General features: G+C 44.7%; 7 protein-coding genes across 19 annotated transcripts in view; 3 read left to right on the plus strand and 4 right to left on the minus strand.

Moving 5' to 3' along the window:
• The window catches only part of Ears2 (glutamyl-tRNA synthetase 2, mitochondrial), a 31,426-nt gene extending 20,010 nt beyond the window's left edge, over positions 1-11,416 (minus strand). For 2 of the 4 annotated variants that reach the window (XM_039082872.2, XM_063267622.1), the window contains exons 1-3: positions 11,144-11,416; positions 7,066-7,221; positions 432-621 (exon numbers count right to left, since the gene is read on the minus strand). In XM_039082872.2, coding sequence (XP_038938800.1) covers positions 432-621; positions 7,066-7,221; positions 11,144-11,282 — 485 coding nt within the window. In that variant the 5' untranslated portion in view covers positions 11,283-11,416. Of the gene's footprint in view, positions 1-431; positions 622-7,065; positions 7,222-11,143 lie in introns of those variants that run through there. The other 2 variants (NM_001159493.1, XM_063267629.1) reach the window with 2 other exon arrangements.
• Positions 11,417-11,517: 101 nt separating this feature from the next.
• On the plus strand, positions 11,518-23,083 carry Ubfd1 (ubiquitin family domain containing 1). 3 transcript variants are annotated; one of them, XM_006230189.5, is made up of 7 exons: positions 11,518-11,719; positions 11,898-12,227; positions 13,025-13,233; positions 15,790-15,855; positions 15,994-16,099; positions 17,701-17,771; positions 20,272-20,354. In XM_006230189.5, exons 1-7 carry the CDS (start codon positions 11,518-11,520, stop codon positions 20,350-20,352), a joined length of 1,065 nt encoding a protein of 354 aa, XP_006230251.1. In that variant the 3' UTR covers positions 20,353-20,354. The 3 variants fall into 3 exon arrangements, with proteins under 3 accessions (XP_006230251.1, XP_038963077.1, NP_001030083.1); NM_001034911.1 differs by lacking the exon at positions 17,701-17,771 and adding an exon at positions 22,692-23,083 and having other exon boundaries at positions 11,685-11,719; XM_039107149.2 differs by lacking the exons at positions 15,994-16,099; positions 17,701-17,771; positions 20,272-20,354 and having other exon boundaries at positions 13,320-15,813.
• Positions 23,084-30,183: 7,100 nt separating this feature from the next.
• Positions 30,184-46,094, minus strand: Ndufab1 (NADH:ubiquinone oxidoreductase subunit AB1). Of its 2 annotated transcripts, none has more exons than NM_001106294.1 (5): positions 43,393-43,587; positions 39,333-39,455; positions 36,457-36,544; positions 34,648-34,747; positions 30,184-32,246 (listed from the first exon to the last, which is right to left on the minus strand). In NM_001106294.1, exons 1-4 carry the CDS (start codon positions 43,558-43,560, stop codon positions 34,656-34,658), a joined length of 471 nt encoding a protein of 156 aa, NP_001099764.1. In that variant the 5' UTR covers positions 43,561-43,587; the 3' UTR covers positions 30,184-32,246; positions 34,648-34,655. The 2 variants fall into 2 exon arrangements, with proteins under 2 accessions (NP_001099764.1, XP_006230250.1); XM_006230188.2 differs by lacking the exon at positions 30,184-32,246 and adding an exon at positions 33,857-33,990 and having other exon boundaries at positions 43,393-46,094.
• A 4,468-nt stretch (positions 46,095-50,562) lies between these two features.
• Positions 50,563-74,535, minus strand: Palb2 (partner and localizer of BRCA2). 6 transcript variants are annotated; one of them, XM_039107112.2, is made up of 13 exons: positions 74,319-74,532; positions 71,526-71,585; positions 70,982-71,075; positions 68,952-70,364; positions 65,224-65,894; positions 64,635-64,706; positions 61,849-62,010; positions 59,323-59,408; positions 57,377-57,538; positions 56,036-56,149; positions 54,507-54,594; positions 53,313-53,461; positions 50,563-51,011 (listed from the first exon to the last, which is right to left on the minus strand). In XM_039107112.2, exons 1-13 carry the CDS (start codon positions 74,364-74,366, stop codon positions 50,801-50,803), a joined length of 3,330 nt encoding a protein of 1,109 aa, XP_038963040.1. In that variant the 5' UTR covers positions 74,367-74,532; the 3' UTR covers positions 50,563-50,800. The 6 variants fall into 6 exon arrangements, 5 of the variants coding, with proteins under 5 accessions (XP_038963040.1, NP_001178532.1, XP_008757934.1 ...); NM_001191603.1 differs by having other exon boundaries at positions 56,036-56,152; positions 74,319-74,366; XM_008759712.4 differs by lacking the exon at positions 64,635-64,706 and having other exon boundaries at positions 56,036-56,152.
• A 130-nt stretch (positions 74,536-74,665) lies between these two features.
• Positions 74,666-91,397, plus strand: Dctn5 (dynactin subunit 5). Its single transcript, NM_001037778.2, has 6 exons — positions 74,666-74,785; positions 75,755-75,823; positions 76,438-76,556; positions 81,098-81,209; positions 87,327-87,429; positions 90,298-91,397. Exons 1-6 carry the CDS (start codon positions 74,738-74,740, stop codon positions 90,393-90,395), a joined length of 549 nt encoding a protein of 182 aa, NP_001032867.2. The 5' UTR covers positions 74,666-74,737; the 3' UTR covers positions 90,396-91,397.
• A 10,511-nt stretch (positions 91,398-101,908) lies between these two features.
• Positions 101,909-111,888, plus strand: Plk1 (polo-like kinase 1). The gene is made up of 10 exons (NM_017100.2): positions 101,909-102,400; positions 102,949-103,117; positions 103,863-104,007; positions 104,649-104,742; positions 106,035-106,254; positions 109,605-109,760; positions 110,564-110,641; positions 110,822-110,976; positions 111,074-111,256; positions 111,388-111,888. The coding sequence occupies exons 1-10, from the start codon at positions 101,993-101,995 to the stop codon at positions 111,589-111,591; spliced, it is 1,812 nt and encodes a 603-aa protein (NP_058796.2). The 5' UTR covers positions 101,909-101,992; the 3' UTR covers positions 111,592-111,888.
• On the minus strand, positions 107,366-128,772 carry Ern2 (endoplasmic reticulum to nucleus signaling 2). 2 transcript variants are annotated; one of them, XM_039085261.2, is made up of 22 exons: positions 128,658-128,747; positions 126,341-126,446; positions 125,589-125,622; positions 125,261-125,333; positions 124,201-124,273; positions 123,949-124,056; positions 123,563-123,664; positions 122,380-122,644; positions 120,190-120,268; positions 119,952-120,099; positions 119,713-119,834; positions 118,942-119,094; positions 118,595-118,736; positions 115,897-115,978; positions 115,541-115,730; positions 115,365-115,464; positions 115,083-115,279; positions 113,597-113,744; positions 113,386-113,513; positions 112,489-112,612; positions 112,343-112,410; positions 107,366-112,259 (listed from the first exon to the last, which is right to left on the minus strand). In XM_039085261.2, exons 1-22 carry the CDS (start codon positions 128,745-128,747, stop codon positions 112,011-112,013), a joined length of 2,781 nt encoding a protein of 926 aa, XP_038941189.1. In that variant the 3' UTR covers positions 107,366-112,010. The 2 variants fall into 2 exon arrangements, with proteins under 2 accessions (XP_038941189.1, NP_001102389.1); NM_001108919.1 differs by having other exon boundaries at positions 111,942-112,259; positions 115,897-115,981; positions 128,658-128,772.
• Between the last annotated feature and the right edge of the window lie 12,104 nt (positions 128,773-140,876).

The raw sequence follows: 140,876 nt of genomic DNA on the forward strand, positions 1-140,876 counted from the left end.
AAAAGAAAAAAATCAAAGGTTGGGAATTTAGCTCACTTGTAGAGCACTTGCCTAGCAAGCACAAGGCCCCTCAGCTCAGTCCTCAGCTCTGGGAAAAGAAAGAAAAGACCAGACCAGACCAGACCAGACCAGACCTCGTGTGTATTCTAACCTTTAGCTGGTTAAAGAAAACCCATGTGACAAGGAACAGACAACCAGGACAACCAGGAAGACCCTTGGCATGCCCACAGCCTGTGGGGAGAAGACAGACGGGAATCTGCCTCAGGAAAAACTCCTGAGAACTGAGGCTTGACTTCAGCCCAACTGCAACTTTGAAAGATACTCAGAGCCAAAGAACCCTGCTAAGCACCGCACAGATACCTGACCTGAAGAAACGGAGAAGCAACAAACACCAACTTGGGGAGGCAACCAAAGTGAGCTGGGGTTCTCACCGAGGTGTCTGACGGCTCCTCAGTGCTTCCTTCTTCAGGAGCTCCAGCCGCTGTGGTGAACAGAAACAGGGATAGGCAGCTCCAGATTTCAGCAATGCTTCTGTGGCCTGGGCATACAGAGCTAGCCGCTGTGACTGATAGTAGGGCCCTGCAGGACCACCCTGGCGGGGACTTTCATCAGGTGGGATGCCTGGAGCACAGTTGGAAAACTGTCATCACAGAGGTACACAGAAATGCACACAATGCTCCTTTTTTCTTCAGCTATTCATCTAGATACTTTACATATACACCAAACCTTTTATTTTGCTTGATTTTTTTTTTTCTGATAAAGGGTTACTCTGTGCAGTCCTGACTGCCTTGGAACTCATTCTGGAAACCAGGCTGGCCTCACACTCACAGAGATCTGCCTGCCTCTGCCTCCTACATGCCGGTATTAGAGGTGTACACCATCACCACCCCCAACTATACATTGAACCTTTTATTTTAAGAATAGATTTTTAAACTTTTTTTTTTGGGGGGGGGGGTGCAGGGTAGTAAGCAAGAAGACAAAAAAAAAAAAAAAAAAAAAAAGGAAAAAGCCAAAAGTAAAGGGAATTTATATTTGTCTGTATGAAGAGATCCACTAAGGCAAACACAAGCCATGGCCATGGCAGCTAGGCTTGGCTAGGTCCTTCCTAGTCTCAAAGGTTCTAAGACTAAAAAACAAACAAATAAAACCTTTCCAAGTCCTATAGTAATACCAGGGACTCATGAGGTATTTTAGTAAAATACTTATCAAGTTTCAAAAGCAGTGACACACTGAATGTTGCATAAGAGTGGCTTCTATGCCACTTATACTGGTAATATCACAGTTTTACAACATAGCATACATGTTTTATAACTCACACATGCATGAACACATCAGATTCTTTCTGGGGAATCAAGGCAGAGTGCTGAGGTCCTTAGGCACTTGCTATGTGCACAATACATTCTGGCTATAATTACTGCTGACATAACTTAGCTATCTGCCTCACAGTGCCTCCATTTCTTCATTTGATAAAAAAGAAGGGAAAATGAAATAGTTGACATGGTATTTCATATTGGTAATAGCATTACGTGGGAAGCCGAACTAAGAAGACTGCCTTAAGTTCAAGACTAGACTGTGCTATATAGCAAAACAAAAAGAACAGAAACCACATGCACATACGGAGCTCAAGGAGATGGCTTGGTAGTTAGGAATATTTACTGCTCTTGCAGAGAACACAGGTTTGGTTTCCAGCTCCTACACAGAAGCTCACAACCGTCTGTAACTCTAGTTCCAGGGGATCCAATACCCTCTTCTGGCCTGCACAGGCTCCTGTACACCTGTGGTATACCTAAGTCATACACACATTAAACAAACAAACCTAAAACACACCCATATTCCCACACTCATAACCTCATCAGAACTAGATAGTAAGTCCTACTGCTGAAAACACAACGTATTTTTTGCTGCAGGACATTCAGATACCAAGCAGAAACTAACCTGAAACTGTCTTTCTTCCTAAGTAGACTTCGTAGTGAGGAAGGTGTAGGGCAGGCCATTGGGAAAGCAAACACATCAATGGCACCCCTGAACCAAGCCTTCACACTATAGTACTGGCCTACAGGCAAGATGTGCCCCAGTGACGCAGGAAGCATGAAGGTTACAGAAGTAATACAACTGCTTTTGGGTTGGATTTGAGGCATGCTCTGCAGGAAGGAATTCAGACCTGGTGCTGTAAACTTGGCCAAAAGCCCATGGCTCAGGAGGTCAGAGACTCTACAGAAGAACCTACTCCTATTATTTTGCTAAATGACAACTTGTCAAACTGCCTTCTAAATATTTATGTTATCCCCTCAACCTTGTCAGAGAGGTATCTCTTTGCAGTGGTCAGCACATAATCAGCAACATATCACTGGTCAGAGTGCTGAAAATGAGTGTCTACTGTGTGCTTAGCTCTAAATGGAACATCTTTATCCACCTCAAGGCCCAAAGAACATTTCAGAAGAGAAAATGAATACAAGAACCAGAAGATGAGGAGAGTGCTGTGAAATGCATCTTTGGTACATGATATGGCTACTGCATTCATAAACTCATGCAGCATGACTACCTGCAGAAGATCAAGTTAACTCCCAACAGATAGTACCACTTGGACTCTCTGGGTTATTGATTTAAAGGAGAGGATGTGAAAGGGAAAGTGGGATGTGTTGAGGGTACCTGGGGATGTGGGGAGGAGGAAGGAGCTGGGGATTCCTAAGGGAGTGAGAAGGGGAGTTGGGGATACTTATGATCAAAATGCATTGTTTACATTTGTGGAATTCTCAAAGACTAAAAGATACTCTGTACTAGCTAGTTTTATGCCAACTTGACACAAACTGGAGTCATCGGAGAGAAAGAGGAACCTCAACAGAGAAAATGTCTTCATAGGATCAGGCTATAGGCAAGACTATAGGGCATTTTCTTAGTGACTGATGTTTGAGAGTCCAGTCCAGGTAAGTGGAGTCACAAACAAGTAGTCCTAATTCTAGAAGAAAGCAGGCTGAGCAAGTGATGAAAAGTAAGCAAGTAAGCAACATCCCTCCATGCCCTCTGCATCAGCTCCTGCTTTGAGTTCCTGTCCTGACTTCCCTGGAGAAGTGTAAGCCAAATTAGCCCCTTCCACTCCAAGTTCCACTTCCTTCCTCAGTGTTTACAACAGTATTAACCCTACTAAGTCATTCTCTATTAAAGAAAGACTGAGCACTTGCCTAGCAAGTGCAAGGCCCTAGGTTCAATCCCCAGCTCCGGAAAAAAAAGAAAAGAAAAAAAGAAAGACTGGACAACCTATTTCAGAACCTTTTCCTGCTGCACATAGCTGTTACTCTACTTCTCAAAAACACTTGCATGCTCACAGAAAAGGTCAAGCATGCTGTGTATGCCTATAGCTCCAGCATTCTTGAGAATCAGGAGTTCAAGGCCACCCTTGGATACACAGTGAATTTGAGGCAGACATGAGGCATTGTCTCCACACAGAAAAAGGAAAGGAAACAAAACAAAACCCAAAAACAAAAGAAAGAAAAGGAGAGTGAAAAAAGAGCAAGGTTGAAACGAGGTAAATTTAGGATTTTTTTTTTTTTCCAGAGCTGAGGACCGAACCCAGGGACTTGCGCTTGCTAGGCAAGCGCTCTACCACTGAGCTAAATCCCCAACCCCAGGAATTTTTTTTAAAGATCTCCATCTTTTTTTAAATTTCATTCTTGAGACATTTTCACATATGTATATATTTTTATTATATTTCCCTCCACTCTTTCTTATCTCCCTCCTACTCCTACTAACAAGTCCTCATCTCCATTAGTATTTTTTCCAGATTTAGGACTTAGTTTTATTTTGTGGCTCATTTAGCTTAATCAGGGTCATCTGTGTCAGCAACAGACAGCATCTTAGTAACTTTTCTATTACTGTAATATTATACCATGACCAGGTGCTGCAGGCCCTGTTTATACACCAGTGTGGCAGTGGGTGCTCAAGGAGGGCAGGACCAGCAGCCTTGCTCAGCTCTGCATGAGCCTCACATGGTACCTGGTGCAACTGGGCCCCATCAAGTTGAAGTTCTCAGCTGGCCCTCATTTTATTGAGTGAATTTGCTGCCCTCCCATTTTGTCATTTTGCTTTCTTGCAGTCTCTGGGCCTTGTTGTTAAGGTATGACCCGTTCAACATACGTGTGGCCATTTTGTTCCGTGCCTGTCAGCTATTTCGTATCATTGCTTTAATATGCCTGCTTGTCACTGACTCAGAAATGATTTGGTTCAGAGCAAGGACATGCTGACCACATACCCTATTATGTTCTGTATGAGGTTTGCTAATCTTAATAAATTCCACACAACTTTATGTAGGATTCATCAAATCAAAGGTTAATATGAACTGCTATGCCTAAAATGGTTTGAGTAAATACTGGGCAGCATTTCCTGTACCTGCATATGATCTCATGACATTTTTTTTTGGTTGTTTTTTTTCTTTATAAGCTGACAGAGAAAGATGTCTGTTGTCATAGTAAAGATATTATGTCCCTAGTCTGATCAGTACTTATTGACTGTGTTCAATAAGCCATCCCTGTCTGATTGAGATGGGTATTCGTGTGGTTTGTGGAGTGACTCCTAGACCACACCTCTTGTTATTCCTCACCTAGCACTACTTCTCTTCCACAGAACTTTTGCATCTTACCTGCTTACCTCATTCAAGACTCTGTGCCCAGAGAAATGACCTCAAAAAGAGCACCATTTTCTCAGCTTTCCAACCTGTTACTCTTTCTCTGTAACTTTGCAGGTACACATGCATGTGTCAAGCCAGTGTTCCATATTGGGTGTCTTCCTCAAGGGTTTCACACCTTTTTTTTTTTAAGATTTAAGACAATCTATTCCTTTATGTATGAATGCTTTGTCTGCATGTACGTGTGTACATCATGTTCATATAGTACCCATAGAGGCTAGAAGAGGGTGTTGGAACCCAGAATAGTAACTGCTCTTAACCGCTCAGACATCTTTTCCTGCCCATCTTCTCATTGACCCTGGAGAACCTTGGCTTACTGGCTAGAACCCCAGGTCAGTGAAGCCCCGGGGGATCTGATCTCAAGTCCTCACATCTGCACAACAAGCACTTTCCCCAACAAACCATCTCCCCAGCCCTTTCTCTATAATTCATATCACAACTTAACATTAGGTTAAGAATGAATTACAGGGCTGGATACAGCTCAGTGGAGCACTCACTCGCTTAATATGCACAGACCTGAGTTGGAGTCCAAGTCCTGTTTAAAATTATTCTGGGCATGTGTAGGGCTAACCCAATCCAATTGTATAATGCAGTCCTCGCATTTTTAAGGCTGAGGCAAGCAGCTAGGTCAAAGTGATTTTACTGAATAAATAAATTCCTTTAGTTAATGAACCTCAGCTAAATACATATATACTAAAATTTCTCTAATAAAAGCTAGAAATAAATGGGTTTCTGCTACTTAGCAACTTAGAGCCTAGTGAAGCATTACCTGAAATGGGAATAAATGTCTTCAAAAAGTCTTGGTATTTTTCCTTAGGGGACTGACTTTCTCTTATGCCTGTCTTTAGGAGGATCCCATAGGAGTTTGGGATGATCCAGGAGACTCCTAGTCATACTCAGGATTAACACACACAAGAAGATCAACTCCTGAGACTGCACTGAGATTTTGTTTGGCTCACAACTATTTGATTTTAAAATAAAATAAATATAAGCCTGGGTTTATCAATGGGCAGTATGTTGGGATCAAACAAATGAGACTTATGCGAAGTACCACCATTTTGTTTTCAGACTCCATTTTGATCAGTTTGAAGGTAAAATTAAGTTCAAGTTTCCTTATTCTTCTCTTGCTGTCCAAAATATGATTGTTCCTAATCACAAAAGAACAAGTGATTATGACTTAGGAAAAACTATGACTATAACATGGCACAGATGTTTGTGGTTTTGGGGCTTTAAAACTGTAACATTCTGGTTCCGGGGTGCAGTTTAACATCAGCATTACCCTGAGTACAATACATTTTGTCATCTACTTCAATCTTCACTGAGATGGACATTTGAACATGCAGTTGACTCCCATGTCTGTGCTGTTGTCTCGACTGGTCAGTTTTTGCTGCCTAATTCAAATAAAGATCTTACTCTGCTGGACTCTTGTGCCTGCTTGGGTTGTTTTGGACTTCTGGACCATAACAGTATTTTAAAAATCAGCCATCTGGGCTGGAGAGATGGCTCAGCGGTTAAGAGCACCCGACTGCTCTTCCAGAGGTCATGAGTTCAATTCCCAGCAACCACATGGTGGCTCACAACCATCTGTAAAGAGATCCGATGCCCTCTTCTGGTGTATCTGAAGACAGCTACAGTGTACTTATATATAATAAATGAATAAATAAAAAAAATTAAAAAAAAATCAGCCATCAAGGTGGTTCAGGGGGGCAAACTCTTGCTGCAAATCCTATGGTCAGAGTTTAATGCCTAGAACCCACCTTGTAGAAGGAGAGAACCACTCCTGAATGTGGTCCTCGGACCTCAACACAAGAACACACATACAAACAAAAAACAAAAAAAATAGATGAAAAAAGAGTTAGGGAGAAGACAAAGAAGGTATGTTTTAAAAAAGAGAGAGTTCAGCTGGGTATGCAGGCTTTAACCCCAGCACTCAAGAGGCAGAGAAAGATGAATCTCTGTGAATTAGAGACCAGCCTGGTATATATAGTGAATTCCAGGACAGCCAGAACATTGATAGACCCTATCTCAATAAACAAACAAACAAACACTTCAGCTTTCTGGTTTTTGGAACTATAAAGCTGGACTTATGAGGTCATATTTTCATGGGGACAGGAGCTAGCCTAGTCACTCATTTCCAATGAACCTGTTTCCTGCCTGGTCTATGTAAGGAATGGATTTAAGTAAGACAAGAACAGGAATCTTGCAACAGCCTTAGAGCTTTAAGGAGCCTTGGTGTTTTTATAGGGAGCACCTGCCATCCCAGACTGTGTAAAAGCATCTATTTTTCCAGGAATTCTCATTTTCCACCTTGAACCTTCAGAGAAGACCCACAGCCTTCTTTTCTGCTTCCTGTTTCTCCCCAGAGACTCTTCCCATGCCAGCCTCACCTGCCCACTCCAGCATGTCCTCAATGTTTTCTGCTGCCCCCGGTACCAGGCGGCTCTGATCAGTGTCCTCCAGCCTCAGAATGAAGCTCCCTTGGTGCTTCTTGGCAAAGATGTAGTTGTAGAGGGCAGTACGGAGGCCACCCAGGTGTAAGAAGCCTGGTAGAAGAGAACAGGTCAGATTGGACAAGAAAAAGACTAGATCATAGGCCTCAGCTGAAGTGCAAATAAGAATGTCCCAACAAAGTTTTAAGACCAAGAAATGGCTGTGACTGTCCTATATCTCTGGACACTGAAAAGGACACAGGAGTATGGAGAGATGGACCAATGGTTACAAGGATAGTTCTTCTTCCAGAAGACCAGGTTCAGTACCCAGCATCCATATGGTTCCAGAGGATGTAACACCATCTTTTGACCTCAGCAGGTATCACACATATATATGGTGTACATAAACAAATTACTCATACATATAAATTTTTTTTTTTTTGGTTCTTTTTTTCGGAGCTGGGGACCGAACCCAGGGCCTTGCGCTTCCTAGGCAAGTGCTCTACCACTGAGCTAAATCCCCAACCCCATACATTTTTTTTAAAAATCTGTTTTTGTTGTTGTTTTTTTTTTTTTTTTAAGATATGGTTTCTCTATGTAGCCTGGACATGTCCTAGAACTCACTGTACTCTACAGACCAGACTGGCCTCAAACTCACAGATATCTGCCTGCTTCTGCCTCCCTAGTATTTGAAATTCCCTACTTCTGGGATTAAAAGGATGTACTACCACCATCACCTGGTTCAAAATAAATAAATCTTTTTTTTTCTTTCTTTTTTGAGACAGGGTTTTTCTGTGTAGCCCTGGCTGTCCTGAAACTTGCTCTGTAGATCAGGCTGGCCTTGAACTTAGATCTGCTTGCTTCTGCTTCCTGAGTGCTAGAATTAAAGGTATAGAACACTATGGCCTGGCAAAATAAATAAAGAAATCTTAACAACAACAAAATAAAAAGGACAGGTTAGCTGACGCCATAGTCCTTCACACTGGGAATGAAAGAATACCCAGGTGTCAGATCTAGGAGCTTGTCATCACATAAAAAGAGCCCCAATGCTTCCTGAATACCTTAATCCTTTGATTTCTGACATTTGCCTCAAGGCTAACTTTCACCAGAAGGAGGAACAGCATTTTATGTTTGAAAATTATTCACAGAGTCCAGATCACACAAGCATTTAAGTTACATAAATTTAATGATGCATTCTAGGAGGGAATACATCACATTAATAACACAATTAAATCCTGTCAAAATCACATTTTGCATATATACTCTACATATGATACCTAGCTACATCATGCAATTTAAATTTTTCCTAATTGAGATTTTTTTTACCATAAGTGCTAGTTATAAGAGCTCATAATGAAAAGCAACATTTGATTTCCTGGTATTTCCCTTCACTGGAGTGTAAGCTCCAAAAGTATTACTACTGACTAAGAGTTTCAGATCTTCCCAGGCCTGTCACTTCCCCCTTTCCTTTCCTTTCTTTCATCCAGCCCAGGGCCCTGGATCTCCATAATCAGGCCAGTTACATTGATAAAAACCTCACCTGCATGTCCAAGTACCCAAAGCAGCTCGGGACAGGAAATGGTTTCCTGGGTACCAGGCTGACCTGGCTCAACACTAATTCTATGTGAGACCTTCAGCAAATTATTTCAGACCCACAAAACGAGTGGTTCTCAGTGGAACTGAGTCTTAGGAAATTCAAGACAGAAGATACCAGAAAACAAAATAACACCTCTCACATCATTCACAGCTGGATTCGAATTCCATATCCAAGGACAGGGTAAATGGCTCCAGCTTTGCTGTCCAAGCACGACACCTTGACAGGCAGAACCCTGTAGCTCACTGTCTTCAGTCAATCAGTTGAGCACCAGGTTCAGTGACTTTCTCACAACCACAAAACACACACAACTACCATACATGAAATTAAAAAGAACTGTGCCCATTGTTAAGAAGTTGCTAACCTTTGGGAATTCATTTAGCTTTCACAAATTTCAATTTACTGATCTGTTAGTGGACTTAAAAATGAAAATCAGGGGACTGGAGAGATGGCTTAGCAGTTAAAAGCACTGACTGGATCCTCTAAAAGTCCTGAGTTCAATTCCTAGCAACCACATGGTGGCTCATAACCATCTATAATGGGATCCAGTGCTCTCCTCTGGTGTGTCTGAAGACAGCTACAGTATACTCACATAAATAAAATAAATAAATCTTTAAAAAAAAGTTGAAAATCAGGCTGGACTTGGTGTACTGAACCTTTAATTTCACCACTCTAGAAGCAGAGGCAAAAAGATCTGTGTGAGTTTGTGGCAACAGCCTGGTCAACACAGAAAGTTCCAGGCCAGCCAGGATTACAGTAAGGCCCCATTTCAACAAAGCAAAAACACCTAGATCCTTCTTAATAATGAGGTTGCTAGGATACCTAAATGTTGACCAAAGTAGACCCTCAAGCCAGGTCTGAGACTCACACCTGTAATGCCAAAACCTGGGCAGCAGAGACAGGATTGCTGCAAGGTCAATGCCAGCATGGTCTTCATAGTGAGTTCCATGCCAATCATGGTGATACAGGAAACTCTTTCCAAATTAAAAACAGAGTAAAAACCCAACGTGCAAACCTTCAATTAATTTTAGCTCTCACAGTGATCTATACTGCTTGTCAACTGTTTCCCATTTGGGCTTTTCCTGCCAGTCAGCAAAGAAATGAAGACGGTAATTGTAGTAAGGGCTACCACCTGGCAGATCTTGCTAAGTGACTCTGCTGCCTTGGCTCAAAACCACCAGACAGGTACTATTATTAGCTCTCCTTGACAAATCACAAAATTGGGACGTAAACAAAGCAAATAATTTTGCCAAAGCAACACATCTAGGGATTGGCAAAGACAAAAATATAGATGCAGGCCTTGGATCCCTACCTAAGTGCTTATTCAAATAAGGTGAGCATCCCAGTGCATGTTTGCCATAGGTAAACACAAGAACTGAGGGTCAAAGTTTAGATACTTGCAACCACTTGATAAGCCATTTTATGTCACTGAGACTAAGAAAAAGAGAGGTGATTTTGTTCTCATGGCTTTTTTTTGTTGTTGTTGTTATTTTCCCCCTAGTAGTTGTATTTATACTAGCCTTTTTAAAAAAGACTTATTTATTTTATGTAGGTGAGTACACTGTAGCTGGCTTTAGACATGCCAAAACAGGGCATCAGATCCCATTACAGATGGTTGTGAGCCACCAAGTGGTTGCTGGGACTTGAACTCCAGACCTCTGGAAGAGCAATCCGTGCTCATAACCACTGAGCCATCTCTCCAGCCCCTATATTAGTCTTAAATACCGAATCACAATTATGAACCTACATATGGTTGAAGTTCCCACAATCTATATTGCCTGCCCAGAAGTGATGCGTTTTTCCTGGGCAGCTGAGACACAAAAATCTTTTCCTGCTGACCTTGGGCCTAGAATGAAAAAGGTTGCTCACTGTAAACAGGGCAGAAGGTGGCTTGAAGTAAAGGTTGGGAACTTGTGAAAAGAAGGGAAGGAGATAACAGGTTTTCTAACAATATATACACTGGATCTGTTTTCTTTTGGCTTGAAACCCATGCCATTTCCTCTTAGGCTTCAAGAGGGTCTTCTTGACACTTGGTTCTCAACTCAAATGTTACCTCTTTAGCAATACCTTCTAGGGCTCCCTAATCCGCTTCATTTCCAAAATGACACATATGACTCTAGGATTACTTTTATAACTGTCCTGATCACTAGAATGTTGGTTTCTTCAAAGCAGGGACCCTAACTTTTCAACGACAACTGCATTAGAGCGCACAGGCCTTGGGATATAGTCTACACGTACTGCACACTGAGTGCATTAAGAACGGAGACAGTACAGCAAAGAAACTTCTAGCAACCTCAACCACTTCAAATCCTAGTCCTCCATTTCCGTCTCTGTAAAATGGGGTCGCAGAGACAACCCCGGAAGGGACTGTTTCTGGAACTTTCGGGGGGCGGGGACGGGAAGGTGGGCTGCGGCGCGCGGCGTCACGTCCGTCAGGATTACCTGTGGGGCTGGGAGCGAAGCGCACTCGCACCGTGACCCCGGGATCTGGGCCCAGACTGGCCTCGCGCCGACCCACGCGGTGCCCGAGGGCCCCCACGTGAGGCCCGGCCAGCAGAAGGCTCTTGCGGAGCGCCGCCATGTGGAATAGAAACACACACGTGGGCTTCTTCGCACGTCACTTCCGCGCGGCGGGGAAAACCTCATTCCACCCAATCAACTTTCGCCACAGCGAGCGCGACCCCGCCACTTAAAGGCGTAGGACCCCTATTTGGGTTGCTCACGCCCCTCTGGACAAGGGCGGCAATGCACTGCCGCTCAGGGACAGAGCGCAGCGAGCGGGCGATTTCTCAGACCCGCCCCCTTCGGTTGTGGGAATGCTAAAGCGTGGCAGGGGCCGGCCCGGGAAGCGGAGGAGGCGGGTCTCCATAGAAACCTCCACCTGTTTCCGGCCAGCCTGTGTGAAATTAGGGGCTGTTGCGGGGGCCAATCTCAGCCAGCTCGCTTCTTCCCGGCGGCCCCTGCGGGCGCGGTGGGTGGTGTACACAATCATCATGGCGGCGGCCGGAGCCCCGGATGGTGAGTGTGGAGGGGAAGGCGGGCGGTAGGCGGCTGAAGAGCTTGCGGGAGCTGCTGGGGTCGGGGGACTGGGCCTGGTCCCAGAGGGAGGAGCGTGGCGCAGCAACGGTGGTGCCTGGGCCCATTCTTGTCGCAGGCTTGGCTCGTGGCGAGCACCCACCCCCTAACCCCTTTGCAGGCATGGAGGAGCCAAGCATGGACACGGAGGCCGAGGCTGTGGCCACCGAGGCACCCGCACGGCCCCTCAACTGCGTGGAGGCCGAAGCAGTCGTAGGGACAGCGGCGGAGGACTCCTGCGACGCGCGAGGCAACCTGCAGCCGGCCCCGGCCCAGCCCCCTGGGGACCCTGCGGCCCAGGCCTCGGTCAGCAACGGTGAGGACGCGGGTGGCGGTGCGGGCAGAGAGCTGGTGGATCTGAAGATAATCTGGAACAAGACCAAGCACGACGTGAAGGTTCCTCTGGACAGCACGGGTTCCGAGCTAAAGCAGAAGATTCACTCCATTACAGGTATTCTAGGAGCTGACAGCCAACTGTTTCTACCCGCACCCCACCTTCTAGTTCTTGGTGCTTACATCGCACTAAACTGCCTGTGATTTCCTTGCCTAGACTCCCCGCTATTCTCGCTGCAGTTTTCTGAAGTCAGTACTTGTATGTACATTATTAATCAGAGAGGGAAAATTAGGCCCAAGATGATAGAGCTACCACTAAGTGGTGGAGTGAGATGCAAGTCTGAATCTTGAGTGTTAGGCTCAGCCTTCTAACTAATGTTGGACTATCATTGCTAGTGAAAATCTCCCGAGGTATTAAATTTACAGGAGAATCCGAACGGGTCTAGGATTTAGCCACGGATTTATTTTTAGCAGATAGATAAGTTTCATAAGGGAAGTTAATGAAGCAGTGCTATCGACTGCTCTCGTGGGTCCCTTCATATTTGGTCGTTTCGTTTGAATTGTTTGCTACTTAAAATACTTTCTTTTTAAGGCTTTCTCCATGTAGTGTGTTCAGTGCCATAAAGCAGTAACTTTTGGCTTTCTGTATCCCTGACACTTGGGAATTCTCAGTATTTAAGTGGATAGAAGGTTGAGAAGGATGATGGCAAAAACATATCAAACAATTCTAAATACCTTCTATTTATGTAGAAGGACCAGGTTTTACCAATCAGATAGTCCTGGTGTTCTGAATTCTTCTAAGTTCATAAAGCTGATAGTTGATGGACCAGTATTCACTTCCTGTTTTGTTATAGAAGGGTGATGGTTCACACATTTCCTGCTTATTCCTTTTTCTGCCTTCTACTTTTTGTCAAGGTCTCCCACCCGCCATGCAGAAAGTCATGTATAAGGGACTTGTTCCTGAAGACAAGACGTTGAGAGAAATAAAAGTGACCAGTGGGGCCAAGATCATGGTGGTTGGCTCCACTATAAATGATGTTTTAGCAGTAAACACCCCAAAAGATGCTGCCCAGCAGGATGCAAAGGCTGAAGAAAGCAAGAAGGAGCCCCTCTGCAGGCAGAAGGTAAGTCCTATCATGCGCTTGCTTGTTGGCCCTGGGAATCTGCAGAGTGGTTACATTCTCCCTAGAATAAGCTCCTTTTTGGACAGGGCCATGATGGAAATTTATGGAGCGGTTGGGTGCAGCAGAATGGAGTTGACAGCTACCTGAGATATGCATCTTTGTCATCTGGCGGGTCAGTGTGCCTTAGTCCTCCTGCTCTAGGATACGACCTTTGAAAAGGGAGACTACAGTTAGCAGAGGAAGTCACACGTGGGTTTCTCTTAGTAGTGCCAGAGAATATGACTAGTGTTAGAATTAAGCCCTTGTTCCTTACAACTGCTCCCATTTTGGGGTGTGTGTGTTTGTTTACATGTGTGTGTCTTCTCAAGTTCAGAAAGTCCAATTTTGCAAAGTTATGGAAGTCAACAGATTTCAGAGGTTCCTCTAAAATTGACCATTTCAGGAAGTCAAACAAAGATGAATAAAAAGATATTGGTATTTTTTTGGTTTTTGTTTATAATACTCCTTCTCCAGGAAGTAGTCTGGGTTTTTGTATTCTCTCTTGCTCATTTTTGTGTGCTTGTCTTTTGAGACAGGGTTTCACTCTCTCTCTTACTGGCCTGAAACTTGATCTGGAGACTAGGCTGGCCTGGAATTTTAACAATCCTCTTGTCTCTATCTCCCTAGGTCTGAGTTTATGGGCATGTGCCATCCATCATGCCCGTTTATCAGTTTGTGTTTGTGGGTGTACAGTATAGAGGACTGAACCATGTCTTACACATGGTAGTAGGCAAGAACTCTACACTGAGCTACCCCAGCCTATTAGGTTTTTTTTTTTTTTTTATTTACTCTGTATCCTCAACAGAGTAGATCTGACTTTAACCAACATTAGTTTGAGGGACAGTAGACACTAAAGGCATGGTGCCAACACTGAGAGAAAGATGGTCTTCTTTTAGACATCTGTAACCTGTGTTTACTTTGTAACCAAAAAAAAAGTATTTTTATAAATTTGGCAGTAAAATTGAACAGAATTGTGGTAACAGTTATACTATTAATGTTTTTTTGATAGAAATACAAATGTTAGAAATGTTTGGTAACAAATGGCTACCCTAGATACCATAGAAAATATTGTGTAACATTTTAAAACTGTTATCTTTATAAAATCTCCGAAACGCTGATGTTCAAAACAACTTTCCATAGTGTATTTATTTTGTGTTGTCTTTGGTGCTAGGGATTGAACCTTGGGCCTTGTCAATACATAACACACGCTTTACTGCAAAGTAGCACCTCTGTAGAGTTGGTAGGTGTTGTAAAGTTGAATTAACATCCAAAAGTAAATATGTGTATGAGCCATTTTCATCCTTAAATATGGGATCCTAATTTCCCGTCATTTGTCGAAGTCGTTGGTATTTTCTGTCTTCCCTGACACATCTATGAAGGAAATGTGAGACTTTTCTTCTGTCAAATCCTTAGTGTATACCCTGCCTTGTAAATACAGGTTTTAGTACTAATGGTGGGTCAGCAGGCTTACAGCTGTTTAGTACTGTAAGGGACAGTGCTCCCAAAGGCACTTACAAGGCATGACTCAGGCTATACTTCCATCCTGTGCTGCTTTGCTTTGTTGATGCCACTGGTTACGAGGCATAGCACAACCTAATGAGACGCCACTCCCTCATTAGGCTTTGATCAGTGTGTTCTAGAACCTGAGGCTGGTGTCAGCAACAACCCTCCGCTAGCAACCCTACCCCAGAGCTGCGCTGTGCCAGTGAAGGTTTCAGTTGGCCATCGCCTGTTGATGCTTGGTTTAGTTGTACTCTCGGCTCATTTATTGGCCTATAGTTTCAGCTTACCATGCAGCTACTTGACCTTAAAGCTACAGACGTAAAGGAGATGAAGGCATTCGAGGGCTGTGAACTTGAAATTTTGAGTTCTGGGGTAGAGAGCAACAGTGGGGCTTGGAGGCTTCTTAATGGTAGGGTATAGGAGTCAGCATTTTTCTGTTTCCAAAATGTGGTTCCTTGGGTTTTCTTTGTGGCTGGGTTGAGGGTGGGGCAGAGAAGACTTCTGTCATAGTCTGGCTCTCCATAATAATGCAGAAGTGACCCCCCCTTGGCATTTATACCTATACAGGCTGGTTATAATTTCTTTGAAGTTGAATACAGATGTTGCTCTTTTTTCCTACCTATTGACTTAACGATTAGTTTTTTACCTGGAGAGATGGGAGTAAAACATTTAAATTAGAAACCTTTAAATCCTGCTTAGTGTGTGGAACATATCTAATATGATGGCTGTGGATGATATGGATAGTTAAATAGAATTGAGAGGCCACTTCTTTGTGTTGCTAGCCACATATAAAATGCCAGTAGTCAGGCCGGCACACGTGTGGAGTGTTTCATGATCAACACAAACTCCCCTGAACACAGTTGCTCTGCATTGAGAAGGGATCCGTAGTCTGTTGATACTAAATACTTTCAAACAGACTTTAAGACTGCTTCTTCCTGTTGATCCAAGAGCTAGAAACCTGGCTCAAGTACAGTCAGCTATCTTATTTTCTCTCTGTTCTGGCTTATATTGTAGCAACACAGGAAAGTGTTGGACAAAGGAAAACCTGAAGATGTGATGCCATCTGTTAAGGGTGCCCAGGTAAGCTGGCCTACTTTTTGAGCCCCTAAAAAGGAGCCAGTTCACAGTCTAAGATTGCTGTAATTATGGCCTGAAGTTCTATCTCCCTCTCTCTGTCCTACTGTCTCTCCCTTTCTCACTGTGCTCTTATGCCTCCAGGAGCGCCTGCCAACGGTACCCTTGTCTGGCATGTACAATAAGTCTGGAGGGAAAGTGAGACTGACCTTTAAGCTAGAGCAAGACCAGCTGTGGATCGGCACTAAAGGTATCTAGTTCTCTCAGCCTCCTTGGCATCCCAGCACCCTGCCTGCCTCTAGTGCCCAACAACACTGGCTCCTGACTCCAATTCTGCCTTTCATTTGGAGCCTTCTCACCGTGCTTTTTTGTGTTCCTGGCTTTTGACTATGTCTTTACTTGCTTGCCTCTTGGTTGGCCCCATGCCCCTCATTCTTTTCAGTCTGATCTCAGAGACAATCCTTCAAAATTTGGCCCTTAAATTACACATAAACCAGGGGTTGGGGATTTAGCTCAGCGGTAGAGCGCTTGCCTAGCGAGCGCAAGGCCCTGGGTTCGGTCCCCAGCCCCGGAAAAAAAAAGAAAAAAAAAAAATTACACATAAACCAAGAGGTCCCAAGCATGTGACCCAAGTCTGGTCTTTAGGTAAGGGTTCTATGGGTACATCACATAGTTGTACAAATCACATATATATTTTTTTTAAACTAATGTGGAGTTTGTCTTGGAAAATATCAAAAGATCTGGCCATTGGAGCCTGCACTCTTCCCATGGCATTGAGGAACTGTGACTGAGCAGTGGTATTCACCATGGTCCTCATGGTCCCGTCTAATGTTTAGTTAGATCAGTTTGACTATAGAAGTGAAGTTTTCCTAATTGTTGCCTAGAATTTCTCCTTTGCCTCCTGATTGCCCTTTGTACATACCCTCATTTCTTGTTGCCCAATTCCCCACATGTGTGCAGTATCTGGTTCAACCTTACTATTTCTGGGAAGTATCTCACTGACCATCCCCACTCAACCTTCCCCTGATGGTTACTAGTTTTTTTGTTTGTTTGTTTGATTTTGACGTGGGGCTTCTCTCTGTAACCCTGGCCAACCTAGAACTTGTTCTGTAGACTAGGTTAGCCTTAAACTCTGAGATCTACTTGCTCTGCCTCCTGAATGCTAGGATTAAAGGTGTGCACCATCAGTCCTGGCTAGTTGCAAAATCTTGTCTGTGTCCCTTTCTCGATCATTCCTCAGTACTGGTAAAGGCTATTTGCATTGTCTTAAAAGTCGCACTAGAACCACATTTCTGTTTCCCTCTCCCAATCTATCATCTTTGATCATCCTCATTGTTGTACTGCTCTTTTGCCTGGTTCTTATGCCTGTAAACATTGATAACCCTTCAAGGCTAGGTTCAGATGTCTAAACATACCCCACTCCAAATCCTTGGCCCTCTGTGTCTGCCCTCATGTCCCCTATGTACTTGAGCCACATTCTTCAGTTTCCCAGCTCATTTTTTGCACAGCTCTTACCTTTCTGGGGTCTACCTTAGAGTGTCTTCTCCTCTGCCCTTGGGATTAATAGTCTTACAGAGCTCCCTTCTCCCCCCGAAAGATGCCCTTTTTTTTTTTTTTTTCTTTTTTCTTTTTTTCGGAGCTGGGGACCGAACCCAGGGCCTTCCGCTTGCTAGGCAAGCGCTCTACCACTGAGCTAAATCCCCAGCCCCAAGATGCCCTTTTCTAAAGAAGCCTTCCTCACATCTTCCTAACTCTTCACTTGAACTGCTGCTGCTGCTACTGCTGCTGCTACTCCAGCACTCTGTGTCCCCAGAGTACTCAATTTCTCTCTGACTTGTCTGTCCCCGTTAGATTCCTGGAGGGACCCGAACATGCCTAATTCACCTGTTTCTGGCCAGCACTGTAGGTATTCAGTGTTCGAGGTAAATGCCAAAGACGAGAATAGAGGTCTCATCATCAGAGATTTCTTGGTTCCAAGGGCAGATTGCAGAAAATGGAACCAAGTTTCACAGAAATAAAACTTGGGCAGGGTGGTGGGAAGTGTGGTTTAATTGTCTAAAACATGAATCTAGAACACATTGCTGTTTCAACCGTAGGGATTCCTAAAATGAACTGACTTGAGGTACTGACAGTGCTTGAGTTTTCTCATTTTGTGATAACAGTCTGTGGTGTTCATTTCACAGCCAACTCTTAGCTGTATGGTCACACGGTTTTTCTAAGTTTTTTTTTTTTTTTTTTTTTTTTTTTTTTTGGTTCTTTTTTTTCGGAGCTGGGGACCGAACCCAGGGCCTTTCGCTTCCTAGGTAAGCGCTCTACCACTGAGCTAAATCCCCAGCCCCGGTTTTTCTAAGTGTTTAAAGGTTTTTCTAGTGTTCCAGTGACTTATGTCTTTGCTTGAACACTTTGTTCTGAAGAACCTTTCATATCATTACCTTGGCTAGTGATTAGCTGCCCTCCTTGCCTTTGGGCTTTCCTGGTGATCTTGTTTTTTGACTTCTGTTACGTCATTTGCTTACTGATGTACATGGCTCTCCTCTACAGCTGAGCTTCTGCTTGCTGGCAGCCCAGATTCAGAGCAGTTGACCAGTCTGGTCTAGTAAAGCCATCATGTCCAGGAGGGTAGGTGCAGGCAAGGGGTCTAGTTAGAATTCAAGTGCTTTATGAGTCCTTGGAATAATTCTTTCCCCATGAAATTGTGTGTGTTGTTTGTTATTTTTTAGGACATTAAAGCCTGGCTTTAAACTTTCAGTGCTTCTCTTGTCCCAGGCTCCTGAGTACTGGGTTTATAGGTATAAACTATCATTCCTGGCTTAGAGATTTTGTTTAAGATTCTAAAAGCAGCTGACTTCCTCCGCTAGTGTGAAGGCAGAGTTCTAGAAGAGTTCTACTGCAATGAGATTCAAGCTGTATGAAAAGAGCATGGTCCTGAACTCCTTGTGCCTTTCATGGTTGATGAGGCTGAGCTCTTCATTCTGTGCCAGACCTTTTCCTTATCAACCTAGCAGCCCAGGGTGTGGGGAAGTGTTCTTGTGTACGCAGGAGGCCTGTCACCTAGCATCAAAAGGACTTTCAGAAGTACAGCTTGTTCTGGGAATTGGCTAAAAGCCACTAGCTTGTCTTCAAGAAGCTGCTGTGAAGTGACTGTCCCAGCAGCTAATTGGCTTCTCCATGCTTTTTTGCTGCATAAGGAACCTTCAAGGCTGCCACACACAGCATAGCATGTCTGTGTAGGAAGAAGCAGGGTGAGACCATGGAGATGCCCAGGCAAGCATTCCCAGCTTGTCGTCTGTCAGCTGTTCCGCCCTGCTTGTAGTGAAGTCAAAGCTTAGCTGATTGCTATTATCTGCCTTGTGGGGTTTGCATTGTCTAATCTTTGGAGTTTGAGGAAAGGTCAGAAATCTGTGATGGTATGAAACCTCCAGGCATTTCAAAGTACAAGTATTTTTAAAGTCTCAATCTTCAGGATGCTATCGGTCTTGTCTGTATGTGACTATTGTTTTAGGGCCACAAAGTAGACTTCCCCCTGTTCCTAGTTTTCTGAAGCCAAGGCCTATCAAAGTGAAATACTTTATGTCATTGGTAGGACCAGAGTCCAGGACTCTTAGTAAATTTATAGTTTGGAAATTTATTTGTTTACTTGTCTGCCTTTCTAGATCCCCCCCCCCCCCAACCTCCACCCCGGAGGCCGTAAGGAGTTTTTCCCACCTTGTTTACCAGTTTTCTGACAATGCCCGCTGTACCTCGGGTATCTGGTGCTTCCTGGGTTACTTCCTTTGGCACAGACCCTCATGCCTCCCAACTATTATACTTGTCTGCTGCAGTTGCCTCATCTCCCTGAAAGCCAGCCTCATTATGCCTCCTATTTCCTGCCATCCTTAACTGGTTGTAAAATGTTCTCTGCCCTTGTGATCATTGGTGTCCAGTGTTAATCAGGTGAGAGATAAATGTTTTGAGAGACTACCACAAACTGTGATATTTGCAGAGGTTTGGATGAGTCTTGGCATAATCATTAGCCTTGTAAGCTTGGCACATTCCTCCTGTTGCTGCTTTTTTGTGTGCCTCCTGAATTTGCCCTTTTTAGGTGTTCAAAACCTTAGCCGATACTGGGTTTGGGTTATGAAAACATCGAGGAGTTTTGAGGTGTTATTAGTGATCATTTATCATAACAAGACAGGTAAAGGTGCCCTCAGACTTTTATCATACTATCACCAAACCCTGTTCTTTATTTGATTTTCCATATTTCCCAGCTCCCTACCAGACTTTAGGTGTATTGGTCAGAAGACATTCTTCATCCCCAGAGGGAGTGTTGCCTGCTACCTGAGTTACTATACATCCATCCAGCTGTGGATGGGAGGAATTGTGGCTGAGGAGGAGTTCAGACAGGTAGACCCTTGAATAACTGCTGTCGTTCTTTCAACCTAGAGCGGACTGAGAAACTGCCCATGGGCTCCATTAAAAATGTTGTCAGTGAACCTATTGAAGGACATGAAGACTACCACATGATGGTGAGTAGCCTCAGCCTGTCTGGCCACCTGCTTCTGCTTCATCTTGCAGGGGAGTAGATTTTTCACAGGGCATTTCTTTCTATCTGAAAAGAAAGCAGTCTTCAGAAGACTGAAAAGACCTTTACATTTTCTTGTCTACTTAAGAGTTGTGTCCATGACCTTGTTCCCAGTTGTGTTTATTTGCAGACTCCCCACTGTCCAAAGGAGGGCGTTTTTTTTCCTGACTTTTTTAGAAATTCTTCTGTCTCCGTCTTATTTGGATTAGTTTGTTTGTAGGCCAGGAAAATGAGTTGGAATGGCTTGTGGATTTTCATTTGAAGTTTTGTCTTACTTATAAAAGAGAGCATCCCCCTTAGTTATGGGGCTGTGAAGACATCAAAAAATCTCTCTCTTGTAGTGATCTGCCATGCCCAGCATGTGTCCATGTAGCCAGGATTCTTTGGGAGGATGGGGCCCAGGGCATGCTTGTTTTTCATGGAACTCATCAGTTTGTGCAGAACAAGTACTTTACAAATAAAGTTTATCTGCTTAGATTCCAAAGTTCAGGGTGGGGTTTCCTGCTGTTGTCTTTCAGGGGTAGTTCTTCAGTAGCTTGTAGTGATGCTGCTATACCCCTCCCCCACTCCACCCCTCTGTGAGGAACAGCTAGTTGTTCCAATTGTAGGTGAGATTACCAAGTCCATGGCACAGAGATGTTTGGACAATCTATGTGTTTTAGGGCAATCAGTAAAAAGGATTCAGGGTACAATGGTCTGTAGAGTTGGTGTGGCCTTTCCTGCCTACTCAGGGTCAGTTGGGTGGTGCCAAAGCAAGGCCATGGGATTGCAGTCGCTGGACACAGGCTTTTGGACCTTCTGGCAGTGATGAGAACATCCTGGGCTTTGTGGTCATTAGGTAGTCTCTACACCCTCACCTCTTTGTAATCTCTAAAACAAGATTACAAACGTATTTGTTTTGCCTGCTCAGTTATTTTTCTGTTAACAGTTAGTATTGATATTTTTGGCCTGGTCCTTTCACTCTTTTTTGGAACATTTGTCTGAACAGTTTGACCCTGTGGACTTGCAAATCCTGTTTGTCATGCAGCCTGGTGATGGGGAGGCAGATAGGATGAATGGACCACAATAGATACTTCTTTAAAAAATTGTGTTCATGAATGTTGATTTAGAATTTAGTTCAAATTAAATTTAGTTAAAATGTTCAGATGTCGTTTAGCATCAAAAGTAGATTCAGCAGTCCCCTTCTGTCTTTTTTGAATGCCATTAAATGCCATTTGAATGCATTTTAAATGCCATTAAATTTGACCCTTATCCTAATGAAAGGTTTACTTTCTCTTCTTGTGGATGCCATTTGTCTAGCTAGATGAGTGTGTCACAGTTCACAGTGCTCTTTGATTTTTAGAGTTATGTTTCAAAAATACAGAAAAGGACATACCTTACATTTTATGCCACTACCCATATATCCCATCACCAAAATATGATAGTTGTAAATATTTTGTATCATGTTTTAAATCTTTTAAATAAAATTTTTTTTTACCAACAGTGATGTCGTCCCCATTGTCTTCCCCTTCTCCATCCCCATTATTGTAATCTGTCGTGTCTGTTCTTCTTCTGTCAGTACTTTTGTTATACATCTGTCCATGAACAAGGTGGTATGTTGTGTTGTGTTTTTTCAGTTTTCATAAATAGCATCATGGTACCCTTCTGCAACTTAATGACTTGGGTTTGATGTTGTGATCTGTCATAACTCAAGATCTAAAGGATCTGTTTGTATCTTAAGACTCCAGTGTTTGTATGAATAGGCCACACTACTGTGAATTATGGGTACCCTTCCTTACAGATGCGTATGTAGGTTTTTTCAGGATTTTAACATTTCACACAGTGTGCTTTGGACATTCATACCTGCTTCCTGTGTGTAAATGACATTTTCTAGGGCAGCTGTTCTCACACTGTGGCCTCTGGACCAGTAAAATTGAATTACCTGGGAGTTTGTTAGAAGTTACTTGGGCTTTGCCTCAGGCCTCCCAAACTAAAGTACAGGGGCTGGAGCCTGCAGCCTGTTTTCACAAGTCTTCCAGATGGTTCTGATGTACACTGAAGTATGCAGATCACTGCCTTAGAATCTGCTCTGCTGAACTGAGCTGAACCTCCCCTCCCTGCCTGTCCTTTCACATTCCCCATTTCCTCTTTAATCGTAGCAGACTCCTCCCCATGTACACAGGTTGGTTTTATTTTTCTTCCCTTTTTAATCAGTTTGCTCCCCTCCCTCCTGCGTCTGTTGTTCTGCCTGCTTGGTCACCCTCCTCTGAAGCATCGCTTGGTTTTTCCTTTTCCCTTGCAGGCGTTTCAGTTGGGCCCCACGGAAGCCTCTTACTACTGGGTGTACTGGGTTCCAACTCAATATGTGGATGCAATCAAAGACACTGTGCTGGGCAAGTGGCAGTATTTTTGAAAGCACTTTCACCTCTGGCCCAGGAGACTGACCCAAAGTGAAGGACATTGCCGGGAGAGGTCCGCAGCATCCCTGGATTGCAGAGTTCTGGGACTTTGTTCACACACACACACAAAAATCTCTATTCAATCTGAGGTGATGTGGTGACTGAAGCCAGAGGTGATGTACTTTCACCATTAGCTTAATTTGAACTTAAAATCACCGGTTCCCTTTCTTGCAGTCAGCTTCATACCGTTTTTAAAGTCAGTATGGTGGAAATTAATAAATCCAAGTTTCGAACATGTGTGGAATACTCTTATACTCTTAAGTCTCTTTGAGAGTAGACCTACCAGTAATGCTGAGAGGGAATAATCAAAAGCTTTCTGGTTGTTTTCTTTTTTCTTAGCTCATTTTCTTTTTTTTGTTTTGTTTTGTTTTTTTTTTTGTTTTCATTTTTGGCTTTTAGAAATGATTTCAACTGAAGTCTTTAGATGTCTTTGGTTGCAAACATTTGGACTGCGTTGTGATGAGTCTGGTTGTTTTTTCTTTTTCTTTTTTCCTTGGTATTAAAATTGTATGCAAAATGGGGATGGTGAGTAAGCCATATATTTTTGTGTGTGTGCTCATTGATTCAGATACATTTTTGTTTTTTGGGGTTTTTTTTTTTGTTTTGTTTTGGTTTTGGTTTTGTTTTTTTTGTTTTTGTTTTATTACTTCCCTATGATTTTGTTTTAAACCCAAAGATGCCAGTTTCTCTTCGGTACCTCATTTCACCTCTGCCAGGCTCTCGTCCATGTGCTGCTGCTTGGGAATGCACATAGACAAAACAGCTGTGGTCTTGGTGTAGGGGCTCCCACCTCGCTGTGGTGTTCAACGAACAGCAGAGTTTCTCTCACTTGACTCCTGTGTACCCTTCGGATCCCTGTTCTGAGGTGTTCCACTGCTGGTTTGCTTGATGACAGCCTTGCTTTAGCTTGACTTTAAACCCTGCCTATCACCATAGCCTAGGACTTGCTGCTCCAAGGCCCCTGCTCTGAGGAGCCGGCTTGCCATATAGCCACAGATCATACACTTTCTTTTTTGGGAAGCTTCCCAGAACTCCTTAAGCAGTCCAATGGTTGTTTGAATTATGCTTCTCCATTCGGTCCTTCTGCTCATGCGTTCAGTTCAAGTGTCCTTTATCCCAGGTTCAGAGATGCTGCCTTTCTTGTGGAAGACCTGTGACCCAGTGGGTCAGCAAGTGGTATTCCAACAACAGAGATGGGATAAGTTGCTTTTAGGACCAGCTTGCTCTCCTGGTTTTAGCCCTGACGTTCTTTGTACATGTGAACTGCTGTCTTTTCCGTAAGCCTTGATTGATTCTGAAATGAGGGACAGTCTCTTGGTGGATGATCCCTTTGTGCTGTTTGCTGTTTCTCTGCTGCTGTCTTTGCAATTCTCCTCTCACTGGTTGCAGGCTCTCATAGTAAGGTTTGGTGAGAAACCTTCCTAGCGTCACACTTTGGACTCTTACGCTGTTACCCTCCCTCATCCTGTGAAATGTATCCGCATGTATTGCCTAAGATGACTATTCCTTGTGAGCCAATTAATGACAATATTTATGCCCTTCCCTTCTAAGCTGTAGTTTGGGAATCCAGCCCACATAGACAGCCTCTTGCTTTTTGTGGTGTATTCAGTGCCAAGTTATGCATCTGGACAGGAAAACCTACTCTGCTTCTTGGGCGCCTAAGTAATGTATGTGAAGTGCAGCGTCCAAGAAACTGCCTGTGTTTTAGCACCTCATTGGTAATTGTGGATTTTCTGTTTTTATTGGCCTGCAGTTCCTGGAAAAGGTGCATTTTGCTCCTTGTCCCAGCCTCCTCCTGCATTTGGCAGGCCTATCAAGGAAGTGACCAAGTGGCAAGCAGAGCATCTTCTTGGCTTGAATACCGTCATTTGTTTGCCAATGTCCCTGTCCTTGAGACTTGTCTTGACAGTGCCACATACCCAGTTTTGGTCTCTCTGAGCAGGCCTCTTATGTTCCCAACTTGGCTCTGAGGCCCATCCTGCCAGCCCCCTGTGTTCTGTGTGGGTCTCAGTGCTCTTTGCCACCTCCTAGTACACATGCCCTGTCATTATTCCCCTGCTGCCCAAGGGCCAAACTGCTTCTCACGCAGGCTGGTGTCATTTCAAGAGGACCAAAGCCTCTGTGAGCCTTTTTATTTTCAGTAAAATGGTGCTTTTTCCTTACTTGGAGATATTCTCTATAAATAATGTAAATGACACCTTTTCATATGGAGCTGTTTGGAGTGTTGCTTTCCGGAGCTTGCTGAATCTGCTTGAGCTCTGGCTCCTGACCCTGTCAGCATGGAAGGCCTTGCCAGAAGCTCTCAGAAGGACCAGGACAGGCAGCGCCAGAAGCCCTGGGAATAAGTGTTTAGATCTGTCTGGGTCACAGCAGTATTTGCTATTTTGTCAAATTCAGTCCCGTGAACAGTCTTTATATATTTCTTAACATGTGGGATATATTGACTAAATCTGTGTGAGCAAATTGGAATACTCTTCCCTTTAGGTAGCATCACAGTATGTTTTCCTCAGGATTATTTCTGTACAGTTCTTTCAGTCAGATGAGAGGGCATGCAGGAGAAGGCTCTGGTGGCATTACATGAGGCTAGGTAGAAGAGTCCTGCTCACAACAAGGCTTCTTCTCATGTAGCCACGCAAAAGGCTGTTCTCCCATCGACAAGTGGTACTGATGGCCCTTCTGCAGGGCTGCCATCACACATTATGCCTTCCTTTTCCTCCCTGAGGCAACTTGGCAGAAAAATGTGATCATATAACTGCTTCTGAGCCTGGGTCCCTCAGCTTAGAGCACTTAGACTCTGAGTTCCAGGACTCTTGGTGAAAAGTATTTTAATCCATAGTGGGCCTTGGCAGGTAGCTTTGGCTCTTAAATGAAGTTTGACTGGGCTAAGGATGCGCTTTCTTTGCATCTTGTGGACATAGTAGGAGCCTGTCTGGTAAGGGCCTAAGTAGCTCTTTTAATTGCTGCTTTCCCCTATGAGGGCCAAAGAGATGAACTTTGCTACATTGCCATGTCTCAGAAAAGTTGCCATATCTCACCCAGAAAGGAATTTTTCCTCTTCAATGTGCCTGGAGGAGTGCTGTGAGCTGTTGCAGTTGGCCGGCCCTTTATTTACCAGGAGCCAAGAAGGGAAGGGAAAGATAGATGTATGCCAAGGCCAGGCTTTCTTTTCACCCATCTACCAACTTTCTCTCGCTTCTTGCTATTGTTCAGCCCTGTTCCTTGGAAAAGGATGGTCTCTCTGTCTTTAGACTTTGTAATGAAGTTACTTCCAGTCAGGATCAGGCCCATTTCCTTCTTCATAGGCCTAAAAGTGGACAGGAGTGCTCTAGTGTACAAATCAGCTGGTGATTTACCTGCCAGGGTGGGTGGTTCTGCTTTCTTGGTGACTGAGAACCTTCTTTACCTTTCCTACAGACTTCTACAGAGTATTTGACAATATGTAAGTACTATGTTTCCTTGTGGTGTACACTCTGTTCTTGTTTGTTTTTAAATCAAAATGCCTGTTTGGGAGGAGATAAACGTATTTAGTCTATTAGATTTGCGCTGCTGGATTTTTTTTTTAATATGTAATCTTGACTAGCTGTCATTGTTTATCCTGTAAGATTAGTCTATCAATTAAAGTTTGATAATTAATTGCGTCTCTCTTTCCTTCCAATTCTTCATGCGCCTAATCTATTCTGGGGCCAAATGTATCCTGGGGGCTTACCAACATTTTGAACTGGGCCCCAAGCCATCTTTTGTCAGCTGTGGTCTGACTTGTATGGCACTGAGTAATATATACAAGTTTATTCTCTGGGACAGCTGACAGGAGGTATGATTGCACCTGAAGTATCAGAGTAATGATCTTACCAATCAGCCACCGTTTTGCTTAGGCAGCCCTCTGCCTTGTAAGCCTCTAGTTAGGGGAAGTTCTACCTCTCTTCCCTCTCTGCCTAACTGGGAATCCTCTACCCTTGCCAGCCACCTAGCCTTTGAAGACATATTTTAAAAAACAGTGCAAAGAGCACAGCTGGAGCCACATGCTGCTCTAAGGACCCAGAAAGGAAAGATGATCAGAAGTTGGACAAGACCAGAATCCTTGGCATAAACGGTGATAGTTCGTCAGGATATAACAGTGCACTCAGTCACTCATATGTTAAGACATTTCCCCTTACCTCCATTGTGCAAGTATTCCTGAAGGTTTAGGCTCCCACTTTTCTATCTTGCTAATACCTCATACTTCTCAAACAACATTGAAGAGCATTTTTCAGATAGTGTCTTGCTAGGTAGTATAAGCCTGCCTGGAACTCAGATCCTCCTATTCATCCTTGGGGGCACAGGCATGTGGTGTGATGTCCATTGTCACTGTATTTGATTTTTATTAAAATTCTTATTACATTATTATATTGTTGATATGTTGTACACATATCACAGGTGTGCACACTCAGGCCATGACGTGTGTGGAAATCAGAGGACTGCTTTTGGAAGTCGGTTCTCTTCTACCATATGAGTTTCAGAATGGAAAGGTTTGGCAACAGGATAAGCCACCAAGCCATCTTGTCAGCCTATGGATATTTTTTTTTTTAAGATAGGGTTTCTCTGTGTAGCCCTGGCTGTCCTGAAACTCACTCTGTAGATCAGGCCGGCCTTGAACTCAAGAGATTCCCCACCTGCCTCTGCCTCTGCCTCTGCCTCTGCCTCCTGAATGCTGGGATTAAAGGTGTACACTGCTGCTACCACCACCACCTGGCACACCGATATATTCTTTTTTTAAAACACTTTTTTCTTTTCTTTTTTTCGGAGCTGGGGACTGAACCCAGGGACTTGTACTTGCTAGGCAAGCGCTCTACCACTGAGCTAAATCCCCAAGATCTGGTAAAAACCATTTCCACAATAGAGAGCCTACAAGGAGACAGTCCTAAGAGCTAGAGACAAGGGCTTCTTTGTACTGTTGAGCCACAGGCAGCTGAGAAGTAGGAGTGAGATGCTTCCTGCCATGAGACCTCTGCCACACACAACTGCCAAGGCCGCTCTTCTACCCTCTCATGACTGCTCTAGCCATGTTGCCTTGATGTAGGGCCATTTTTATTTTCAGGCTCCGTTATTTTGCTTCTCCAACTTTTCCTCGTTCACCTAATTTTTCTACTAAACTTTTGAACTGCCCGTTTTTTATGCCTTTTGCCCTATCTAAGTCCTTTGTTGTTGCATGTGTATGGATCATATTTGCCCAGGCACCCACGTGAAGAGGTCAGAGGACAAATTTGTGGACTTGGTTTTCTCTTTCCACATTGACCCAGATTCTAGTGATCCAATGAGGTGTGTGCATATATATATATATATATATATATATGTATATATATATATATATATATAATATCAGTATATAGATATAGATATCAGTAATACGTAACTTGTAGAATTTTTCCTATTAATGTTCTTGTCCTGCTTTAAAAGACAGGGTCTCACTGTTAAGCTCTGGCTGACCTAGAACTTATGTGGACCAGGCTGGACTTGACTCACTATGAAGTTGAGGGTAGCCTTGTCCCTTAATTCTACTCCTTCAATCTTCAGAGTGCTAAGATTACAGATGTGTGCCACCATGCCCTGTCCTGCTGGGTTCTGAGTCTTACTCTAATTCATGTCCTGGGTTTCTATGGCTAGGGAAGCTCTGGTCCTGTGTAGGTTAGCAGAGGACTCCCTTCTGATCCGCTCAGGGTTAGGTTCTCCTAGTTAGTATTCTCACATCCTAGTCTAAGATGTAGAATCCACTGAGCCATTACTAAGGACTATTGTAGTTCTTGGTGGACTTGTGCCCTTTGATTCATGACAGAAACACAAGTGGCAGACCCACCTCAATGCAAATAACCCACACTCAGGTTGTCAGATGACTAATCATGTAATGCCTAGTCCTGCTGTGTTCTCTGGAGTTAGAACCTGTACTCTAGCAACCCCACAGGAGGGTGTTTTTGTTCCCAGAGTTCTGTCCAAAGCACCAGTTGTTGCACTATTCTGTGTTTCTCGTACCTTTCTCAGACATTGTCACTGTGAATGAGTGTCACTCATTGTGAGCCTGCGACTGTTGAGCAGTTCCTCTGTATAGAGAGAAGAGCACTTTGACAGGTCATTTCACAGGGTTTTGATCTCTGGCTATACAATGGATAAATGGCTGCTTGGATACACCTTTTCTAGGGCTCCTGCCTTTAGAGGACGCATGGAGGCGAAAGAGGAGCCTCTGGGGCTGTCTGTAGTATTTACTCTAAGCACTGTATTCAGGTTCTGTTATGTTAGCACATGATATGTCACATCTTCCTGGTACCCTCATTTCAGCCCAAAGGACTCAGGCTGAGAACAATCACATGCCTGTCAGTAGCTGGCTGGCTGACTCAGCACCCACATGGCCTGATGCTGAATTCTGCACCCATTTACCTGTTGTTGAGGACTTAAGGAAAGTGGTTCTTGCCGATTTTGCTAGATTATCCTCTTCCTGATTTCATTGATGCATGTTACAAATTGCCTGCATAAACTTTGACCTTGGCATTCATTGATTGGATTTATTGTTAAGTCTGAAATTTGCTGATTTGGCTTCATTATCATTTAAAAAACTCGAAAGTCATAATGATGTACCTGATAAAGAGATCTCGAGTGATGGGTGCTCTGTCTCTGTCTACTGAACCCCAGTCTGAAGGAACAGGATTCATGTTAGCCTTCAGCACATAAGGCCCCATCCCAGAACACAGGGGCAGCCTTACCTACAGACCCTCGATTATGAGCTTCAGCATGGTGGTGGTGTTATGCTTTTGCTCATTTGCTTTATGTGTTGCCTCCTTGGGTATCCCACAAACCCCTCAAGTCATGATGTCTCAAGTGGGAATAATGACACTCCTTAAAATCTGACCCTCATTTTATTCTTTTTTTTTTTTTTTTTTCCTTTGGAGCTGGGGACCGAACCCAGGACCTTATGCTTGCTAGGCAAGCGCTCTACCACTGAGCTAAATCCCCAACCCCTCATTTTATTCTTTAGCAACACAGCTAGCTATGTGCATAGCTGAGATAAGTTACTCAGAGAACCTTCATCCATTACTTTATTCCAATCTCCAAACCTGTTTTCCTTTTTTTTTTGTAACCATCAATCAGGTTCATCCTCTTTACTCCATCCTGGGTGTCTATATGGTTCTGTCCTGCAGAAAATCCCACAGTGGCCAACAGACTTAAACTGTAAGGTCCTTTGATAGACGGACCATAGCCACCTCTTAACTGCTTGCCGCCACCTGTTTAAGTGCAGGTGACCATGTAGGCTGTGCACTACAGGTTTCCTGAGTCACAGACTAATTGCCCATTTATTTTCATTCTATATTCTATTTTTGAGACAGGGTCTCATGGCCCTAGTTGACTTTGAACTTCTTAGGTAGCTGAGGTGTGTGCTACATGGGGCATCCACTTGAATTTGCAGTTATTCCTGCTCCTGCTATGTTTTGTGTCCTACCTTTCCTGTGCGGCTGCTGTAGCACTTACTCCTTAGCCTTGGCTGGAGCATGTCAGTTGTAAAGGGAATGAATTCCCATTACAATGCTGCTTTCATTCCTGAGTTACTAACATTTAAAAATGTACTTGTTAACCATACATCTCTCTGTTGTGTCTTGGTAATGATCATTACTTATTCACACTTTGGTACCTCTTTTTTTCACTTTGGTATGTTTTATAGAAGTAGGGTCATGCTGCTTATCTTCACTTCAGTTTTTGAGACAAACTGCATTGTAGCCCCCAGGCTGGCCTTGAACTTAGTAAGTAGTAGCCAATTGAATTTCCAATCCCCTCACCCCAATCTCCCAAACACTGGGATTATAAGCATGCATTTTATTTTTGCTTAAAATAGCAACTTTTCCTACTCTACAGATTTGTTTCTGTTCAACCAACCCCACCCAGTGTTCGCTGTTAGCTTTTGAGACAGTTTTTGTTTTAGACAAGCCTCAGACTCACAGTGCTTGAGATCATAGGTGTGATGATGCACACTTAGGCGGACATCCAACTCTTAAGTCCTTAGTATAGTTCTTTTCAAATGTACACTGAAGCTTTCTCCCATCTTTTCACAAATTTGACAATTGAAAGAATGGTGCTGTGAACTCAAAGACTCACCCTAACTAGACCCTAACTTGTCAGCAATTAGCATTTTGATTTTTTTTTTCCCAGAATAATTTTAAAGTCAGCTTCTGATGTGCTTCACTCCTAAGTATTTATTTGCAGGCAGTATAGATACTCTTAACTGCTGTACTTAAGAAATTTAACTTTGTCTTATCCCATGCATACAGCTTAGTTACCCCAAATGTCTTCTTCCTAGTGCTTCCCAGCTCCATGTTTCCCAAAGTTACCATCTCTCTGGTCTTTGATTTGGAACAGTCATACTGCCTTTTCCCATGACAGAAGCGCATATTTCAACTATGCAACTTCTGTACTCTTTCACCATCATCCTGCTTACAGGATTTTAGCAAGAATACCTGGTTGGTGACATCATTGCTGGCACATGCGTGTATTACTATAGGTACTGTCACAGAAACTTAAAAGATCTTCCTGGATCTCCTGGGGGGCTTGCTGTTAGGACTGTCTGGGGGACACAGTGAGAAGACTGAAGATGCTAAACTAGAGGGTTTAGGAGACAAGGGATGGAGGACAGGGTTATTTCCAGGTCTTATTTTTTCACTGTTGTGCATAGAACCTAGGGCCTCAGGCATTCTGAGCAATCGTTCGATCAGAGTTCCATCCCCAGCCACAAGGGCTCATGAGAGTCACCCAGGACAGAAAAGACAGGAAATTACCCAAACAAGCTGGCCAGCTAGATTAGCTGAAACAGCAAGCAGTGGGCCTTGCTTCAATATGTAAAGGGGAGAACAATGCAGGCACACACTTAGCATCAACTGTATGTATTCCATTCTGATTTGCAGTCTGGAATGCTGTATGTGGTCAGTTTGCTGCCCACCTATCAGAGCACAGAAAGAATCTTTACTGAAAACATCCCTGTGAATTCTTTTTTTTTTTTTTTTTTTCTGGAGCTGAGGACCGAACCCAGGGCGCTCTACCACTGAGCTAAATCCCCAACTCATCCCCATGAATTCTTAGAGCAGAGAGATGTTTGGTATTTCAGCAAAAAGACGCTAAATATGTGAGCCAGTTAGCTGTAGCCACATGAATAGGCCAGATGTGTGAGGAGAGAAGTACTTGGTGAGCTTGAGCAGAAACAATCCACATGCATTTTGGGGCCAAATCTTCAGCTACCCCAGGATTTAAAGTAGTCATTTACAACTTGGAGGAATATTACCAAAATAACCTGGAGTAAGTTCCAGTCAGCAGCCACATGCATCCTATGTGGTTCACTCTTGCTTGTCAGTGTATCATAAATACTCAAGCTCTTCATGAAATAAAGGCATCTGTAAAAAAACAGGCTCCTTAATGCTCCGTGATAGGAGTTATACATGATATTTTCTTAAATGTTTACCCATAGTCTACGATGACTGCCAAATATGAGCTGAACAAAGATGACACCAATGGACAGGCCAAAGTGAGCAGAAAAAACCCATAAGGCAGAACTACAGGCACTTGAGGAAAGCTGGGAGCATTCCAGTTGGTTGTTCAGTGTCAGACTGTCAGCCCTAAAAGCATACATACAGTAATATTATATGAACTGAGCAGGTTATACTTGGGAATATATGTGTATCTAAAGATATATAACCAAGAAGTGGTCATGAATCTGAAGGATAGTAGGAAAGGGTGTATGGGAAGGTTTGAAGGGAGGAAAAAAGCTCTAATTATGTTGTAACCTCAAAAACTAATTTAAAAAGGAGGACAGTAGCTGAGGGTGTAGCACAGTACTGCAGTACTTGTCTAACGTGCAAAACCCCAGAACCCATCCCCAGCACTGTAGGGGAAAACCCCCAAACTAACAGTAAATGGTTTCTATTCCTAAAAAGAAAGGAGTATGTATGGCCAACATGTCTAAAATAACTCCTGGGAGACAAAGAGACTGGGTACTGCAGAAAGAAATGGGTGCTGAGGATAGGCCCAAATGCAGTATTGGTTCCTGCCTTTGTCCCACCTCATCCCACCAGAAGCTTCTCTGGACCACCCACCTCAGTCCCTCCCCTTGATACCACCTTCTATAAGCTTGTTTCCTTTCCCTTCTCCAAAGCACAGCAAAAAAGCAATTATGGCATGACTCTCAAACTTAATCTCAAGACATGAGCTATGTGTGTGTTACCTACATCAACCTCAAGAGGCAAACAATGCTGAGATGAGAATAAAAGGGTAGCCGTGTGGTGGCATCTACCCGATTGTCCCAGCACTCAGAGGACTGAGGTAGGATTATGGTTTGAGGCTTAGCCTTGGCGACAGAGGGCATATCTCAACAGGAGGTGAGGCAAAACTGACACTGGATGTAGCAGCGCCAAGCATACCCATCCTCAGGAGAGCTGCCCTCTCCCAAAATTCAATCCTGGTATTTTGCAAAGGGGTCTTTAGGAAGGAACTAGTCCAGTAACACTTGATTCATCAGCCAGTGAGGGAGAAACAAGAGGAGCAGATGTTTTCCAGCTTAAATCCATGTACTGAGGTGGGTAGCAAAGGGAAGCCTACTTCAGGTACACTGCTGGAAAAAATTTTTTTTGCAACAGGGTCTTCTTGTCATCCAGTATGGTTTTTAACCCCTACATGCCTAGGTAGGTTTCTCTGAGATGCTCTCAAACAGAGTCTGTCGTTGCCTTTTATTATTCTCCCCAGCTGCCCATCACAGTATCCTGGGAGGTATTTCTAATATACATGGTTATCAATAGCAGATCTTTAAAAATTATAAGCAACATCAATACAAATTAAAAAGTTTAGGTCAAACAGGGTAGTTCAAACCTATATTCTCTGAGAGAAGCTCTCGGGAGGCTGAGACAGGAAGATCACTGTGAATTTGAGGCTTGTCGTAAATGAGTTCAGGCCAGAATGAGACTGTCTCAAAAAAAGAAAGAAAAAGAAAAACTAAAGATTGAGAAAAATGTTAGTTTTGTAATAGATTTATTTTTAAAGGGCAAAACACTCAGACAATTTAAATACAAGTCGAACAGAACCGCTGTCAGTTGGCCACGATGCCATCATGTGTCCTCTGGAGTCCTCACAGTGAGGAAGAAGGCTCTGGCAATGACAAGAGAAGTGGGTTTCTTGGTGTGCAGTCACTGATTCTAAGTGCCATCTTCAAGGTGCCCAATGCTCTGAAACTAAGTATCTCAAGCACTAAAACACAAGAGCTGAACCAGCAATGATTGTCAGCTAAAGCTTAACAGTGGGCAGCACTGACCATCTGTGAGCCAATTTGACCTTCACAGAGTCATGATAGGGCCAACGTCATTCCCACTTTATGTGGGCTCAGATTCAACAGCTCATCAAAGATGACCAGGCTCACAGCATACCTGACAATGAAGCCAACTTGGGCCTGTCTCTAAAGCCCATCCTCTTAGTTGTGAGCAATCCTGGGTCACCTGAGCAGGTGAGGCTTAGGCTGGGTGGGTGCCTAGGACTGAGGTTTCTTTCTGGGTTATAACATGCAATATTTGTGTAAGACTACTTTTAAGAAGAGGGCTGAGTCCTGTCTAGGAATGATGCTTTCAAGCCTCTCTTGAAAATAAAGATCACCGCAAGGCTTAGGGCTCTGGATGGGAAATAACCAGAAACTAATACAGAACTAATGACAGTCAAGCACTGCCAACTTTTGTTTTATGTGTCTTGCTTTATTGAAGAACTACAGACAGACTGATCCTATGGGAGAAGATAGTTTTATGTCAGATTATTTACCTGATACTTTAGTCATACACATCCTTCTTATCTGCAATGTAATCTACAATTTCTTGTGGACACATTAACTTCTCTGCATCTATATCAGGAATTTCAAACCCTAAAATAAAAAGTTGGTAACAATGTATAAGTACAGAGAAAGCAAATCCTTTAGAACTGAAAGCATATGAGTACCCTTTCCCCTGCTAGTTTTAATTTTAGGTCAGAGACTAAGTTACTCAGACTGACCTTAAAATTTGATGTAGCTTTGATTATAAGTCTGTGCCAGTAGGTTTGGCTTGCATCTGATCCTCTCATAATATACACAACTGTGTTAAACATCTCCAATAATCTTGAATCCTACTTTATTTTGAACTGAGATTTTAGAAAATATAGGTATCATGTTGATCTTAGGTTTTTTGTTTTTTTCTTTTTTTTAGAAAGAATTAGCATAACAGAACAACCTCCCCACCCCCCGGCAGGTTGTGTAACTACTCTGGCTGTCCTGAAACTTGCAATATAGACCAGGCTGGTCTCAAACTCCCAAGAGATTCACCTGTCTCTGCCTCCTGAATGCTGGGATTAAAGGTGTGCCCACCACTGCCCATGTGAAAACTCCTTTTTCAAATGAACAACTTGGTAGTCTATAGTATGCTCACAAATTGGGCAACTGCTGCTATTATCTAATTCCCCAAGAATTAATTCAGTTCCCCTAGAACCATGGTTCTCAACCTTGGGGGGTGGTCACATTTCAGATATTTACATTATGATTCATAACAGCAAAATTAGTTAATAAAGTAACAACGTAATTTTGAAATTGGGGGTCACAACATGAGGAACTGTATTAAAGGGTGGCAGCATCAGGAAGGTTGAGAACCACTGTCATTGAACATTTTCATCATCCCTAAAAGGAAACCAAGTGTCATTAGTAGGTCACTCCTCAAATCCCAACCCTTGGCAGTCTTGGATCTACTCTGTCCCTGTGTGTCTTACTCAATGCCAGTGGAGTAGCCATATGTTAGACGTTAGTAGCATGTGTTAGATGTTTATCTGGCTTCTGTTCTCAAGGGTCATCCATGTGTTCCTTTGTTCCTTTTATGCAGCTGGGTTTTGATAGTTTCCATATGGTTCACTTGGGCTCAGACACTGAATTGAGTACCTTCTATGCAATCTCTGAGCAGTCCCAATCTTGAGGCTGCTTCTGCTAGTACACTCATTTTACAGTGTAGGAAAATATTTTGAGAGGTACTGTTGCTCAGACTAGCTCTAGTTCTTGTAAGCCCTAGGCAGCAACAGCACCTCTCTAGCTAGCATCATCTATAAGAGCTTTAACTAGGGCATGCCCTGATGGGTGGCACACAAATCTTTGCTCCCTCGTTGAATAGCTACCCATAAAGGTAATTTGGGAATTTTGTAAGGCCTCATTTGCACAGCAAACAGGCCTTAATAAACCTGGAGCACACAAGGCAAACATCACAGGAAACTCAGATCTCAGCTGTGTGTCCTCAGCACAGCTTATTACTGCTGTCAGCTAAAGTCGTCATAGATCTTGGGGGCCGGGCCCTGAGTGTCATCAGCATCTCTACAAGTGAGACTTTTGCTTCTGATGCTATGCTTTCTAGGGCCTTTAATTCTATGTATTCTGCCGACCCTTGGGCTGTCCCTAACAGTTAGCATCACCTGACAGTAAGAAGACTGGCAAGTATTCGCTGTTATTGTTTCTACTAAAGCTGAGTGCAGTCCAGATTCCACACTTCCTTCAGTTTAAACTTCTCTTAAAAACAACAAAACAAGACTCATGCAAACCCAAAGCTAAGGTATATGTGTTACCAAATTCGTCTTCCATGGCCATAATAATTTCCACTTGGTCCAAACTGTCTAAGCCCAGGTCCTTCATAAAATGAGAATTTACTGAGAGCTGCAAGAAAGAAATACCAAGCAAAATTTAACCCAAGACAGTGTTTACTTCCCAAGACAACAGAATGCTATTTTATCACCATACAGACAATTTTACACAACCATCAAGGCTTTAACATGGTGTGTTAACTTATGTTGGCATGAATACAGTGTAATCTGTTACTTTGTTCAACTTCATTTTGAAGTGGTTAACTTACAAACAAAATTAAATAAAGGATTTCATGCTACATATTTTACTTGCTTCTTTGATTACTATTTTAAAGGACATCAGGGAGAATTTATTTATTTATTTATTTATTTTGCTACTTTACTAACAAATAAAACCACTTGTCCTCAAGATTGAAAACAGGTCTGAATTTGAGGCCAATCTGGTCTACATAGCAAGTACCAGGTCAACCAGTGCTACACAGTGAGATCTCCTGCCTTTCCATATAGCTCAGTATAGAGCATTTGTCTAGTACACGTGAGGCCTGGGGTTTCATTCCTAGCAACACACACTCAACAACTAAAAATCCCAAGATTATTATAAACTGCAGGAACCTTCTGTAGTGGTTTGAATTGGTTTGGCCCCTACAGACTCACATGTTGGAATGCTTGGCCCACAGAGTGACACTTTTAGGAGGTGTGTCCTTGCTGGAGGAAGTACATCACTGTGGGAGGTGGGCTTTAAGGCCTTAAGTTCAAGCCCCACCCAGTAGGGAAGAGACCCTACTGCTGGCAGCCTATAGAAACAAGTAGAGAACCCTTGGCTTTTCCAGCACCATGTCTACTTGGATGCTACCATGTTTCCCACCAATTAAATGTTTACTTTTTTAAGAGTTAACTTCTACTTTTGGTCATGGTCTCTCTTCTCAGGAATGAAACCCTAAGACACCTTCAAATGAGAAAATACAGCATTTCATTTGCTTATAATGTAATGTACACCTCAAGATCACCAGGAAATATTCTTTAAAATCTGTGTAAGGGCCTGGAGAGCTAGCCCAGGAGTTAAAAGCAGTCTCTATGCAATCCTGATGACCAGAGTTCAGGTCCTAGCACACATGTAACAAGCTGGCTGTCTGATAGAGACCTGTACTCTGAGCCCTAAAGTGGGCAGACAGGAAGATCACTGATTGCTGGCTTCTAGCCTAGCTAAGAAAGTGGGAGTCCCAGGTTCAGAGATACCTTGCCTCAGAATAGATGGATGAACAATAGAGGACATCTGATGACCCCATCTGTTCTCATCACACATACAGGCAGGTGCATGAATGTGTTTATGTGCGTGTGTGGGCGCGCACAGTCTTTTTTTTTTTTAAAGATTTATTCATTTATTATATATAAGTACACTGTAGCTGTCTTCAGACACACCAGAAGAGGGCATCAGATCCCATTACAGATGGTTGTGAGCCACCATGTGGTTGCTGGGAATTGAACTCAGGACCTCTGGAAGAGCAGTCAGTGCTGTTAACCGCTGAGCCATCTCTCCAGCCCGCACACAGTCATTTTTAAAACTGCTAAAAACAAACTGCCTTACACGCAACAAATTTGCGTTACTAAAGAAAAAGTTGTTTACAAACCACATGAAAAAATCCCAAGGGTTTATTAAATCCTAGCACTCAGGAGGCAGAGGCAAGTAAATCTCAGAATTCGGAGTTCGAAGCCAGGACAGCCAGGGCTACACAGAGAAACCTTGTCACCCAAAAAAAAAAAAAAAAAAAAAAAAAAAGGACAGAAGGACGGAAACAGACCTCATGTGGTAGTGTACTTCTATAATCCCATCACTTAGGAAGAGGAGGCTAAGGGTCTGAGTTTTTGGCCAGCATTGGCTATATAGTGAGACCCTTTCAAAACCAAAACAAGAAGCAAAACACAGTTTTGGTATATGTACCACCTGTTGTTTTCCGCAGGCTTTTCTTGACTGTAATTAGGCCTGCCATAGGGTAAGTGTGTTTCCCCCTGAACTGCACTCTCAGCACTCCCAGAACACTTGTGATTTTGGAAGGGTGGGAGGTAAACATAAATACTGTGATGGTTTCTTGGACATTTGAATATTTGGTTCCCAGTTTGTGTCAATTTGGAAGGATTAGGAGGGGTAGCCTTGGAAGAGGTGTTTCACCCAGGGAGGTAGGGAGCCTTCAAGGAATCAAAAGCCCCTGACATACTTACCTTTGCTTCCTGTTTGTGCTTCAAGATGTAAGCTCCCAGCTACTTCTATAGTGCCAAGCCTGCCTGCCTGCCTGCCTGCCTGCCTGCCTGCCTGCTTGCCTGCCTGCCTACAGCCATTCTCCCTGCCATGGTGGAATTCAAAGCCCTAAATAAACCCTTCCTTCTGTAAGTTGGCTTGTTCATGGTGTTTAATCACAGCAATAGAAAAGTAAATGAGACCAGTACATATATACTATACATATGAGTGCATACTGCCTGACAAATCCATGTGTCTCTTGGAAAGCTATACAAGAAGCTAGTGTCTACACAAGGACAACATAGGTCTACTAGTAGAGGAACTAGTTGGCTGAAAGCTGGGGAGACTTTTAATTGATTATTTGTTTGGAGCCTTTGAGTTTTATACTATGTGATTAAATTTGCTAAAGGAAAAAATGGACTGGTGAGATGGCTCAGCAGGTAAAGGAGCTTGCCACCAACCCTCATTCCCCTGAGTTCAATTCCTGGGACAGACATGGTGAAAGGAGAGAACTGACTGCTGCAAGCTGTCCTGTGACTTCCTCAAGGGGCCATGATATGTGTATCCATGTGCATAAGTACACACACACAAAGAAAGCAAAGGAAAAGATAAAAACAAAACCACTTACCTTTTCTGGGTCAATCTTATCATAGAGTTTCAAGACATACAGAACTCGGTCCCTGATTCCTTCTAACGTCAGTGGGGGTGCATCACTGTACTGGCGGCACAAATGTGTGACCGTTCCAGGCACCTAGAACAAAGGCAGGAAAGAGAGGCTGTCACTCCATCCCAAATGTCGTTACATAAATGCACATGACTACTGGTATCTTTTAAAAAATGCACACAGTCGGGGTTGGGGATTTAGCTCAGTGGTAGAGTGCTTGCCTAGCAAGCGCAAGGCCCTGGGTTTGGTCCCCAGCTCCAAAAAAAAAAAAAAAAAGAAAAAGAAAAGAAAAAAGGAAAAAAAATGCACACAGTCTTTATTTGGGAGAGGGATCCACGTGCATATACCATAGCACATGACTGGAGGTCAGAGGACAAGCTGTGGGAGTCAGTTCTCCCTTCCTCTATGTGAGTCCCGGGGATTGAACTGAGGGGTCATCAGGGTTAGTGGCAGCTGCCTTTCCCTGGTGAGCCACCTCACTGCCTCCCTACAGGTATCTTTCACAAAGCTTCCTGAGCCTTACAGAACCCACACCATGTCATTCTCCAATGTGGTCATTACTCAATACTGGATCACAGAGCTGCGTCAACTGAGAAGCTCTAGCTTCAAACTGGTCACTTGTCCTCAAAGTCAGGACTGGTCCATATGATTCTGGGTATCATCTTGTTCAGTAAGACTGTCACTAACAGAAAAGCATCACAGAAATGCTTACGTTCCCTCATGGCAAATTTAGCATGCCACAGCTCTTCAGTGCACTGCCGCCACTGATAGAAGACAAAAGAACCCACCCTAACAGCTGCGATCATATACAGAAAAGGTCTACTTTGGCTTTGGTGGTAACTAGACTCTGGCTAGAACAAATGAAACCAGCCACCACCCCCAAGCCTCACAGCCCCATCTATTTCTCTGCCAAGTGGGTATGCCCTATAGCCACCAGACATTTGAACCTTTCTGAGTATTCTTATGATAAGATCCAACTGTTTCTGCGATCAAGTCTGCTTTATACTCAGCTGGGTACTGAAGCCTTGACTAGATTTCACCTACAAAGCATGGAGGAGCACTGACTGTCTGGCCAGGGGGTTAAGTTCTTAGTTTGCAGGGAAGCCTGTGCTATAGAAAATGAGTCTGCTGCCAGGCTTTTAATCCCAGATACTTGGGAGGGGAGACAGAAGAAACAAGGCCAAGCTGAGCAATTTAGTGATCACCTGTCTCAAATTAAGAGGGGCAGGGATGGAGTTGTAAACAATTGGTTTAGCATGTATGAAACCCTGGGTTCAACACTGAAGAAAAGGGAAAAGAACAGCAATATGAACAGAGGGTAAAGGCGCTTGCCACACAGGCTCCCAAGTTACCCTTTGACCTTCACGCATGCTCACACTAAACAAACAAACAACCGTGTAAGAAAGAACGGGCTTTGCTTGTTGGCACTCAGGACCCTGAGTGTGTCTATGAAAAAATGACCCAAGACATGCTGTGGTGTCAAATGTAACCCTAACACTCGGGAGGCTGAGGTAGGGAGACCCAGAGTCCAGGCAAGCCTGACTGTATATAGCAAGGACATACATAAACTAAACCAATGTACACATATACTTACTCGGCAGCAAACTTCTTTAATCAGAAAACTAGAGAGATTAGCTGAAAAATATTCTAGATTTCTGAATAAGAATGGCAGGGCGCTTTTGGTGCCTAAATCTACTGTTCCCTTTATACTGTATATCAGAGGCCTGTGATAGAGACAAACTGCCAGTCCTGCTCATTACAATGACCTAAAAAGGCCACAGATAAGATGAAGGACAGACAGGAATAAGAGAAAGTGGGAGAAAAATGTTAACAGTGAGAATGACAGAAAAGTCTGAGGTAGGAGGATCTAACATATCTCGTGTGCATATCAAGAAGGAGTTGAGAAGAGATTAGAAACTATTAAGGGACAGGAGTTGACGGCTTATCTGCATGAGTGAGGCCCTAGGTTCAATTTCTAGACTGGAAGGAAAAAAAGATCAAGCGGACTTAATAAGACATGGGTGGTTCAGGGCTGCAGTCCTAGGGCTTGCTCCCAAAGTGAGCACAGAGTAACATATTCTCACCAAGGCCAGCCTAAGATAAAATGAGACTCTGTCTCAAAGACAACAATCACAGGAAACACAGGGCTGGTATGAAGTGCATTTAACATGGAAGAAAAGGAGAAACAGTGTTGAGAACAGGCAGTGAGAAAACAAGTGACTGGAGTGGACTTGTGTGCAGTTACTCATGTAGGCCACTAGGTGTCAGTAATTCACCAGGCATCACTGATAAGTTCCAGGGCCAGTATGTTACACTTTTTACAAAAAGACACAGGATGGTAGGTATCCTGCCCTACATTATCCTGCATCCTCTCTTGGAGGAGCTAAACCGCTTCCACCTGCCAGATGTCTACCGTTAAAAAGTACCTTCCCTGTAGTCAATACGGGCTGTCTCAGTTAGAGTTCTCCCCAGACTCACGTGTGACATCAATCACCTCTAAGCACCAAGGATGGCACTATGTGCAGCGACTCTAAGCTGGCCCACTACTGATGAGTCTGCATTAGAGTCCATCCTACTCGCCTTTGTCCTTTGTTTATGGAAAAGCTTTAAAGGCCATCTCTCACTTGCCCACTGCAAACCTCATGAACTGGGGCACCTTAAACTCAGCTGTTTGAAATAAACCCTCACCTCTTCAAAACTCTTCCTTAGTCTACTCCCTCTCCATTTTCTGGAAATTTCCAAGCCAACTTATTTCACTCATCTAAGCTGGGTGATTCAGAGAAAAGGTCTCTTATTCCTTTAACAAACCTCGCTTACCATTTGCTTTCTGATGTACAGAGAACGTTCACAGACCAATAACAAACCTAAGATATTTTGGAAACAACTGCATCTCCACATCTGTGAATGAACTTAATCAAAACCATTCTGTAAGCATAAAGCAGTTCCTCTACTATCTGTATAAAGCAGGCAGAGAGAGCACCACCTGTTCAAAGCACGGTCCCAGGACCCCATCTAGAAAGCCCACGAAAATAAACACCTTACAGACCTACTGAATGATCTGTGTGCACAACTTAAGTTTGAGAAGCAATGTCGTAAGAACGTAAGATCACATTTTAGCTTAATCTGAAATTAATCTCTAGATCCAGGGCATGGTAACTTTACTGCCCTTATAATACTTTTATAATGACAACCTTTTGATACAGACAGTGGCCTGTCTACCTATTACACTGTTAGTGAATCTCAGCACTGGATGTAGAACCTTATTTCTTCTTGTAGCATGTAGGTGTGACTGAACCACTACTGCAGGAAGCTCGCTGAGTACAGAAAAGGGGTTCTTCAACTAGACCCAGAGACTATCCTACAGTAGTCCCTAATCCTGCATGTACACTGGGAACTTAAAATGCCATGCCAGGGCTTGATCCCAGCGGGGTAAGAAGGGGAGCAGGAAGAGGGCTCACTAGGGTCTTCTGTTGGGCGTCTAGGGTTGAAAGTGACATCCTCACAGTTTAAGCATAACACTGGTTTCATTAAATATGCAAACTACAAAGGACTTGTTTCCTATCCTTATTTCCAGAAGACTCACAGACAAAAGGTGCCACAACGGGTAAATTACGATAGAACTCTAGGAACCTAGAGAACATTCTGGAGAGGGCTATTGTAGGCAAGTGGTTTTCCTCTTGTGCACTTCCCTAGGAGGTGACCACAGTAATTGCCATCATCACAATTGACAAAGGCAATACGTGCTCTACCCGATCTCTCAACTAAACTTCATTGCCACTCCGCAAGGATGAGAGCTGGTGTCCAATTTTGCTGTTCAGTCAAGACTTGGTCAAAATCCTGTGCTCTAATCATAAGACACTTAGCTTCGCGACAGTGGTCAACCAAAACCCGTCTAGCAGTGGGGCTAGCCGTGTACCCCGACCACCCCTGCATGTTGTGTGCAGCTGGCTGGAGCCCCTCCCCCAGCCCGGATGGCCCGGAGCCCTGACCCCTGACTAGCTCCGGCAAAGTCACCGCGAGTCACCTGCGCGAGCGCCAAGGTGGGCTGCAGAGTCCCGGTTCTTCTCCAGATTCCCTCAGGGCAGAGAATGGTGCTGAGCGGCCGGGCCAAAGCCAACGTGGGAAGCCGGGGCAGCGGCGCAAAGGCCGCAGGCAGGCGGCGGACACAGGCGCAAAGGACACGAGACGCCATGGCTACGCCAACCCAGGATGCACCGCGCCGTGGCCTCCCGCCGAAGCCGCTGGTAGCGCCTTACGCCTGCGACGTACAGAGCGGCGCTTGAGGGCTTTGCGGGCGCTGGCGGTCCCTGGCGGCTCCCAGCCGCGCTGCACCCACCTCCGTTTGAAGGGCAAGGGCTACTGTGGTGCAACTGCACAAATGCCATCTAACCCTAAACGCTGTCACTGACTCAAAAAAGAAACTGACTTGTTTCTTCTCCCAAAGTCCTGAAATATACTGTTGGCTGTCAGTGGGAGAGAAAGCGTTTAGCCTCGTAGAGGATAGAGGGGTAACCAGGGGGCCCTTACCCACTCAGAGAAGGAGAGGAGGAGGGGGAAGGATTGTGGGAGGGGATGATCGGGAGAGGGCAGTGAGCAGGATGTAAAGTGAATAAGTAAAAAATAAATAGAAAAAAGTTATAGGCAATCAGCTATATGGGTGAGCCCACAACCAACAAAAGGGGTAGTCTCAAGCCTCGAATTAACTCATTAAGTAAGGCTTTTCCTCCTAAATAAAAAGGATAGGGAATTTGAGAAGGGGACTATGCTAGATTGTGAATCTTATGTCTAGCCTATGGGAGAAAAAAGCAGGAATTTCCTGTGGTCAGGGGTTCAGAAACGACGGTCTTCGGCAAAATCAACCCGAAAGCAATTTTTGCCTTTTCTCTGTGCTGGTGACCCTTTCTGCAAAATGGTATATTAAAACTGCATCATTTTCTGTCAAAAAAAAAAAAAGTGTTTGCTGGTGATCATCGCATGGTGGCAAGCATCTTTAATGCCATCACTCTGCAGACAAGAGGATCTCAGAGAGTTCAAAGACACCCTGGTCTACAAGCAAGTTCCAAGATAGCCAGGGTTATTATAGTGAAGCCCTCAAAAAATAAAATATGCCACAATTCTCCCATACCATTAAGATTTTTTCTTTTTTTGGCTTTAGTGAAACCTCAGTACAAATTATAAGTGTGAGAAAGAATCTATTTAAGACTAGCAGCCAGGTAGGTGTGACTGCCATATCCACATTCTCAGTTCCAGAGGCTAAGGCAGGAGGATCATCGATGGTGTGGTAGCCTAGACTACATAGCAAGGTCCTATCTCGAAATAGATTTTAAAAAAATGAATAGATAACCCAACCACCATCACCACAAAACTCCATGTGCTTATATGAGTCAACTGAAGACTAACCAATGTTGAAGTCTAACAATACATATTTTAAATTTTGATAATGTATGAGTGTAGACAGTTTGCCTAGGATGACCCAAGTTCTAGATTCTGTCTGCAGTACAACAAAAACAAAGCAAACAAAACTGAACTATATGTGTATATTACAGATTAAATAGATTACTTACAGCTTTGCAGATAGGAATTCATTTTCACACCTTGAAATTTGAGACTGTAAACAAAATGGACAAGTGGCAACTCTGGTGAAACCTACACACCAGCTGGACAGTAAACACAGCAGACACCCGAGGGGCAAACTCCTACACTAACGCACTTTCCCAGTGTCCTTTCCAGGGAAGGCTTTCTGGTGTGAGTTGAGCAGGCCTAGAAGCGGTCCTGTTCATTCCCCTCAAGCTCATAAACACATACCCCATAACTTAAAAATGTGCCTAGTATCTTAAATGAATTAAACTGAGCACACTCATAAGTCTATTTAGGAATAAGAGTATGATTAAAAATGACCAACCCCGTGTGAATATATATGGAGGAGGTCACCAAATAAAGGCCTCAGCGTCTGTTTAATGAATATCTTCCTTTGAAAAGAATTTCTTTGCTTTCCTGACTGGTTCAGGCACTACATTTTTCTCCACTATTTTATGTCTCAATTGTACTTATGTTAGCTTTGCAGGTAAGAATTCATTTTTGACACTTTGAAAGCCCAGGTTGCCTGAAGCCAGTACCTGCCCCCTGGATTCAAGGTACCCTCTTTAGTCTGTGCCATTGGGTAAAGCAATGTTTCCTGAGGACCAATCACTTAGATAAACATCCACCTCAGATTTCACTTGACTACTTTCCAAAGAGACCTTCTTCTCTCTAATTTTGCAACTACTGTAATAATTTTGGAATTCACTCAGCACATGGTTAATGTAGCCTGACTACTGGATATCTGTGAGATCTGTTATTAGTCTCTTGTTTAAGGATTATGAGCATCTAAAAAAAACTGTAATCAAAGAAAAACAATTGGGAGGAGGGGGTCAAAGACTTCAGCCCTCAATAACTGGCATCAACCAAAGATCCTGACCTTTCCTGTAAGGAGTGGGAATGGTTTATCAGGCCATATGATGCTAAGGCTGGGAACATTAACTAAAGCATGGGTCACTGTGTGGCCTTGTGTTTTCCTTCCATGCAGCTCCCAGATTTTGTTAACATTATCTAGTATTTGAAATCCAGATGATTTAATAACCACTTCCGGGGCTGGGGATTTAGCTCAGTGGTAGAGCGCTTACCTAGGAAGCGCAAGGCCCTGGGTTTGGTCCCCAACTCCAAAAAAAAGAACCAAAAAAAAAAAAAAAAAAAAAAACCACTTCCAACTTAAAATGTCTCTTTGCACAGCCACAAACATGTAGGTTTTTTATCGTTCTGTTCGTTTGTTAAGTCCAAGGACCATTTTACTAGTTTGAGAGAGAAACAATGCAAGGGAGTTGTAAATCCACACAGATGCTAGGAGGAGGGTGATGTTGGCAGGGAGGGAGAAAGCCATGCCTTCTGAATCAGGCAGGGAAGTCAACAGGTAACTGTAGGAAAAAGGGCGGGCCTTCAGAGAGACAGCAAGAAGATCCAGAGAGTCAAGGAAATCATACTTAGGCTTTAAGCCAGTGCCTCAAAAGGACAGAAGGAAAAGGGAAGGTTAGTTTTGAGTTAAAGCTTGGAGAAGTGGCAGGCTTAGCAGTTGGACTTGTGAGACTGTATTCTGATCATCTCCTTCTGGTAACCATACGAAACACTCTGTGGTGACCTCTTTGCAGCCTTCACAGCAGGCAGGGAAAACCAATCAGAGTGAAGAATGAAACTCTGCTCAGCCCGGTTTTATTTTAACAAGTACTGGACCACGAGTTCTAGAGTCTGGCCCAGATCAGTTTACTTGAGCCATATTTAAGCACAGCACAATTTTGGAAAAAAAGTATTCAGGTAACAATTAACTCCGTCCCAAGCATGTAATAACTGAAGACATATTTACATTGAAATACTTTACAAAGTACACCTGGTTTCTTTCACAAGAATGGGAATACTGACTCAGAGACATTGTCTAAGATTTAGGATCTAGGGAGCTTGACTGAGGTCTGTGAGAGTCAGGATTGGCCTAGCTCTAAGATAACATAGAAGCCACTTTGGCTGTTGTAAAGCACAAGTGACATCACTCATAAGGATGTTTTATGTTCTAAAAGCAATACTCAAAAACAAGGAGGGAAGGGTCTGGGATAAGTAATACTGTGAGTTCTGAGAGACACAGGCAGAGTCTGTCACATCAGGTGCAAAGGATCACCAGGTTGTAAAACTCCATCATTCCTGGCCTTCTAGGAAGAACGGCTGCACACCTCATTCCACTGAAAAGGTAAGCCGTGTGTTTCATTTTTCCACCTTCTCCAGTGCTTTTCTGTTCGCAAGGCTTCTTTTGCTCACTACATGTGTCTACATTTAACCTTTTCAGTTAAACATAATAAACCTCCTCTTATATAAGTGATGTCATCTTGGAGACCTTTTCCTTACAGCAAACACAAAATGTCAGGATCTGTAGAATAAAAGGTCCAATGTTGAGATTCCAACTCTATCCTCAGCACTTGTATTTAAGAAGATGCTATAATTTAGAAGTGTTTGCCTAGAATGCATAGTGTACTGGGTTCAATCCCTGGCATTATATAAACAAGGCAAGGTTAGTATACACCTATTGTGCTGACTGCTCTTATGTCAATGTGACACACAAACTAGACGTATCTGAAAGGAAGGACTCTTGAGAAAAATGCCTCCATAAGATCAGATTGTAGGCAAGCCTGTAGGGCATCTTCTAAATTAGCTATTGATGGAGAAAGGCTCAGCCTATTTTTGGTGGTTCCAATCCTGGGCTGGTGGTCCTGGATTCTCAAAGAGAGGAATCTGAGCAAGCCCTGGGAAGCAAGCCAGTATGTAGTAGCCCTCCATGGCTTCTACACCAGCTCCTGCCTCAAGGTTCCTGCCCTGTGTGAGCTCCGGCCCTGACTTCCATCTATAATGATGAGCAGTGTGGAAGTGTAAGCTGAATAAACCCTGTCCTCCCCGGCTTGCTTTTGGTCACGGTGCTTCACTGCAGCAGCAGAAACCCTAACTAAGGTAATCCTAGCATTCTGGAGGTGGAAGGAGGCAGGAGCCTGGGTGTCTGAGGTCATTCTTGACAAGATGGCTCGTTTGAAGCCAGCCTGTGACACAGGAGACACCATCTAAGAAAGAGGAAAGGAAAAAAGGCAAGGTTTGGTGGCACTTGGTATCCAGGACCTGGGAAACTGAGGCAGGAAGATAGTGACTCTAGATAGCAAAACCACCTGATCTCAAAAACAAACCAAACCAAACAAAAAAGGAGGCTGCAGAGATGGCTCAGCGTCAAGAGCACCGGCTGCTAGTTCAAAGGACCCAGGTTCAATTCCCAGTACTCACACTGGTAGCTCACAACCGTTCATAACTCCAGGTCTAGGCGATCTGATGCCCTTTCTGGCCTCTAAGGGCACCACGAAAAAAAGTTGGAGAGCCTCTCTAAACCACTTAAAACCATAGGACCAAACCACAGAAGACACTCTCCCCTGACTCCCGCGCCAGAGCCAGTTCTCTAGAACCGACTCCTGTGTGTTAAGACCAATTCATCTAAAGATAAGCTCTCCTAATGAGGGCTAACTTCTGCTGCACTATCTCCTGTGCTTCTCTCTGAGGATACTGGTGAGGATCTGCAGGTTGGGAAGAGGAGTGAGAGGAAGTCCTAGACAAGCCAGGCACACATGTGCACACCCCTCATCCCTGCACTTGGCAGGGCGAAATAGGACTTGGAGTTCAAGGTCAGGCTTGGCCACATAGCAAAACCATCTGAAAATATTTAAAGAAAATGACAAAAGAGGGCAGGGCCTTTTTGAGTAGAACTCTTGTCAGAGTGAGTAGCACCTCCAGGGTCTGCTCTTGTTCACAGCCCAGCAGCACACCAGGTGCCCTCCTTGCTTCTAATGTCTCAGCTCTACTGTCATCCCCTCCTGTTATTGTTTTAACTCACTATCCTGTGCATGCCAAGCAAGCACTATGAGGTCCTTATGCATTTTCCTACCTTTAACAGTCTGTCTAGTTCTTTTCCATGAACCCATAAACATGCTTGTTTCTCCTAATCTAAAATCAAAGTCAGAGACCCCTTCCACTCATCTTTATATATTTCTGGTGCGACCATTGCATCTTGTCATGGTCAAACTTCTTTAAGAGTCATTATTTAAGATTCATTTGTTTAAGAAATAACCTACAATAAAAATCTATTTACTTATTTTATGTATATGAGAACACTGTAACTGTCTTCAGACACACCAGAAGAGGGCATCAGATCCCATTACAGATGGTTGTGAGCCACCATGTGGTTGCTAGGATTTGAACTCAGGACCTCTGGAAGAACAGTCAGTGCTGTTAACCACTGAGCCATTTCTCCAACCTGAAATAACCTGCATTTACTCACTCACTTTCTACTCACTGTTGACCTACTCCTCTAGACTCTATCTCCTGCACACCCCCTTTCTTTTTTCAAACCTGGAAGCTCAAACTGGCACCTGGGAAGAAGAGGAATGGAATGCTTCTAAGTCTGAGACAAACGGCTGACATTGTGAGTCCCAGGCTGCATGTACTGTATCTGAAATAAATATATAAACACATTCAATTTCCCTCACCGTTTAAACATCCGTCTTAGAATGGTACCTTTAATCCACCCCTAATTTTAAATTTTCAAGTTTTCAGAACCAGTGTGTTTCAGAGGAGTTAATTCCTACTTGAATCTGACTTTGACTTTCACAGTTCTATATCGTTACCTATTAAGCATTCTTTTTGGGTGATTTCTAAATACTCAAATGAATCCTCTTCTTAGAATTACTGATACCAGGGGTTGAGGATTTAACTCAGTGGTAAGGCCCTGGGTTCCGACCTTAGCTCTAGGAAAAAAGAAAAAAAAAAAGACAAACCAACCCAAACAAACAAAGAACAAACAAAAACAAGGTAACAATTACTGATTCCATCACTTATCAACCCACCTTTATTCTTGGCCTTCCCAGACAGAACCTTTGCTCACCAGGAGCCAGCGTCCAGCCTGATCTGCTTACAGCTCAGTCTCTCTTCTTTACTTGCACAGTGAAGTTTACACAAGACCCCTGGCTACCTGGACCGATCCTGGAAATAGCTCAGCACATAAAAGGTCCCTATATCCCACATGGTGAAAGGGAAGAGCCACTGTAAGCTGTCCTCTGACTTCCACAAGTACACTGTGGCATGTATGTACAGCAAGTGTGAGCGACTGCGCGCGCGCACACAGACACATTTATGTAAAAACAAAACAAGTAAATAAACAAGAGGTTAATATAATCAAAATGCATTGTATAGATAAATAAGTTAAAAACAACAAAAAGTTGCTAGCATTCTAAGCTAACTGAAATATTCCTATTGCGCAAATATTATCGACTATTCTAGTTGTCTACGCAACCTTTGTGTGTGTGCTATACATGCACCAGTGCACATGAGGCCAGGTATTCCTCAGGTATCATCTACCTTTGTCTTTTCTTTCACTGGCTGACCAGTGTGCCCTAGAGATCTAGTTGTCTTTGCCTTCCTGGTGTTAGGATTACAATTGTGTCATTATGCCATTTCCCACTGGTAAATGAAGTCATACACACGCAAACATTTTACCAACTGAGCAGTCTTCCCCAGCCTTGTAAGTATTTCTTATTTTTGAACTGATAAGAACAGACTGGGAAAAAAAAGTAGAACAAGACAAGCAGAATGTATCAAAATAAATATTTATTAACATTTACTGCATATGTACAGCTGTAATAGCAGATGTGCAAAGAATGACTTAAAACCATTAACCTGAAAGTAAGTATAAGCAAACGTTCAGTCAGTAGTGCCACCATCAGAATAAAATTAAGTTTGTGGGAAATACATTCAAGTAATCACATAAAATGTCATTAAGATATTGTATTCTTAAAAAAAAAAAAATAGAGGAAACACCTATTTGCCTCTTAAAAGTAGCGGTATATGAATATATTTCCATCCTTTTGTCCGGCTAACAGGTGAGAATCTGTACCTGACCATTTAACCAAAGACCAACTCTGGTCAGAGACAGGTGGGAGGAGAGCCGTGCAGTGACCCAGAAGCAAATCCCAAATGGCAATTGTCCCAGAAGTCAGGACTGCTGCTGCAACATGATCTTTCACATCCCCTTCCAGGAACCTAAGACAAAGTAGAGGAGACAATTCAGATCTCACATCAAAGGCTTCAAGGACTCAGAAATGGCTCTGTGGGACAGGCACTTCACTAAACACCCACGTTTAATCCCCAGGATCCCCAGGATGGCTACCGCACACTTACCATGACACATGCCTCCAACAAAATGTATTAACTAAATGGAGAACACTAAACTTAAAGCTTGAAGGAAAAAAAAGATGCTCCTAAGAATCAGCCAAAAGCAAGCCTGCTGTCACCGAATGCCTGTACAAGATGGCTGCTGGCCGGGACAGCACCGTTCAGTGGCCGCTTCTTACACTGCCCAGCACTAGCTCACAGTTTCCCTGAAACACCGCACTCTCCCGCAAATTTTTGAGGCTGCCTCAGTTTTTGGTAGTCTTAGGGGTCCTTAGAACCTATAAACATGACACCATGCCAGATTCTACCACTGAACTATATTCCCAGTTTTTTCTTACTTCTTTTCTCAAAAAAAAAAAAAAAAAAAAAAAAAAAAGATACTGACTTATTTATTGTCTATGTTTTTATTTATGTGAATTTGACCCATGGAACCCACATTGTCCTCAGACCTCTACACCCACTTAAAAATGTAAAAAATAAGCAAAAAAACCAAAACCAAAACCAAAAGCAAAGGCTCTGTAGTCTGTGCCTGGGCTTAAATTCTAAAGACAACTACGTGTTGTGTGACCCTGAGCAAATTAACCTTATCAGTAGATGAGGATAGTAAGACATTTACTTCATGGCGCTGTTGTGAGGATGAGAAATAGGTACCTGAAAAAGGTACCTTGGGGCCTCGGGATGAGAAGTAGTCAGCAGTTAAGAGCAGCTTGGGCTGCTGTTCCAGAGGAATATAGTTTGATTCCCAACACCCACACGGCAGCTCGCAACCATCCCAACTCCAGTTCCAGGGAATCCTGACATCTTCAAGCCTGTAATAGGACCCTGGGCTACTTTGTGGGGTCTCTCCTTCCACCCTTCACCACTCCTCTTCTTCCCTTTCAACCCCCTAAAGATAGAGGAGAAAGGAAAGGGGTGATATCCTTAGACTACTTCCTGCTGACAAGGGGCGTCGAGTACCTTGGGGCATGTTTGATCTTCTCAGTTAGATCTAATTTCTTCTTTTTGTCTCTTTGCACCTGACTACTTGACAAACTACACCCAACAGCATCCACCACGAGCCCCTTCTTTCAGTGCTCTAGCATCTATGTACCCTTTGACTAGTCCCCAGAATTCCAAACATCACACAATGGCAGACGCTATCTGCAGTCAGAAAACCACGCCTCTGCTAGAGCACGAGGCAAATCACAGTCGCAGCCCTGTACCCCCACACCTAGGATTAAAATGAGCACATATAATATTTCTGTGTGTTTTTTTTTTAAAAGAAACCAAAAATCCAGAATTTGAACTACACCTTATATTGAAAAGACCTTCCTGAAGTCCATTTAAAAGGTCTGTAGGTCTTCCTAAAAAACATATTTATTTTAAATTATGTGTTTGTGGGTAGGAATGTACGTGTGACTACTGATGTCTAGAGGCCAGAAACATCCTTTGGAGCTGTCATTATAAGTAGTTATAGTTGTCCTCTGCAGTAGTAGCCGTGCACTGATTACTGGTGATCCATCTCTCCATGTTCAGATCCTGTCTTTCCTTAAAGAGAATGTTTTACGAGTGCTGACGTTCAATAGTGGCTCTTGCAGAGGCCTGGTTCAGTCTCCATTCCTGTATCAGGTGGTTCACAGGCGCTTGGAGCTCCAGCTCTAGGGAGCCAACATCTCCCGCCTTCTCAGTCACCTGAACTTGTACACACACGCTTCACATGCACAAGTAACTAAAAACAACACAAGTTTTAAGAAAATATTTTAAGCCAGGTGGCAGTGGCTTTAGTCCAAGCACTTGGAAGCAGAGGCAGATTAATCTTGAGCTCCAGGATAGTCAAGGCTACAGAGGCTCAGCGGTTAACAGCACTGACTGCTCTTCCAGAGGTCCTGAGTTCAATTCCCAGCAACCACATGGTAGCTCACGACCATCTGTAATGAGATCTGATGCCCTCTTCTGGTGTGTCTGAAGACAGCTACAGTGTACTCAGATATATATATAAAATAAATAAATCTTCAAAAAAAAAACAATCAAAGGAATGTTTTCTATAAAAAAAACTCTACCAGTGAACCACCTCTGTACCCAATAGTCTTTAGCATCTCATGTTTTCTATTCTAGATTTTAGTGACACAAAAGTACCCAGCATAGTGCCTTCAAAATTACCTCACCCTTGAACAGTAGTCACACACTTACCTTCCAGCCTGCCCCTGAGGAAGGGAGCACAGCAGAACACCCACACTCTGAGCTGTCATAGGGTTAATTGCCAGCAGCTGAAACACGGGGCTGCCAAAGGCCTGGCTCTCTTTGGCACAAGGATGACTCAGAACAATAAACAGGAGCCCCTGTTGTAGGAGAGAAATAACCAACACGACCATCAAGAGTATGTGGGCGGTGGTGACAAAACCAGCGCAGAAGGAATGATCCAGACTCCTCAACACGCGGGATATAACCACTGCCTTCCCTTCATCCGCACAGCTGAGGTGACTGCCACACTGGGCTTCTGGAGCCTCACCAGTCTTGACAATCATGAGTCCAGCAGACTTCTCAGGTTCCTATACTTTAGACACACCTTGTGCCGTCCAGTGGGAAAGGCTGGTACAAATACGGACGTCACAGAAACACATACAAGGAATCTTCAAATTGGAAGTACTCATTTATAAACAAACTCTCAGAAGTCCCACAAAGTGACAAAAAGAAACCATCATCTGTGGTTTATATGGAAAAACCCACGTAAGCCCTTCCTTGCTTTGAAGGTCAGTGAGTAATTGGTATATACCCAAGTATGCCAGTTACTTAAACGGAAACAAACAAGCAAACAGCTACATTCTAGAAACAGATTCAACCCTCGTAACAGATTATAAAAGCTAGATAGTCTGAGCTACATACTAGGTTCTAAACCAATCCGGGCTACATCATGATTTTCCCCCCTTTTTCTTTGTTAAGTAGTCAGGGTCAAGCTTGATAACAGGGATAATATTTTGACAAAATTCACAGTTTGGAAGTGGGTCTTTAAGTCATACAGGCAGAAAATGTGACAAGCAATCACACTGCACTAACACATTTTTATTTATAAATTTCAAAAAGAACAAACAGGCTAGGAATGTAGCTCAGTCAAGGGAGTGCCTGTCTTGTGCCAGAAAGTCCAGCACTAGAGAGGTAGAGGCAGGGGGAATCATAAGTTCAAGGTCATCTTACTTAGTACATAGTTTCAGGCAGCCTAAACTACAAGAGAACTCATCTCAAAACAAAATGAAGCAAAGCAAAGCACACTGCCATCCAGTGTTGAAAAGACAAGACAGTGGGAGGGCATGCTGAAAGCCACTGATGCTCCCCCACTAGTGAGACCAACGAATAACACAAACTGAATGGCCCTGGGTCACTACTCACCATCTCAGAATAGGCTCTGTGACAGACACAAGTTTGGTAAGAGTCATCAATGTGCATCTTTTTCAGGAGTTGGCCAGTTTTTAAATTCCTAGACATCAAATAAGTGAGGTTATTACATTCTTTTAGTAAAATGATTTTCACATAGTATACTTCTTTTCCTTTTTTTTTTTTAAGATTTATTCATTTATTATATATAAGTACACTGTGCTGTCTTCAGACACACCAGAAGAGGGCACCAGATCCCATTACAGATGGTTGTGAGCCACCATGTGGTTGCTGGGAATTGAACTCAGGACCTCTGGAAGAGCAGTCAGTGCTCTTAACCACTGAGCCGTCTCTCCAGCCCCCTTCTTTTCCTTTTTTTTTTCCCCCCGGAGCTGAGGACCGAACCCAGGGCCTTGCACTTGCTAGGCAAACGCTCTACCACTGAGCTAAATCCCCAACCCCTTTTCCTTTTAAAGATAAAGTGTCACTCTGCAGTCTAAAACGTGTGCTCCTCCAGCCACAGCCTGTCAGGGCTGGTATAGGCCTGCACCACCATGCCTGGTTCAGATATAATGTTCTTAATTTGTTACCAACTATTTTGGAGGTAACAACAGGAAGTCACTAAGGGATAGAGCACTACATTTTGTTTAGCCACACTTCATATATTACTTCTTGTTTTTTGAGATAATGTCTCACTAGGTGGCCTAAGCTAGTCTAGAACTCCTTATGTAGAACAAGCTGGCCTCACACTCACAGAGATCAACCTGCCTCTACCTCCTGAATGCTAAGATAAAGGCCATGCACCACCACGTCTAGTCCTTATACACCCTTATTAAAAGTGTAATGGCAGGTTAACTTTGTCAAAAATTGAACTTGATAGTTTAGCCTTGAATGGACTCTGCTATACTGTGGATAACCTCTTCTCATTCTACTCAGTATCTTCCACCAACTCCCTGAAGACAGCTACAAGTTATACCACTCACTATTATGATTTGTCTCCCCAAACACCACCTAAATCTCTTAACTTACACATATGCTTGCCTGCTTGTCTGTTTGCAAGACTTACTGAATATTTATTTTGGAGCAGTCGAGATGTTTTGCCTGCACATATATCTGTATACTAAGTATGTGGCTGGAGCCCACGGAGGGCAGAAGAGGACTTCAGATCCTTCGAAATTAGAGTTACAGGTGGTTGTGAGCCACCATGTGGTTGCTGGAAATTGAACTCAGAACCTCTGGAAGAGCAATCAGTGCTCTTAACTGCTGAGCCAGCCCCTGACTCTGCATCTTAGAAACAGTTCGAAGGTGTTCTTTTCCACTTAAGGTTCGTTTTCTTGGCAAGACAAGGACAAAGCTTCTAACAGTAGAAAAGAGAAAACCACAGTCATGTCTGTCTGCAGTCTCTCTTTCTCTGAGGCAGCATCTTTCCTCATGTCCAGCTGTGGGATTACATGAATAGACCACCAGACCCTGCCCATGCCCAGCATAGCTAACCTTCACAATTGTAAGGCAGAGGCACATTCACATAGAGAGCGAAAGCTTACCAGATCACAATGCTGTTCACAGTGGTAGTACCAAGCAGGGCTTCCTGCATCCCGTGGACCTCAGCGAAAGTCAGTATAGTCTCATCAGGAGGCATCAGAAGCTGTTCATCTTTGCTGCTGTATTTAAAACAGTACTGAAAATCACTTTGAACCAAAACAATTTCTAAGTAGTTCTTCTATACGTTACTAGACTATACAACACTAAACGAGAGCTGCTCTTCCAGAGATTCTGAGTTTAATTCCCATCAACCATCTACAATGTGATCTGACACCCTCTTCTGGCATGCGGGTGTACATGCAGATAGAACGTTCATATAAAATAAATAAATAAAATCTTTACTTTGTTAAATTATTTTATTTATTTACTATAAATAAAATAAAAACCAACAATACCAGAAAAAAGTTTCAACTAGAAGATACATGTTCTACATTTTCTACAATAAACACACCTTTTTAAACTCATCTTCTTGAACATGCTACAATCACCTCAAATTCACTCTAGCCAATGTTAATCTAATAAACATTCTGTTTAAATCTCTTTTCTTCCATTCCTACCTCAATATCTGAACTACCAATCAATGTGGTGACCAACCCTGAACACTGACATCATTGTCCCTTCCTCTTCAGGAACTCAATCAGCAGGTCTATTCACTCTCTACACTCACTTCTCACAAATCTGTCTTCTTTCCTTCTCTACCAACACTTCCTGGCAATTGTTTGATTAGAGCCAGGGTCACCTTGCTGTCCAGGCTGGTCCAGTACTCGTTGTATAGCCCAGGCTGACTCCCTCACTCCAACCCTCCCAGCTTCTGCAGGTGTGTACCAACCACCACATATAGTTCATTTCCTTGATTTAAGGACTCACTGGTCTCTTGCCCAGATTGCCATGTTGGTTTGGGGCTAATAATGACAAATAAGATTCCTCCCCTCTGTTATGAGGAAGGACAAAAGCAGTGAAGAAAACAGACTGAGGTAGAGCTCAGTAACAGAGTCCCATCCCCAGGACTAATATGAAATAAACTGGCAAAGGATAAGACATAACAAAAGGAAAAAACGTTTTAGTTCAGGTTGCCACGTGCTGACTCTGAAGGACCTGAGAGGTGACTATTAAACAAGCACACAGGTCTAGAGCATGAGAAATAGCTTAGAGCTAGAAGTGCATGTCTGCAGGTTACATCTAGACAGGCAAGGAAGCGAGGAATAAGGTAACTGTTCCTTGGCCATGCTTGCTACCACACCTACAGCAGAGAAAATCAGGTTCTTAGGCATCCACTTTCCCTGAAACCTGAGATAAAATGCCTTTCTTACAGGACAGAGAAGACCAATCAATACTTTTCTTACCTTCCATCTTCAGCAAATGTCATGATTTGTATTTGTTGATTGCAAAAGGTCCCAGTGCTACTAACCAGTCTCCTCTTTGTCAGGCCAAGCATAGCTTTTATGTCTCCAGATTGCAGGAGGACTTGCTTTTCACATTCATCACCAGAGGAGCACAGCAACGCCCTACACCAAACACAAATTTCAGAAGCCAGGAGTAAGCCGTGGGCAATAAGGCACTGAGTATAAATTTTAAATAGCAACTTCAATCATAGATGTCAGTCTACACATGGTTTCATTTTTTAAGGATTTTAGTGTGTGTGTGTGTGTGTGTGTGTGTGTGTGTGTGTGTTTAAGTGTAGGCATACATATGGATGTGGGTCCTGATACCAGAAGGCTAAAAGGCTTAGACTCTCCGGGAGCCAGAACTCCAGGTGTCTGCAGGGCAGTTGGATTGTTACATGGGTGTTGTATTCTGAACTGCTAAGCCACCTCTCTAGCCACTAGATTTTTTTTGAGACACTATGTAGCTCTGGCAGGCTTTGAAGTTGCTATGTAGACCAGGCTGGCCTCAAACTCAGAGATTTGCTTGTCTCTGTCTCCTGAGTACTGGAATTAAAAGCTTGTACTATCATGTTCAGCTAGATAAATTTTTGAGAGAGATTCATGTAACCCAGGGTACCCTAACAATTCTCCTTCAGTGTGCCACCATGCCTGTATCAAAATTCAAATTCTTCTATGATTAAGATAAATTACTTTTATTTTCAATTACATATATTTGTGTGCCTGTGTGTGGGTATGTGCTCCTGAGTGAAGTATCTGTAGAAGTCAGAAGATGATATCAGATCCCCTCAAGCTAGAGTTACAAGTGGTTGTTAAGCTGCCCTATAAAGGTGTTGAAAATTGAACTTCGGTTCTCCTGTAAGAGCAGTATGCACTCTTAATAGCTAAGCCATCTTTCCAGTCCCCTGAAATTTTTTTTAAACTTTTATGTGTATGTGTGTATGCCTGCATAAGTTTATGTATGCAACACACATACAGGAGCCCACAGGACAGAAGATGGTCATGTCTCTGAGCTCTTTGTGGGTCTTCTCTGAGTAGTAAGCACTGTTAACTATTGAGCCACCTCTCCAGCACTCTCAGTGTTTTATTGTTTTGAGTGAGGTTCTTATGCAGGTCTTAAGGGTCTTATACAGCTGCTGACCTTGAACTCTTAACCCTCCCATTTTAGTCTCCCAAATTCTAGGATTGCAGTATATCACCATGATTGGCCCTAAACTAATTTTTTTCATAAAAGATTTACTTATTTTATTTTGTGGTTGTGTCTTGAGTGTATATGTGTATAATACATGTATTTGTAGGTACCTGGAGAGGTGAGAAAAGGGTGTGTGATGGTTTGTATATGCTTGGCCCAGGGAGTGGCACTATTAGAAGGTGTGGCCCTGTTGGAGTAGGTGTGTCACTGTGTGTGTGGGCTTTAAGACCCTCATCCTAACTGCCTGGAAGCCAGTATTCTGCTAGCAGCCTTCAGATGAAGATGTAGAACCCTCTGCTCTTCTTGTACCGTGAATGCTTGGATGCTGCCGTGTTCCTGCCTTAATGATAATGGACTGAACCCCTGAACCAGTAAGCCAGCTCCAATTAAATGCTGTTCTTGTAAGAGTTTCCTTGGTCATGGTGTCTGTTCACAGCAGTAAAACCCTAACTAAGACAGGGTATGAGATTCCCTAGAACTGTAGTTGTGTGCCACCTTATGTAGGCGCTGGGAACCACACCTGAATCCTCTTTAAGAGCAAGTAGCCTTAACACTGAGCAATCTTTCCAGACCTGAAACTCAAAGATGCTTTGATACTGCTTTTAATACTGAAGTGTGGGTTGCAATGTGTATTCAAAATAACTGAAAGGAACAAAGATGGTGGAGTGCCAGAGCATGAGAGAGGGCACATGTAGAATCTTTGAAAACTGCATACCTGATTTCTCTGATTTCCAAACTTCCCAAAGCTACACATATAAGACTGTAAATATCAGGCACTGGAACTATTTGTAATACTGGAACCTACATAAAAGAAAATTATATGCAGTTACTTAGTTTCATGAATATTTTAGAAAAAATGTATTACACTTCTCTTCTTTATATTACTACTAGCCTTCTTTTTACTTTTATTTTGTGATAGGGTCATAGTAAGTTGTGTAGGCTGGCCCTGAGCCTCCTAATCACATTCTCTTGAATTCTTACGGTATCAGGACTATGTGTGAAATATGAAGATTCAGAAAAATCTTCGTCTGCCTCTCTTACAACCTTTTAGTGTTTTGATTTGGTTTCTGGTTTTCCCTTTTTGAGACGGTGTCTCACTACGTATTCCTGACTGACCTGAACTTAATATGTATACCAGGCTGATCTCACTGTCTGCCTGTGCTTCCCAAGTGCAGGGATTAAAAGCATGTGCCACTCCACCTGGGCCCTCAGAAAAACCTTCTTACAAGCTCTAATCTAACTGCATGAGCTGGATGTGGTAGTGTGGACATAGAAGTCCAGTACTATGGAAGCTAAGGTAGCAGGGGTCATAAAATGAAGGAAAACTTGGGCTACACTATGAGACCACTATCAACACCCTCCCCACCAAATAAACAATTAAATAGCAATATGTGTTAGAAGTCAGGTTAGTATTTATTTTAATTTTTCAGGTAGGGTCTCCCTATGTTGTCAAGGATGGGCTCAAAGTACTGGCCACAAGCACTCCTGCCTCAGACTCCTGTAGCTAGGACTATACACTTAAGCCAAGCAATACTATCACACCAAGGAAATAAGTGCAATTTAATGCAATTTATGCCTCTAACAACCAAGAACTAGTAAATTCTAGCAAACAGATGAAGAGAGCATTAAGGTGCCATTTAAAAATTATTCTAGGGGAGTGAGTAGCTTAAGCAGACCTGAGTTCCTGAGTCTGCGGCCAGTACGGCCAACACAGTGAGACTCTGCCTCCAAAGGGCAGTTGGGGTGGACTGGAGAGATTACTCAGCAGTTAAGAGCTGTTCTTATAGAGCACCTGGATTTGGTTCTCAGCATCTGAGACAGCCTACAACTGCTTGCAACTCCACTTCCAGAGGATCCAAAATGCTCTTCTGGCCTCTGTGTGCACCTACACTCATATGCACACATTCTCCCCAACATACATATTCGTACTTAAAGATAAATCTTTATTAAAAACATGTGTCAAAAAGCTGGGAAGCTTGCTCAGGAATCAAAGTGTAAAATTAGAATCTGACCCCCAGAATCCAGTGTAAAAAAGTCAGGTGAAGTAGCAGGTACTTGTAATCCTAGCTTTGGGGAGGCAGACAGGTAGATCTCTAAAGCTCAAGGGCCATTCAGCTTAGACTACTTAGTGAGTTTGAGACCCTGTCTCAAAAATCAAGACAGACAGCTCCTGAGGACTGACATGTGATATACACATGTACTCAAACCTGAATACATAGATTCACAACCTACACACATACATATACACATATACATAAAGAAAGGAAGGAGGGAGGTAGGGAAAAACAAATAAAAACACCTTTATGTTTAGGGGCTATAAGTGCAGTTCAGTGGCAGATCATGAGCTTAGCATGAATAAGGAAAAAAGGAAGGGAATTTTATTAGTCACTAAGCAGATAGATGTTCACTGTCAGCTGTGTGCAAAGGCCAGTACTCAAAGCTGTGAGTTCAGGAAAAGGAGTACAAAAACATATGATTATACAGAAAACCCAGGCATGTGCTGTGTGCCAGCACGTGACAGGGAAAGGCAGGCGAGTCAGGAGTGCAGGGTAAGCTTCGGTACATGGGAAGTTCAAGGCCACTTGGGCTACATGGAGACCTTTCTCAATACTCCCCTCTCACCAAAGAAACGAATATGTAGAAACACATAAATGTTTACACGGATTCAAAAATCTTAAACTGGCTGGTAAGATGGTTCGACAGGTAAAAATATTTTTCATATAAGTGGAGACCTGAGTTCAATCCCTGACACCCATACTGGAAGGAAAGAATGATTCCTGAAAGCTGTCTTCAGACTCCCACACTCATGCACATACCCACACTCATATATCAAACACAAACACACACTAGTAAGATAATAGTAGTAATAATTTAACCAATATGAAGATGAATACAGATAATACATGGAAAATAGAAAAGTGCTTTGGTGAAGAAGAAATGTGATTATCAGCAGTTTAGCCATCAGACTAGACAGTAGACAAATAATGCAAGCTTCCCAATAGACCGGCTGCAGAACTCCACCTGCAGGCAAGCATGATGAAGCAAACAAAGCGTTAGGGTAATGCTGGAGTCTAGATGGTGGGCATGTGGTACTCCATGTAAACTTTAAGTCTGAGATGTCTCAGTCACAGTAAATGTTGGAACATGAGTTTGCAATGAAGAGTCACAGAACCCTGTTAAACTGTTCATTCACATCACAAATGACACAGATCCACTTTTTAGACCTGAGGCTTGGACATACCTCTGTGAAGTGCCAGGTATGAACTTTCTCCCACTGCATAGAATCCAACGGTTTCCAAAGAGAAACTACATCTTCACAAGCAGTTATGATACATGGCTCCTTAGTACCAGCTCTTTCCCACCACATGGCGCTCACATCCACAGAGCAGGAACTGGAAGGATTCTGACCCAAAAGGAGATATTATGTTAAAGTTCTGCCTAAGGAAAAGAGTAAGTACCAAAGGTAATGAGTTACAAAGATGAGAAGAAATACTAGCTACATAAATGAAGTTCTATGCAGGTTATAAGAAAGAGCTGTATACATTTTATGTCACACACACAGAAAAACCAACCCCTAAAAATCTCTTAACCCCAGAACTAAATAAAAGGTTTTAGACTACGTAATTCTAGAATGGAATACATTCTAATTTCTACACACACACACACACACACACACACACAGAGAGAGAGAGAGAGAGAGAGAGAGAGAGAGAGAGAGAGAGAGAGAGAGAGAGCGAGCCTACAAGAACTAACCTGTTTGGAGATTAAAGATGCTGGTGAACAACCCATCAGTTAAAGAAAGAATAAGATTGAAGAAAAAAGATCAGGCTGGCCTCCCAAGTGCCTCTGTGTGTGTGTGTGTGTGTGTGTGTGTGTGTGTGTGTGTGTATGTCTACTCCCCCAACCCCACCCCCAACCTCACCCCCGGCTATCCTGGAACTCGCTCTGTACACCAGGCTGGCCTCAAACTCAGAGAAATCTGCCTGCCGAGTGCTGGGATTAAAGGAGTATACCACCATCCCCCAGCAAAAATGCCATTTTTATTAGAACAAGGAGAGCACTATGAGTCAAACCCCACGAAGCATAGCCAAAGCAGCAGCATCAGAAAATATAAAAAAATAGCATACAGCTTAAGGAGTTAATAAAGACACAAACAAACAATGAGAACAAATAAAAACAATAAATGAACCAGGTGTGGCAGTGAATACCTGTAATCTGAGTACCAGAAAAAAAGAGAAAGATGATCCCAAGTTTAAGGGCGGCCTGAGGGACACTCTGAGACCTGAGCTCAAACACCAAACGAAATCAATATAATCAAGAGCTAATTGCTTTAAAATAAGCATGAACACACATGGCAGAGGCAAGAGGACTGGAAGTGTGGCTCATTTGGTAGAATACTCGCCTATCACATACAATCCCTGGCTTTAATTCCCTGCACCCAATTATCTAGTCACGACAGAACACACTGTTAACTCAGCACACCCACCATTTGGAAGGCCACAGTCAGCTAAATCAGGAGAACAAGGCCAGTCTGGTATATATGAGACCCTGTCTCAATTAATTAAGTTAAAAAAACAGGAGAATGGAAAGATTTAACTGCATACACACTGACAGAAAAACACCCGGAACCATTAATATACAAACTTGAAAGTATGAACAAAATGATAAGTTCCATCTTGATCTAAGGTATTAAAGTTGTCCCGAGTGAAGGACACGAGACCATGGCCCATAGAAATCAACAAAGCAGAGCCCATAGGGGCTCAGAGACTGAAGTGACAGTCACACATTCTGTCTGGGGCTGGGCTAGATCCTCTGCAGACAGGTTTTGGTTGTTAGTGTACCTGTGGAACTCTTTAACAGTGGAGTGAGGGGCTATCTCAGTCTTCTGCCTGCTCTTGGGAGCCTGTCCCTCCTACTGGGTTGCCTCATCCAGCCTTGTGCCTATTGCAACTTGTTAAGTCATATTCAGTTGACAGCCCTGGGAGGCCTGCTCTTTTCTGAAGGGAAACAGAGGAGGGGATCCGGGTGAGCAGGGAGACTGAGAAGAATAGAGGGGAAACTGTGGCCAAGACATAATGTATAAGAGAAGAACAAATAAAATAAATATGTAAATAAAATTGTCCTCAGAACAGCTTTGCCACAGAGCATAGGCCCTATCCCTACAAAACCACTACAGAAAAGGAGCCTGGAGCTCAGAGGCTAATCTGTGAGTAACAGGCAGCAACACTTCTGTGTGTTGGACCTTCTTCCTCGGCACCACTGGTTTTCAACTGGGAAAGACTCCAAAGACTCGCCTTCATCCCCAGGATTCTCAGCAATGTTTGGACGCCTTTTTGGATGTGGCAGCTAAACATTTACTGCATCAAAACCCAGAACTAAGATTTTCTTTTTCTTGAGAAAGAGTTTACTATGTAGCCCAATCTGACCTTGAATCTGAGAGGCAGCCTAGACTGGCCTCACTCATTCATGGTCCACTTGCCTCCTGAGCACTGATCTTGCAAATGTGTGCCACCATATAGGATCTATTTTCTTATAAATCATAAAGACGGTCTTGAAGAATATCATATCATTTAGTAGCACAGGCATGCGTAACTCCTGTCTTCCTCTCCCCCACTCTGTCAAAATATCTGATTTCCATAATTACTCAGGTTATTTAAATGAACTTAAATTCACTAAAAAAATTAAGCCAGATGTGGAAGAACATGGCTTTAATCCCATTACAGTCTTGGGAGGCAGTATTGGGAGGCAGAGGCTAGCCTATATTGAGATTGTCTTAAAAAAAATAAAATAAAATAATTAAAAATAAAAAAGTTGTTCTTGGCAATAAGTTGTTGATGTATAAATTTCAGATAGATAATTCAAAGCATAACTAAATACTGTGAAAAGAATTAAAATCTGCTTTTCTGCATTTGTTTCTCAATATATTTAATAATATTAAACAAACAAATAAAACAGCTGTCCTCGCCAACCCATTCAATGTTTCACATTTAATATACAACGCACACAGTAACAGGACATTTTGCTGACCTTTAACTCTGAAACCAACTGTAGGTTGCCTGGGCTTAAACTGTCACAAGCAGGGAGATCTGCAATTTCAGTCTGTGGAAAAAGAAGTCACACTATGTGATGCTTGCCTTTCTCACTCACTCATCAGCAAAGCTACCTCAGCTACCTATAACAGCACAAAAGCAAATGCAACCATTTCCCTGTGAGTAAAGAGTAGGACCTTCCTTGTGTTTTTAAAATACATAATTTAGGGAGCTGGAGAGATGGCTCAGCAGTTAGGAGCACTGGCTGCTATTCCAGAGGACCCAGGTTCATCCCCAGCATCTTCACGGCAGCTCACAATGTCTGTTAAGTCTAGTCCAGGGGCTCTGACAGCTCACATAGACATACATGGAGGCAAAACACCAATGCATATAAGATAAAAATACATAATTTAATTAGCCTTAACTTTCCTAGAATGAGCTTAAGGTTTACAATGAGGACATTTCAAACAAATGTAATGAAACTCTTTTTGACTACAGAGAGGCCAATGGGGAGAACATTGTGCTGTCCGTATTCACTAAGACATTTCATCGTTTCAGAGAGAATTTCACAAAGGAAACGACTGTACCTGTTCGGTGGAATGTTCATGTAACTCGAGGCATGCACTTCCACAAAGCTGATCTTCTCTGAAAGTGAATGACTCAATGGGTAGAGGTGTTGCTTGGGGGCCAGAGTCACTGTCACAGGTAGCTTGTCCTTGCCTACCTGACACTTGCAGGCTGGTATCCAGTTTTGGTGAGCAGGCTGAACTGTCGCACTGTTTATTCTTATTAACAAGACTGTTTGTTTCTCCCAAGTGAGAAGGTCGGGATGTAGAGCAAGGCTGTCCAGCTTCAGCAGATATATTCTCACCGGTTGCTTGGGAGCCAAAAGCTGGAGTCCTGCCTAAGACGGGGAAAGCAGGTGAGCACAGGGAAGCAGTAGACCTGTCACTGTTGTTAGGTGCAGCGGTGTCTGTAGGAGTGAAAAGCACTATGGATGAAGAAAGGCCCTTGCTCACTGGCTGCCATCTCAGGGTTGGCCCTGGATGGCATGCTTCTCCTGGTAGAACAGTGAGTTCCACTTCCAAGCCCTCTGTTTCCGAATCTATCTGCAGTTCCTCCAGAACAGCATGTTTTCCTTCTGTAGGAAGACTCTCACCACAGTTTTTTGAGTCAGGAGACTCAATCAGTTTTTCTGAGTAGGACTTCAATTTTTCAAGTTTAAGAGGCCCAAAGTCTTCATCGGGTAATTCAAAGTCTGTGACAGTGAAAAAAGACAAGTTGCCTTAAAGTTAGGATTTTGTTCTCACAGTGCAATGAAAGCATTATTATTACTCTGAAAAAATAAAATGTTATCATTTGGGGTACATGTGCATGTTCTCACATGTGTATGTTCATATACTCTATCTTATTTCTGCAGGATAGGGTCTGTCACTGAGCTTGGAGCTCAGATTCAGCTAGGCTGGATGGTCAGCAAGCTGTCAGCCACAGAAAGGAAGGAAGCACCAACATGTTCTACAGCATGGACACAATGCTAAGGGAAAGCAAACAGATGGGAATGCAAAGGTCACCCATCACATAATTCCACTTACATGAAGTGACCAGAACGCTAGCTCTCCCTCAGACACCATGCAGTAGACTGGTAGCTGTATGTGGACTGGGGATGAAAAGAGTAAATAGGAAACAGGTGCCTAATGGGTGTGGGCTTCCCTGTGGCATGCCACTGAGTAACTCAGTAAATGACACTGGATTGCTCACTTAACAAAAACAGTTAATTTTATGTTATGTGAATGTCAACTCTAGAAAAAGGCTCTAATTCTCAAAAATTAATCTTATTTATTGTCCTACTATGTTTACTATAGCCATATCCCTGGGACTGTAGAGCGTGCTTAACAACATGCACTTTGGGGCTGGAGCAGTATCTTAGAGATTAAGTGTTTACTGCTCTTCTAAAGGGCCCGAGTTTGGTTCCCAGCACTCACATCAACTGGCTCACAACCATCTGTAACTCCAGCTCCAACATCTCTGGCCTCTGCAGGCACCTACAGCCACATGCACAAGACATACACATACACACAGTTGAAATAAAATAAATCTAAGGGGCAAAATAAAGAAAAGAACATGTACCGCTCTTACAGAAGGCCATAGTTTGGTTCCCAGAATGTGCATGGAGGAAGCGGCTCACAAGTGCCTGTAACTGTAGCTCCAGCAGGAGCCATCCTCTTCTGGCCCCTTCTAACTCTACAGTCATATGAACAGATCTACACATATATGCACATAAACAACTTAAGACAAACACATCTCTCTCCTGACCCCTTACGCACTAGGCTGGGTGTGGTGACCCAAGCCTTGAATTTGAGATTAAAGAGGCATAGGCATGCACACCCTTTTGTATCCCAGCAGTCAGGAGGAAGAGCTAGGGGATTTTTATGAATTCCAGGGCAGCCTGGTCCACATAGGAGGATGCCAAGAGCTACATAGAAATACCTTGGCTCAAATTAAAAAACAAACACACACGGGGGGGGGGGAGGAGGAAGAGAAGGAGGAGGGAGAGGGAATAAGAAGGGAGGAGGAGGGGTTGGGGATTTAGCTCAGTGGTAGAGCGCTTGCCTAGCAAGCGCAAGGCCCTGGGTTCGGTCCCCAGCTCCAAAAAAAAAAAAAAAGAAAAAAAGAAGGGAGGAGGAGAAAGAGAAGAAAGGAGAAGACCCAGAAACCACACAGTGGCTCATCTGTAATGGGGTCTGACACACTGTTCTGGTGTATCTGAAGACAGCAACAGTGTACTCCTATACATAAACAAACAAATAAACAGAAGGAGAAGAAAAAAAAAGGAAGAGGAGGAGGAGAAGAGAAAACCTTAACAAATCAAAACCAGAAAGCAGTATCAAAATCTTTGACCTGTTTTTATTGTTATTAAAACAGATTTTGTTGCAGGTTTGTTTTATCCTTGTCATAAATGATGCTTTAAAAACATCTATTATATTAATATCAAGTTTACATATGAATAATAAACTTGATAATGGAAACAGAAAGGGCTTTTCATGGCAGGGAGCTGGAGAGATGGCTTAACAGTTAAGAGCACTGAAGCATCACACGGAGACTCACAGCTTTCTGTGCTCCAATCTCAGAGGATCTGACGCCTCTTCTGGCCACCACTAGCATTGCATGCATATGGTACACAAGCACACAGGCAGGCAAAAAACACACACATAAAGAAAATAAAGTCACAACAGATCATTTCAAAGTATAAAGCAAAATGTCTAATTAGGCAAGGTAGCCCAGTACTCAGGAAGCCAAGGCAGAAGGATCTTGAGTTCAAAACCAGTTTGAACTAGATAGTGAGATCCTGTCTCCAAACAAAATGTTTCTAGATTATTATTGGTGTGCATATTTTTTCTTCCTTCCTTTCTTTTTGAGACAAGTCTTACTATGTAACCCTGGATGGTCTAGAACTCAGAAATCTACCTGCCTCTACCTCGGCTGTGACTAATGGTATGCAATACTATACCTTGCCTTTTCTTGTAAATTTTTGTATCATTGGTTAAGGTAAGGAAGAGCCATGCTTCCTATTTTTAAATGAATGAATCATAGCTTGTAAAGGACATCTATGCCTAATGGCATATAATGAACAGTTTGCTCCCTGTGTATGCACAAAGTTTTATGAGAGCACAGTAAGTTACACATTGTCTGTGGCTCCTCCTGCACCACAACTGAGCAGCTGAAAAATGACAAGCAAAATATTCACTACCTATATTTGCAGGCATTTGCTCATTCTCTCCTTAAAGCCCCAGTGATCCAACTTTCCTGTTGTTTATCAGGTATGATTAACTTCTCAGAAAATGAGTAAAAAGCTTGTTAAATTCTTGTTTGCTGTTCTGAAATCTTATGTTCTACAGACAACAGTTATGTTATCCATAAAAGTTCTCAGACTTTCTACTATATGAGTTTTTTTCTGTAGTTTTACCTAATACATATTCCATTTTACTATGGAACCTATGAGGTACTTTGGAGAGTAACACTTACCTTAGATTCTAAAGTGGATGAGACTGTGCTGTACCTGACTAGGTATTAGTGTAAGTAAGCACCTTTGCTGAGTTTTTCAAGCATACCATTGACCTCTGGTGCCATACTGTACCCTCCCTCTGCCTTACTTTCCTCAACTGAAGATGAAGATGATCACTGCCTTGACTAGGGCAGTGATGGGAGATTCAGTAAGTTAATACTGAACAGTATTTACATGTACCAGGTACACAGTGACGATCTGCTGTCACACCAAGTGTCATCAAACGCAATCTGACTTGCCTTAGATTCTTACCATGAATAATCACGTCTCTGTTCTGACACTTATGCTTTGTGAATTTGCCCCTGGTCCTGTTAACAGCCAGGGCGGCACAAGGAGGGAAAAGCAGCTGATGGTGACCCAGTGTGGAGGTGCAGGCTGATGTTCGTTTCTCTCTGTGCCCTCTACCTGGTGGCCGTGCAGTGGCTTTCTTAGATCTGTTGTTGGCAGGTCCCAGAGGAGAGCTGACCTCAACTGGTGAGATTAGTTTCTGAGAGAGGCTTTCTGAACTTGAGTGTCCTATGCTGGTGTCCAACATACCACTTTCACTTTGGTCAGTTTCTTCACTGGAGAGGACTAGATTTTTAGTTGCTTTGTTTTTCTTTTTACGCTCTTTCTTCTTGACACCCAAATGACTTTGAATTACAGCTTCCAGAGCTATTTTCCTCTGACAATCTGACATACGACGGGTTGTTCTAACATAGTACTCTGCAGGAAACAGAAGGCCTTCAAGCATCGTACAAGAATGTATTTGACTTTCTGTGGAGGGAGGAGAGACTGCTGCTGGGCTGAGGTTCTCAGATAGACCAACAATTTCATCTTCCTCAAGATTTTCATTTCTCCCATCAACAATGTTATCAGGAGATTTTAAAGATCTAGAGTTTGGGGTAGTATTTGCTGGCAAGTTACTGTGAGTGAGGTCATTTACAGAACACGAATTAGGACTTCCTGGCAGCTGACTGCCAGCACTCACAGGTTTATATACTACTGGGTTATCTGTAAAAATAGTCGTTTTTTTGTCTTGTGCCACCAGGTTTATGGATGAAGCGGGGCCCTGAGTAGTAATTTTACAGCCACTGTTAGGAGGTGTAAGTTCAAGGTGTCCACTATGATTGCTGTCTGAAGCAGTACATGAAGGAACTGTAGTCTCCCTAGAGACATTGTTTCCTCTCACAGGTGTATCAATACCTCTTTCTGATTTGCCAGATGGTACAATTAATCTACCCCCTCCATCAATTTCTGTAACAAGGGCTGGAGGGTCAGGAGTTTGAGACTTCAGACATAAAAGGTGAGTCTTTTCAATTTCTGGGGCCCTAGGATTCTTGCTACTGACTGTTTCCTGTCTTTTTTGGTGCCTACCAGGGAGCACAAGAGAACTAGTGTCAAAGAAATCGTCCTTTTCCTGTAAAACAGATGATCTCTTCCGCAGCTTCTTTGTTGTCCCTGGAAATGCACTCTGCCCTTTCTTACCATCAGGGCTGCTGGTGCTATGTAAAAATTGTCCTTGGATGTCACCTGCTCTTGGTGTATGTAAGACTTCTTGGCCACTTTCACAGTTAAAGGACTGAGGATCACCATCAAGTATCTGAGAGATGTTTTCTCCAGTCTCCTCATCAAGATGGTCGCTTTGTAACGAAGCGTCACAAGGAAAGCCTTTATTTATAGGTTCTGCGGGGGGAAAGTATGTATAAATGAGACTCAAATAAGACCAGGTAGTCACAAGAGAATCAAAAACGGACCCATATATACATAGAAATATATACATAGCCATTCAAACAGCATTTTTAGTCAAAGAGTAGCTCTGAGACTGAGGTAGAAGGCCTGCCATGAGTATGAGGCTAGCCTAGGAAACATTGTAAGTACCAGGCTATTTATAGCTCTGTGGAAAAACATCACATTAAAAAAAAATCGTAACTAAAATAAATTTAAAAATAACTACGAGTTAAAAACTCATTTTTCGGGCTGGGGATTTAGCTCAGCGGTAGAGCGCTTGCCTAGGAAGCGCAAGGCCCTGGGTTCGAACCCCAGCTCCGAAAAAAAGAAAAAAAAAAAAACAAAACTCATTTTTCCAATTATAACACTGAATATAGTTCTGAAAATTTGAGGAGAAAAAAAAAAAGCAACTAAATTGGCAATCCAACTGAACACTGGGTATTGCTTGAATTGTACAAAGTAAATTTTGTGTTACTTAACTCTATTGCTTCTTTTCCGTGGGCTGTGAAAAAAATAACATCAGCCAATTGGGGACTGAATACAAAACAAGTGGAAGTGAATGGCTAATTTACCAGAGCGGCTTAGCTGTGGGGAGATTTCCTGCTGGGGCACACAATCTTCTATTGCTTTCTTAGAGTTCTTAACCTTCTCAGCTCTTTTGGCACGCTAGAGAAAACAAAAACAGCCCAAAAGAAAAAAAAAAATCAATTTTCCTTAAAGCTTTATTACCATCATGAACCTCTCTTCCCACTAGGTGGTGCACACCTAGCACACTGAAAGCTGAGGCAGTGTTGTGGGTTTACTTATTTTATTATATTTTTATTTATTGTGTAAGTGTGTGGCACACATATAAATACCCCCATGCCTTAGCACTTCTTAGTAGAAATCCGAAGACAACTTTCCTTACAGCATGTTACTCCTGGGCACTGAGGTCACTGTGTCAAGCTTGGTAGCAGGTGACTTTAGCCTCTGAGCCATCTTGTTGGCCACAGGTTTATGAGTATAAATCAAAATGGATTACACAGTGAAGCCATGTTTCAAAACCAAAACCAGACCAACAAAACCTTTTACATAGTTTGTGCAACACTTTAATTTGACCAACTATGATTCACTCACCTGTAGGCGAGCAAGTGTCTTGGTGTATTCCTTTCTCAAAAATGCTAGCTTTTCCTTCAACTGGAAGAAAAACATTAACAATTCTGAGCAGAGGAAAGGTGAGATCAGAGGGAATGGATATAGTGCCTATAGGGCCTGAGATTGCATATGGTGCCCAATGTGCATAGCTCAATAGCATCATCCCTCAGCAAGATCAGTACAGGAAGAGAGGTTTCCCACTCAAACCTTTTCTCAGTTCCTACAAAGGACCAAGCTGTCTTAGGACTTTCATGGTGGTTTCCTGTCATATGGAGCAATTCCTATGGATTCCTCAAGCCTCAGTTTGCAGGATTTCTTTCCTAGGATGGACTTCAAGGTTCTTGCTCAAACCAAGTTTAGACATTCTTCTTTTCCTCTGTGCTCTTCTCAAAATTTACTGCACCATTCGCTATGCTGTCCATTTTCTCTTGTATCTTTCCATCACTTTGAAAAGCAGGGACTGGCTGTTACCATAGTCAATCAACCAATAAATGCTCATTATCAATGGTCCAGGAACTTGCAATAGTAACCAATACTCACCCCTCAGTGACATACGCAGTGTTAGTTATCTCTGGTACTTGAGGTACAAGGTGGTTAAGGCAATTACTTGTAATGAGGAATGCAGATAACATTCAAGAGCACAGATAAGATCTGTCATAGTAAGAAGTACCTAGATTAATCTGGGTGACATAAGTAACTAGCTTCCTGTAGGAACTTTAGGAACTACTTCAAGGAGTGTAGTCATGGAGGCATTCTGAGTGCTACCACTTGCACCTAGATCTAAAGGAAGGAATTAGTCTTGTGAAAACAGTGTATGTGTAATTATTATAGACCCCACAACTAGGAAAGCTCCATGGCAGACCTGGCTCATACATCTGAAGAATACATAGAAGAAAGCCAGTGAGTTCCAAGCCAGGCACGCAGCAGGCATTTCTACAATGCTTTTGCAAATAAGTTCATTTAGGCTATGCTAAATTACCAGTCCCTGAAAGTTTAGCTTCTCTCTGTCTCCTTAGCTTCTGTGGTTGAAATGCTCTCTCAGCAGCAAAGCCATCCTTGTCTTTCCTTTGGGAACCCTGCACTCATCCTTCAGACAACTGCTGCATTTCTATCCTCAGTATATTCCTTTTAAAACAACACAAAGGGGCTAGCAATGTATCTTGCTTGGCAGAATGCTCATCGAGCATGCGCTTTGATCCTCTGCACCGCATAAACCCAGATTTTTGGTGAACACCCGTAACCCCAGCACTTGGGAGGTCATCCTTAGCTTCCTAGTAAGTTGAAGACTGGCCTGGGATACAAGGTCCTTTCTTAAGAGCACTGTCTGCTCTTCCAGAGGTCCTGAGTTCAATTCCCAGCAACCACGAGGTGGCTCACAACCATCTGTGGGATCTGATGCCCTCTTCTGGTGTGTCTGAAGACAGTTACAGTGCACTGTAACTGTTTTGTATTCAGTCAAAAAAAAAAAAAAAAAAAAGCCTCTACAGACCAAAAAGCAGCAAAAAAAGCTGCAGTGAAAGTTACTAACAACTTAAACTTTTTAAACTTTTCTTAAGCACTTTGCCCACCTCAGTTCCCCGAGCATGGTGTGGACTTCAGAGCCCATCCATTCTCAGACACACAGTAACAAAAATGGCTGATACCATCATAATTTGCTTCAGTTGGTCCTAGGGATGACTTTAATGTCCATTAACTCAATTAACACTCACGATAACCCTAATAAGTAGATTTTACTATATAATCACCTTCCTTTTATAGATATGCAAACTAAACAGAGAATAAGTAGTTCCTCCAGGGTGCTGCCATTTATAACTGCTCCATTTAAATCCCCTAGGCAGTACCTAGAGCTGTGGCTCCAGACCCCTGAGGGGATTCATATCACAGATTTACATTTTGATGCCTAATAGTAGCAAGTTATAGTCATGAAGTAGCAATGAAATTACGGTCGTGGATCCTCACAACATGAAAACTGTATTAAAGGGTGGGTCACAGCATTAGGAAGGCCCAGAGTCTGTGCTCTTAACTTCTGTTGTTATCATGTCCTCAATCAGTAAGTGGGGGTTATCTTGTTTACTTGTAAATGATCTTTACCACCCTTCTAAGGTAAGACAGGATAGGGCAAATTAACGTGAATGCTAACTTTGCACAGCAAGCTCAAGAACACACAAGCAATATTTAAGTCTTGCAGGAGAATATACTGAGCTGGAAAGAAATGAGAGCTCTTCCAAACTACTACACTAAATTTGTATGCACACACACACAGAGAATAACTACTCATTATATGTAATACTTATATTTTTTCTTCCCTTCGTCCTGTTCCAAAGTGGGTCTTAAACTTAGAGAAAATCAGTTGCAGAACCAACCAGAGTATACATTATGAACATCCCCTTCTCCTATTTTGGAGGTCAAGCCCTAAATACACAAACACGAAAACGTAAGTACAAGACTACTGAAAGATTTATGTGAAGGGGCAGGGGTGGAGAGGATGAGAAGAGGGCCTCTAGGTTTACCTATATGTAAACTTTTACACCTAATGTTTATGCAGAAGAGGGCCTCTAGGTTTACCTATATGTAAACTTTTACACCTAATATTTATGCAGTGCCACTAGAAGTTGGGTTTGGCTAATTTGCATTTTAAGTTTCACCACGAGAGCAGCGCGCTTGTCTCAATGACTTTTCATGGAAGGTATGTCGGAGGACACTGCCTCAGATACAGGAACCAGGCTTGAAAACCCAAGTTAAAGCCCTGGGTCACCCTTCCCGCAACCCGGGCACCTTTTCCTTCTCCGCACAACTGAGGGGCTTCCCGGAAAGCTCTTCCATCGGGATGGAAGACAAACGCAAGGAGCAGCCGTCGCCAGCCTCGAGCCTGTGGTCACGGGGACCCAACCGAGCCTTCCTGGGGCCAGAAGGAATCCCGGGGAGAAACACGGACCTAGTCCACCCTCACTGGGTGACTGGCGAGTCGCATAGGTCCCGCGCGCTACCCGCTCTGGCCAATTAAAATTGCCGTTTGCTCTGCGCACGCGCAACTGGAGACCGCCGAGCGATCGAGCAGGGCTGACTAGAGGAGAGTAGTTAATCGATGAGAGTCCAGGGCGCGGTAGCGGAAGTGGACAGACAACCGGAAGTAGCTAGAATCACCGGCAGCCTGAGCGACTGACAGGATCCTGAGGTTCAGAGAGGAGGCAGCCATGGAGTTGGGCGAACTGCTGTATAACAAGTCCGAGTACATCGAGACGGTGCGCGTGTGGCGACCTTGTCGCCGTTGGCAGTCGCGGGCCCCTCGAGGACTGGACGGTCACCCTTCCTGTCCCTGCTACACTCGCCCCCGCTCCCTCAGTCCCTTCCTTGGATGACTTGGAAACACGTAGAGACGCTTCGTGTTTCATCTAGTTTTGTTATTTAGCCGGTGCATGCATGAATTAGGCTTTCTCCTACTCCATCCACCGTGTGTGTGTGTGTGTGTGTGTGTGTGTGTGTGTGTGTGTGTAAGTTTGGGTGTGGGTAGGTGTGTATGCATATATATGTATATGTGTGTATACACACGCCTGGTTTCCCTGTAGAAATAATGTCTTCCAGAAGAATACACAATACAACCTATTCATTCTGATATTAATTACATTTTCAGGCTTTGGGCCCTTTTAAAAATAATATTTCACAGTCTGTTTACATGCTAAGAAGTTATTGTTTTAAATTGTCAACTCATAATATGTGTAAACTGTTAGGGTTACTATCATTTTTTCTGTATGTCTGTGGTCATGAGAAAGTAGTTTTTCTAATTTAGGGCTATGAAACCATAATATGGAACTGGGGTTTGAATGCATATATGTCATTAGACCTGTCATCATTTCTTGAGCTTTCAGTTCCTAATCCACCCTTGCTCCTTTGATGTATTGGATTCAGTTTGTAAACACTCTTATAACGAAGCTATGCCCTTCAGTCTTTTCTCCCCTCTCCATGTCTTCCTTCTCTAACTTGCTTTTGTTGGTTTGTTTTATGATGGAGGCTCACTTCATAGTTTATTCTAACCCCAAATTGATGGTCATCCTGCCAGCCCAGAGCTGGGACAGCAGGGGTGCAGCATACACTCAGGCCTCATTTCTTTTTAGACTACCCTTCATCTGAAGTAATTTTCTCTGCAATGTCAGCTTTCTTGATGGAAACTATAGTCCAGTCTTTTTCACCCCAGATTTCTGTTTTGCTTTTAGGCATCTGGGAACAAAGTTAGTCGCCAGTCTGTTTTGTGTGGAAGCCAGAACATCGTTCTCAATGGCAAGGTAAAGGGCATAGGCAGCTTCAGGAGGCTTCACTGTGCTTGCTCCCACTAGCCGCGTATCTGCAGGGTGTATGAAACACTGCTGTGTCTCCAATTTGTTCTCCATTCCGAATTCTATTTCTTTGTTTTGTTTTTTTCTCCAAATTAGATTTATTGAATGCACAAAGATGATCACTGAGGAGAAGCCAGGAAATTAGAGAGTGGCCCATTAGATGGGGGATAAAGAAGCTTTAAGGAAGAGTGATAGGGAGGGCAGTAATATGTGAAATATGACAGGAGAGGGCACACCAGACACGGGCAGCTAGATGGAGGGAGAAGTGTAAGGAGGGGAATTTCACCTGAACCGAACATGAACGCTTTTGTCATTTTCTTCAATATTGTATTTAAATAGGATTTACATTGCATTAAAAATTATGAATTAGAAAGTAGCGGTGGTAGAGGGAAGGACCAGAAATCTTTTATGCCTGTACAAAATACAATGGCAGATTGTTTGCTATGTTGTGCGCAGGACTACTAGACATAAAACTCATAAGGAGGCACTGTTTTAAGTATTTTAAAACAGAATTCAGGGAAATGGACTACACTGGTAATTTTTAAATGCATTTTACTTTATAGACCATTATAATGAATGACTGTATCATCCGAGGAGACCTGGCAAATGTAAGAGTTGGACGTCACTGTGTTGTGAAAAGCCGTAGTGTCATAAGGCCACCGTTCAAAAAATTCAGCAAAGGGTATGTGACTTAATTATCTGTTTGCAGTCCTAGCTAGGCTTCATCCTGTTCCTGGTGATGTTGCCCATGACCATGTTTAGATGTGTAATGACAAGGTCTGGCCATCTGGGGGCGCTGCATAAGAGCTCACAATAATGAACGCCCCTCTGGGAGTAGAAAAGTCCCTACGAGATGTGGGCAACTGAAGCATAGATAGTAAAGCCTGGGTAAAGGGTGAGGCTGGAGCTTCCTCTCTAGTGTATACCAGAGTCAGGTAGTACTGAGAAATTTTAGTTTAAAATTAGAGAACACTCAGGACTGGTGTAGCCTATCGTTTCTTAAACTGCAAGTCTGTACAAGCATTGCATAGCTGAATGTGGAGGGCTGTGAAAATTTGGCAGCAAATGAAAGGTTTCTCAGTATGTAAAACCAAAAATGAATTCAAAACGAAATACAGAATGAATCCAAAGTTTCTGGCAATGCGTGCTCATGGATATCTGTCATCTGACACCACTGCAGCCTCAGTTCTGTACACAAGCGTGTACACTGCATTGTGCATGACACCATACAAGCCATACCAATGAATGCTTCTTGAAGCATTCCACTCAAGTTTGAACTACAGTATAAATTCTAGTGTCTTTATTGTACATTTTGCTGCTATTAGAGAAACAATGGTTTAGTTATTGAAAATAAACTCTTAATATTTTCCTACAGTTATTCCTTAACATGTAAGTATAAAATTGGTATGTACTTGGACTTTATCATATTAGAATGGTGGTTTCTGAGGCTGGAGAGGTGGCTCAGTGGTTAAGAGCACACTGCTCTTATGAAGGACCTGGCTGGCTTTCAGCTGCCTATTGTTCCAACTAAGGACTAGTTCCTTCTTCTGGCCTCCTTGGACTCTTACACTAATGGGACTTACATAAACTCATGCAAGCAAATACACATATGTAGAGGAATTTTAATCCAGCAAAGGGCTACTCTAGGTGAAATACAGACACAACTTAGGACATACCTTTATCTCTCTGACTGGAATAGAGAAATGCCCTTAGTACACACCTTTAATTCCAAACAATGAAGGTAAATTTAGTTTGTAGAAGGAAAGGCCTGTGCTTGAAAGTGATGTCTAATTGAGAGGCAGACAAAGTGACAATCAGAGAAAGATTTGACACACTAAGATATGCCCAACTCTCAGGAGGATAAAGAGGAAACATAAGGGAAGAGAGTAGAGGAAGCAATTTTACTGGTAGAGTTTTACAGAGACAGGTTGAAGAGAGAACAAGCTAGACATAGGTGAAGACAGAACAAGCCAGACAATGAGAAGAAACCAGAAATTAGAACAGATTGCCAGATTAGTATGAGGCTAAGCTGAGCAGTTCAATCAGAGGCAGAAAGAGAAGCCATAATGAGTCTGTCAGTTTGGAGAGGAGTTTAAGTCAGAACAGTTGAGCTGAACCAGCCAGCCAGAGCTCAGAAAGAACTAGAAAGGCTGAGCTTATTCAGTAGCAAATCTCAGAGAATGAAAATATTCTAGGCATAGATTAAATTGTATGGAGGCTAGAAGCTTCCAGGACTATGCCTAGGTTAGCAGTAAGCCTCTGATCAGGAGAATAAAAGATACTTTTACACACATACATATAGAACAAATCTTTCAAAAAAAGAAAAAGATTGTTGTTTTATGACAGTTGCTCTTTGAATTGCTGACTTGAATTCATCAAAAGGAAAAGTTAGTTAATGTATTTTGTTTTGAGATTAGGACGTATTTTTCCAGTAGATTCTGAAATGACTTTAAACATACCTGCCATTTTGTACTGAGTATTTATGCACAGTGGCTTTCTGAGCATTGATAATTATAAAATTAGAGTATCAGTCAACTCTGAGCAACAGTGAAGATGCTCTGTTTTGCTATATCAAAAGGGACCCAGGGAAGACCCAATCATGTAAAAATAAATGAACACACTACAGCATGCACACTTGCTATTGTCTTTAATAATGTTAAAGTTACATGTATATCAAAGTTTTGTTTTAAAATAAATTTCTCTGTGATTTACAATGAGATTGAACACACTCAGATCACTATGGCCATAGGCTTCTTATGATCTATTACCAGTGTGAGGTTCGATCTGAACCCCTTCTGGAGCCCCTTGAGTAATTGATGCAAAAGCAAGGGGAGCTTTATTCCAATGTACTGAGGTCGACTCCCTTTTGGAGAGAGACAACCCTGAGTAGACTCTAACAGGCAGTTATATACCTTACAGACAATTGGGACAGAATTCAAACAATTGGAGCAGAATTTGCACAATGGTAACTAGGCAAGGTACTGTTGGTGGGGTGAAGTGACCTCCAAACTTACTCATGGTCAGTAGACTGTTCCGGGACTTTCCAAGGGGGTTGGATGGGGAGTCACAGGTGGCTTTGTTCAACAGTTTAGCTTGTAGCTGTTCTAGGAACTAAACTAGCTCTACTCCTCCTGGAAGGGAAGGGTCTTTCTGTGCTCGGAGGTTTGTGGTGGAATTTTCCATTGGCCTCAGATTGACCCCAACTCTGGCTTTTTCACCAGTAAATATTTGTATGTGTGTGTTTGTTTGAGATAGGTCTAGTGTGGGCCTTGAGCCCCCTAGTTTTCCTCACTCAGCCACCTAAGTGCTGGGGTTATAGGTGTGTGCAACAACACTCAGCTTAAAATGTTTCACTAGGAAACTTATTCTTTATAATTATAAACCTGAATTCACATAAAAAACAATATCTTGGGTAAAAAGGTATCAGAAACAAAAATCTTAAGAGGGTTTGTTGTAGACTGCTATGTGATCAAGGAAGTGTTGTTGTACAAGAGGAAGAGACTTAAAATACTAAAAATTAACAAAGTTTAAGTAAGTCTTGAGTCCTGGCTAATAGATACTATGACTTACAAAATATTCCTTGTGGAACAGGGCTGGAAGAGTTAGTGAGCAAACAACTACTTTATATCTCATCTAGTCCACAAATTTAAATATGGCCTGGGGCTAGGCTCAGCGGTTACTGCTCTGTCAAAGGACCAGGTTCAGATCTCAGCGTTCACATTATGTGGCCTATAGCTCTAGAGCTGAAAGGAGTCCACCACTCCTTTGTGACCTCTGTAGGTACCAGAAACACACACACACACACACACACACACACACACACACACATGTTCTTTTTTTTTTTTAAACATGGTTTGATAAATGCTGTTATAGAAACATTGTCAGTGATATTTGAGGTATTATAGAGAATGGGAATAAGGTTAGATGTCTGGAAGAAGTCTGGATAACTCCTATTCATCCTTCAGGTCTTGACTTAAATATATTTTGTTTTTGTTTTTGTTTTTTTATTTTGGAGATAGGCTATCATTGTGCAGCTCTGGCTGGTCTTAAACTCACAGAGATCTGCCTTCCACACAAGTGCTAGGACTAAAAGTGTGAGTCACCATATCTGGCTTTAAGTTCTATTCTATTAGACTTTCCCCAGAGCCTCCCATCTAGGTAACATGGCCTAGTTGTGTGCGCTCACTTTAGATCACAGGTGTGACTAGTTCTGTATGCATTCCTTTACTCCATCTGGTGTCTTCTTGATTCTACATTCCTCATACAACACTTATGTTGCTTACATTGTATCCCCAGTTCCTTGCAGAGAGTCTGGGACGCAGTAGGAACTTAGTAAATATGGCAGATGATTAAAGTTTCAGTTTGTTTGGAACTAAAACTTTTTTTAAGATCTGGGAATATAAAGTACTTGTTTGGCATGCATAAGGGCCTGGGTTCCGTCTCAGCACCACATGAATGGGGTATGGTGGTGGCACACAGCTCTAGTTCAGAGGCAAGAGGATCATATATTCACAGTTATCTTCTGCTACATAACAAATTGAAGACAGCTCTGAAGATCTGAAACCCTCTTTTCTCCCTAGACCCCTAGTTAGTTCATTAGTTAATTTGTTCTTTGTTTTGCTGTTCTGTTGGCCATCTAAACTGATAGCCTATGACCTTGTCAGTCCTAGAAACAGATTACTAAGCATGATATGTGAGCTTTGTCCAAGAAAGCAGGAATGGATCAGTACCCACCCACTTGAATCTGCTTTATCTGTGACCTAAGGATTGTTTTCTTGCAAGGAATAGTTTTATTAAGACATGACAAAAACTGAGGGTGTGGTACCTGCCTATAACCCCACTACTCAGGAAGCTGAGTTAAGGTCATGCTGGGCTCTGTGACAAATTCAGGGTAGCCTACGCAACATAGAAAGAGTGTCTGTAAAGGCTGGGCCTGGTTGATGAATGTCTTCCATCCCAGAGCTTGTGAGGCAGAGGCAAGAGCATCTTAGTTGGTTTGAGGCCACTCTAGGACTGCAAAGACAGTCGCCGTCTCAAAAAACAAAAAACAAAAAACAAAAAAAACAAAACAAAAACAAAACAAAACAAAAAAAAACAAATGAATCACCCTGTAAGTAAGTAAATAAATAAATAAATGTCGAGGTTATAGTCCATAGTTCTACAAACCTTAACCTAAGCTCCATCACCTTACCCTTTCCTGATTCATCTTCTTTTCCTTTTTAGTGTTGCATTCTTTCCTCTGCATATTGGGGATCATGTCTTTATTGAGGAAGACTGTGTGGTCAACGCTGCCCAGATTGGTTCTTATGTTCACGTTGGGAAGAACTGTGTGATTGTGAGTATAGGATTCATTCAACTAAGCAGCTTCATTTCCTCTCTGTCTTCCCGTCCCCACCCCATCGATAGAACTCAGTCCCAGTAACAGGGAATGAGCCATTTCCAGTTTCCTAGGGATAAGATTTTCTTACTGGATTGGGATTTTTTCCAAGCATTAATAATAATGACTAGTGGGCTGGGGAACTAGCTCAGATGTAGAGTGCATATGTAGCTTGTACGAGGCACTGGATTTGATTCTTCCACACACAGAAACACAAACACACACCCAAAATACAGCCAAGTAATAGTGGCTAGCCTCTATTACACTCTTCCATATGATGTTGAACTCTTTCCCTGCGCTGAGGGTTTAGTTGATAAATCACCAGTCATGCAGGAAGTTTGATCCTAGAACCCACGTAAAGAGCCAGGTGTGGTATCACACATTTGTAAGCACTGGGGAGGTAGACTGTCTGACAAACCAGCCTTCTTGCCCAGCACCAGAGCAAGGAGAGACCCTGTGTCATGAAAAACAAGGTGGATGGAACCTGAGGACAAACAGCGAAAATTAAAATCTGGCCTCTGTATGAATGTGCACACACATATGTCCCAGCATGAACACATACATGTATAAACATGTAAATGAATACACACACAAAACTTCTTTTCCATCAGTTACTTCATTTAATCTTCGTAACCGCACAGAGGTCTTGGCACTGTTATTCCTGTTTGCTGCTGTGAGTGTTGAGATCCATAGATACTAGGTGTTAGAATGGGGGGTGGGGGGACAGTCCCAGACAAATCACACCATAGCTGGGCTCACATCGGAAGTTTATTGGCAAAGGCAGCCTCTGGGAGAAGATAGAAGGAAAGAAGGGATTGGTCTGGGGGATGGGTCTTTTATCCCGGCTGTGACTCCTGTGCAAAGGGACTCAGCGGGAGCAGCACTGTTGCCTAGACATGATGTGTCTGGTTGCTGTGTCCAGATGCTGGGTCCAAAAGCTGGCTGTGAAGTCCACAGATGTGTCTGATGCTAACACTAAGGGATTAACAAAGGCAGTGGTAGAGCTACAACTAAATATACATACCATTTAAATAACTGTGCTGCCCATTGGGCTCTTTGTTGCCTTGCCTCATAAAACATACAGTATGCTATGGATGAAGGATATTGTCTTAGTTAGGTTTCCATTGCTGTGAAAAGACACCATGACAAAGACAACTCTTATAAGGGACAATATTTAATTGGGGCTGGCTTACAGGTTCAAAGGTTCAGTCCATCATCATCATAGCAGGAAGTGTGGCAGCATCTAGGCAGGCATGGTATTGGAGAAGGAGCTGAGAGTTCTACATCTTGTTCCAAAGGTATATAGGAGAATACTGCTGCCTTCAGGCAGCAGCCCACCCTCACAGTGACACACTTCCTCCAACAAGGCCACAACCACTCCAAGGCCACACCTCCCAATAGTGCCACTCCCTGGGTCAAACATATCCACCCCACCACAGATAAATATGATGGGCAAATTGAAACTAGTGCAGAAGATAGTGTTAGCTTGGGCAGTTCAGGAAAAGGATTGTTGTGTGTGAGGGTCAGTATCACCAAAGGGCATATTGTTAGGGACTGCAGGTAGTGCAGGAAGCAGATAGACCTCCAGTTGAATGGCATCTGAGAGACCCTCATCCATAGAAGCAGAGGTGTCATAGGCAAGGTTTGGGTTTCTTGCTGTTTTGTAGATAAAGACACAGCTGTTGGGGTTTCCGAGAATTGTGTTTGGGTTGAGAATGTTGACCAAAGTTTGTCTGCATAAAGTCTAGAGAAGATGTTTTGTATGTTTCAGATATGTATCACAGACTGGATTCTTCTACCTCAAAATGCAGAGCTAACTCTCCGCCCCAGCTAAATGTCAGATGTTAAAGAATCAAAACACATGCAGGTCACAGTTCTTGTTCTAGAAGCCACGAAGACTCAGCACGGGTGGTCAGTGTAGGGGGAACTCACGCTGATGTGAAAACAGTTCTAATTGGACTGAGAGATGGGGGAATGATAATTCTGCCACATATTCTTGTTGCAAAGGCATTCCTTACTATGTATAGAGCTCTGTGTTAAAGAAAGGAGAATGAAAATGGTTGATCTCAATCACAGTTGTGGTGCATGCCTTTAATCCCAGCACTTCAAAGGCAGACACAGCCAGTCTGGTCGGTCTACAGAGTCAGTTTCAGGACAGCCAGGGCTATATAGAAAAACCCTGTCTTGAAAAAAAAGAAATAAGCAGTAAATAAAAAGTTGATGACAAATAGAAGAAAGGAGAACAATGAAGAAGGGAGAAGCTAGGAGGAGATGGAGTAAGGGCACTAACATACAGCACAGCAAGGAGGATGGTCTAGTACACAGCACAGCAGAGGCCACACTCCACAACTTACTGTATACATAAGAACCTCAAGAGGCATTGGAAGGCTCTAAACATCAAGTGATTCAAAAGACATTCAGAATTTCAGCTGCATTGATTTGGTCAGCACATGCTGTGTACTCAAGTATCACACTATAACTTACAAATACATATAGTAATTACACTGGTTATTGCACACTGCTGCCAGAAATTGAACCCCTGCCCTGTGTATGGCTGGCAAACATTCTATCCTGAGTTAGATCTCTATAACTCACTTTTTAAAATTACTTTAAAAAATTTTTTAAATCACTTTTTAAAAATATATATATATATATTTTTTTTTAATTTTAAGACAAGGCCTGGCTAAGTTGCTTGGACTAACCAAGAACTTGCTGTGTACTAGACAAGGACTAGACTGGCCTTGCACGTATGCCACTGCTGTCCCAGCATTCCAGGCAGCTGGGTTGTAGGCCTGTCTCACACCATTCCTGGTTAGATACTCTGCTTTTTGTACCTCTTTCAGAATATTACTTTTCAAAGTATTCCCTGGTCATTGTTCCATGTGAGCAATCCTTGTTAAACCTAACTTGGCAATTTTTAAAGACTTTGAAACTTGAGGGTCTTTATAATTGTAGCCTCTCAGAGTGCAAAGCCTCACTGCCTCTGTGGCACATAGACTCTCCTAGAGGCCCCATGCGGCGTCCAGCAGTGACTTGCTGTGGAAGGTGTAAGCTGGAGGGGCCATGTGCCGGAAGGAAAAGCCTAGGAAGCAGTATGGCAGGCGTTAGGGTGCATCAGCTCTGTGTTTGTTACGTCCAGTCCTGGCAGCTTTGCTGTTGATTTGGCTTTATGTCCTGCTTCCAGAGTGAGGGAAATACTGGGCAGACTTGACTTATCTAAAATTATCTAGGTTAGAGGAAAATGAGCAGCATAGCCACAGCTCCTGATTCCTCCTTCAGGAAGCATGAAGAAGACTTTAACCTCCTCAGCTATTACAAACCCATTCATGTCTTAAAGCTATTTGTATTCTTCATACTGTTGTGAATTAATCCTTGTCCTCATAATGTTCCTGAAATTCAGTTAAATTCTATTTCTCTAAGTAGGCAGGATCTAAGTGGGTGGGATGGCTAATTAGTGGACAAAGCAGGCTGCAGGCTGTATAGTTGCTATCAGTAAGTAATGAGAAGATCCCTTCCCACTGTGTTTTTCTTAGGCCTTTTGTCTATGGATCCCAACAAGGGAATGCACCATGCTTTACTTAGCACATTCTATATCCATGTGCTTAGTCTTGGTAATTAGGAGTGTTGGCATGATCAGAGACTTAGATAACATCACCTTGTTCACCAGGGAAGATAGTTGATATCTTTGAAAATACCAAAGCTAATTAATGAATGAGAACTTCAGCAGAGAATCAACTTGCACTTAATGCCTGCTTCTGAACCAGACACACCAGCTGTTGCCAGTCTTTTTGTCCATCCAGCTGGAGAGGCTTAAGCATTCATGAAATTCAGACATTGCAGATAGGAGGTTTTTTTTAAAGCCAGGTATGGTGATGCACACCTTTAATCCCAACACTGAGTAGGGATAGAGACAAGTGGATCTCTGTTAGGCTAGCCTGGTCCACAAAGCAAGTTCCAGGACAGCTAGGGCTGTTACCTAGAGAAACCCTGTCTCCTTAAACAAAAACAAAATTATTTTATGTTATGTCTATGAGGGTTTGCTTGCTTGTATATCTGTGCATTGCATGTCTCCTAGGAGACTGCAGAGGTCAGAAGAGGATATATTGTTGGAATTGGAGACAGTTGTGAGCTCTAGAACTTGAACCTGGTCCTTCCTTTGGAAGAGACTTGAGTGCTTTTAACTGCTGGACCATCTCTGTGCCCCCAGGGTTTTGCTTTTGTTCTTTGATGGGTGCCTCACTAATAGCTGATCTGTGCTTCCTGCATGCCTGTGCTTCCTGCCTGCCATGCTGGGATTAAAGTAACTTTTATTCACCAAACGTAATTGTCTTAGAGACTTACTGCTGATTAAGTTCACCCTTTCTAGTTCTTTCTGAACTCTAGCTGGCTGATTCAACTCAATCTTTCTGGCTCAAAACTCCTCTCCAAGTTGACTGATTCAGACTGGCTTCTCTCTGCTTCTCAGTGAATTGCTCTGATTGGCCTCAAACTAACAATGGCAACTTGTTCTAATCTTCTGGCTTCTTATTCTCTGGCTTGTTCTCTCTTCACCTGTGTCTAACTTGTACTCCCTGCAACCTGTCTCCGTAAAACTTTCCTGGTAAAAACTGCCTCTGAACTGAACTCAGTGAAATTCAACTCAACTGCACTGACTTTGATTGCACTCAACTAAACTGAACGGAGCTGCACCAACCAAGCTGACTCAGCTGAACTGATTGAACTCTCTCTGTGCTGCTTTTAAGTAGCCTCTTTTTCTTGTCTGTTCTCATTGAGAGTTGGGTGTATCTCATCTCTGACTCATTCTGCCAAATCTTTCTCTGATTTTTCACTTTGTCTGCCCCTCAATTAGACATCACTCTCAAACATGGATGTTTCCTTCTACAAACTAACCTTTCCTTCATGGTTTGGGATTAAAGGTGTCTACTAAGGATATGTCTGTAGTCTATCTAGCCAGAGGAATTAAAGGTATGTGTCCTGTCTGCATTCCAGCCAGATCACACAGACCTAGGTCTTTGGATGTAATCCCTTGCCAGAGCAGCTGTGTTACTGGATTAAAATTTCTTTACAGATATTATTTCTGGTGGTAGATCCTTTTTTAAAATTTTCATTTAGGGAAGCTGGAGAGATGGCTCAGCAGTTAAAAGCACTGTCTGTCCTTCCAGAGGACCCAGAGTCAATTTCTAGCACCCACATAATGGCTCACCACCATCTGTAATTCTAGATTCAGGGCCTCCAAAGGAGGCAAAATACCAATACATAAATAAATAAAACTGTGAAAGATTTCAGTTGGCAGCCTAGTTTTTCTCATGGAAATAAGCAGGCTTATCAAGATACAGGTGAATTTACAAGCTCTAGTAAAGACAATCAATGGGCTGGAGAGATGACTCAGTGGGTAGTATTTTCTCAATCTAGAATTTCTTCAATCTCTGGCACCATGTAAAAACTGCCCACGGTGGTGTGATGCCTGTAATCACAGTGCTTGGGAGAGGTGGAGACAGTGCTGGGGGCTCAGTGGCCAGATAGTCTAGCTAGAACAGTGAGTTCTAGGCTTAATGAAAGACTTTTGTCTTTAAAAAATGGTTGAAAATTACCGCTTTCCTGATATAAACCTGCGTCCTCCACATAGGTATGCATGAGTGAGTGTGTGTATATGTGTGTGCACACATGCGCGCACACGCGCGTGCGCGCGCGCACACACACACACACACACACACACACACACACACACTTTCCTTCCTTGTCAGATTCCACTTGAAGTATAATTTCAACCAAACCCCCTGTCATTATCCCTGGCACCCTGGGTATTATAAGAAACCACGAGTGCCCAGGAATGGAGATGTGTGCTAGCTATTTTAGCACTCCAGATAAAAGGTAGGGGTAGAAGCAGTTGGTTCTCTGAGTTCGAGGCTAGCCTGATTGACATAGCAAATTCCAGACCAAGTAGGGCTCCAATAATGAGACACTGTCATAAAAATACCATGAATAGAGAGAATATAGAACAGCCTCCACGAAGCACAGTAATCAGGCTTTACTCCATGTCTTGATCAATACCTAGTAATGAGATTATAATTTCAGGGGCGCCGGTGTGTCTTGAAAGACTGCTGCAAAATTCTTGACAATACAGTATTACCTCCAGAAACTGTGGTCCCCCCATTCACTGTCTTCTCCGGCTGTCCAGGTAATGTTGATGTTAATATGTCTATTTCGACTTCCTTAAAACTGTTTTCTATCACTAAAGTAATGCATAAGACTTCTGTATGTGATTTAGCAACAAAATACTACAAAAGACGTATAAATAAGTTGCTTTTGGTGGGGGTGGTTTTTGTTTTCTGAGACTCTAGTCTCACTGTGTAGTTTTGACTGGCCTGGAACTCACTATGTAGACTAAGCTGCCCTTGAACTCAAAGAGATCTGATTGCATGTGTCTCCCTAGTGCTGAGATTAAAAACATGCACCATCACACCTAGGGAACAAACTGCACTTGGAATCAATAACTGGATTCACAATTTTTCAACACAGGAAATTATCAGAAACAAAGAAGAATGGAGTCCCAGACTGGAAGAGTGCAGTGTTGAATGTTGATATCACAGTAGAGTGATTTAAAATGTGGTACTTGTGGGGATAGATGAGAATGCCTTAGAGCCTCATATGGTAGAGAGATTTCCCAAATACCTTTGAAGGGTTTCTCCTCACTAAGGTTGCTGTAGGGGCTAGAGTGATGGCTCAGTGGAGCACTGGATGCTCTTCCACAGGACCTGGCACCCATATGACAGCTCAACCTTTTGAAATTCTAGTTCCAGGGGATTCAACTCCCTCTTCTGGGCTGTGAAATAGTCAGCTGTACACAGTGTATACAGACATACATGCAGACAGAACACCTGTCTACATAAAAGTAAATAAGAACATTATAAGAAAAGGTTGCTATGGAACAAATTTGCCACCAGCACATGGGAAGGACAAAGAAACATTTCTTTCCTGCCTGGGCTCTGAGTGAACAAAGGACAAAGGAGAAAGGAAAATCTCTTAAGAGATAGGTGTGTATTCACATTCTTTAGTACCAGCTTCTTATTGTCACTGACACTAATGTCAGAAGACAAGGAAGCCACCCTGTATTTCAGATGGAAGTAAGAAAGACTCGTTTGTAGCCAGCTACATGTGACCATCCAGGTCTCTGAACATGAGCAGACTGAGACTGAAGGGTGTGCTGTTCCCAGGGTCAAAGCCTTGTCCAGCACCAAAGACCCCTCATTTAGAGCCTAAGCTTCTGGCACTGTGACAAGATACTTTGATTTTTCTTTTGAGTAGTTTCACAGATAAATACCAGATATTAGGGTACTTTACTGGCACTTCTGTCTTTGAATTCAGACATGTGGGCTTGTAGGAAATCTGGCACATTAATGGAGAGCTATCTATAAATCCAGTTTCAGAGGCTTCAAAGCCCTCTTCTGGCTTCCCTGGGCACCAGGAATGCAAGTGGTGCACAAACTTACATACAGGCAAAATATTCTTGCACATTAAAAAAAATGTTTTTGAGCCAGGTATGGTGGTGCACACCTTTAGTCCCAGCACTTGGGATGCAGACAGGCGGATCTCTGTGAGCTCAAAGCCAGCCTGGTTTACACGATGAGTTCTGGGACAGCCAGACCTACGTAGAAACCTTATCTCAAACAAAACAAAACAAAAATACTGTGAAGTCTGTACATGTTTGCAGGCCTCATGTGCACTTTTTATTTGTAGGGTGCGTATGAGAATTCTGTAAGGCTTTTGTTTTTGTTTTTAGATATACTCAGTACATTTTGTAAATATCTAAAATATGTAGGTGTGCTTATATGTTTGAATGGATAATATAGGTATTTGAAACTATACCTATGTAAGTGAAATCAAACTATTTCTCTGTACTGCTTGGAAACTACCTTTTACTTAGCAATATACCTTACTATTGTGGTCTATAGAGAACCACATCTTTCCTCTCCAGGGTTATAGATTTCACATACTGCATAAGTGAATTTAACAAAAAGCACTGAATCAGTCCCATAGTATAATAGAAGCTGAACCTGGGCACTATTAGAAACTGCTGTCCTGACATTCTTTTACATGTATTGTGCAATTAGGCACAGTTATCTCTGACATACATTCTTAGAGGTTGACTTATGAGCCACAGGGTATAAATGTTGAAGACTTTGCTGACTTTATGTGTATGTGTTCTTGCTTGTATATATCTCTGCACTACATTCATGAAGCACCCAGACCTAGAACCAGCTAACACATGGTTGTTAGCTGCCATGTGGGTGCTGGCACTGAACCTAGGACCTCTGTAAGAACAGTTAGTGCTCTTAACTGCCAAGGCATCTCTCCAATCATTTGTTACCTATTTTTAAAGCCCATGGATGGAGGCAGCAGCTTACAGTACCTTTGTTTCAGAAAGTTTGTTGTTACTGTTTTGAGACAGGTTTCCTGTGTAACCCTGGCTATCCTGGAACTCACTCTGTAGATGAGGCTGAGCTGGAACTCAGAGATCTGCCTGTCTCTGCCTCCCAAATGCTGGAATTAAAGTTGTGCACACCCACACATTCTTAACCGTGCGTGTTCCATCATGGACTCCTCTGTTGTCTTCTTTTGATTCATCTGTATGCAGCATCACTGCTTTGGTGGATCGAGTTTCACTGTAGGAATGGCAGGACAATTCTTCCCTCAGGGATAGGGATAAGGCTCAGTGGGGGTCACTGGGGAGTGAGTCCTGGGGATGAGAAGCCCTTGTGTGGAACAACCCACAGCAGTCAGAGATGCCTTCTCTCTTTGGATCTTGTAAGCATGGTCCGACTCCTCCAGCTGGACTTTATTTCTTCACTTGAGAGCTGTAGTGTTTGGTTCCCAAACAAACACAGGCCTTTCAGAAGATGTATGCAGTCAACAGTCTTGTCAGTCTGAAGATGAGGACTTCAAAGTTAGATCCTCAAAATAGCACGCAGAAGTCTGCAGACTTTGCACATGGTGGGGTTACAGGCCTCCCTGGCTCCCATGCTTCACAGGGTCTCTCTTTCCTCAGGACTCTTCTCAGGGGAGCTCCCAGAGTGCACACAGGAGCTGATGATCGATGTCACCAAAAGCTACTACCAGAAGTTTCTACCCCTAACACAAGTCTAGTGTCTGTGCCTCACGCCTTTAATTCTTCTGAACTCCAAGATGGACCTGGAGATGAGAAGGGCAGTTGGTGACGACAGAGCTGCTGTGTTCACACAACTTTACTCTCCTGGTTGGTGGGGTTTTTGTTTTGGTTTGGTTTTTAATTTAGAAGTTTTCAATCTTCCATGGATCTGAGCATTTAAGAATTTAAAAGAAGACTGGAGAGATGGCTCAGTGGTTAAGCATGCTGGTTGCTCTTCCAGAGGACCCAGATTCAGTTCCTAGCACCCACATGGCCCTACAACTGTCTGTAACTCTTGTTCCAGAGGATCTGATGGGTTTCTGGCTTCCATGGTCACCAAACGTACACATGGTAAAGACATATATGCAGCCAAAATATCCCTTCACATAAAATAACGAACTTTTTAAAGAATTTTAATAAGAACATCTGGAAGAGTTGTCTTTATACACCGTGCTTACACCTGTCAACAGTCACCATACCATTGTCTGAAGAGGACAGAAAGTTCTGTTGCTGACACTCCAGCCTGTGGTTCCGCAGATGGCTGGAACCTGCCTGGCGTGGACCTGCAGAGCAGTAGCACCCACCCAGCATGGGGTCACATGGCCCCAGTACTGCTCACAACCCTGTCCTGTCCCACTGCACACCATCCACACAGATGACGCTCTGCTTTCGCTGCTGATATGGAACCAATAGCCACAATTTCTTGTACCCTGGGGAAAGTATGATTTGAGCTTAGGTTCCTGTTGATTTTGAGAACGTGAGGAAAAGAGACAGGCTGTGGTGACTTGTACCAGTCATCCAAGTACCTTGGAGGTAGAAGCAGGAGGAGTTAAGAGCTACATAGTGAGCTCACACTTGCCTGGTGTGCTACATGAGATCCTGCTTCAAAAGAACAAAAATAAAGTCAGTAAAAGAAAGAAATGTGGAGCAGATGGTATCTGTTGTTCATTCAGGATGACCTTAATTGTTATAAAGTAGTTAATAAAAGACTTAAAACATCCTGGTTTAGGCTTCTTCATTTAAAGAGGCAAACCTACACTGCAGATTCTGCTTCTGCAAAGTCCCAGGTTTTGCTCTTCAGTGTGGATTGCTTAGTCACGTCCTCATTCCTTGACTCAGGGTTTATTCCACCAAACATGAGTGTCTGTGAGCTTTGCTCTCTAGCCTAGAGCATTTGTCCGTCTGGTATTTGTCAACACTTCCGTGCTTCAGACCAAAGTATTTGTACTTGAGGAGGTCAGCCTCACATGTACAGGAGAGGCTTTTAGGTCATCCTGTGGACACAGAGCCTGAGGAAGTGGCAGTGCCAGTGCCCCTAACTGATAGCACACCTCCTCCTGGTTCTGCTCTGAGTCCTTGTTTAGAGCCTTGGTCAATTGAGTGCTCTCAGAGACAATGGCCAAACAGTTGAGCACTGAGGGGCAGGACCCAGGAGGAGCCTTCTTGACTTACGGCGTGGTGGGGTTGCCAGGAAACCCTGAGTGGACTCAGCTGTAATCCAAGTCAATGTTCTCTACTTGTCACTTGTCATTTTTCATGTGTTACCAACACATCCAAAGTGGTTGCTTTCTCCTGTCAAAGGTCGAGTCGGTATAGTATCGTCATTATAACAAACCAATGGGTTATTTTGTGGAAGAGACAGATGATCAAGATCCCTTCAAGCTATGTTATGGCATAGGGCTGGAGAGTTACCATTCCGTTGAAGTAAAACTGAAAGTATACTGCAGGCTTTGGCAATTGAGAGCAAATTGCTTCTGGTGGTCTTTATGAACAGGCATTTTGCTAGATGTTTTAGTTAGGGTTTCTGCTGCTGCTAGAAACCACCATGACCAAAAAGCAAGCTGGGGAGGAAAGGGTTTACATTGCTGTTCATCACCAAAGGAAGTCAGGAACTCAAACAGGGCAGGAACCTGGAGTCAGGAGCTGATGCAGAGGCCATGGAGGGGTGCTGCTTATTGGCTTGCTCCCCATGGTTTGCCCAGCCTGCTTTCTACCAGGACTACCAGCCTAGGGGTGGCCCCACCCACAATGGGCTCCATGCTCCGCCTTGATCACTAAAAGAGAAAATGCCATTCAGCTGAATCTCATGGAGGCATTTGCTCAACTGAAGCTCCTTCCTCTCTGATGATTCTAGCCTTTGTCAAGTTGACACAAAACCAGTGTACACTAGATTAATACCTGCATACCATGTACCAGGAAATGAGTTAATCTGCTCAAGTAAGGATACCACATCTGGTACAGCAGCTGGACTTGATTGAGTTTTTGAAAGTCAATTGCTGGGGTTGGGGATTTAGCTCAGTGGTAGAGCGCTTGCCTCGCAAGTGCAAGGCCCTGGGTTCGGTCCCCAGCTCCGAAAAAGGAAAAGAAAAAAGAATGAAAGTCAATTGCCATTCTCCACAATCCATCTGTCTACTGCTCTGGCCAGATAGAAGAAGGAAAGAGAGATATGGTGGGAACCACCACCCTCCCCTGCATCTTTCAAGTCCTTGATGGTGGTACTAATTTCTGCAATCCCTCCAGGGATATGATACTGTTTTTGAATCACTATTTTCCCTGGCAGAGGTAACTCAAAAAGCTTCTATTTAGCATTTCCAATCATGATGCCCTTACTCCACAGGTCAGGGAACCAATGTAAGAATTCTGCCAACTTCTAAGCATATATATACTACACACACACACACACACACACACACACACACACACACACACACGGAGCTTTTTAGATTGGTTTATAGGCTGTGGTCCAGGTAGTTCAAAAATGGTTGTCTACCAACAGAAGGTTCAAGAACCCGGCAGTTGTTCCATCCATGAGGCTGGCTGTCTCAGCTGGTCTTCAGTTTGTGCTGGAATCCTGAAGAAGTAGGCTCTGATGCCAGTGAAGGAATGGACTTGTGTGAGAGTGAGAGCAAGCAGGCAAAGAGAAAGCAAGCCTCCTTCTTCCATGTCCTTTAAAAAGACCGCCGGCAGAAAGTATGGCTCGGATTAAAGGTAGATCCTCTCACCTCAATGATCCATAATAGAAATGAGTCTTATCACTTCAAATGGTTTAACTAAGGAAAAATCCCTCACAGCTGTGCCCAGACATTTGGGTTTTTAATTCCTGAGGTAGTCAAGTTGACAACTAAGAATAGCCTTCACACTGCCCTAGCAATGCAGATATACACGTGTGTGTGCATGAGTGTGTCTGTGTGTTTGTGTATGTGTGTGTCTGTGTGTGTGTTTGTGTATGTCTGTGTGTGTGTCTGTGTATGTGTGTCTGAGTGTTTGTGTGTGTGTTTGCGTGTATGTGTGTTTGTATATGTGTCTGTATGTGTGTATGTCTGAGTGTATGTGTGTGTGTGTGTGTGTTTGTGTGTGTGTATGTGTGTATGTGTGTCTGTGTGCGTGTTTGTGTTTGTGTGTTTGTATGTGTGTCTGTATGTGTGTGTGTCTGTGTGTTTGTGTGTGAGTGTGTGTGTATGTGTGTATGTGTGTCTGTGTGCATGTTTGTGTTTGTGTGTTTGTATGTGTGTCTGTATGTGTGTGTGTCTGTGTGTTTGTGTGTGTATGTGTGTGTGTATGTGTGTGTGTGTTTGTATGTGTGTGTCTGAGTGTGTGTGTTTGTGTGTGTGTGTATGTGTGCGTGTGTGTGTGTTTAGATGGGGTCTCACTGTGACCAAGACTAGGAAGGAGTTTCTGATATTGAGGAGAATGGACATCAGTAGACAATAAGCAGCCTTGAGCTCTGGATTTCCTGGGTTTTATCCCTGGACTTTTGGGACATGATAGATTATAGCTTCAGACTTCTAACATTGCATCCCAATGATACTCCAGTTTTGGCCTGGCAAATCCCAAAGAAAGTGCTGTCTGTGGTTTATACTGCAATTTTTTAAAAAAGATTTTCTTTATTTTATGCATATATGATGAGTAGGCTGTAACTGTCTTCAGATACACCAGAAGACGGCACTGGATCCCATTACAGATGGTTGTGAGCCACCATGTGGTTGCTGGGAATTGAACTTAGGACTTCTGGAAGAGCAGTCAGTGTTTTTAACTGCTGAGCCATCTCTCCAGCCTATACTGTAATTCTTGTGCCCTTTTGGATCAATGACAATGGCCAATTGTGTTTGACCCTGTGATTAACCTGTCAGGGTCATGACCTTTTCTCCATCCCCCACCTTGTGGGAGAAATGGAGTCTATTGCCAAATCAAGGTAGAAGATGAAAACAGTCCCTACTACAAACAGTAACAAGTGTGTAATTGTGTTTGTAGTATTTGAGCATGTACTGTCATGAGCCTGTATCCTAGGAAGGGCTAGCTGGACTCTGTCTCCATGGTGGCTCTCATCCCAAGAATAGCCTGTTACTAGGCAATTATACCCCCAGAGAAGAAAAACTTTGTTCTAGGAATACTTTTGTAGATGGGAAAGACCTTTCTGACCGTGTAATTGAGAGAAAGGAGTTTGGTTTATGCTGCTGAGAAAGCCAGGCCTCAGTTGGGCTTCAGGCTGGATTTCTAAGACTGAACAGTGTCATCAAGGGCTTGCCCCTCTCTCTCTCTCTCTCTCTCTCTCTCTCTCTCTCTCTCTCTCTCTTCCTTTGAGATAGCTCTTCTTTGTTTATTGTTTCAAGACAGTCTAGGCTCATTTTAGCGCTGAAATACAGGCACACACATAGATTTAGAGTTAATGGCTAGTGATTGTGGGAAGTGAGTGAAGCTACTACAGAGGGGATAAGTATGTCTAATAGCCTGACTGTTTAGAACAGGTTTCAGCAAAAGGCCCTGCCAGCTTGGACAAGTTGCCATTAAGTTCATGCCCACGGAAGCACACAAGCCTAGCAACAGCATTGTGCTGTTCCTAGTTTGTGTTCTTGTTGCCCATTAGCATAGGGGGGTGGGACTTACCACATGCTGTGAGGAAGACAGCACCCCCTATTCACATAAATACTTCACTGAGCCCACACAGAGAACCAGGCCTGCACCAGAGAGTAACATGCAGTCCCTGCTCCTGGGGACCTTACAGCTTAGGGGAAAAAGCCATGAAACCTCTCTTTCAGAAAGGGAAGGACCCTGAGTAAAACCCCTGTAGTTAAAGGCACAGCATTCTGATATATGGTTTAGATGTAAAATAGGATTAAGCACATCCTACCTTTCTACTCAGACTACCACAAAAAAAAAAAAAAAAAAAAAAAAAAAAAGAAAGAGATGAAGAAAAAAATCATTCTTATTTTTTTATCTATGGAACATCAGGCACTCACCAGAAACTATTTATTCCCCTCAACTGTCAAGAAAGTAGGGATTGTCACAACCCATTTTACAGAAGAGGAAGCTAATTATCAGGGAAGTTAAGTAAACTTGCCAGTGCTACACTCCAGACAGTCGGCTGAGCAGTATTAAAGCGAGCACTTATGTGGGCACGAAGTCCGTTTTGATGTGGCCGTTCCCATTGTCCTGGGTGGCAAAGGCAGTGGCTCAACTCCAGGCTCCTACCGGGTGTGTTCAAAGCTCTGAGTGCAGAACTCAAGGGAAAAAGAAACCTTAAGCACTTGGCTTGGAGCACTCTGTCTGCTGGCTCATTATTGACTGTCCTGGAGTCCTTGCTTCTGATGTGTCCTCGCAGTTTCATTGTGACTGCAGCCCCCAAGTAAGAAGAGTTGGCATAGGACAGCTATTTCCCTGAAGTCAGTTTGTGGACTTTTCCTTATTACCAAATTCATAAATCATAATCATGCAGATGAGCCATCCAAGAAGACATAGAAGTGAAATCTACACCCCTTGCTTTCTGCTCTTGGACCTGAACAGGAACTGTTGGCCCCTTCTGGCCCTACTATGCTCTCTTTTCAGACATAGCCATGTCAGCTCTGGGTGTCTGGCATATGCGTCCTGATTCTCCATGGAGAAACGAGCCTGAGGAAAGAGAGCCAGAGGAGTGGGAAGAATTAAGGCAGGGAGCCAGGAGTGGCAGGCAGCACATGCCTAGAACCCCAGAGTCTGGGAAATGGAGGCAGGATGGTCAGGAATTGAAGGTCACCCTTGGGTACATACTAAGTCCAGGGCCAGCCTAGACAACAAGATATCCTGTTTCAAAAATAATAAAACAATATATATGAGAAACCCAGGAGTGGAAAAGGCCTATTGGAGATGTTGAGATATCTGGAATCGGTGCATGGTGTTTTTTTATTTGAATAGCAACCGATATGACTGTGTGCCTCATGCCTCGTACTGGCCTCGTAGAACCTCTTCACAAGCACTTCAGCTGTCACTTCCTAATTCAGTGCTAGAGGTGGCAGTCATGGCCTGCACAAACTTAGGTACACTGTCACTGAGCCAGCTCCCAGTCTTCTGCTCCAGGCTTTTTTTTTTTTCTTTGAGACAGGGTCTTTCTCTGTAGCCCTAGAAGTCTTGGACCTTGGTACACAGACCAGGCTAGCTTTAAACTCAGAGATCCACCTGCTTCTGCCTCCCCACTGCTGGGAGTAAAGGCATGCACCACCATTCCTGGCTTGAAGAGACAGGAGGGAGGGAAGGAGGGAGTGTGTACACGTGCTCAGGTATGTGAAAGTCAGAATAATGTTCATAGGTAGGTTCTCTCCCTCTACCTACCTTATGAAGGAGTCTCTCCTGTTGCTGCTCTGGTGTGTGCTCTGGGGTTACTTGGCCCTAGGGTTTAGGGAAGAGTCTCTTGTCTGTAGGAGTGTTGGGATTGCAGACATGCACCCCATCCATCTGGCCTTTTTATCTGGTTTCAGCTGGAACTTATTGTCACCTCCCTAGGTCTACTCCCCCCTTTTTGGATAAGGTCTTCTCCAGCTAAGCTGGATGCAACTTGCTATGCTGCTCATGCTGGCCTTAAACCTCCTGCCTCAACTTCCGGGATAGATAATGAATCTATGCCACCATGCCCACATTAATGTTTACAATTTCAGCAGGGCTAAATGATCATGCCAGTCAGAAGAAAAGGCTACAAAAATTATAAGGGTGATGGTACGGTGTTTTGTTAGCATACCCAAGGTCCCGTGTTTGATTTCTAGCTATACATACATATATATACATATACATAATATATACATACACACATACATACACACAATACACACATACATAATATATACATACAAACATACATACAAACAAACATAAATACTGGTAGTTATGATTTTTTTGTTTTTTGCCCCTGTCCAGCTGATTGGAATTTAAGTTCTTGGAGTGTTGGAGCCAGGGCAGGTCCCTGTATCTTTTATTCTGACTGGAACCTCTGGAAAGAGAAACAGCAGTAAGAAAGGTGAAAGGCTGTCTCTGGCTTAAAGCGCACATTTGGATAATGAGGTTAAGTCACTTATGAGCCCATGTGGGATTCACGCATCCAGCCCTGAAAGCTGGTCATTTTCTAGTCTAAAGTGGATCCAGGTGGACTCTTGAGACAGACAAAGCACAAAGAAAGCCTTGCCTGTCCTTTGGAGTGGACTGTAGTGCTGCAGCAAAGATGGATGTCTGGAATCCTGACTTCATTACTGCTACGAGCTGTTCAGTCCCAAACCAAGCTGAGCTTGATGGGAAGGAGATGGATTGAAGAGCAAGCCCTTGACTCTGACCCTGGAAGGTCAGGACCCCTCTGGCGAGCTCACAACCATTAACAAACTCTAGGTGCTTCCTCTTAGCCATCCGACTTGGATAAATGCCTCTACAAAGGACTTGGTCTTTGAAGGGACCTTCTAGAACCAGGCTGTTAGTCAGCTGTCTCTAATACATCTCTTACTAGTTATTCCTGTGGAAAGCTCCACATTGTAGGGAGGACCCACCCCAGAGTCTGTGGCCCCTCCAACTGCTTTGGACGCAGCAGACTCTGCCCCTTCTTAAAAGATTGTCTTCCTGCACTGAGCTTATTTTTCTGCAGCTTTTCTCAGTAAACTGAGGCCCACCTTCCCCACTTTTCTCCCAGTACATAAACCTCGGTAAGATAGGGCACTGATTCAACCAGCGCTGTCCCCAGGACTGATCTTTTCTAGGCTGCTCAATGAGCAGATTATCAGGACAAAGAAGGTAGAAGGTACGGGAAGCCATCTTAAAAATTTTGAAAATTTAAGATTTCATCCCTTATTAGTTTGCTTGACTTATTACGAAACATTAGAAGCTGGGCTTAAACAGTGGAAAGTCGTGTTCCTCTGGCTCCGGACGCTAGATGTCCAGGAGCAAAGTGCTGCCTCCTTGCTGGGTCCTCATTCGTCCTTCTAGGTGTCTGTGACCTAATTTCTTTTATAAGGATATCAGTTTAGTTGGGTTAGGGATTACTCTAGGATTACTCTAATACTGCCACCTTAGTATTTTTTTTTAATTATGTGTATGTTTGAGTGAGTGAGTGTGTGTGTGTGTGTATGCGCGTGCGTGCGCATGTGTGTGTGTGAACACAAGTGTAGAAGCAGAGGACAGCTTCCAGGAGTGGACTTTGGGGACCTACCCTTTGGGCTCTGAGGCTCTAACTCAGGTCGCTAGGCTGAGGAGCAAGTACCTTTACCTGCCGAGCCTTCTCACTGCCCCAACAACTTCTTTTTAATGTAAGCAGTGCTTTCAAGACCTGTCTCCACATATAGTCCACAGAAGTTGGGACTGCATGGCCCAGTCATATTGTCACCATTTCCTGAGCACAGTTTCCTGGCCACATTGCAGTTTGCAAAAAGAAAAAAAAAAGGGTTTGTGTGTCTTTTACAAGACTAAAGGCTAAGAGATGATTTTAAAAATGAACAGTTGGACTGGCTGAGTGGGGCCCAGTGATTCTGTGACACGGGATGAGTGACAGCCTGGGCTGGGAGCTCAATCTTTGTTTCCATGACTGCTTCCAGAAGCACTGTCAGCTTCCTGGAGGAGAACTCCCAGTGCTACCTTTCCATGTGTTTGAGTCAGACTTGGAACCCAGCTCCAGTGCTCCTATGCAGAAGACCTTCCAGTGTGGCGTGCCAGTCACCAACAAGTGAAACTGTCCTCAGAAAGACCTTCAGGAGCCCGAGACCCAAGGGCTACCAGGCAGGACAGGAAATGTGGCAGGGGCTTCACAATGAGGAGTTACGAGACCAAGAGTTTTCAACCTGTGGTGGAGAACCCCACAGGGATCAAATATCAGATATCCTGTATATCAGATATTTACATTACAATTCATAACAATATAAAAATTACAATTTTAAGAAGTAGCAACAAGGGGTTGGGGATTTGGCTCAGTGGTAGAGCACTTGCCTAGCAAGCGCAAGGCCCTGGGTTCGGTCCCCAGCTCCGGAAAAAAAAAAAAAAAAAAAAAAAAGAAGTAGCAACAAAGTAATTTTATGGTTGGGGGGTCACCTCAACATGAGGAACTGTATTAGGGGCATTAGGAGAGTTGAGAAACACTGCTCTACGCTGTCTGCAGAGCATAAGTTCTGCTTAGGGTACCCTAACACAGTAAATTCCAGGGGGCCCCAGGATTTGACTCTGATTGTCCTGACAGTGTCTCAGTCCTGGAGGGCATCATCTTCCCTTCTCTGACCAGTATGTACTCTACCCCGGGGCCTTAGACCAGCTAAAGACGTCACCTCAGAAACTTCCTGTAATACACTTTTATGGTCAGTGGGATTGATTCGAATGGCTACATCCAGACCCCCTCTTAGGCATAATTGCGTTTATATCGTAGGTCAGTCTCCACAAACTTAATACCAGGACTTGGGAGGCAAAGGCAGATGGATCTCTGTGAGTTCCAGGTCATATGGGGCTATATAGTAAGACCCTGTCTTAAAAATTTTTATCACATTTATTTGGTACATGCAGATGTCAGAGAACAACAAGTGGGAGTCAGTTTTCTCCTTCTACCATGAAGGTATATGGGTCTCAGGGGCTACATCAATCATCCAGCCACATGGCAACTGCCTTGATGCTCTGTGCTACTGCAGCTTCTGCTCTCATATTTTTGCTGATAACTCATACTATCCAACTGATACACCCTGCCTCAAACAAGGTAGAATGAGAGCGCCTATCTCTAAGATCTCTATGTGATTGCTTGTACTCACAGGCACAAGCATGCACGCGCGCACACACACACACACACACACACACACACACAAATTTTAAAAAATATTGTTCAGTTGTAGAACAATCAGCTAGCATGCAGGAGATCTTAGGTTCTGTAAAAATATTATGTTAAAATCCAGCCTCTGACAAACACCCTACTAGGACATTGTGAGTGCCAGACACTGAGCTGGCAGACTTGGTGGTGCCCTAGTCTTTCACATGGGAAGTGAATCTATATAACAGGGATGCTACATTCTGCCCCATCTCCATCCCAAGCTGTTGCTACTGGCTACCTGTTTATGGTAATAGCACTTCTGGCTGGGACTAAAGGTGTGTGCCCACACCTGGGAAGTTTAAGTTTTTGGAGACAAAGCTTGGGCTTATTCAGAAAGCATTTAGTACAATCGTTTGCAAGGCACTGGGAAAGACAGCAGCACTGCCGTTTTTGCTCAATCCAGCAATAGGATCTTGCTAAGACCCTCCTGGGGAACTAGAGGAACACAGCTTCTAACGGAAGGTATCACTAAAGTGCCCACAGAAACCAGCAGGCAAGTGGGCAAAGAAGATGTCTGGGAATAGTGGCCAGAGTTGACTTTTTTTTTTTTTTCCAGGAAAAGCCACACACCTGCTCTGTGTGGCCACTCTTTTTACATGTTGTAAATCCATTTATTTTCTAAATGAAGGCCGAACTGAACACTTCTGCAGGGCCGACTTGGGTCTAACCACCACCCCCACCTCTGACTAAAAGTTGTCTCTATTTGGGGCTTTGGGCCACACAGCTGAGGACAAGCTTGTATCCCAGGGCGGACGTCTGGTGTTTCTTACATGTCATCTGAATCATCTGAAAGTCTTGTTTGACTGGCAGGTCATGCCTGGAAAGTTTCTTTCCTTTGGGGTTAGCGGAGAGGTAGCTGAAGCTGACCTAGGCTAATCTGTAGTCTTGAACCCACGCCTCTCCTTTGCCTTCCTCGGTAATTCCCAGGTGCTGCAGATGCTACTGGCCCCTGGGTTGTTCAGACGAAGGCTTGAGCTACATTTCAGGGGCTGAGAGCTACTGCCACAGAGGCTGCCGGTCGGTTGCGCTGTGAAGGTGCATCTGCCTGCTAGTCGTGCCAGTGGTGGCGGTGCACTCCCAAGCTACCTCTTGACCTGGAGTTTCAGTTCTAGAAGGCCAGGTCGGGCGGAGGAAGGTGTTAGATCTTAATAGTTAGGAGAAGCCTCTGGAGGAGGCGCAGGTGAACCACATGAGCACGCCCCGGCCGAGGAGCAGAAAGCAGGACCGAATCCTGTTCTCCTAGGGATCTCTACCTAGTTCATTCGTTCCTGGTTTCCCAGGCAATCTAGAGTGCACTCTATCCTCCAGTACAAATTTCTCGCCCGCAAGATCGGGGTTTAAAGGCGGCTGCGCCGTAGAGCACTCCCATGGTGCCGCGCGCTGGGCGGGTTTGTATTTTAAATCCCCGCGGCCAATCAGCAACGCGCAGGCCCTTGTAACGTTCCCAGCGCTGCGTTTGAATTCGGGGAGGAGCGGAGCAGAGCAGGATCCTCTGCACCTACCCGGCCAGGTCCGTGGAGCAACATCGGCATCATGAATGCAGCGGCCAAAGCTGGAAAGCTGGCTCGAGCACCAGCCGACCTAGGGAAAGGTGGGGTCCCGGGAGACGCAGCTCCCGGTGCCCCAGGGGCCGCCCCGCTGGCGAAAGAGATTCCGGAGGTCCTGATGGATCCACGCAGCCGGCGGCAGTATGTACGGGGCCGCTTTCTGGGTAAAGGAGGCTTCGCCAAATGCTTCGAAATCTCAGACTCAGACACAAAAGAGGTGTTCGCAGGCAAGATCGTGCCTAAGTCTTTGCTGCTCAAGCCCCATCAGAAGGAGAAAATGTCTATGGAGATCTCCATTCACCGCAGCCTCGCACACCAGCACGTCGTAGGCTTCCATGGCTTTTTTGAGGACAGCGACTTTGTGTTCGTGGTTTTGGAGCTCTGTCGCAGGAGGGTAAGTGTTTCTGGGGCTCCTACACCTGGAACTTGCTGGCAAAGTGGCACCGAGGTTTTGGAGTGGCCTAGAGGAGTGTTTGGGTTTTATTTAAGCTGTTATGGAAAGGCTTCTAGCGACGGTACTTGGCACTCCGGATCCTGTTGCTATTAGTGAAGGGGCTCCTAGACGCAAGGCTGTGAGTGGGTACAGGAAATGGATGCGTAAATTGGCTAAGGAAGGGTTCCAGGCTTGAGGTGCCGAGGATCTCGAACTTCCGGAGTGAGGCAAGGTCGGGGGAGGGGGCGGCTGTTTGGAGTCAGACCTTAGAGCTTTCAGGAAAGGGAGGGGATCTCCTGCCAGGAGGAAGCCCTGGGATAGGGGATCGAGAGTGGGGTTGAGAGAAGACTCTGTATAAGGGCACTAGTTAAGAGGGTCCGGTGAATGATAGTGACGAGTTTATGGGCAGAGCTATCAGAAACCTGCCAAAACTCTCCACTCCGAGCGCCTAGTTGGCCATATTAAGCTGGCCACCCTACTTGGGCCTCAGTGACCTCTTTCCTCCTCAGTCTCTCCTGGAGCTGCACAAAAGGAGGAAGGCGCTGACCGAGCCCGAGGCCCGATACTACCTGCGGCAGATAGTCCTGGGTTGCCAGTACCTGCACCGCAATCAAGTCATTCACAGGGACCTCAAACTGGGCAACCTCTTTCTGAATGAGGATCTGGAGGTGAAAATAGGTGAGGTGCTGGGCCTGCGGGTGCCTGTGCCAGCCAGCACAAGAGTCGGGAAGGAGGGGAAGGCTGGGAGGAGGGAAAGAGAAGTGCTGCCCTCTGGAAAGGAAATGGAGGGGGGTGTTGCCTTTTTTAGATACATTGCTGTGCCTCAACTCAGTAGTTTTGAACTTGGGGTGCCTCCCCAAATACTCTTTATCCCCTAGCATTGAGCCAGACCCTCAGCCAATTTCTTTTTTAAACAGGAGATGGGGGACATAAGCTATAGGGCATGGCAGGCGGTATCTCCTCAGCTGTCCCCTTGAGTCTGACTTGCCAGTCCCTAGATCCCTGTCACTTCTTCACACACTTGCTCAGCAGCAATCACGAGATCACTTACTTGATTCTCCAGTGCATTTAACTTTATTTATATGAGGGATGGAGACAGGTTAACTTCAAGGAGTCCGTTCTCTCTTCCACTGTGTGGGTTCCAGGATCCTGACTCAGGTCATCATCAGCCTTGGCGGCAAGCCCCTTTACCTCCTGAGCCATGTTACCTAACCTTAACCCTGCTATCTAAAGAGGGGTTAAAGGGCAGTGGGAGGCCAGCTAGGGCCAGTACAGTGTGTGTGTGTGGGGGGGGGGGGGTGTTCCGGGACTATGGGGGTCTCAAGCCACTAAGTTGTCAATGCTCAGGCTTGAAACAGCTGTTTGCAACCTTAGACAGCTGATCTAAGTAGCTGAGCACCCTCTCTTCTTCCCTCTGTCCCAGGGGATTTTGGCCTGGCAACAAAAGTGGAATATGAAGGGGAACGGAAGAAGACCCTGTGTGGCACTCCTAACTACATAGCTCCCGAGGTGCTGAGCAAGAAGGGACACAGCTTTGAGGTGGACGTGTGGTCCATTGGGTGCATCATGTAAGTTGGCAATGAACTTGGGCTTCTGGGCCTCAGCAGGAGTCTCTGGGGCATCTCACCCAGTTGACCTTACCAAGTGGATCTTTCTACCTTACAGAAAGGCTGTTTTAGAGGACAGGCTGCCCCACATGAAACCCTGGTTTTCATGTCAGTCTGGCATAGGCTGTGGGGATCCCTGTAACTTGGACTTGTTTAAAAGCAGTCATAGACCAAAATCATCAACACCTGAGAGCTTGTTAGGAATTCAGAATCTGAGATCTGAACCTGGGTTTAATACAATCCCTGCCTGATTTTCCATGAAAATCAGGAAGCCCTGCTGAGTGCTGATGGGAGAGTTAGGCCAGCAGATAGTCTGGTGGTAAGCAGAACCCCCACCATGGTGGCCTCTGGAACCCTTGGAGAGTCCTCTGTCACTGCAGGCCAGAGCCAGGCAATCCCTGACACCTCGGAATCCAGGTGTTTTCACTTGCATTCTTCCTAGTGCTTGCCCAGCCTTTGGTTGCTGGGCAGACTTGGAGAGCATCCCATCCTTTCCCAGTCAGTGAATCCAGCACAGCTTCCCCAACTCTGGTCCCAAGACAATGACTTCTACATTTGGATTTTCCTTGGAGTTTGAACAGAATTCCTCCTTGTATCCCCAGGTATACCTTGCTGGTGGGCAAGCCACCTTTTGAGACCTCATGCCTAAAAGAGACCTACCTCCGGATCAAGAAAAATGAATACAGTATTCCCAAGGTGATGACCACACTTAAGGTTTTCATTTATGTTCTGGCCAAAAGCTACTCACTGAGTCCAGCTATATCCTGGGAACAGCGACGAGTCAGCTCTACCTCTAGTGTAGCCACAGAGAATGGCCAAATGCTGGCCCACACTGTACGTTGAGTTTGCACACCAGAGTCTTCTGCTCTACCTTCCAAGAGCTGAGATTACAGGCATGTGCCTGCCACCAGGCTGGCTTTCTGGTGTACTAGCAAGCACTCTACCAGAGCCCCGTGCCCAGCCCATGTCTTTAGACTTCCTGAGGGGGATGTAAAGAGCAGGGGGAGAGGGGGCAAACACTCTTACACCTGGAACACGCACCATCTCCATCCAGCTGTGCTGCGCCTAACAAAGGAGTTGGTCTTACTCTCATGAACCAGGCTCTGCGTCTGCAAAGTGGGAGTTTCCCCAAGAGCTTCCCAATGACAGAGCAGCATCCCTTTTCACATCCAGTGTCATAAATCCACTTGCAGGGATAGCTCATTTCTGGGGACTGGTTCTCATAGGCACTTTAAAGTCAGCATCCTTGACTTGTACATAGAGAAGATGTCACAGAAGGTCAGCTCACTGCAGACAGCATGGACTGCTGTGGTATAATTGGTCCTGGCTTTCTTACTGAGGCAATGTGTATTCTCAGACAGGGCACTCCTGTTTCCTCATCTATAAGTGAGGCCTAATAGTGGAGATGTACACACCTGTAGTCCTAGCACTTGGAAGGCTGAGGCAGGAGGATTGCAAGTTCCAGATAGCCTTAGCTATATAGTGAGACCCTGTTTCCTTTCTAATTATATAGAGAGGGAAAGGGAGGAGAGAATCTTTTAGGTGTTTTTGTGAGGGCCAAATGGGTACTGTACAGGAGTGCATAAGCAAGAATTAATGCTGTGAGGGACAGGCCCGTGTTAGGTTTTTTCTCATTAAGTCATCCTGGAGGGGTTCCCCATTTTATAGGTCTGCCTTGTTAGGCTTCAGAAAGCCCAGGTTATTTGTTATAGGTGGAATCAAGGGGGTGGAACTAGGCAGGTCTTGGGACCTGGGTGCCCTCTTGTAGATAACTTAATGTCCTTTGAAAGGGCAAGGGGTGGGTATCCCAGGTTAATCTTGAGTGCCAAGTGGCAAGAAATGATCCTTCTTATCAATATTGCTAAGGCTGGGTGGAGGACTTGGTGGAACTCAGGGCCACTGAGCAGTGGTATGTTATACACAGGAGCAGCCGCATGCTGGCTAGGGTCCCTGTCTCCTCTCATTTCGGCTCTGCCTCTCCATTCCAGCACATCAACCCAGTGGCTGCCTCCCTCATCCAGAAAATGCTTCAGACAGACCCCACTGCCCGCCCCACCATTCACGAGTTGCTCAATGACGAGTTCTTCACTTCCGGCTACATCCCCGCCCGTCTGCCTATTACCTGCCTCACCATCCCACCAAGGTTTTCAATAGCTCCCAGCAGCCTAGACCCCAGCAACAGGAAGCCTCTCACAGTCCTTAATAAAGGTAAGATCAGTCCGGGCAGAAGAGAGCCCAGGTTTCCGGGGTACATTTCAGGGTGTGTGTGCCTTACTGCCTCATCCCTCCCCTGGGCCCTTCTGCCCTCCGCCCTTGGCAGGAAAAACCAACTGAATCAACCTATGTAAAGAGTACCTAAGATCTCCCTTGCACAGTTTGGAGAAAGCTGGAAGTTTTCTGGTGCATACATGGAGCATGCCGTGGTACCTATCCTCAGTTCTCATTCTCAGCATGCCCAACCCTGGTCACTCCAAGCACCCTTTGTTCTCTGAGTGTTTGTGCTTTGTCAAGAAAAGGTCTTTCTGTCACCCAGGCTGCTCTTGAAATCAGTCCTCCTGTCTAGGGCCCTGCTGACTACAGAATTGCAGGTTTGTATCAGCTCATCTCACTTTGGAAAAGTCGAGACAGCCAACTCCAGGAGTCTGCCATTTTACTCTTGTACTAAAGTATGCATCTTTCCTCAAAACTCCAGCATCCCTTGCCCCTGCTTGGATAGCTTTTGTGTCTAGAGCTCTTTAGAGATCAGAGTCTTTCTGATTCATATTCTAATATTCATCATTGTCCACACTTATAAAAAGGTAGAGGGACAAATGCTCTCCCAGTCTGCTTACATTCTGTTGATGCATCATCAGCCCTATGTGTTTCTTTAACTGCTTGAGAGCGAGCTTTCCTCGAGGAAAGCGTCTGCGCGCTGTGACAGACACCAGCATCAGCTTCAGGACTGAGCATTCATCTCACAGTGCTGTAAAGGTTCTTTTTTTCTTGTTCTTTTCTCTCTTTTTGTTTTGTTTCCTTTTTTTTTCCTTTTTGGAAACAAGGCTTCACTATATAACCCAGGCTGGCCTCCAACTCAGGAGATCCACCTGCCTCTGCCTTCCAAGTGCTAAGAGCAAAGGTGTGAGTGAGCCACCTTGCCTGGCAGCAGTGTTTGCTTTTCTGTTTTTTACTGTCCCTCCCTCCTCCTCTTTTTTTGAGACAGACTATCACCATGCTGACTCGGGTTTGAAATCCCCCTGCCTTACCCTCCACAGTGCTGGGCTTGGGACTGTGCCACTGTATTCATCATCATCATCATCATCATCATCATCATCATGTAGTCTTATTTTTTTGATTTATTTATTTATTTTATGTATGTGAGTACACTGTCAGACACACCAGAAGGGGGCATCAGATCCCATTACAGATGGTTGTGAGTCACCATGTGGGTGCTGGGAATTGAACTCAGGACCCCTGGAAGAGCAGTCAGGTTCTTAACTGCTGAGCCGTCTCTCCAGCCCATGTAGTCTTATTTCTCGTTAATATATTTTATTAAGAGCTATGGTCTTTGAGAGGTAGCTTGTAGGCTTTGTTCTCTGTGGAGTTAGTTATAAAACTAGTGTTTAGTATAAAATTCTCAGTGCATCTGTTTCGGTTAGATTTCCATTTTTAGGCAAGAGGCTAGGGTGGCTTAGTTTTGTTTTTGGTGCTTTGAGACAGGTGCTGGGATTTCAAATGAGTGCTTCATACCTGACTCAATTACTTGGTTTATTTTGCAGTAATGCTAGGGTTATACAAAAGTTTAAAAGACAAAATAAAGCTAAATTCCTGTGTACCCTCCACCCAGCTTCTTCCACAGTCAGCATCTCTCTTTAAGCATAGCAGAATTACCAAAACTGAAGTGTTAGCTACAAGATAATCCTGTCAACAAAGCCCAGGCCCCACATCGATCAACCAGATTTCCCATTACATCACCAGAATACAAGTCAGTACCTCACGGGCCAGTTAGTGACCTTGGCTCCCTAGTTTCCTCCAGCCTGTGACAGTCTCTGAGTTTTTCCTTTTGTCTTGTGACCTTGATTGACACTTTTGGCACTGATGAGTTGATTTCCATTGGATTTGATGCTTCCTCAGGATTGCACTGAGGTTCTGCATTCTGAGCAAGAATGCTGTGAAGGGTTTGCTCTTTTCAGTGTCAGGGAGACAAGGCTGTCTCTGCTGCAGACACTGTTGCCTTGGTAACTAATAAGAATCTTGCAGGAAGGTGTTTGAAACTGTAGGAGTTCATCTAATTGTTGCCCACCGGTTTTAGTGGTAGCCATTACTGTAATTTTTATTTTTTTCCCTTTTTGAGACAGCGTTTCATGTGGCCCAAGCTGCTTGGATCTCACAGTAGTCAAGGATGACTTTGAACTTGTGTTCCTTCTGCCTCTATATCCTGAGTACTAGGATTACGGTCAAGGATGGGCCACCATTCCTAGTTTATGAGCAGTTGAAAATCTAATTCATGCTAGTCATGCCCTCTATTAATCAAGTTTTCACTGAGTCCAGCTCCCTTTTCTTGTTCTCCTTTCCTATAGTGCTGAGCCTGTGGATTCCTATCTTACTGGGTGGTGGTGGTTAAAATACTGCTGTTTTATACAGGAAAGTAGTAAAAGAGTCTGTTCTGTAAACTGTTCTCAAGCTCTCCCGAAGGCAGAGAACTGTGTTATCTGGCCCTGGGGTATTCATTCCTCCTTCATTACCAGCAGTTAGATTTGGGCAGGCTTGATTTTACATATTCCATAAACACTCGTTTTTGCTAGGTTTTGTTTTTTAACTGTGTATATGTGTTTTGTTGCATGTATGTATGTCTGTGCACCACGTGCATATTTGGTGAGCACAGAGGCCAGAAGATGGTATCAGATCCCCTGGGACTGGAGTTACACATGATTGTGAGCCTCCATGTGGGTTCTGGGAACCAAACCCAGGTCTTTGGCAAGAGTAGCAAGTGTTCTTAACTGCTGAGCCATCTTTCCAACCCCTTTTTGGCTAGTTTTAAAATCAAATCCTGAATATTTTATTTCACCCTTAAGTTCTTAATGCACCATAGGGTTTATTTTTTAGTTCTCCTGGTTTGGGGAAACAAACCAGTCAAATGTAAAGCTAGCCCCTGGCCACTGTAGACCAACTTAATGCTTCAGTGTGCATCTCATTAGACTCCAGCCATTTGTAAACACACAAAGCAAGGGGTTATAGTAGAAATAAAGCTGCTGAGGCTTTATTTAAAAGGAGTCCATCCTGCAATACACTGACCCATCCTTCCACCTTCCTGGGTGCTCCAAGTGCCCTCCACTCTGTGTTTGGATTGGTGCAGCTTTGAGTCACTGGTACCTTCAGGTTGCCTCCCTGAGTGACAGCAGCAGCTGCTGTCCTGGAAAGCCAGGTTGTTGGGTCACAGACCTGAAGCTTGTCACCCTCTCAGTATGCACCACATACCTGTCACTCAGACGGGTGCTGTGTTCCCACATGGGTGATAGTTAGAGTGCTCTGGGAAGAGTGCTCGTTCTGTGTCTGCCAGGTGACTGAGTTAACCTTCTCAGGTGTGGAGAACCCCCTGCCTGACCGTCCCCGAGAGAAAGAGGAACCAGTGGTTCGGGAGACAAATGAGGCCATCGAGTGCCACCTTAGTGACTTGCTACAGCAGCTGACCAGTGTCAACGCCTCCAAGCCCTCAGAGCGAGGGCTGGTGCGGCAAGGTGAGTGCTACAGGGGTCTGCACATCTGGGGAAGGCAGGGCATCTTGGCCAGCAGAGCACTCAGGCCCACATGACCTTTGCTCTGTCCATTTCTTATAGATCAAAATCTAGGTGAGTTAGTCTGACACCCACGGGCCCCTTAGTGTTCTTTCTGCCCACTTTTCTGCTCCATCTCATCTTGTAGGTGGCTGATTGATAGGCCATCTCTGTATAGCTGCACATACTGCTCAGGGAATTAATCCCTCCAGAGACTCAGATCAGCTCCAGACTCAGGGCTTTTGTACCCAGTGTCACTGCCCTGACACCTGCTGCCATTACTTCCAAACCTGACTTAGTTCTCTATAGCATTTCTTCCCAGCAAGCACATTCGTGTCTTTGCAGCAGGGACTCGTACAGTGAGCTGTTCTAGGATTGCAGGCAGGGGTTGCCGGGTCAACTGTTTCTCCTCGCTTTAATCTGGGGCACTAGGCCTTCTACCATTCCCGGTGCAGATGATGGAGCAGCCTGGAGGCTTTGAACATTCTTCATCCCTGTGGTTGGAATGTGGGCTCTTCCAGAAGCTTGCTTCTTCTTTTCCTGTCCGAACCTACAAAGCTCATGGGTCGCAGTAGGCCTAGAGTAAAGGGGCTCACTCAATAAAGTGGGCCTTGGCATCCTGAGCTGCAGTTTTCCAATTGGGTGTCGGGCTTGTGCTGTCAGGCTCCTCCTCCAGCTTCATGGGTGCCTAGAGTCCTCCCCTGGGGAGGGCTACATGAGAGGAAAGGGAAGGGACTGACCTCACCTGTGTTCTGTTTCTATTCCAGAGGAGGCCGAGGATCCTGCTTGCATCCCTATCTTCTGGGTCAGCAAATGGGTAGACTATTCGGACAAGTATGGCCTTGGTAGGTGCCCCGGAATGTGGAATGGGCAGGGGATGGTGTGACTGTGGTAGCCTCTGAGAGGGGGAGGGGGGATGAGAATTGCGGGCCTTCTGCATGATAGGCAAGCATTGTACTACTGAGTTATTCCAAGGCCTTTGCCTGCCTCCTGCCTTTCTGAGATAGCCTTCCACTTGCCACCAGGTTATCAGCTATGTGACAACAGTGTGGGAGTGCTCTTTAATGACTCAACACGCCTCATCCTCTACAATGACGGGGACAGCCTGCAGTACATAGAGCGTGATGGCACGGAGTCCTACCTCACTGTGAGCTCCCACCCCAACTCCTTGATGAAGAAGGTGAGTTCGGGCTGCCAAGGGGTAGCATGGCAGGGTATGAGGCTGCCTCAGGGTCAGGCCCTCATGCTGAAATCCCTCCCCCAACTTTTCAAACTAGATCACTCTCCTCAACTATTTCCGCAATTACATGAGTGAACACCTGTTGAAGGCAGGGGCCAACATCACGCCCCGGGAAGGCGACGAGCTGGCCCGGCTGCCCTACCTACGAACATGGTTCCGCACACGCAGCGCCATCATCCTGCACCTCAGCAATGGCACAGTACAGATTAATTTCTTCCAGGTGTGCAGGCGGAGGGGCCTGTACTTGGGCTGGCAATGTTGTCTCTTTCACCAGTGGGGTGCCTTCCTCACTTTTGCCCCTCCCCTTGGGCACCAGTTGAGCTCTTCTCTTGCTCCCTCCTTCCCTCCTAGGACCACACCAAACTTATCCTGTGCCCCCTGATGGCAGCAGTGACCTACATCAACGAGAAGAGGGACTTCCGGACATACCGCCTGAGCCTTCTGGAGGAATATGGCTGCTGCAAGGAACTGGCTAGCCGCCTCCGCTATGCCCGCACCATGGTAGACAAGCTGCTGAGCTCGCGTTCCGCCTGCAACCGCCTCAAGGCCTCCTAGGTCTCCGTCCTTCGGACTGGTGCCCCTTCATTCTGCTAGCGCTCTGCTAGCTCTGGGCCTGCACTACTGGGCTCCTGGGGCCGCTGTTCAGTGCCCCTGGCCCTGGGGGCTGGCAGGGAGCAGTGCCCCCTGTGAAGGGGTTGCTGTGTGTAAGTTATTTTGTACATGATTGGGTGTGGGTTTGCAGCCTGTTCCCTGCCCTCGGCCCACTGTATGAACTGTATAAATATTTCTATTGAATTTGGGACTGCCCTTTCCTTAGCTTTATATATATTAAATATTTGTACATCTCTCTCTTTTTTTGGTCCTATATTTCTTAAGGGTCCCTTGCCCCCAGAGTTCCTCTGCTCTAACAACCTCAGTCCTTTACACTGCTGCCCATCTTTCTGACACCCCTGAGGCCAGATTGAGCCCCAGGCTCAACTCCTTGGTCTGCCTTTGGGGCCTCTGGGTGTCTCCGCTCTTTGTGGCACCTGGCAGGAGCCCCTGGCTTCCAATGCTGCTGGATAGTAGGGCAGGAAGAGGCTCTCAGAAGCACAGGTCCTCATGGCACGGTGAGTGTGCAGTAGCAGCCTGGGAAAGCGCTGTGTGAAGTATTGGGCGAAGCCAGCAGGAAGTTGGCCCAGTGTCTGGCGCACCTCGGTTGGGAGCTCCCTGTAGTGGTGCTTCTGGGGATGGGTAGGACAGGGATCCAGGCTCAGCTACGGCCGACCATCCCTGATCTGTGTCCCACCCAGGCTCTAGAACATACCTTGTTCCTCATGGCACGGAGCAGGTCTCGCACTGATGTCCCTTTATATGACCGGAACCTTTTCAGGTCTGCAGGCAGAGAAATGAGCTGCAGAGGTGTTCCCACTGGGTCTCTGCCCCTCAGACCCACCCAAGTGAGGCCTCTACCTTCCTGCAGAGGTGCTGAGATGTGCTTGTACCAGTTTTCCCGGACCACCTTGTAGCTTCCTGCCTCCAGCGCCGTCACGAGAGGTCCCTGCTCTGGTTCCTTCTCCAACCAGTCACTGACATCCTAGGACCCCACAGAGCACCTGAGCCTAGTGGCCAATATCAGAGACCTCAGGGCCAGGATTGTGTGGCTAATGTTGCAGTAGCATAATATCTTAGGATAACAAGGGCTATTGCTTCCTGGAAAGTATGGCTTCCCTATGCCCTACCTTAATACCACCACCACCCTTGAAGGGAGCCTTGCTGCCTCTGTTCTATAGGTAGGCAGCCTGTAGCTCAGGCTACAGTCCCTTCCCCAAGGTTACACTTGGCAGGAGTATCTGTATTGATGTCACAGCACGAATGACTGCAGATGAGAAGGGACAACATTTCCATACAGGGACAGCTAGAGCAAATGCACAGATTCCAGGGTCCAAGATGACAAGGCTCTGTTTTCCCTTAGCCGCTGATTTCCCTTTCTTGTTCAGGACCTGTGGTGGTTTGAATGAGAATGGCCTCCACGGGCTCATTTGTTTGAATGCCTGGTCCCCAGTTAGTGGAAATGTTTGGGAAGAATTAGGTGTGGAATATGTGTCTCACTAGGTGTGGGCTTAGAGTTCCTTTCTTGGTCTGTAACTTTGGATCAGATGTGAGCTCTCAGTTACTACCACAGTACCATGCCTGCCTTGCACCACAACACCAAGACGATAATCTGAAACTGTAAGCAAGTCCCCAGTTGAATGCTTCCTTTATAAGTTGCCTTGGTCATGGTGTCTCTTCACAGCAATAGAACAGTAACTAAGACAGGACCCAAAAGCTTTGGTGGGTAGGGAGTAGGGCTTCCCAAGATCATCTGACCTGGAAGAACTGGAGTTCCTTAGCTCTGCTCCAAAAGAGGGGGTGAGCCAGCACCCATCCTGCTGAGGGACGATCCTGGGGCAGCAGGCTCAGCATGGCTTTCACTAAGTCCAGTGCCACAACCTTGTCTGGAGGGCAGAAGAGAGGATATGTCCTCAGTCTCATGCCTCCTTCCTCCCATCTTTGTTGGTCCTACCTGGCTCTCACTCACCATGGGTCTCTTCCTGCAGTTGAGCCAGACAGTGGTCCCCTGAGAGGATGTTGGCCTGGCGGTAGAGACTCTCTCCGAAGGGGTGGCTGCCACCAGAAAGCACATAATAAAACACACAGCCTGCAGAGAAGATATCCACCGCGCTGGTCTGGGGGCCAGAGAGATAGATAGGTCATGAGGAGGAGGAAGTGAGCCACTCCCCATGGTGAGCTAAAGTCCCTCTGGGTCTGTAGAGCAGTGGGGAACAAGGGTCAGGAGTGTTGAGACCAGGACTCAAGAGATGGTCTCTTTACCCCACTGAACTAGTCCTGGTTTTCCTTCCTGTAGTGGAATTGAGTGAGGTTGTCCACACATAGACAGGATCAGAATAAAACTGGTGGCTTGACCATCACTGATTGTCACCAGGAGACTGCCAGGATGATAGAGCTGAATGTTTTCCAAGTGCATTTGGTAATCCAAGGATTGGGGGAGATGTGGGGGGTGGATTTCCCCAATGTTAAAATACTTAGTTTACACTGATACTGGTCAGGACAGGTAAGAGCCGACATCTATTTTCTATGTAGTTTGAACTCAGGGTCGTCCTGCCTCAGCTTCCTGAGTGTTGCGATTACAGGCCACTGGGCCCAGCTCTTAGGCATTTGAGTCCCTCAGTGCTTGTGAAGCATAGTGAAGGTTAAACACGTTCTAAGCCAGGCATGATGTTTGTAATTCCGGCACTCAGGAGGCTGGAGTGGGAAAGTTGAGAGTTCAAGGCTGGCCTAGGTTAGGTAGTAAGATTCTGTGTCAACAAGGTCATTTTTTGGTCATGGTTTTTCAGCTTGGGCGGTTGTGGTGGTTTGAATAGGTTTGGCCCCTTTAGACTGATGTATTTGAATGCTTAGCCCATGGGGAGTGGCACTATTAGGAAGTGTGGTCTCACTGAAGTAGGCGTGTCACTGAGGCAGTTGGCTTTGAGGTCTCTTAAGGCTCAAGCCTTCCCCCAATGTGGAATCAGACTCTCCTCTTGGCTGCCTGTGGAAGACAATCTTCTGCTGTTGCCTTTGGATCAAGATGTAGAGCTCTCGGCTCCTCCAACACAAGTCTGCCTGCACTCTGCCATACTGGAGGCATGAGGATAACAGACCTCTGAACCTGTAAGCCAGCCCCAGTTAAATATAAGAGTTATTTTAGTCATGGTACTCTTCTCAGTAATGAAAACCCTAAGTAAGACAGTGATACTGACAGGCAACTGTCAGGAGCGGATGGTCCCCTGTGTACTGTGGCATGTTTAACAGCATCCCTGGCTTCACGGGATGTTGGAGGTGCTTTCTTCCCAAGGCAAGCCAGCCAAAATGTTTCTAGACATTGCCTAATGTCTTCTTAGCTACAGAACATACCCTGATGGAGATTGCCTTGGGGAAGACGGAGTAGATTATCCCCTGCAGTCTCTTTCAGAGATGAGGTGGGGGGCACAGTGGAAGCCCTGTTGACTATCAGGCAGACTCACCGGGCTGTCTGGGGGCAGTTGCAGTAGCTCTGGAGCCATCCAGCCTTCTGTGCCGGGAATACCAGAATGGAGACTGAAGCTACAACGGCCAGCAGGTAACTTCTTGCAGAGGCCGAAGTCAGAGATGACCACTCTGCCTTGGCCCTGGCTGTCAGGCCCAGCCATGAGAATGTTGCCCGGCTTGAGGTCACGGTGTACTACATACAGGAAGGGAGTGGAGAGAGTGAGTGACGGCCAGTGGGGAAGGGCAGGGGGGTAAGGACAGGAAGCAAGGCCAGGTACCTATGTGTAAAGAATGCAGGTGGGCCAGGCCGGACATCATCTGTTGCAGCACCATGGTAGGCCCAAGGCCCCAGCGGTCTAGGTCTGGGCTCTCCACATACTAAGATGAGGGAGGGACAAAATGTCACTCTCCAGCCCAAGGCCTTCCTCCCTACCTCCCTGGGCTCCCATCGCACCTCTTGCAAGGAGGCCTGGCAGAGTTCCAAGGCAATGTAGTGGAACTGGGGGCCCTGCTCCGTGCAGAAGTAGCGCAGCACATTGGGGTGCCTGTCAGACTCTTGCAGCAGCTGCACCTCTCGCTGAACCAAGCTGAAGCACTCTCGGAGGAGCCTCTTCACAGCTACTGCCCGTCCCTCAAACTGTCCTCTAAGAGGTGGTCCAGGGGTGGCGGTGGGGGTTCAGAGACAGCAGATAAGGAAAAGAGTTGGGACCTCTCCCCACATCGTGGGGCTGGAAGAATGTCTGACCTTTGGTTGTTGTCAAAGGGGCTGCAAGTGATGGAGCTGCAGCCTGGGCTCCACTTGCCACTCACCGGAAAACAAAAGTTCCTCCTGCCCCACGGCCCAGCACATCCTTGGGGTTGAAGGAAATCTTCCCCACTACAGTGGGCTGCTCTGCTACAGGGAAGGAAGATATTGTCCTCTTTGTGACCTCCGCCCGGGGTCATCCTGCCTGCCTGCCTCTGCCAGCTGTAGTTCAGACCCACCCTCCGCCTTGACCATTCTTTAGACTTCCACCCTTCTGTGCTGGGTGTGTTTCAGTGGCTGAGAGCAAGGACCCACGTGCCAGACACATGGCTACAGTGGCTGGTGCGCCGCCATTGGTGTGGCTAGGCAAGTGACTCAGGGCTGACAGCGATGGCACCTGTATCAGTGAGAGGGCCAAGTAGAGACACGGAGGAGGGAGTGGGTGATATTGGCTGTGTGACTCCACTTTGAGCAGCTTCTGCCCCCTGATGCTTTCCCTTCTTCTCCTGCAGCCTCTGCTATCACTTGTAACACTTCTTTTCATTGACGCTGAATTGTTTCAAATAAAACAATGAATCCAAATAGACAGCAGCGCGATGAGAATGAGCACAGGAATAGTGAGTGAGTAAGGGGGCACTCTCAGTCCATGCCTACAGCACAGCACAGTGTCCCCAACAGTCTTGGTATGCAATTAAGAAGGGTAAGGTTGGGACTAGGGAGCTGCTTCAGTCAGTATCCTTGCTATGAGAACTGACTTAGAGCCCAGCATTCATGTGGGAAACGGCATAGCAATCTCAGCACTATGGAGCCTGAGAGAGGTTGATCCCTCCCTCTGCAAAGCGAGCCCCACCGTGCCTGCTTGGAGAGGAAGAGGCTCCACTGGGATGAGGGAGGCTTCTCTGCCCAGGGCTTTGGAAATGTCACTGAGAGAAGAACTCTGATTCATTCGCCTCCCTCACATCCCCACAGCAGACCCCGTCTCTACAGGGAAGGCAAGATGTGGCTTTTTCATTCCCTCATTCAGGCACAAAGCCGGTGTCTATCAGGAAAAAAACTTTTTTCTTAAAAAGCTCATCACGCAGAAACTCTCTGTGTAACCTTGCACTCGTCCCTGTGTCCCTGAAGAGATAGAGAAGAGTAAAATGTAGACCCTGCACTGAAGTTTCTCCTTCTCTGACAGAGGGGAGAAAACAGACCACCACCAATTGGTGTGGTAGTGCGAGAGAGGGGAGGACCAGGAGAGAATCCAGAAGCTATCTGGAGACTGCAGCAGCTAAATATTTTTTTTTAAATGTGAAGTGTCTGTAAGACAAAATAATTTACTAGCAAAATGGAAAGGGAGAGGCCAGACTAAGGAATTCAGTGCATGCGCGCGCGCGCACACACACACACACACACACACACGCACGCACGCACGCACGCACGCACGCACGCACACACACACACACACACACACACACACGCACGCACGCACGCACGCACACACACACACACACACACACGCACGCACGCACGCACGCACACACACACACACACACACACACACACACACACACACACACGAACAGCCCTGGGGAAATAGTCTTGACTGCAGAAAGACAAATGGACTGCACTCCAGAGTCTTGTGGTCTAAGGAAATGGATTTGGGGGCACAATGGGATGGTTATTTACTTGAACTCAGTGGAGTCAATGAATGAACTACATCTCAAAGCTAGGGTCATCTGGCTGTGGAACCCTTTAAAAAATATGCCCATAGGGGCTGGGGACTTAGCTCAGTGGTAGAGCGCTTACCTAGGAAGCGCAAGGCCCTGGGTTCGGTCCCCAGCTCCGAAAAAAAGAACCAAAAAAAAAAAAATATGCCCATGGGCTCGAGATGTAGCAAAGAGAATTTCCCTCTGAGGAGGGGCTGAGACCCAAGGAATAGGAGGATGTGGTGACTTCTGGAGCCTTAAGCCAAGAGCCAGGCAGACATCAGGTGGGAATTTGGCCTGAGGAAGTAGGGCGGGCAAGCAGCAATGGGAGATACCAGCTCACAGAAGACACCAGTTCAGCCAAGCCAAAAAGCACAAGACTGGAATGGCCAATAGACACACAGACTATACCCACTAAGCACTGAGTAGACACCAGTGGGTCTTTGAAAGCTCAAGCTAAGGATTAAAACAAGAAACACTGAGAGGAACATTGAAACAAAATCAAAACCACACCTAATGTAATTTACTGCTACCATTACCAAAAACATTATTTTAAAAACAATTGACATCACCTACGTATGATTTTTTTAGACACATATCCCAGGCTAGCCTTGAACTTCTGGCCCTCCGTCCTCCATTTCCTGAGTGCTGAGATTAGATGTGAGTACCACCATGGCTGGTTTATGAGTGCTAAGGCTCAAACTCAGGGCTCCATGCATGGTGGGCATGCATTCTCATAACTTAGGTATGTCCCCAGCACTGACTTGTTAACAACAATGGTAGTAATGATCACAGTACAGTGACGTCATGAGGTGGGAGTTTGTACTCCCACTGGACCAGTGAGAAAACAGATGTGCAAAGGCAACTCTTCAAAAGCTAGCTGACCAGCATTTGGTTCTATCCACAACCAGAGATCCTAAAAACAATAAAGTTATAACAAAAGACACTCAAGGAGACTGCCCCTTACTGATCTATCCCACTATCTGTGGTTTCTGACAATTCAACTTTGAAATTATATTCATCATCTTTTTTCTCTGCCTTTGAGTCCCCGATTTTGTTGACTCAAGTTTACCTTCAGGATCATGGGCTGGCTGGACTGGCTCTGGGGGGCTTTGAAATCTCCTCTGGTTCTGTAGGGTGTCCCTTGAGAGCTGCACCTGAGTGTCTTGTGGGAGGTCTGAAGGGCCTGCAGGTGCTGAAGGACTCTGCTGCTGCTGTAACATATGGGTTTTAGTGGGTGCCAGCTTCCCTCCTGATGGACCCTATACCTTTCTAGAGCTGGCTTCACAGTAGAGCTTGGACTCAGAGCACAGGAGCAGGGGCTCCTAGGAGGAAGGCCTCTAGAGGCAGCTGAAGTCGGGGAAGCGAGAAGCTGAGTTCTCTCTAGGAAAATGACCAATGTCAGGATACTGAACTTACCTGCCTCATCAGGTAGAGGACCCAGGCTCCCAAGAGAATGGCAGTGAAGCTAGCTGCTAGCAGGTCTTGGGATCCTAGCCCTGGATAAGTGTCAGCTTTCTCTTCAGGATGTAGTTCTGGATCCCAAGGTTCCTCCCTCTTCAGGTTTAGGAACTATGAACAAATCAGGTTTCACTGGTGGTGAAAGCTTCCTCCTGTGTGAAACCCCCAAATCTTCATCACTGGGTCCAGGGCAGGGCTTGCTGAAGGGGTAGGGGAGGGGGCTATAGGATGGGCTACATGGTGCTGTCCGTGGTGCTGAAACATCATGGTGCTCAGAAGAGTTTACCAAACCTACCTGAAGACAAACATCTCTTTGAATGTCATTAAAATTCACATGCTTGAGGGTTGAAACTATGAGGTTCACCTCTGGAGATTAGGAATTTAGTGTGACTGGAGCAAACTCCTGGGTAATTTGAAAATCATTGTTCCTTCTAACCTTGAGCTGCTTACTAGTGTTTCTCTAATCTCTCCTGGGAGAGCAGGCCTTTACGGTTCTTCTGTTTTCGATTTCTCACTTGATGAATATTTTACAATGTTTACACCGAAGAGGAAGGAAAAAAAAACCTGGGAAGTATGCTTTGTGATTTAGGAAGCCAATATCTTTTTTGACATTTTAAACAAAATGTTTTCTGGTAACTTCCATGAGATTGACTGGGGCAGGGGAGAGGTACAGGGGTTACATGCGTGTCTTCTTGGTCCACTCACAGCCCCTGCCACCATAGCACTGACCTCAAAGGAGAGAGCTGGAGCATGGAGGTCGTCTGAGTCTCTTGTGTCAGCAGACCCTTTCCCTGGGGTACGCTGAACCCTTAGCATGGTGGTGTGCAGGACAGGGGGAGGTTCATGGTATCCTAAGCATCAGGAATAAAAGCCAGAGTGTTGAGGGTGCTTTTAATATTTTAACTCAGAAGTTGGGCTTACGAGTCTTTTCTCTTCATCTACTTCAAATTAAAATCAGGGGATCTCACCAATGAGTAGCCACTGGCTGGGAAGGGCCACGCTGCCCGAGGGGTATCTGACAGCAGTGCTGGGTGAGCCCTCTCGCTCCCCCGAGACTTGAACTGTTACCTCATCTGTTGTGGGGCCATCCATGGGTGCCAGGGTCAGTCCACGGGGCTGAGGCAGAGGATGGAGAGTCACATGTGCAAGAAGTTCCTTTCCTGCTCTATCCCTCTTTGCAGCCCACTCACAGATTCCCCTTCTCACCACAAGGGCCACCCCAGCATGGACCAGTGCTTTAGAGACATAGAAACCAGCTTCTTCTTTCCCCACATACAGTGTCATCCTAAAGGGAGGGGAAGGAGAAGGTTGAGTGAAGCTGGTGGGTAGCTTCTGCATTGCTTTACCCATGTCCCTTGTATTTCCTTCCATATTGGCTCTAGAATTGGCCACGTGACTTGCTTTAGACAATGAGACACAGATAACAAAGCCATAGACTAGAATGACTCTTGAGGGTTGGGCGGTGCCCTTCGGTACTGATATCTGAAGCCCTGAGACTACCAGATAAGGAAGCCTACTCCCCCACAAGGGATGAAAGACCTTATGGTATGTAAATGAAACATTCTATCTGGCACTGCCTCAGCCGAATGTCCCACCAACTACTAGATAGGTCACTGGCAATATCCTGGATCATTGCCTCCACCAAGTTGCCCACTGATTCAGGGAAGACAAACAAGCAAACAACAAAAACAAAAACATTTTGATTCTGTGATTTTGACTCACAGAATCTTGAAAAATAGCAAGTGTCTGTTACCTTTAAACGACAAGAACTGGTATACAATTTATAACATTTTCTCAATCTCTCTCTCTCTCTCTCTCTCTCTCTCTCTCTCTCTCTCTCTCTCTCTCTTAAAAGATGGAGCAGGGGATCTTACTATGTAGGCCAGGCTAGCCTCAAATTCATGCTGCTCTGCCAGCAGCATCCTGGGTACTGGGAGCATAAATATGCATCACCACACCTGGTCCAGACCTCAGTAAGAACTCAGTTTTTGCCACATGGTGGCCCACACCTTGAATCCTAGAACTTGGGAGTCAGAAGCAGGCAGATCTCTGAGAGTTTGAGACTAGCCTGGTCTACAAAGTGAGTTATAAGACAGCCAGGGATGTCACACAGAGAAACCATGTTGCAAAAAAAAAAAAAAAAAAAAAAAAGGAACTCATCACCTTTTGCTTCTTTCTCTTTTCCTCTTCTAGTGCTTTGAACTACTGAAAATGAACTTCTAGAAGCCTTTGCCTCCTTGATTACAGACTGAACTCTCTAACCATCCTGGTCCTCCTGATCTCCAAGCCCCCGTCCCGCCCTATCACCCTTTACTTAGTACCCCGAGCTTTGCTGCCTACAGCATCTTTTTCAATGTAATATATTTTATTTTCTACATGTAGAGTTGTTTTGCCTGCATGTATGTCTGTACGCTCCACACATGCATGGTGCTCACAGAGCCCAGAAAGAGGGCATTGGGTCTCTTTGAACTGGAGTTACAGATGGTTGTGAGCCACATGAGTACTAGAAATTGAATCTGGGTCCTTTGAAAGAGCAGTCAATGCTCTTAGGTACTGTGCCTCCTCTCTAGCACTTCTCTCTCTCTCTCTCTCTCTCTCTCTCTCTCTCTCTCTCTCTGTGTGTGTGTCTCTCTGTGTGTGTGTGTCTCTCTCTCTCTGTGTCTCTCTCTCTCTCTCTCTCTCTCTGTGTGTGTGTGTGTGTGTGTGTGTGTGTGTGAGAGAGAGAGAGAGAGAGAGAGAGAGAGAGAGAGGTAGAGGGGAGAGAGAGAGGAGAGAGAGAGAGAGAGAGGAGAGGGGTGGGAGGAGTCTCCCTAGGCAGCTCTAGCTGGCCTTAAACTCATAGAGATTTACCTGCCAACAGGTGCTGGGATTAAAGATGTGCACTCCCATGCCCAGCTCCATGGTGTCATATTTTTTCTAAACTCATTCTGAGATATTCAGTTGGTCTCTTTACCCTTTTTCGCTATGTTATGATGGCCTTTTATATGTCTGTCCCCACACTAAACTCTGAGTTTCCTGTAGAGAGGAACACTGACTCTATTGGACTCTCAGTAAATGGCTCGCATACAATAAATGCCCAGTTAGCTTTTGTGGAGCAAATGGCACAAGTGGGCAATCCTTGACTTTTCCAGTGTGTGTCTTGGAATGGCATAGGAGAGGGTATCACTTAAAGTATTGAACAATCAGTTCCTTATGGTATCTACAGACCAAAACAGGATGGGACCCAGAGGACCTTCAGAACTCAATCACTTGCTAAATGTTCAATATCCAGGAGGCCTAGGGAACACTTTCTTGATACCTGATTCAGCTATATTGGGGTCATTATGACTAGTTATTCCACTGGGGCTGTAACACCTCCAGAAACTCCCTCCCTGGCTTCTATAGATGGACACTTACAAAAGTTCGGTGTCTAAGGAAGAGAACTGGGTGACTGTGTCCTGGGAGCTGGAGGCAGGAAGACGGATGTGGCCCCAGCGGAGGACAAGGAAATGTAGGGTGTCCCGAGCCAGGGTAAGATGGGGCAGCTGTCGCAGACCATCCTGATGCCATGTGTAGATCCCTGTCACAGGCACTCCCAGGTCCTGTGTCCACAGCACAGTTCCACTTCCTGGATCCACAGTGAGAAGCAGGCCCATCCCACAGGATGTCAAGTGGCTCATGTCTACCGAGAGAGACAACTGGGGAGGTGTCAGAGAGATCTCATGGGACACATCAGAGATGTGCAGCTAGGGTTGGGGCTTATTCAGGTGGGACATAGGAAGATCAACCAGAGTTTGTTTCAAACAGAAAGAGATTGATTGGGGCCCTTCAAAGTTGACTCATGTGTGTCTGTGGATCTGGGTCGTTTGAGAGAGTTAAGATTAGAGGTCATTTGAAGGAGAGATTTTAGGATGCAGGCTGTCAATCACAGACGTGGTCAGACTGGTGTTTATTAAATAGAGTGCTCAGAGGCTGGCAGGTCCTTTGGGAAGCACTTGGAATATGAAGGGGTCAGTTGGGAGCCTTGGCGGGGTCAGTCATGTGTCAGAGTTACCTGCAGAGTGCCCCATGAAGAATGACAAAGTCAGATTTGAGGGGTCAGTGAGGAGCACCTGTGGGGCTCCTCAGAAAGTTGAGTAGGATGGATATAATATCGAGAGTATAATAGTAAGAGTGACATTGGGGAGTCATGCAAGGCCATTTGCAAGAGTCAGTCACCATGCTGAGATTGCTTGGGGGTCCCTTAAGATGCAAGGAGTCGGGTTGGGGATTTAGCCCAGTGGTAGAGCACTTGCCTAGCAAGCGCAAGGCCCTGGGTTCGGTCCCCAGCTCCGAAAAAAAAAGAACCCCCCCAAAAAATGCAAGGAGTCACCTCAGGCTACCTGGCTGGGGTCATCTGGGGTACTGAGAAGTTCAGATATATTGCTCAGGTTCTGTGACCATCAGAGTCATCCTAGGTCATTTGCCAGGCTGTTACTCAGCATGTGAGGGGACAGCATATTAGTGAATCAGTATGTGCTAGCTTTGGGCCTGATGTCACTCAGGGCTTCCCAGGGTAGGGACCTTGCTCCAAGGCAAGGCTGAGAAAGGTGGTACTCACATTTCCCAGGTGAGCCGTCCACGGGGGGCGCAGAGTAGCGGCGGTAGGTTGTGTTCCAGCGCAGGGTTGGGGTCCGTGGGTCATGCATGGAGACTGTGTACTCTGTGTGTCACAAGCAAGGCTACCAGGAGGATGGTCACCTGGTGCTTCCCCAACCCTACTCCAGAAACTGTCCTGCAAGACTGGAGACTTCTCAAGCATTTGAACTGTGGGCCTGATGACCAAGCTCATCACTACACCTCTAGCTCCTCGGTCAGTGCTCGGTAAAATGTTTATTAATGGCTGTCAGACTGACTGACTAGCCCAAATTCAGTTTAGATAGCAACTGTCAAGCCTGGACAAAGAAAAATAAGGGGCTTTACAGGCATAGAGAACATCTGACTTACGTGTCCGGCCAATGTAGAGTTGAGGAGTAGAAAAGCCCTCTGTGGTCAGTGTCATCTGAGTCTCCCCTGACTCAGGGTCCACCACAAACCAGGCATCCTGCTTCCGGCCTGTGGAGGAGGAAAGCATGTATGAAAGTGTCATGATGGGGTAGGATGTGTGCCCTTTTTCTCCTGGCCAAGTTGGTTTGACAGGACCTAGGTCCCCCTTCTTATTAGCTGGATTTAGCCCCCTCAGGCTGCAGAGATACTCACCCGTGTAGAAGACACCATCAGAGCTGCGACAAGGAGAGGCGTGAACCAGCTCTGGGATGGTAAATGGCAGTTTCTGAAGGAGAAAAGGTTCAAGAATGGGGAAGAGCAGAAACACACACAGCACAGAGTGTGCCATACTCTCCCAAGGTCAGCCTAGAGAAACCTTTTCACTGGGCACCTTGCCTTTCCACCTCCCAGGAGAGGAAACTGGAGCTTGCAAAGAGTAAGGAAGTCAGTTCATGGCACTCAGGTGCCAGCCTCAGAGCCAACACCCTCAGCCCCTTTGCTATAGAGCCTCTTAAAGAACTTCAGAAGATCCCACATGGTGTGTCAAGACTCCACAGGATTCCACCTGATGACCTCCTCCAAATAAATACACACACACACACACACACACACACACACACACGCAAGGATACACAGAGGCGAATACACACCCAGATACTCACACCCACCCCACGTAAACACAGACACCCACACATGTACACACACATATAAACACATACACACATGCACATAAACACACACCCATACAGACCACTCACACCCACACTCACACAGGCTTTAAAATTCTCTCTCTCTCTCTCTCTCTCTCTCTCTCTCTCTTTCTCAACAGGAGTCAGACTACAGGATGAGATGGACATACATAAACCACCAACTTTCAGAACCGGAGTCATCCAGTCGACTCGTACACACATGAGCAAACTCAGACTAGCAGAACTACACAGATGAACCCAGACTAATTATGAGGGTGTTTTTGTTTTTGTTTTAGCTTTTGAATTTGTGGGTGATACGTTATTAGCAAAAGCTAACCAATACAGTTTTCACCTTACTGTTTCTAGAGTCCTGGAGATACCCTATGGTATACTCAGAGCTCTGACATTCTGCCCTGTGGACACAGCCAGGTTTCCCACTCTACAGACAGCCTTTTACAGTGTTCAGGGCCTTGACTTACAGCTTCAAAAGACACACCACTCTGACACACCGTCCTTTCACCCATTGGCACTCTGGCTAATGGATTCCTGCCCTGACCCATCCCAGGCAACGAAGGGAAACATACCATCAGCCCCTGTTGTTTCTGGGTTCCCAAGATGTACAGGCTGCCATCAGCTGGGTCAGAGAGGAAGGCCATTCTGTGGAGCAAAGAGGGACATGGGGAAGGTTAGGTGTATGGCCCTGATTTCATGAAGGTTCTTTCCCCCACACCTTCTCACATGGCAGAGCCCATCCTTGTGGGAGGCATCTTGGAGCGGCAGGAGTCCTTTTCATATCAGTAGAGACTCTTCCTAACTTCTGACATACTCCCATGTTCCGCCCCCAAGCCCTCACACAACTATGGCTCCCCCACCCCCGGACACTCTTTCCATAAGAGAGCCCAGTTCACTTACTCTGTGACATACATTGGTCCCTGGATGATGGGGTCTGCAGGGACAAAGACATGGGAATCAGAGAATCTCTTTTCAGCTCAGTTGTAAAGCATAGCTCAAACTCACCAAGTGTTTACCCTGGGCCAGATGCAGAGCCTAGCAAGTGGCGAAAGCTATGCAGGCAGTCTCTGCCGTTCCACTTTGCTCAAGTTTGCGTTTGGAGGCGAAGCTATGGAGGCTCAGAGAGCTGAAGTGATTTTCCCCAAGCCCACACAATTGGTAAGTGGTGAAACTGCCTATGGACACTGGCTTGCTGGATCCTCGTGTTCATGTGGTGTGTGTGTGTGTGTGTGTGTGTGTGTGTGTGTGTGTGTGTGTGAGAGAGAGAGAGAGAGAGACAGAGAGAGAGAGAGAGAGAGAGAGAGAGAGAGAGAGAGAGAGGAGATCAGATCAGAGCCATCTTCCTCAGTTGCTCCCCATCCTCCTTTTCTTTGAGACAGTCTCCCACTGAACCTGATCTGGCTAGTCTGGCTTTCTAGGAAGTTCCAAGGATCTTCCTGTCTCTGCCTTCCTAGGGCTGTGGTCCAGAAACGCAGTTATGGTTGTTCTGCCTTTGTTTTATGTGGGTGCTGGCAAGCCAAAGTCAGGTCCTCAAGCTTGTGTGACAAGCACTGGGCCATCTCCCCTGCCCTTTCGGGCTCTTGTTTTTCTCTTTGATGCCAAGGTGAATGCCCACTCTGCCACTCAGAGACCTAAGGAGAGACATTGCTTACCATCCTTCACTGTCCACTTCAAGTCCCCTGTCTGCTTGTTCAGTGCATGGAGACTTCCATCCAAGGTAGAGACAAACAGAAGGCTCTCTGGCCTGACGGATTGGACCTAGAATGGGAAACAAAATCATTTCATCCGAGGGTTCCAGGACCACCTTGCCTCTGCCCCAGGCAGTCAGACTTTTCTGTTTGACGAGACAAAGAGTGGAAGAAAAATGAACTTGATATTATTGGGTGTTGGATGGGGTTACAGAGGGATCTGGGGGACCCGAGGGGACTTTGACTCTCACTTTCCCCCTGTCCCCCACATCTTTCTGTCTTCCAAAGTAGACCAAAGGTGAGAATGTGTTATATGCATTTGTGTGCACATTTGTATACATGTATATACGCAGGCAAACACACACACACACACACACACACACACACACACACACACACACACACACACGTGGAAGGCGGAAGCCAATGTTGGCCATCTTGCTTCATACTTTTCACCTTATCTTTTGAGACAGGCTCTATAGCTGAACCTGGAGCTCATTCATCCAACCAGAATAGCCAGAGAGCTCCAGGAGTCTACCTGTCACCCTACCCCAATCCCAACCCTGCTGCCCAGCACTGGGGATACATGCATGCCCACAGTCATAGGCTCCTATGTGGGTGCTGGTGGTTCAAGCTTGGGTTGTCATGGCTGAGTGGCAAACAAAACACCTTCCCTGACCCATACAGCCTTCCTCTGGGATGGGAACTATGAGTATCACCATTGCACAGGTCAGATAGACTGAGGCACAGGGCAGTCAGGAATGGCACAAATGGGATGTAGAGTCACTTCCAAGGTGTGGTTTCCTTCTCCTTAGTCAAAGGTGGGCCTGATTTTGGAGGACCCTTTCTGCCTCCCCAGACTGGCTCAGCTGCTTTTGGTGCCAAGCTCTGTAGGCCCCCTGACGGCTGCAGGAAAGCGACCTTACATCTGGCCCCTACTGGGCTCACTTTCCAGCTCTGGACCCTCCTTGAGCAAACAGGGTGAGGCTGAGAGCAGAGCAGGAACCCTAAGATCCGGGTGGCCCAGCCGCACCCCTGCTAGGGCCACATCCTGCTTCAGAGCCCTCAGGTCTTTGCTGTAGTCGGTGGTATTTGCTGCAGAGTCAGGAGCCCACCATCTACCCCCTCTCTTTTGGGCCTCAGTCTTGCCCTCTGCAACCTGACAGAGAGATGGGCCAGAGAAAAAGCTGCCTCTTGATTGGCTGGTCCCCACAGAATTTTGTTTGATCTTTACAGTGCTTAAAGCATTGCTTTTAATTATCTTTGTGGTGGTTTTTTTTTTTTTTTTTTTTTTTTTTTTTTGTGTGTGAGACAAGGCCTCCTGGGTAGCTCTGCTGCTGGCTGTGGAGAGCAGGCTGGCTTTGAACCTTTGGTAATTCTCCTGCCTCTGCTTCCAGAGCTTTGAGATTAGAGAAATATAATACCAGGTCTAGCATTAACAAATTCTTTTCTTAAAAAAACTTATTTATTTGTTTATTTATTTGTAGTATTTTTTTAATTGTTTGAGACAGAGTCTCTCTATGTAGTCCTGACCGTCTTGGAACTTGTTATATAGACTAGGCTACCCTCGAACTCATAGCTATTTGCCTACCTCTACCTCCCAAGGGCTGGGATTAACAGCTGAAATTCTTATATTTAAAAATACAGATTTTTATTATCATTCTCATTTCTAGGTTTTCTGGGAATGTCAGATCTGGCTATATCAAGCTCCCCATTATTCGTTGGTAACTATGATTATTCAGGCAATTAGCCTGAGGTAGAGCGGGCTTCCCAGTGTCTAATCCTACCCTGTCCCTTTAGCTGGAGTTGAGGAGCAGAGAAAGTAAAGAGACTCCAGGTAGAGTGGACACTTAGAGCCCAGGCCGGGCAGAGAGAACCAGCAGGCGCGTCGGAGCAGATTTCTAAGGGTAGGGAATAGTGGTCCACACGCACAGGGAAGCGGCATCACAAAGGGCCAAGACTGGAGCATGGATTCTCAGCCAGTTTCTCAGCAGAAGCCCCTAAGTGGATCATCCTTGTCAAGAAAACTGGATCCTCAAAGGGCTTTAGAGACCTGACTTCACGGTCTACTGTCTCCTCCCCACGTGCCTGCCCCCGCCTTCCTTGTTGTAAGAGAGACTGAGTGGGAACATCTCTCCAGCCAGGTTGTAAGAGGCATCTCCCCAAGTTTATGAGGGGTTCACTCACTAGGGGTCTATTTGGGCGACCTGAGCCCAAGGGAAAGGGGGAGAGGCATCCCCACTGACCAGCTACATCCCCAGTCCCCTGGTCCTGCGCTCACCTGTGGACCGAGTTTCCCCAGAAAGATTGCAAGCTGCAGCAGGAACCCGAGGGCAGACCACAGTTGGAAACTCTGGACTGGTCTCGCCATAGCCTGTAGGCAACCACAAAGTCTCCGGCTCCCTCTCCTCCCTCAGTGTGGCCAGGCAATAGCAGAGGTCTCTCCCAGGAGACTCCGCCTCCCTAGAGAGCCAGCTGGCAGAGCAGTCTTAAGTGAAACCTCACCCTGTGGTGGCCCCCGCCTTTCCCATTGCACCCGTATTTCACCCAGTCCTTTCCACCTCCAAATGTGGACAGTTTGAGCTTCCCTGAGAGGTATTTTTACCAACAGAGGCTGACGCTACAGAACGTGCTGACTCCTTTTTTTTTAATTTTTATTTTTTAATGATTTCTCTATCTTATTTTATGGTGTGTTTTGCTCGTATGTACCTCTGTGCATCATGTGTGTGCCTGGTGCCCAGGGAGGTCGGAAAAGGGTGTTAGGTCCTCTGAAACTGGAGTTGGGGATGACTGTGAAGGGCTGCCACATAGGTACTGGGAATAGAACCCAGGTACCACACAAGAACAAGTGCCCCTAACACTGAGCCAACTCTCCTGCCCCATGGCAAGGCTCAGGCTCAGAGCTGGAACTAAAATTCAAATATCTTACCTCAATGCTTGCACTCTTAACTATTTCATTAATTCTTCACATGACTGACCTCCACTAAATCGTTATAAACTATGAATTAACTGATAGACTCACTCATTTATCCAACAAATACTTCGTGATTGACTAGGCTAGACGGCTAGGCAAGACAGACTAGGTCTTTGTCTTTGTCAAGCTTGTAGACCCACATGGTTATGACACCGAAGCTGGGCAAGGTCAGGAGTTCAAGGTTCTCCTAAGCTGCATAAAGAGTTTGAAGTCATCTTAGATGTCACAGGAGACCCTACCCGAAAATAAATGAGAACAAAGAAGCAATGACAGCAGGCATTACAGAGTGGAAGGCTGTTCTGCATGGCCATGATCACTCGGAAAATAAAGTACTTTTATGTTTCATGGGTATCTTGCCTGTATGAGTATCAGTGGCAGAAGGATCAGGAGTTCGAGGTTGCATATCAAGTTCAAAGCTAGCCTGGGCTACGAGAGCTTCTGTTTCAAAAATAAAACTAACAAAAGATGCCGCTGGTCACCTCTCTGCTCTTATTCCAGGGTGTGGAAATGTCAACTCTGTTACCTCCTAAACCCCAAACACTGCTGCTCCAGTCCTTCTGCTCCAGACTACTGGACACCACACCCTTCAAACTCCTTCGCCTCCTACCTGCAGCTACAATCCCATGCATCTTCACCTTCCTTCCTCAAGTTTCAGGGGACAGATCGTTTCACTTACAGCCCCCAAGATAATAACTTCATGTTCTTCATATATATAATGAAAATTGCTGTTACTCACTGAGCCATCTCTTTGCGCTATGTGAACCCAGAGAAAGCCTGGGGCGAGCCAGATGGGACTGAATTCCTTCCACTTGACACAAAGGGAGCTTAAAATAAAAGTTAAGCTTGTACCCAGTCTATGCATTTGTATGAAGTTATAAAGACATGAGTTTAAGGGGGGCTCTCAGTGGTACTTGTAGAGCATGTATGAGGTGCTGGCCTGGCACCATCCCAGCACTGCAACAAACAAACAAATGATAGCAAATGTCATGCCCCTCCCTGCACCAGAGTATGTGTCCTAAAGTGATGTGCGGCTGTGCTCCTGACCAAATGAAGGGGCTGTTTGCTGACACAGTTAATGTCCAGTATTATGGTTTGGAGGTCTGTTAACCCAGAGGTTCATGTTTTGGAGACTTAGTGCCCAGGATGATGGTTTGGGAGTGATGAGCCTTTAAGAGGTTGGGCCAAGTGGAAAGTTTTTAGGTCATTTGGGAGAGTGGAGCAGGAAGGGATTGTGGGACCCCAGTATCTGGCTTTTGTGTTTTGGGGTGTGATCCTTTCTCTTGTCTACACCCCACCATTTACTGTACATTCCAGATAGAGCCTCAGATTGTGTGGCCTCCAATACTGTGAGTTAAGCAAACACCCTCTCTTTAAACAATTTATCATCATATTTACTTGTTTACTTGTATGTGTCTGGTTCTATGTGCTGTAGCACATGTTTGGAGATCAGAGGACAATTTGTAGGAGTTGTTTCTCTCCTTTCGCCATGTAGGTCCTGAGGACTGAACTTAGGTCATTGGGCCTTCTGCCATGTTACTGGCCCTACTCCTGTTTTTCTTTTTGTTTGTTTAGTTTTTCGTTTTTTGTTTTGTGTTTTTGTCCAGCCAGCCTTAAGTATTTTGGGTAGTAACAACAGCAGTGGAAATAGAGAAATACATTGTCCTAGTTTGGTTTCTATTGCTGTGGGAAACAGCATGGCTAAGAGCAGTTTGGGGAAGAAAGAGCTTATTTGGTCTTTCAGGTTGTAGTTCATCAAGGGAAGCTTGGGCAGGAAGCTGGAGGCAGGACCGGAAGCAGAGGCCTTGGAGAAATGATGCTCACCGATTTGCTTTCTTACACGATTCAGAATCGTCAACCCAGAGGTGGCACTGCCCAATGTGCTGGGCCTACAGGCCAGTCGGATGGAGACAGTTCCTCAGGTGGAGCTCCCGCTCCCCAGGCAGTTCTGGTTGGTGTCAAGTTGATAAAAGCGAACCAGCACATTCACTCGGGCTTCCACACCCCATCTCTTCTGCACTCACACCCTCCAGAGCGCCTTTGGTCACAAACTATGAGTCTTCTTTTTTACCTCCTGCATATAAAAAGTCATTGCTGAAAAAGTATCCTACGTCCTCCTCGTCACAGACCTATATACGTAATAAGTTAAATAACCTACAGGGGAACTTTTATTGTCCTCAATTTACAGACGAACAAACTGTGTTTCAGAGACATTAAGTAATTTACCAACCTAATCAAAGCTGGTCGTTAGTGGGGTGACTAGAAATCAAACCAAGCTCAGCGATCTTGCCTCACGGGAGGCCTCTAGTGGCAACATGTCAAACTGCAGGCTTATCCTTCCTTTTGAAAGTAGCATAGCGAGGCAGAGGGAGGCTGTGGGATTATGCTGTAATTTTTTTATGCGGATGCCTGGGAGCTTTTTCTGTTTAAATTTCAGTGGTACAGTAGATCCTGTGCCTGGAGCCAACTGCCACATTTTCAGACATTTTATGAGTGATTTTACGAGAGATTGGTAATTGCACATGCCTAGAGCCCCAGCCTTTGAGCTCCAGTTCAGGCATTGGAGTTGGAGGCCAGCCTGGGTTCCTGAACAAGAGCTTGCCTCAGGAAAAAAAAAGCAAACAAATAAACAAAATTAAAAAATATTGATGACTGGTCATTTGTGGTGGCATATGCCTTTAATCCCAGCACTCAGGAGGCAGAGGCAGGCAGATCTCTGAGTTCGAGGCCAGCCTGGTCTACAAAGCAAGTTCTAAGACAGCCAGGTCTATGCAGAGAAACTCTGTCTAATAATAACAACAATAGGAATGCTGATGACAATGAATAGTAGTAGTAGTAGTAGTAGTAGTAGTAGTAGTAGGAGTAGGAGTAGTGGTAATAATAATAATAATAATAATAATAATAATAATAATAATAATACAAAGTACCTGACCTGTGCCAAAACTGAGTTCCAGAGATAGAGTGTGCACATTATTTGGAAGCAAAACTATAGAGCCACGGCTGGAAACAGCATACCCCATTTCAAACCCCTTCTCTCATCTTTTTTTGAAACAAGGTCAGGCTCCCTCAGCCCCCTAAGTTCTGGGTTAACTGTGAGCTATCATATTCTTAAGTTCTCAGTGAGAAGATCCGGGTCATGTTTTACCCCCCCACCCTACCCCTTTTTGGTCTCCCTGTAGGACTAAGTAGCTTTGCTATGAGTTTTTTTATATGGGAACAGGAAATGATGGTAGAATATTGTTATAAGGAGTTAGCTTATTTGTGGTAATTATGGACTTCTTGTTACTTAGGCTCTGGGGTTGTCCTGGGCTCGTTGTAGACTGGGTGCCCATTTTTGACAGGCTCCATCATAAAGCAGCCTTTGGCACAGGTGAGTTCTTAGCCTTGTGTCATAGTGTATCCTAAACAGAATGAATGAGCTGACTCCTAAGTGTGTGGTCAGGGCAGCCAACAGTCAGGGTCTGAAAGTCTGCCTGTGAGTGTTGTGGGCCCAGTGATTCAGGGCTCTTTGGACTTCAGCAAGAGTGCTTACAGCAAGCTTTCCTTGCTAAGCTGACTGACGAGAGGCTGCACTTTAAGTTCTGGGTTACCAGGAAGAAGGCTGGCGGTGGTCTGTCGTGTTCCAGGAAACCACTTTCTATCAGTATAGTCTTGGGCAAGGCCTTTGGCATGCCCAGGATTCAAGTTCACAGTTTGGTCTACAGGTTCACTTTTTAAAAAAAGATCTATCTATCTATCTATCTATCTATCTATCTATCTATCTATCTATCTATCTATCATCTATCTATCTATCATCTATCTATCTATCATCTATCTATCTATCTATCTATCTATCTATCTATCTATCTATCATAAGTGCACCGTAGTTGTCTTCAGACACACCAGAAGAGGGCATCAGATCCCATTACAGATGGTTGTGAGTCACCATGTGGTTTCTGGGATTTGAACTCAGGACCTCTGGATGAGCAGACAGTGCTCTTAACCGCTGAGCCATCTCTCCAGCCCCAGGCTCACTTTATTTGTATGTATATGAAAATTTTGCCTTCACAGAGGGCATCCTTGGCACTGGAGAGCTTATAGATGGTCGTGAGTCAACAGCAAGTCCCCTAACAGCCAAGACATCTCCCTGGCCCCTCATGTTGTTTTGTTTGGTTTCGTTTTTTTGAGGCAGGGTTTCTTCTTGTAATAGCCCTGACTGTCCTAGATTTGCTTTGTAAACAAGGCTGGCCTTGAACTCACAGAGATCCACCTGTCTCTGCCTCCCGAGTGCTGGGATTAAAAGCTTCTGCCACCACACACCACTTTACAGCTCCAAATGGTTCCCATTTTGTCTCCCTCAAATCTGGTTTGCTAGAAAGGTCGAGGGCTACCCTTGGCTCACACGGTCTCTCCTTCTCTTTCTTTCATTCACAACCCCTCTGCAGAGGGATTCTAAGTAGTTCCTTAGGGAAAGAATCTTTTGCTCTGGGATTCATCTTATCTGATCTTTACAACTGTGTGTACTCTGAAGGTCAAGGGTGTAACATCCTTTCCTTACAGCAGGGGGCAGTAGAGTGTAGCAGATAAATGGCTGTGGCTGTAACTGGGTTTGAAACTTGATTACAGCCCTTAATGTCTACGTGAATACAGGCCTTTTTTCAGACAGAAAATTTTAAACTACATATCCTCCATGCATATATACCTATTTTTAAATTTATACATGATTTCTGTCCTAATATATATGTATATAGTATAGAATGTAGTGGAACGAAATTAAAGTAAAAATCGATGAAATTCTCCTTTACATATGTTGTTGACAATCAATTGTACATGTTATAAATGCACAACCTAGACTGGAGATATGACTCAGTGGTTAAGAGCACTTGCCTAGGTTTGGTTCCTAGGCCCTGCACGGTGGCTCTCAACCTCTTGTAACCTCAGTGACTGGGTTTCCAGCATCCTTTTCTGGTCTCCGAGAAGGGCTCCTGCACACAGATGATATACATATATTTATGCAGGCTCACACAGATACACACTAAAAACTCAATCTTAAAAACAGACTTATTTATTTAAATTTAATTTATTGCCTTAGTTATTTTTCTATTGCTGTGGCCAAACTCCATGACCAGGGCAACTCATGAAGGAAAAGAAGGAAAGCATTTGATTGACTGGGCTTATGGTTTCAGGCGGTTAGAGTCCACCATGGCAGAGGAAGGGCATGGTGGGAAGAACAGGTGAAAGCTCTCTTCTGTGAGTGGGGAGAGAGAACACACTGGGAATGGCTGGAGTCTTTTGAAACCTGAAAGCTCTCCCCTCAGTGAGGCATGTCTTCCAACAAGGCCACGCTTCCCAATTTTTCTCAGTTTCACCAACTGAGGACCCAGTATTCAAATATAGGAGCCTCTGGGGGAGCCATTCTCATTCAAACCACCCCATTTAGGTTTGTGTGCCTAAATGAGTTTTATATATTTGCAGGTACCCACAGAGGCCAGAGCACATCAGATTCCCTGAAACTGATTACAAGTGGTTATGAGCCGACTGTTGTGGGTGTTGGGAACGGAACCCAGGCCCTCTGGTAGAGCAGTGAGCACGCTTTACCACTGAGCTGGCTCTCCAGCCCCCTAAAATCAAATCTAAAACAAACAACTCCCCCAAAAACACACACGCACAGACAGAGACACACAGAGACACAGAGACAGAGAGACACAGAGACAGTGAGACAGAGACAGAGAGACAGAGACAGTGAGACAGAGAGATACAGAGAGAGACAGAGACACAGAGACAGTGAGACAGAGACAGAGAGACAGAGAGATATAGAGACAGTGAGACAGAGACAGAGAGATTCAGAGAGAGAGAGACAGACACAGAGACACAGAGACAGTGAGGCAGAGACAGAGACAGAGAGAGAGAGCGAGCCTGGTATGTTTTGGCATCATGAACACGCTATGCCGCTAAGATCCATCAGACACAAAGGTTTTTCACTGCAATCTGCCCCCTCACACGCCCCTAAACAGTCACTGACTGGTCAGAGAGTCTGTTTCCTGTCCCTGTGGCTTAATTTGCATTTCTTAGAGGTGGATTTTTGTGTACATGCAGGTTTTTTGTTTGTTAGTTTGTTTTTACATTTATTTATTTGGCGAGTGTGTACCTGCTAACTTGCACTTGTGTTGGTCAGAGGACAACTTTCAGGAGGAGCTGGCTCTCTCCTGTCACTTTGTGGGCTGTGGTGGTAACTCACATTCTCAGATGCTCATGCCTGGCAGTGAGCATCCTTCCCTGCTAAGCTGTCTCACTGATGCCAAAGTTCATGGATTATATGTAGTATAACTATTTAAAATGTTTTGTTGTATTTATGCCTTTACTTTTGCGTGTTTGGGAGCGTGTGGATGTGGATATGTGACATGCACATGCCACAGCATGCACATGGAGGTCAGAGGACATCTGAGTTGTTTCCCTCCACTGTGTGCGTTTGGGCGACTGAACTCAAGCCATCGGGCTTAGCAGCAAGCTCCCTTTTACCTGCTCAGCCATCTCGCTGGCCCCAGAACAGGTTCTTTTTTGTTGTTGGTCTGTCTTCTTTTTACTCAACATAACTAATTTGAGTTTCAATATATTTACATATGAAATTGAGGGTGAGGGACTAGAGAGATACCTCAGTGGTTAAGAGCACTGACTGCTCTTCTAGAGGTCCTGAGTTTAATTCCCAGCAACCACATGGTGGCTCACAACCATCTGTAACGGGATCTGATGCCCTCTTCTGGTGTGCCTGAAGACAGCTACATACATAAAATAAATACATAAAATAAATAAATATTTTAAAAAATGAAATTGAGTGTGAAACACTGGTGAAATTACTTTTAAATAACATTTTGTTTATAATAGTATGAAACTATCTTTGTTTTTTAATTTTGTTTTTAATAGAATTTAAATTAAAAATTATTCTTTTTTTATATGTGGGTGCATGTGTGCATATTTTTACGTGGGTGAGTGCACTTGTGTGTGTGGATACATGTGTATGGAGGTCAGAGGACACTCTTGAATGCCATTTCTCAGGCACCCTTTTGCTTTTGTTTAAAACAGGGTTTCCTGTTGTGCGTGGTAGCCCACAACTGTAATCTGGCACTTGGGAGACACAGGCAGGTGAATCTGTGAATTTGAGGTTGGTCTGGCCTGTACAACAAATCCCAGGTTAAACAGACCTATATCATGAAACTCTGTCTTGATAAATTAAAAAAAAATAATAATGGGGGAGGGGGAAGCCAGGACTAACTAGACTAAATTAGCTGGTGGGTAAGCTCCCAGGGGCCTGCCTGTTCCTGCCTCCCATGTCACTTTGAGACACAGGCACATTCCACTGTGCCCAATTTTTGTTTTTGTTTTTGTTTTTCAAGATTTATTTCATTTACATGAGTACACTGTTGCTGTCTTCAGACACACCAGAAGGGGGCATCAGATCCCATTACAGATGGTTGTGAGCCACCATGTGGTTGCTGGGAATTGAACTCAGGACCTCTGGAAGGGCAGTCAGTGCTCTTAACCACTGAGCCATCTCTCCAGCCCTTGTGTTTCCATGCTTTTGTTCTTATGTGGATCCAGATACTCACAATGCTTTGCTGACTCAGCATCTCCTCTGCTGTTATTCATTTTTTTAAAGACAGGGACCTGGATGTGACATGAGTTCTCAGTGCTCTCTTTCTCTGCCTCCTGAGTGCTGGAATTCCAGGCACACACCACCATGCCCAGCTTAGAGTTTGTAATGTGTTCAGACTCGGCCATACAGAAAGTATGAAAGGCTGCCCTACATCTATCTAAGTTATACTGTCCCTTCCCATTGTCCAGGTCCCCACTTTGTCAGGCATGTCTTTCATATCCAGTCCTGCATGCATGAAACATAGGTGTTTTTGTGCACTCTCTCAGTGTTTAAGGAAAACATAGACCCACAAGAATATACACACTGGCCTTTAGGTAGCTTTTCTCGTTTGGTATATCTTAGAGGTGTTTCCATAAAAATCTGTAGAAAGCACTTTTTTCCCCCAGCTTTATCATATTTCATTAATCTAATGGACATTTGGGTGGTTTCCAAGATTTTGCTGGAAAGGACAATGCTACATCAGGCCTCGCACAGTGATATATTACAAGTGGGTAAGGGTTTCCTTAGGGCAAATTCTTAGAATTCACAGTGCAGGATCCAGGAGGGCACACATCTGTCATTTCGTGCCCCAGTGATTGGACAAAACTTAGACAGAGTCACCTACTCACGCTGGATGGGACAGGATAGTCTGTTTCCCCAGGGTCTCAACAGCAGTGTTTATCCAACATTTGGAGTCCTCCCATTTTTGAAAATGAAGAAATCGTCTTGGTGTAGCTTTAATTTGCATTTCCTGTAATAAGATGGACGTCGAACTGTGTGCTTTGTTTTTAAGTGTTTCCTAGGGCTTGTGAGATAGATCAAGCAAAGGAGCTTCCAAGGGGGCTGATGACCCAATTTAATCTCTGTGCTCCACATGGTGCAAGGAGAAAACCAACCTGAACTAACCAACACGTACACATGTGTCACACAAGCACACATACATGCACACGCGACTGTAAAAAAGGTATTCTTAAAAATGCCTTGCTAAGTCAGGAAGTAATGGTGCATGTCTTAATCCCAGCACTTGGGAGGCAGAGGCACATGGAGCTCTATGAGTTCAAGGCCAGCCTGGTTCACAGAGCCAGTTCTAGGATAGCCAGTGGTACACAGAGAAATCTTGTCTGGAAAAAAAAGTCTTGCTAATAGTGATAACTTCATAAATTATCTGCATTCTCAAGGTGTGAAAAGTGCCAAAGTTTACAGATGACATTTTATTCTTTCCTTCCTTCCTTCCTCTCTCTCTCCCTCTCTCCTCCCTCCCTCCTTCCTTTTCTTTCTTCTTTTCTTCCTTCCTTCCTTGTTGATATGGGGTTTTTCTGTGTAACCCTTGCTGTCCTGGAACTCACCCTGTAGACCAGGCTGGCCTCGAACTCAGGGACCCACCTGCCTCTGCTCTGAGTGCTGGGATTTAAGGCTGTGCTTCCATCAGTCAGCTGCAGATGTATTTTTCTAGGCCTTTCCATCTGGAGGACTCCAAGTGTAGGATACACACTGTTGGTGAGACCCCGGGGGTAGGTGGGCTGACGACTGTCTCACTTTTGTGGGGTCACAGGGGCATAAAATGACAGATACGTGCTGTGAATGGAGAAGGCATCACTGTCAAGATCCTGTCTCCTGGAGTTACACAGTTTACCACCCACAATCATGGATCCACATTAGAGTCTCTCTAGTCTGCTCAGGTGTATTGTGTGGCTCTGGGCGGCTCTGATGTCACTTAGCTGTTTCAATTACACCATGAATTAGGAACCTGATTTCCCATGTGAGTGCAGCCCATTGTTCTGGGAAGAGGGTCATTTCCCTTGGAAAATTTAAGATTTGTTGGAATACCCACTTTATTATCTATTGTCTGGAGCTGCAAGGGCAGAGGTCGGTAAACACAGGATGTGAAGGTTGTAAAGCTGGGGGTGTTTACCAAGAAAGCTGACAACTCCTGACTTCCAAACTCACAGTGGTCCTTGCTGCAAAAGAACTTTCCTTTCTCCCCTTCTCTCCCTCCCTTTCCTTAGTTTTCTTTTCCCTTCCCCTTTCTTTCTTCTTTCTTTTTCCTCTTCTCTCCCCCTTTCCCTTCTCTCCCTTCTCCCCTCCCCTTCCCTCATCTTCTCTCCCCTCCCTTCTCTCCTTTCTTTTTGACAGATTCTCATTATAGTTCAGGTGGGTTTTTTTTAAAAAAATAATCAAGTTTCATTTGTACACACACACACACACACACACACACACACACACACACACACACACACTTTGAATAACGGACATTAGTTTGTGTTACAGGTAGAGACACTGACTATTTGACTATTTTTGGGACAGGCTACTGAGTGGGCCCCCGTCCCTGCAGACAAAGCAAACGCCCACCGTGAAAACTGTGCTGTTGCTTCAATCTCCAGGCTCGTAACTAGGCCACCTTGTTTCTTTTCATCAGGACCGAGAGAACCGGAGAACGGTCTTAAAGTTTAGTTCTAGGCTGAGTACTGTGGTTGGCCAAATGCCCCTCAAACTCACTGCCTACCCCTGCTCCCTGAGTGCCAGGATTTAAAGGTATACACCACCAGTGCCAGGCTGTTTTTTCCATTTTTGAGACAGGATCTCATTGTATGGCTCAGGCTGACCTCCAGCTTCCCGACTGTTGGATCATCAGGTATGTACCACAATACCTGTCTTGGAAGCATGTTTCTGGCCCTCCCCTATATACAGCCCTTCCCTAGACACTCTCTCATCCCCTGGCAGGCCAAATCTGCCCCCTTCACTCTCCCAGCATTCTCTTCACGTCTGTGTTATAACTGTGTAACAGGCTGGTGCTCTAGTCCAGGAATGTGAGCATGGAGACACGACTTGGGACAATGTGGGTGCTGGATCTGAAGGTGGAAGGAGAGGCAAGAGGCTAAGGCATGTGGGAACCTCTAGAAGGAAAGAAGGAAACAGTTTCTCCTCTAGAGCCAGAAGGAACTCAGCCTTCCAGATCCTTGACTCCAGCCCTGTTAGCCCCCACACTAGGTGATGAATTGTACTGTGAAGAACAGCCATTAATTCTGAGGTGACTGTCTTTTTAATAAATGATTTTTAAAAAATTTATGTATGTGCTATGCATGTCTATGTGTGTGATCGCCTCATGTGTGCAGGTACCTCTGGAGGTCGGATGAGGGCGTTGATCTCCTGTAGCTGGAGTTACAGGTGGATGTGAGCCACCGATGTGGGCTCTGGAAACCAGACTCCAGGCCTCTGCAGGAGTAGCACATGATTTTAACCTCTGAGCCATTCTCCAACCCCCGGGTCTGTGAGGACTTGTTAAGGAGAACATGGGAGATGAACGCCCTCTGCAAAGTGATTACTTGTGTATTTCATTTCTCCTTTTCCTCAGACCATCCGTTACTTCCTGTTTCACTCTGACTAAAAATGGAAGCCCTCAGAAGGGCTTCCAAGCTTGTTTCCTCTCGGGGACTCTCTGATCTGATCTCATCCCAGAACCTTCCTCATCCATTCCTTTCAATGTCTCCTAAATTTCTATTATTCCTTATAGACAGCCCGGGGAGGTCTTTGCACGCACATGTCAGAGCCTTTGCACACGGTATTTGTTTTCCACCTAAAATGGTGACTGCATATTTAGATTCCTCAGTCTTTGCTCACGAGTTGCCTAGCTGAAGCCTGTCCTAACTTCTCTGTGAAAACTGCACATCTTCCCCAGCCTTTCCATCCGCTTTATTGTTCCTCCTTCACACTGCTATACAATCTAGCATCCTGTATAAGTGTGTGTGTGTGTGTGTGTGTGTGTGTGTGTGTGTACCCTCATCAGAATATAAGCATCATAAAGGGGAGATGCTATGTGTTTGTTAATTGCTGTATTCCCAGCTTCTAACACAGGGTTTGGTATATGGTAGATGCTCAGTAAATCTTGGTCAGATGAATGAATGAATGAATGAATGAATGAA

Source organism: Rattus norvegicus, chromosome 1 (genome assembly GCF_036323735.1).
Source record: "Rattus norvegicus strain BN/NHsdMcwi chromosome 1, GRCr8, whole genome shotgun sequence".
Lineage (NCBI taxonomy): Eukaryota > Metazoa > Chordata > Mammalia > Rodentia > Muridae > Rattus > Rattus norvegicus.

Coding starts and splice junctions, on each gene's coding strand:
- Palb2 (NM_001191603.1), bottom strand. CDS start 74,366: ATGGAAGAGCTTTCCGGGAAGCCCCTCAGTTGTGCGGAGAAGGAAAAG. Junction 57,539..59,322: donor TTGGAAATCAGAGAAATCAG/GTATGCAGTTTT, acceptor TGTTTGGTGTAG/GGCGTTGCTGTGCTCCTCTG. Junction 51,012..53,312: donor CCTCAGGGGCAGGCTGGAAG/GTAAGTGTGTGA, acceptor ACTTTGTCTTAG/GTTCCTGGAAGGGGATGTGA.
- Plk1 (NM_017100.2), top strand. CDS start 101,993: ATGAATGCAGCGGCCAAAGCTGGAAAGCTGGCTCGAGCACCAGCCGAC. Junction 103,118..103,862: donor GGATCTGGAGGTGAAAATAG/GTGAGGTGCTGG, acceptor CCTCTGTCCCAG/GGGATTTTGGCCTGGCAACA. Junction 111,257..111,387: donor TACAGATTAATTTCTTCCAG/GTGTGCAGGCGG, acceptor CTTCCCTCCTAG/GACCACACCAAACTTATCCT.
- Dctn5 (NM_001037778.2), top strand. CDS start 74,738: ATGGAGTTGGGCGAACTGCTGTATAACAAGTCCGAGTACATCGAGACG. Junction 74,786..75,754: donor AGTCCGAGTACATCGAGACG/GTGCGCGTGTGG, acceptor TTTTGCTTTTAG/GCATCTGGGAACAAAGTTAG. Junction 81,210..87,326: donor TTGGGAAGAACTGTGTGATT/GTGAGTATAGGA, acceptor TTATAATTTCAG/GGGCGCCGGTGTGTCTTGAA.
- Ern2 (NM_001108919.1), bottom strand. CDS start 128,747: ATGGCGAGACCAGTCCAGAGTTTCCAACTGTGGTCTGCCCTCGGGTTC. Junction 124,057..124,200: donor TGATGGTGTCTTCTACACGG/GTGAGTATCTCT, acceptor CCTCCTCCACAG/GCCGGAAGCAGGATGCCTGG. Junction 112,613..113,385: donor AGGAACTCCAGTTCTTCCAG/GTCAGATGATCT, acceptor GTGGGGTCCTAG/GATGTCAGTGACTGGTTGGA.
- Ubfd1 (XM_006230189.5), top strand. CDS start 11,518: ATGCTAAAGCGTGGCAGGGGCCGGCCCGGGAAGCGGAGGAGGCGGGTC. Junction 13,234..15,789: donor AGCCCCTCTGCAGGCAGAAG/GTAAGTCCTATC, acceptor CTTATATTGTAG/CAACACAGGAAAGTGTTGGA. Junction 17,772..20,271: donor GTAGGTATTCAGTGTTCGAG/GTAAATGCCAAA, acceptor CTTTCAACCTAG/AGCGGACTGAGAAACTGCCC.
- Ndufab1 (NM_001106294.1), bottom strand. CDS start 43,560: ATGGCGTCTCGTGTCCTTTGCGCCTGTGTCCGCCGCCTGCCTGCGGCC. Junction 36,545..39,332: donor ATAAGATTGACCCAGAAAAG/GTAAGTGGTTTT, acceptor TCTTTCTTGCAG/CTCTCAGTAAATTCTCATTT. Junction 34,748..36,456: donor GGCCATGGAAGACGAATTTG/GTAACACATATA, acceptor TTTTTATTTTAG/GGTTTGAAATTCCTGATATA.